At 42.0% G+C, this 144,179-nt stretch overlaps 1 protein-coding gene across 1 annotated transcript; it reads right to left on the reverse strand.

Annotated features, from left to right (window-relative positions):
• Positions 1-24,056: 24,056 nt before the first annotated feature.
• Positions 24,057-88,521, reverse strand: gfral (GDNF family receptor alpha like). The gene is made up of 9 exons (XM_072549769.1): positions 88,477-88,521; positions 76,109-76,261; positions 75,099-75,506; positions 74,910-74,981; positions 63,125-63,458; positions 62,290-62,546; positions 50,754-50,840; positions 32,144-32,228; positions 24,057-24,582 (listed from the first exon to the last, which is right to left on the reverse strand). Exons 1-9 carry the CDS (start codon positions 88,481-88,483, stop codon positions 24,537-24,539), a joined length of 1,449 nt encoding a protein of 482 aa, XP_072405870.1. The 5' UTR covers positions 88,484-88,521; the 3' UTR covers positions 24,057-24,536.
• Positions 88,522-144,179: the final 55,658 nt, after the last annotated feature.

The following is a 144,179-nucleotide window of genomic DNA, read 5'->3' on the forward strand; positions in this document are numbered from 1 at the left end:
CCAGCTTCCAGATTTAAAAGCTGTGGAAGCCACTGTTCAAGGAACACTGTAAGCTGGCCTTCCTCTTCCCGTTCGGGAAGGCCCTGCAAACGAATAATTTTTCGACGACCTCGATTCTCGAGGTCGCGTCAATATGATTCTCTAAGGTCTGGACCCGCTGTTCAAGAGTCTGGACCCAATCCACAGCCGATTATGCTGTAGTTTTGGTGGTCGCGGCCTTTAGCTCCGCCCCTCCGACTCGGCGCTCGATTTCTTTAATGTCTCGGTCGTGCTTTTGCAGCGCGGCCGAGAGTGAGTCCCATCGGCTTTAGGATTCTTCAATAAAATTGTTGATCTTCGCATCGAGTTTAGAGATCATTTCCACGAGGCTCGCCACCGTAGGTACGTCCCCCCAGGGCAGCTGCGGATGCCTCTGCTGCAGTTGGAGAGGGTGGGGGAGGGGTTCCTGCTTGCTGAGAGCTGCGGGCTCCCTTCCCTTTAGTCATTTTTACTGGAGATTAAATTGTTTAAATTCAATGCTAAACAACTAATTACATTAAGTAAAAACCATTTTAAATGATTTGGTGAGTGTGGTGGGGGTGAGTGACCCACTTTGCCCAAGTCTTGGGTGGAGCACTGTAGACTCAGAGCCGCTGGGTCGCCACCATCTTGGATCCCCCGGAACACCTTTCTTAATAGCACTATGGATATAGCTACACAACATGGATTACAGAGGTTCAAGAAGTAACTCTACTTAAGAACATAAGGAATACAATCAGGAGTAAGCCATCTGGCCCATTGACCCTGCTCTGCTATTCAGTAGGATCATGGCTGATCTTTTTGTGGACTCAGCTTCACTTACCTGCCCACTTACCATAACCTTTAAATCCAACTGTTCACAAATCTATCCATCTTTGCCTTACAAACTATCTTCTCAAGTATAATTGGGAATGAATTTCAAATGATACTAAATCTTAAAAATGATGAAGAAATTACAAAAGTTCATCAGATGTGATGCAGCTGGAGAAACTACAAGTGTGGAATACAGACCTGTGAGGAAATCTATTTGAGATAGCTGTGGGAGTTAGGTTAATGGGCTTAAAGTGAATATTTGTTGATAGCTTGTCACCACATTGCTATCCCCAGAAACTATGTCAGCTTTCATAGATATATTGGGCATTTCTTTCCTTGGGCAAAGTGTGAGGAAAATAAGGTAAAAAGTAAGAAATACCACTCCAATCCTTATTACAGTGGAGTGTGAATCGCCAGACATTTATATTCACATATTCAATTGGTCTAATAAGCTGGATGGAGAGACCTAGTGTACTGGGACTCTGCCTCCATACCCTCTCACAGATCTTGGGATATGAATATTTTTCAGGCAGAGCCATCAGGAGAAATGGCACTATGAAATCTCAGAGTAGCAAAAGACCATTGATAAGGGTTTTTATACTCGCCTACTCGCAGAGCGCTTCAGAGAACATCTCTGGGACACCTGCACCAACCAACCCCACTGCCCCGTGGCCAAACATTTCAACTCCCCCTCCCACTCTGCTGAGGACATGCAGGTCTTGGGCCTCCTCCATCACCACTCCCTTACCAACTGACGCCTGGAGACAGAATGCCTTATCTTCTGCCTCGGGACCCTCCAACCCCATGGCATCAATGTGGATTTCACCAGTTTCCTCATTTCCCATCCCCCCCACCTTATCCCAGTTCCAACCTTCCAGCTCAACACTGTCCTCATGACCTGTCCCACCTGTCAATCTTCCTTCCCACCTATTCATTGCGCCCTCCCCTCTGACCTATCACCCTTACTCCCACCTTCATCCACTTATTGCACTCTCAGCTACCTTCCCCCCCCAGCTCCATGTCCCTCCCATTCATCTCTCCACCCCCAAGGCTCCCAGCCTTATTCCTGATGAAGGGTTTTTGCCTGAAACATTGACTCTCCTGCTCCGTGGATGCTGCCTGACCTGCTGTGCTTTTCCAGCACCACACTCTCGACTCTAATCTCCAACATCTGCAGTCCTCACTTTCTCCTAAGGGCTTCTGTACAGTCCAACAAAGCTGGAATGATGTCCTGATGATGGATATGCTGTGGGTTTGGATACTCAACTACGAGGTTGGTTAAAGCATCAAATTTCTGTGTTACCTGGATTTGAGCAAAGGAAGGAAATTGAGTCTGGGCAGTGGTATGAATGGGATAAATTCAGTTTGCATTTGGACAAAGTTCATCTGATTGATGTCAGTTTGGCTTTCTGAGAAATCTGAGGTAATGTGTATCTGCACATGTAACACTGAAAGATAGCAGATTTGAATTATTAATTTCCTAATAGCTACTGATGACTGAAGTCAAAAATAAATATTTTATTTAAGTTGAGTATTTATGTACAGCAATGAAATCCTGGAATCAATGAGCATGAATAATAAATATTAGAATGTTCCCCCAGTCTTCTGTTGTCTTTTTCCCAGTCGGTCATAGAGACAATGTGAGCTCAGTCTGTCACCCATTCTTTCCATGCGAGCACAGACAGTCAATCCACAAAATTGATGATTTTTTTTTTCCCACAGAATCTGGCTGCAACGATGACCAGAGTTTGATGGAACAGTCACAATCAATGGTTGGAATTTCCAGTGGAAATGTTCCAAGGTGGGAGGGAGGCCCAGATCTAGGATGTGGCTTGGACATCCACAGATGAGTTTAAAAAAAACATCAATGTGGCTCTTCTTACAAAGGCAATTGAAAGAGCTGCAAGTGTCCTCTGGGGGAAATAAGACAGCCCATGTACACCACTTCCCCTGAGCAATTACTCCTGCCTGATCTATTGGTTGGATGCATCATCCTCACATAGCCACTGAATCTCCCTTGTAATGGCTCTGTGAAATCAGTCATCCAATTAGGCTGAGGTTGACCCTTCATTCTGCTCATCTCCTTCACTTTGTCCTCTCGAAGAGAGCTTTATCCCTTTTCAGCTGGGATCATATGACCACATCCAGCTCTTCCAATTTCTGATTTCTTCCACAGATTTTTAATTATTATCCAGGTTTCTGGGGCATCCAGGAAATGGATAGGCAGTATCCGAGGATCAAGAGAGTCGACGTTTTGAGCTCTTCATCAGGAATATGCTCAAAATGTTGACTTTCCTGCTCCTCGGATGCTGCCTAACTGGCTGTGCTTTTCCAGCACCACACTTTTTGGCTCTGATCCTCACTTTCTCCCAGAAAAATGGGTAACCTGCTGAGTATTTGCGGCATTTACTGTTATTGCTGCTCAGTTTTCAGCTGATGCCAGCTGGTATCCAGGTCTGCCTGGCAAAATTGATAGTTTCCGCTGCCAGAGTGAGCATTGGAGGGCACAATCGTGGTGCATCAGCCTCAAGGGCAAGAAGTACCTCCTCATTTCGAGTGTCGTCCAAGACAGTGAGAACATTGAAGGTGTTACAGCTGAGAGCTATCCTAACCAGAGGATGGACATTTTGAAGAGGTCTTATCACTGGAGTTGAAAGTGGGAAGTGGCTCTGCCTTGGTGGGTGGTAGGATCAGAGGTTGTTTTTTACTAGTGGAAGCCAAATAAATGCCTGGCCACCAACAAGATAGCCAGCAGTTCAGTGATCTGCGCAGTGCCCCTCAGGCTGTAACTGCAGGGAATGGGCATCCTGGAGGACAGATAGGTGGTATACAAAGACTCTGCAGCCTCCTGGTTGAGTGGTGAGGAGGCGGGGTTGGTGTGCGAGGGTGACCTGGGATGGTAAGTGGTGTACAGTGACTCTGCAGCCTCCCAGTTGAGTGGTGAGCAGGAGGGGTTGGTGTGCGAGCGTGACCTGGGATGCACAATTGTCGACCAAAGTCGTGCAGTCACCTCAGGGGTGACTGTTGTTGGCAGAGGGCATCTCTTTGGGCTTTAGTGTACTCATAAAGGAAGGTCACACCCCAGAACCCTGCTGGGAGGTGGCCAGGACTTATCTGATAGTCTCCTAATGTGGTGGCAGGATCTCCTGGAAGTGGGATCTGACCCTTAATTGGCAATTTAATAGGTCAATCTGCTAATACCCTTCACCCAGACAAGGCAACATGGCAGGGGGAAGGCAGGAAACTAGGAATAGGAATAGACCATTCAGCCCATCAATCATCATTCAATACCATTGTAGTTGATCAAAGAACTTCAATGCCTTTTACTCACCCTCCCCCCATAGCCCTATACACCAATGGGAATCAGAAATCTACCATGAACATACGCAAAGACTTGAACTTTCTCAGCCTTCAGTGGTGGAGAAGTCCATAAGTTCACAACCCTCTGAGCCTAAATCATTTCTCCCTATTATGGACTGAAGTGACATTGTCCTTATTTTTAATTTGTGCCCCTGGTAGTGATTCCCCAAACCAGGGTAAACATCTTACCAGTATGTAGCCTGCCTCTACCTGTCAGTCTTCTATAAGTTTCAATGATATCACAGGGCAGGTTTACCCAATCTATCTTCATGGGACAGTCCCATCTGGCTCTGCCTACGATCATGTGGAGGTGCTGATGTTGGACTAGGGTGGATAAAGTTAAAAATCATACAACAAGAGATTATAGTGCAAGTTAAAAATCATTCAACATCAAGTTATAGTCCAACAGGTTTATTTGGAAGCACTAGCTTTTGAGGCCCTGCTCCTTCATCAGGTGGTTCTGAAGCAAGACCACAAGAACACAGAATTTACACCAAAAGATTACAGTCTCACGCAGTTGAACCGATATATTGTCAGACTCAAGACTGGGATATAGACAGACTCTAACCTCGTATCTTTTAGGCATTGTCTGAGCTGAGATGTTACCTTTTGTTATAAAACTTTAATTATTTTGAGAATGTGACTTAAATACAGAACCGAAACCAACAAATCCATTCTAAAAGATGAAACGTTGAACAATTTAGGTATCACTATAATCTTTTGCTATAAATTCTGTGTCTGGTGATCCTGTTTCACAACCTCCTGATGAAGAAGCAGTATTTCAATAGCTCATGCTTTCAAATAAACCTGTTGGACTATAACCTGGTGTTATGTGATTTTTAAATTTGTCCACCCAAGTCCCAACATCTGCTCCTCCAGGTCATAGTCCTACAGATTTATTTTGAAGTACAAGCTTTCATAGTACTGCTCCTTCATCAGGTAGCCAGTGGTTCACCACTTCCTCTGGCAGCTCAATCCATTCACGCACAACTCTCTGTATGAAAACGTTGCCCCTAAGGTCCCTTTTATATCTTTCCCCTTTCACCCTAAACCGATGTTCTCTCGTTCTGGACTCCCCCACCCCAGGGAAAAACCTTGCCTATTTATCCTATCCATGCCCCTCATGATTTTATAAACCTCAATAAGGTCACCTCCCAGTCTCCAACACTCCAGGGAAAACAGCCCCAGCCTATTGAGCCACTCCCAATAGCTCAAACCCTTAAAATCCGGCAACATCCTTGTAAATCTTTTCTGAGTCCTTTCACATTTCACAACATTCTTCCAATAGGAGGGAGACCAGAATTGAATGCAGTATTCCAAAAATGGCCTAACCAATGTCCTGTGCAGTTGCAATATGACCTCCTAACTTTATGCTCTGACCGATGAAAGAAAGCATACCAAACGCCTTCTTCACTGTCCAATCTACCTGTGATTCCATTTTCAAGGAATATGAAGCTGAACTCCAAAGTCTCTTTGTTCAGCAACACTCCCTAGTGCCTTACCATTAAGTGTATAAATCCTGCTCTGATGTGTCTTTCCAAAATGCAGCACCTCACATTTATCTAAATTAAACTCCATCTACTATTCATCAGCCCATTGGCTCATTTGATCAAGATCCCATTCTACTCAGAGTTAACCTTCTTCACTGTCCACTACACCTCCAATTTTGGTGTCATCTGCAAACTTACTAACTATACTTCCTATGTTCGCATCCATATAATTTATGTAAATGATAAAAAGCAGTGAACCCAGCATCGATCCTGTGGCACTCCACTGGTCACAGGTCTCCAGTCTGAAAAACAACCCTCCACCACCACCCTCTGCCTTCTACCTTTGAGCCAGTTCTATATCCAAATGGCTAGTTCTCCCTGTATTCCATGAGATCTAACCTTACTAATCAGTCTCCCATGGGGAACCTTGTCAAATGCCTTACTGAAGTCCATATTAGTCACGTCTACTGTTCTGTCCTCATCAATCATCTTTGTTATTTCTTCAAAAAACTCAATCAAGTTTGTGAGACATGATTTCCCTCGCACAAAGCAATGCTGACTATCCCTAATCAGTCCTTGCCTTTCTAAATACATGTAAACTCTATCTCCCTCAGGATTCCCTCCAATAACTTACCCACCTCTGATGTCTGGCTCACTGACCTAGTTCCCTGGCTTTTCCTTACCAGCTTTCTTAAATAATGGCACCACGTTAGCTAGCCCCCAATCTTCTGGTACCTTACCTGTGACTATTGATGATACAAATATCTCAGCAAGGGGCTCAGCAATCACTTCCCTCATTTCCCACAGAATTCTAGGGTACGCCTGATCAGGTCCTGGGGATTTATCTAGCTTTATGTGTTTTAAGGTGCCTAGCACCTCGTCCTCTGTAAAATGGGCATTTTTCAAGATGTCACCATCTATTTCCCCACATTCTATATCTTGCATGTCCTTCTCCACAGTACAGCTCGCTGACACCTTGTGTTGCAATGTTGCTGCCAGCTCACTTTGTACAGGGTCAGGTACCAGTGGAGTACGCACCAGTGTGGGGTGCACCTCAAAGCTGTTGGATTGGTCCCTTAGTGCTCACTCATTCTGCGCCAATTTGGATGCTCATGGCATCTCTGTCTTGCCTTGCACTTTTTTGCTCCATTCAGCACTTAAAGGCTCACAGTCCTTCTGTCCTGCCTAGCACAAACACAAAGCCAGAGTTTGTCATGAATGTGAGGAGTGAACAGTCAAGGGGTGGACAGGTTGCTGAATAACACTGTGCTATGTTAGTGCCACATTTACTCTATATGTTAGCACCTTCCATGACAAACGTATATAGGTGCTCCAGCCAAATGGTTTTGTTTCAAAATGTAAAAAGAGTAGCCCTCAGGCAAGTCAAGAGGCACTGTCTTCAGTCAGGGGGCTCTCACTCCAGTCAGTCAAGGACACCGATCAATCTCTGTCCAGGATCTTGGGCACAGTAAGTCAGCTGCTTGGGCTGGGGCCCCAGTCAAAGTGAGAGGATCTGGATCATTTCAGTCTGAGGGCTGGGCTATAATCATTCTTGCAGGTACACTACAACCAGTCCGAGGGGTCATGGCAAGTGAGGGGCATGCTCAGAGATCATTCGAGGGTGCATTCACTCATTAGTTGGGGCTGTCCACCCAAGTCAGTCAGCGGGGTGTGTCACAGTCTGCTCATTGAAAAGAAGGTGGGTTATCAGTGCCCAATGCCGAGGTTGGGATGTTGGGGAAGTCAGCTGTAGAGTTTGGGGGCAGCCTGCTGGGATGGTGTGTGAACAATAACTATGAAGGATGGGAGACAGTAGCACATTGGAGACTGTGAGTTACCGCCAGAGGAACAGGGTGGGGCGGCAGTCATCAACAGTCACAACCCCCCTATCCTGTAGGATGAGATTGACAGGAAGTGCAAGGAACAAAGGCACAGGAAGGATTGCGGGGCCAATTTTAAACATCTATTTTAAACATCGATAGCTTATCCAAAACTTCCAGCTCGTCCATTTTAAACCCTGCCAGTGACAGAGCTTCCTCCTCTTTTCTTTCTCCTTTCTGGTCCCTACTCCCTCTTTTACCACTCTCCCACATTTATATACCAATTCATAAAGGGATTCTCCTTTATGTTGCCCAACCATATCACATCTCTCCTTCCTCTCTTTTTTTTAATGTCTCAAACATTTGTATTCCTTTTGGTTCTCAATTGTATTTTCGATCTGATGGCTATCATAAGCAAACAATTCATTTATGTTAATTTCTACCTCCTGTTTCATCCGGGGATTCTGGATTTGTTTGCCCTTCCTTTCCCTTTTTCAGGAAATAGACCTTGAATGTACCTGAACATGCTCCTCTTTAAAAGTAGCTCATTATTCAGCTACAGCTTCTCCCATCACTCTTTTGTTCCAGTCTATTGGGCCCAGTTCCATTCATGCCCCATTGAAGTCAGCTCTGTCCAGATTAAGTCTTCTTACTCCGGATGGATTATTATCTTTTACTATCGCCATCTTAAACTTCATCAAGTAATGATCACTGTCTCCTAATGTTCCCTAACTAACTCTTGATCTACTTGGCTCACCTTATTTCCAACAACTAGTTTCAACAGTGTTTCCTTTTTATTTATACTAGGCATGTAAAGCTGTGTGGATAATAACTATGAAGGATGGGAGACAGTAGCACATTGGAGACTGTGAGTTACTGCCAGAGGAATGGGGTGGGGGGGGGATGCGGGGGTCATCAACAGTCACAACCCCCCTGTCCTGAAGGATGAGATTGATAGGGAGTGCAAGGAACAAAGGCACAGGAAGGATTGCGGGGCCAATTTTAAGCATCTTTTTTAAGCATTGATAGTTTATCCAAAACTTCCAGCTCATCCATTTTAAACCCTGCCAGTGACAGAGCTTCCTCCTCTTTTCTCTCTCCTTTCTGATCCCTACTCCTCCTTTTACCACTCTCCCACATTTATAGACCTATATTGAACTTTGAGATTCTCCTTTATGTTGCCAGTCCATATCATATCTCTTGCGTGTAATACTCGGAGTTGGAAGGTTTCCTGAACAAAATCTAGGAACATTTGCCCCTCTTGATCCTTAATGTTACTCCTGCCCCAGTCTACATTTGGATAGCTAAACTGCCCAATTATAACTGTTCTATGATGCTGGCATCTTTCTGTCATTTCCCTGCAGATTTATGACTCTATATCCTTCCCATTAGTTGCTGAACTACAGGCTACATTTGTTTTGGTCCTATATTTGAACTTTCTGGCATGGTCTTCTTTCTACAGCACTGCCTTTTTTCCTCCTTAACTAAAACTGCTCTCCCCACCCTCTTTTTTTAACATCCTTTCTAATCTTTTATGAACACCTTTTACTCAGGAACACAACAACTGGCCCTGCCTTTTCTTGAGTCAGGTGTCTGTTATTTTTTTTTAGATTACTTACAGTGTGGAAACAGGCCCTTCGGCCCAACAAGTCCACACCGCCCCGCCGAAGCGTAACCCACCCATACCCCTACATCTACATTTCCCCCTTACCTAACACTATGGGCAATTTAGCATGGCCAATTCACCTGGCCTGCACATCTTTGGACTGTGGGAGGAAACCGGAGCACCCGGAGGAAACCCACGCAGACACGGGGAGAACGTGCAAACTCCACACAGTCAGTCGTCTGAGGCGGGAATTGTCACGAGTCCATATTTCCACATGACAATTTGTACCTGAACTTGTCATTCTTATTGACTATACTATGTGCATCATACAGAAAGTCACTCTAATTTAGACTCTGTTACTCTGTCTCTTACCCATCTTCATCTATTGACTTTCCATTATCTACACTAATCTATACTATCCATACTTATATCAGTCTAGACTAACTTATAATATCCATCTCTCCAAGTATTTTGTGCTATATTGTAGTTCTCCCTAATACACTCTCTTGGTTCTCACATCCCTGCTGAGTTAGTTTATAGGCTCGAAAAACACCCCACAAGGAGCTCAGTTTCAGCTCTGCTCAGGTACAAGATGTACAGGTTCCATTTTCGCTACAGCCAGTCCCAGTGTCCAAGAAACTTAAAGCCTTGCCTCCTACACCATTTTATCAGCCATACATTCATCTGCTTTATTGTTCTATTGTATTCATTGAACTCATTGTGATTGTCAATGGGAGACTCCCTCTGACTGCAGTGGGGAGCCATCCTGCTGTTGCAGCCTGCTATTTCCCTGGTTCTCTGACCTCTGAACCCATCAAGTCCGTCAAAGAAGAGGCAATGGCATAGTGGTCTTTCCATTAATTCCAAAAACCCAGATAATGATTTTGGGACTTGGGTTCGAACCCTGTCATGGTAGATGATGGTGTTTAAATTCAATAGAAGTTGTGTATTAAGAATATTCATGAAGCTGTTTTGGGGGAAAACCCATGTAATCCCAGACCTACACTACAGGGGTTGACTCTTACCTCCCTGTCAGCTATAAATGCTGGCCAATCTAGTGATGCCTACATCACTTGATTTTTTTTTCAAAAACTTGCGTGTAATACTCAAAGAATCCACTGATTACTATGTTTGAGATTCTGCTTGCTGAGTTTATACCTCGCTCCCTAAATTCTGAGTGGAGGACCACATCTGCCTTCTTATCCAAAACATTGATACCAATTTTGGATGTTCACCCTTTGGCAGAGAAACATGCTCCATTCACTCTGTGACCTCTTTGACCCAAGCATAAGGGAGACAACATATCATCCTTGACTCATGTCTGTGCCCACACAAACGCCTGTTCGATCACTATAGAATGAATACCCTATGACTATTGCGCCTCGTTTTTCTTCCTTCCCTCCTGTGTGGTCAAGCTGTTCATGCTGCCACAAATATGTCTCTGACTGCACTCCTTGAGGAACCAGCTCCGACTCCAAATTTCAAAATGGAAAACTGATTTGTGAGTGGGATCCCAGGGGATTCCAGCATCACCTGCATGTTTCTCATGGACTGCCTGGTGGCATCCAATCTGTTGCTGCATCCAGTCCCTTAAGTTTTGATATGACCATCTCTCTGAATGTATGTTATCCACATGACTTGACTTTGTAGATACTCTCAGTGACTCTAGCCACTGCTTGTGCTCTGAAACCCTGAGTTGACGTTCTTGCAGTTGAAATCAGTGCCTGCACTTGAAGCCATCCACTACGCTGGTAGAGGCCATGACTTCTTAAATATTACAGGCCACTTGACTGAGCTGGCCTGCCATATCTGAAAATTATTTCCTACATATTAACTTTACTCTGGATTACTTATATTACTTTATTAAATTGGCCCTTCTTTCCCTTAGTTCCTGGTGATTCTCACTTAAATCCATGATTTGTTACTTGTTTAAAAATAACACTCTTTTTCTAATTTAGACAGAGTCACTCATCACAGTTTCGTACTAATGAATAATGTTACTGATTTGCTTTGATGTCATCTTTCAATATCAGGGTGGGCCAGTTCCCAGCAGCTGAATGGCTTGAATCTCCCTATTCCAGGTCAGTGGTGTAGGCCCTGGTATAGCCTCCCATTCCAATCTGCTCCTTCACACTACTGATACATGTCCTCCTTACAGGAGTCATAGCATCATACAGCATGGAAACAGACCCTTTGATCCAACTCTCCACACTGACCAGGTTTGCCAAACTGAACGAACCCTATGCAATTGGCCCATATCCCTTTCCTATTCATGCACCTGACCAAATGTCTTTTTTAATGTTATAACTGTACCTACCTCTAACACTTTCTCTGGCAGTTCATTCCATATAGACACCACACTCCATGTTAAAAAATTAGCGTCAGGTCCCTTTTAAATCTTTCCATCCTCATCTTAAACCCATGCTCCTAGTTTTGAAATCCCCTACCCCAGGGAAAAGACCTTGACTATTCAACTTATCTATGCTTTGTGATGTTATAAACCTCTGTAAGATCACCCCTCAGTGGGAAAAAAGTCTCAGTTCTCTTTATAACTTAAACCCTCCAATCCTGGCAATATCACACACAACGAGAGCCCTTGGACTCTGTGCTAGAGGACTGGCATGCGACAACAGTTGGGCCTTGCCAATCCTAATGAATTATGGACTGGATTCTGCTGGCCTTTTGGAGATGGATTTAGAGGTCAGAGAACATGGGCAATACTGGGCTGCAATGTCAGGATGGCTCTCTACTGCATTCAGGGGGACTCTCCCATTGACAGGATTGTTGTTCAGGTCAATAAAATGGAAAGTCAAGCTTAACCTCTACCTCCATGTCCTACCTTCCCCATTACCGGCCATCTTTAACAGGTCAGTGAACATGGAGGCTGCAATTTAGGAGGCCCCCTCTCCCAGAAGATGGTGCTACTGGTCTCATTTTTAACAAGTGCAGCAGATGTATATATCTGTTGAAAGGAACTTGATAAAGTGCTGCCCATGATGCTTATATAGAAGGTGGAAGCCCATGGAAGGGAGGGGAAAGTCATGGTATGGATACAAAATAAATGACAGAAAACAAGTGTCAGGATTCCAAACCCACCTGCAGTCCCAATATACCTCTGATCATTTTCAATTTGCAAATTTGTGCCTTTTATGATATACTGCCTTTCCATATTAATCAAACCAAATCAATCCACAGTTCTCCATACCCACATGTTTCTGTTTATTTGAACATTCTGTCAATCTCATCCTGAAGTTGTATAACTATCGTCAACATCGTTTACAAAATTCTCCAGTGTTGTATCATTAGTTAGTCAGTTCACCTAAGTCTAGGTCAATTCAAGAAAATTTTAAAAACAATGGACCCAAAATGGGTCCTGGATCTGTGAACCCAACTGCGAATGACATTGGTCTGAAAAACATTCGTCTTTAACAAATGCTTCCCTTTATAAAATTAATTTTGATTCCATACTAACACTTTTCTTTAAGTCTGTGGGCTCTAACTTTCTTAATAGCCATCCATGTGGCACTTGATAAAATGACTTATCCAACTGATAATGGTTTCCAATGACTTACACAGCAGTCACATTAGGCCAACTGGCTTATAGTTTCTTGGTTTATTCCTCTGTCCCTTATTAAACACTGAAATAGGATTAATAACATATCCCACTCTTCAGTGCAGATTGAAATACTTACTGTCTGAAAGCACCACTGTTCTGGTGCTGTTTCAGCTAGACCTTTTGATGATGTTGATTGACAATTTGGTTGTTAAGGGTAACAATAGACAACTTGGCCCTGTCAACAGAACATTGTGATTAAATAGTAATTCTATGCCCAAATCTTTTGACTGAGGCCTGAATCCATATTTCTGAGTCAGATCAGAGAAGAAATTGCCCACTTATCTATCAGGACTTTACCGACTGGTCTTCCATTAGTAGCCCATTAGATCATGTGGACTTCTGGAGTGGATCATTGCAAAAGACAGACCTTTTTGTACAGCAATAATTGCAGTATTCTAGAAAGGAAAATGTTTAAAGCCCCCAAAACCACCTTGGTAGCTATTGAGAGAAAGAAGCAAAGTGTATAAGTGAGGGGGTCGAGTGGTAGGTAGTTAGGGTTGATGTGGCTAGTGGGTGAAAGGGTAAGTTACAGACTGGGCAAGGTGTTGGGGTTCCAGGAAGGTTGGGGGAGTGGTAGGGAACCAGGGATAGAATGGCAAGTGGATGAGAAGGTACAGGTTCCAGATGAGTGAGGAAAAGGGTAGGGTGAGTCAGGTGTTGAGGGAGATTGGGAAATCCCATGGTTTTCAGGCTGGCCATCCGTGTTAGAGCTGGTTGTTTACTTGATCGTATGTGGGGGGAGTCAGGTGTTGATGGTGGTAAGGGTGCTGTGGGAGAAGTCAGGTACCTGTGGGGGATGGTGGCTCAGTCAGGTTTCCATGAGAAGGAGGGAGATGGTTGGAAGTGGTGATGTCATGGGTCTGGAGGGGGTAGGGCCAGATTTTTGGTCAGTCAGGAGTCAGCGCAGGTTTGAATCCTCTGATTTTCCCTTGCTAACTTGCACAATGGTTTGGAACAGTCTGGAGTTTCTAACTGTAATACAAAGTTAAGGATATGCTTGGATTATTTCAGAAACCGAGTAATTGTCCATCGGAGGTTCCAATTTTCCAGGTAATTCCCATGTGCACCTAGACGGTGGAGAGGTCCTGTCACGCATCTTTCAGCGTGGCGTGTCCATGTTCCCCACTGCCACTCAAACCATGTGGTCGGCTTTCCTATTTCTTATTTCTATTTTAGATTTCCAGCATTCGTGCTATTGTATTCTATGCTAGGTTTCCCAGTGTCAGCAACTCAAATGTTAAAATGATGGTTTCACTTCAGGGAAATTGAATAAAGTGAAAGAAAGTGGATATTGATAGCAAGGAGGCAGATGTCATAAAGAAACTACGTCTCACGTGGTATGCAATGTTCCAAAGTGATGCATTGGTTTGGCTGTTTATAAAAGGTGTAAAGACCATCCTGAGAGTGCAGATGGCTTGATATTATTGAAAGCATGCAGGCCAAAGAACCATATAATTCTTTGTGAAATGGTGACTAATGAATATCAAAATATTATTGTGTACTCTTTACTGATCAATTATCAAGAGTGATGTATATCTTTCAAATCATGAAACATGCATTCTGTCAACATGTCAGCAAGTTGTTGCAATTTTTCTTGTCAAATAAGCACTAAGCTATATTAAGAGGCACAATTTTCAAGTTCAATTAACATAGACGTCTCTACAACACATGTATTGTATTAGATTCTTCAATGAGATAATAGTCTGCTCCCTGTGTGCCAAGATCGCAGGCAACTTTGAAATGCAATATTCTCACATAGGAGTTGAAGAAATGCATGGCCATTATTATTATCAAATAATGCATTCCATATGTGCATTTTGGTTAATAGTCAACCAACTAATATAACTGCTTTGTATGTTAGCATTTGTTGATTAATACGTTTTAAAGTGGACTTGGACCTAAACATGGAGCAAATAGCTCCACTGCACAACCACAGGGTCTGAAACATAGCCCTGCTGATAAACAGTGTCTATCCATTCCCATGAAATTTATCCAGGTGGCTTTAAATGAAAACATTCAAACAGATTTTCCTTTTGTCTCTTTTTCCAGGTATTGCGAATCTTCCAGCTCAGGATTTCCCTTCAGCTGAGGCCTGAACTGGACACAGCTCTGTTTCTCTCTTCACAGATGGTGTCAGATATGCTAAGCATTACAGGCATTCTCTGATTTTGTTTTGGTGGCTCAGTGGTTAGCATTGTTGTCTCATAGCATCAGGGTCCCAGGTTCAATTCTAGCCTTGGGTGACTGTCTGTGTGGAGTTTGTACATTCTCCCCATGTCTGTGTGGGTTTTCTCCCACAGGTCAGGTGAATTGCCCATTGTGCTAGGAGCATCAGTCAGAGGGGAATGGGTCTGGGTGGGTTACTCTTTGGAGGGTCAGTGTGGACTGTTGGGCTGAAGGGCCTGTTTCCAGACTGTAGGGAATCTAATCTAATCATTTCCTGCAGCTGCAGTTTTTGCTTTAGGACACATCTCCCCTGAGTTGACAAAGACTGCCTTGCAGCAGGAGCCAATATTGGAGAGCCATTCTAAATATGAGGGTTCCCACTTTAACCCTTTTTTTGATCGATAGAATCAGTTAGGTGGGGAGTTAGTTCAGAGATTTTTTTCTCCCAACTTACAGCTAAGCCTTTAGGATCTCTTAATTTCCCACATAGCCTTCCCAACATACAATGTGGCTATGGTTATGACAGGGTGGAGATGTCAAGCTATTTAAATTTTAAAAACCAAAAAGCCCGTGTAATTCATCACAGGTTTCTGCTCTCCATAGGTGCTCTCTGAACTACTTTGTGTGTTTCCAGGAATTTCTGTTTTTAGTCCAGTTATCCAATGTTTAGGTTTTGATGACATGTCAATGATTTGTACAGGATTAAGTTTGAATTTTTTAAAAAAACTTTAACAGCAATGTTACTTTTGCAACAACAGCAACTTTAACAACAAACAGCTATTATCCCAGCCAAGAATTCACTTAAAATGAAAATCTTTTAAAATAATGGGCTAAACATTACATTTCTTGACTAAGGGTGCGAGTTTTTTTGGAGGGTGTTTTGAACACAGAACATAGAAAAATACAGCGCAGTACAGGCCCTTCAGCCCTCGATGTTGCGCCGACCAAAGCCTACCTAACCTACACTAGCCCAATAACCTCCATATGATTGTCCAATGCCCGCTTAAATGACCATAAAGAGGGAGAGTCCACCACTGCTACTGGCAGGGCATTCCATGAACTCACAACCCGCTGAGTAAAAAATCTACCCCTAACATCTGTCCTATACCTACCACCCCTTAATTTAAAGATGTGTCCCCTAGTAATAGCTGACTGCATACGCGGAAAAAGGTTCTCACTGTCAACCCTATCTAAACCCCTAATCATCTTGTACACCTCTATCAAATCTCCCCTAAACCTTCTTTTCTCCAATGAGAAAAGTCCCAAGTGCCTCAGCCTTTCCTCAGCCTTTTCCTGACTTCTCTCGCCATATCTCACCTAACCTGCCACAATAATTCCCTGTGGCAACTCTCACATTCAATTTCCACCCCATCCGACTATGTGCCATTCCCAGAAAAACCTGACACTCAGCAAGTATCCACCGAAACCTGTTGCTCCTGTGCCATCTTGCAAAACCCATAAAGTGTTTAACAAGCTTGGGGGAGCTGCCATCCAGGAGGCTCCCATGTGGGCTTGTGCCAAGAAACAATCAATGCAGGGCTTTCATGGAATAAAGCTGAGAATAAACAGAAGTGACAGTGACATCACTGAGCCACAAGATGTTCCACCAAGTTAAATGCCACCTCATGTCTAAGAGATCCAAGTACTGCATAAAGGGAATCTCTCAATCATAGCTCAGGATTATTTAGTGCTTGGATTACAAAGTGTGTTCAAGTTATCAGACTGCCACTTAGGGGCTTTTTCCTGGATTGTGAGTGAGTTGACAGAGGCAGCTTTCATTGCCCATCCCTAACAATCTGCGTTTGCCACTTTAATTAGGTTTCTCTATTCATTATTGGGGAACATTCTTGTGTTCTGTCCACACGACGGACAATACCTGTTGTGCATCTTCCAGAGTATTGTGTCCAGTAGGCCATCAAAAACAAAGAGAAACAAGAGGGGCAATCACCTCAGGAACACTTCAGTCCCCACTTGAGCCACTGAGAGTAGGTCAGATATGAAGAAAGCCAATACTCAGCATTTGGGAGAGACAGGACAGCACTCACCTTCCTGGATCTACCGAGCAGCAGAGCAGCTCGAAGCTGCACATTCCTAGGCAGATTGATGCAGACCGCATCTGCAGCTTCCTGCAACTGAACCTGCTACCAATGAGTGTAGGAAGGAGCACGCTGACCCACTGGATGTTAAAGCCCTGAGTTTTTTTTAATGTTAGCTGAGCTCTGTCAGACTGCTTCAGGGCACATTAATCAGATTTCCCCAGGCTGACATTCACCATTGCATTAGATGACCAACATATTCATTTCCTGCGGTTGTGCAGGAGTGTTTTGCAATAATTTTCAGGACAATGGTGTAGGAGTAGAGAACTGGAACTCCAAGAGTTGCCACAGACACAGTAGGTTGAATAGTCAGCTCATTCAGTCTCACATAATCCCACATGATATTCTATCCAGGGTGAAATCGCAATAGTTCTGCACTTTGACAATCTCCCTGCTTTTCAATTCTGAGAGGTTCATGACAGGATGACTCCTGAAGACCAGAGGCTTGATGGATAAAACTGAACAACCTGAACACACCCAGGCAGCACTGATACAATCAAAGTCACTTCCTGATCCTGCTTTGACAAGCATTCAAACTGTTCAGACCACCACCGTAACTGTTATATTCTAACAGTGTGAGTAAAATGCTCCACAGGCCAGAGTGCAAATGCAATGAATGCACTTAATTGATCGAAAAGCACAAAGATTACCTTCCATGCGTTTCCCTCATGCCGTGTCTCCTAGTCCGTCACTGCCGTTGTTTCTGGGCTTTCACCAGTCTACCTTAAATAACATGATATTTGCGTTCTTCTGCAACCTCGCACTATAGAAAATTGCGCAATAAAAATAACAGGGCTTATGGTTAAAATAAGATTTGGGGTGGACCGTTGTTTGATTTTTTATCTGCACACTTAGAAGCTGGTACATCTCCTTATGTTCCTTTAGCTGGGATCTCACAGACTTGCTCGCTCTCAGGCTCCTTCCAACAATGCACCTTTAATTTTTTCTGCATTGTTTCTAATAGTGCTTAATATAGATGCCTTTATTCCTGTTGCATGAACAATATCACATGTTTTTTCATTGCATTTAAAATACTTTATAACATTTAGCTTCCTTCAGGTGTTATGGCTCTCTTTTACATCCACCACCTGCAATTTTATCACCAGGATGCTTCTTGTAAACATTCTTATCACTTTGTCCTCCCCTACTTATGGCTAACACAGCAAAATTTGCTTAGAAAAAACAAAAATTATGGATTACCTCTCAAAAAGCACTTAGATTAGAAACTGGCCCTTCGGCCCAACTAGTCCACACCGACCCTCCGAAGAGTAATCCACCCAGACCCATTTCCCTCTGACTGATGCACCTAACACTATGGACAATTTAGCATGGCCAGTTCACCTGACCTGCACATCTTTGGACTGTGGGAGGAAACCAGAGCACCCAGAGAAAACCCACACAGACACAGGGAGAATGTGCAAACTCCACACAGACAGTTGCCCAAAGCTGGAATCAAACCTGGGACCCTGGTGCTGTGAGGCAGCAGTGCTAACCACTGAGCCACTATGCTGCCCCTTCACAACAAAGCACGCAAGTCAACTGAACATGTAATGAGACTCTGTTGGCATAACCATTGTATTTGTCCACTTAAAGTGTTGGAATTGGAATTGTGTAATAGCCAACACACGTATGCGAAAGTTTGTGTTTTACAAACAATGCTCACCTATTCATCAAGTGCATCTCGGCCAATTCGTGTTGATGAAAGAAATGTAATAGCAGAAAGGACTGTATTATCAAACACAAATAGAACCGCAAAGTCAGAGTTTGTGGGGGTGCGGTTAGAGACGGTTGCACCCAATCAAACTCCGCATCTTATTCATCCATTGGTGCTTCTTGCTGTTGAGAAGGTCTGAGAAAATGGTCGACACAGGTTGAAAGGATACAAGGTGAGTGAAGATGCTCACTTAATGAGTGAGAGGAATTAACACAGAATTGGGCAACAGGTTGGAATCATCAGAATCCCTGTGGAACTCTATCAGTGTGGAAACAGGAACGGTGTCAGGAGTGTATTTGCAATGAGTGAGAAGTAGCTTAGTGTGTTCTTACAGTGAAAGATGTAACAAAGCAGAACTAATAGTTGAAAGGAGTAGTGAAGAGATAAAGAGCTGCATCATCGACTGATGATGATGATACTAATCAGAAGAGACGGGACAATGTTTCTCCTATTGTAGTACTAAACTACTGTACCTTCTTGTAGAAGAGAAGATTCATCAGAATGTTACAGGAGTTTGGAGAGTTACGCTGCATAAACTTCTGTTGGATTTCCTTGAGTCTGAGAGTGATCTGACCAAATTATGTAATATTATGTAAGGTTTCAGGACCATAGGAACAGGAGGAGGCCATTCAGCCCCTCGAGTCTGTTCCTCTATGCAATGAGATTATGGCTGATCTATGTCCTAACTCCATAAACTACCTTTGGCCCAAATCTGGATCTGGAGGAAACTGTTTTCTCTAATGGAGGACTTGAAAATGACAAAATCTTCAAATAAAATGAAACTATTAGAAGGTACATTGGGAAGCATTTTCACTCAAACGTGAGCAGAAATTGGGGATTATTTCCGATAGAAACTGCAGCAGGTGGTGCTTGCCAAACTGATAAATTCTTGTGAAACTGAGAAACAACTGATAGACTTACCCCTGCAGCCAACAATCTTCCAAAGGTGGCACATTCCTCTATAAGAAGAGCTGCAAAGTCAAGTTGGTATTGTGTGGATCATACAAGTGAACTGTGGAGTCATACTGGACTCAAAACATTAATGCCAATTCTCTCTCCACAAATGCTGCCAGACCTGTGGGTTTCTCCAACTTTGTCTGTGTTTGTTTCAGATTTCTAACATTTACAATATATTGCTTTCATTAAAATTCAATATCCAGTTCACACTTTATATTATACAATCCCTATGGAAGCAGGCCATTCAGCCCATCACGTACACACCAACCCGCTGAAGATATTTCACCCAGACCATCCCCCTACCCTATCCCCGTAACCCTGCATTTTCCTGGCTAATCCACCTAGTTTGCACATCCATGGATACTTTGGGTCAATTTAGCACGGCCAATCAACCTAACCTGCACACCTCTGACTGAATGAGAAAACCGAGCACCCAGAGGAAGCCCATGCAGACATGGGGGAGGATGTGCAAACTCCACACAGTCACCCAGGGTCGAATCAAACCAGCCCCTGGTGCTGTGAGACAGCAATGCTAACCACTCAACCACTAGTGTCACCCTATCATTTGTAGCTGAACAATTTCTGAGCTCAGTAATGCCAAGTGACTGCAATTGCTACAGTCTGCTTGAAAAACAATGGCTATGGAAGCATTAGTAAGGAAATCAGTCATTAAGTAGTTTCACTAATCTTTGTAGTGCTATTGCTAATTGGCACTATGGAGGTTCAGTGTAAAGTATTGGTGCATTATGCTGAGCTGTAGCACAGGTTGCTTGTGTATGGTATTCCTCCAATTCCTCACACAGAAAGGTACCTTTCACCGGTTATGTAAAATGTGTGATAGCGAGTTGGCAGCCCATTTTACATCTCCCAAAATTATAGCTCCATCAATTTTGTGATCTACCTCAGCAGGTTGTTGATTTGAACTGCACTAACTGGAGAGGCACAAGACCACAGGAGCAACGGAAGTGAGAATCACTCAGAGAAATCTTTACTATAGTAACTGCCCAACAATGGGATGGAGGGCAGCAACAGAAAGTACTGGAGAAGAGCAGTACTGGTTTTGGCCCAGAGGCCTGTAACTGATAGGCATAACCCTCCATTTAGTAAATGGAATTGACAATAATTTGCAAGCATTGAAAAAACTGGCAAAGGAACTGTCAGAAACCCGTTTCAGTGAATGTAGCCAGGACAGCATTTACTTGGGTTGCTATTAACACTGTAATGTATAAGCACAAGTCAAACTGTCTGATACAGAAAGCAGTTTGTGATCCATGCAGTGATTGTTCCCTGTTGAGTGTGCTAACCAAGTGGTGCTTTTCTTAGAAATTATTTGGAACAGGTGAATGTCAAAATTAATTGTGAGTGAGTAGAAGTAGAATGGTTTTGTGGTCAGGTAATGTTCCTACAATGTTGATCAGATGATATGAGGAGATGTTGTTTCAGCAGTAGCACATATGCTAGTTATAAACCACAATGTCTAACACACTGCTGGCCAATCTACGTACCTGGCATCAAGCATAACACAAACCAGACATCGAGTTAACACATCAATTGCATATTCCTGAGGTATTGAGAAACGTATTAAGCATTAAAGTGTGATGTGAGAATTTTTTTTCCAGAATTTTCTCCCCTACTGTATTTTCTGTACTCACTAGATTATACTGAGCCATATTGAAAGCATCAGTAAACAGAACGTTTTAGTATCTCTTTGTATTGCTGTATTGACTTTGTTCAAAGTGTTCAATTAAAACCATTTGAGAATGATTATTTAGCTTTTTATCAAGACTTGTGATCAGACTTCATGGAAAAACATGGTGTGGATAATGTGGCGATGCTCAGTCACCATAGATACACATCATTTTCACCTCTATTACCTTGGACTGAAGCTGTTAATCATCTGATAGGATAATATGCCGTTTGAGCACAATCAAACAAATGTTTCTGGTGTTTTGAATCATTACTAGCTGACTCCGGTCAGTAAAATAATAAATGAGCTCCTTTTGAAAGCTGATTAAATGATAGAATCCTCTTGCCACAGATGTCAAGAGTTGTATTGAAGTGAGTCCAGGTTTCAGATTGGGTTAAGTGCTGACAGAGCTAATGTTATACGGTTCGTGGTAAACAAGCCTCTATTGGTCTCTCTGCCATGCTTTGGTGGTGGAGGGAAATAAGTTCGGGTTCATGTGCCTAATCACTGTCCAATTGCTCTTGTTACAAATGAGTTTGTGCAAAGAAAATAATTTCTCTCCCTGTTCTTGCTAAAGACGTACATAAACATATACACACACTGTATGTTATTTGGGTGATATACTAAAATGCTGCCCAACATTAAACATAACTTTCAGTCGAGATAAAGGGGGAAATTTAAAAATAAAAGACAATTGTTAACTTACAAAATTTGCCATTAATTAATTTGTAATGTTTTCATTTTGGTTTTAATTTTTGATATATTTAGACTCAAACCTCTCACCTTCATGTTGCTCCTCAGTGATATCAATGATACCCCTCAAAAGTTCAGTCATGACAAATGAAACAAAAGCCAATCTTTACACACTTATAAGGATTGATTTAGAGTGATACATTTTACAAGAGTGCACCCATTAAACTCAAACGCCACTTCCAATCTGTTCCCTTTTATCTCTCTTTTCGTCTAACCAAAGATTGCCAATAGCAAGAAGATATATACACCATCAACTCTTTTACTATTCTGGATTATCAGACTATCTACCTAACATTCAGGACTCCATCAACAGAAATTGCCTCCTGCTCACTGTTGGAAGGATCAAAGTCATGGTCTTTTGACTTCCACCACAGAATCTGATCCTTCTAGCCATTAACTCCATCCCTCTCTCTGGCAACTGAACCAGATTATTCATAACCTTAAAATTATACTTGATGCAGAGTTGAACGTCTTGCCTTACAGATGCCAGCCACTCCATTTTCCACCATTGTAACATGGCCCACTTTGCCCCTGCCTTAGGCCATCCACTACTGAAATGCTCATCCATGTTATTGTTACCTCTAGACTTGATTATTCCAACACATTTCTGGTAGGTCTTCCACATCTATATTCCATTAATTTTAAGTCATGCAAAACTCTGCTGCCTGTGTCTTAACTTACAACATGTTTATCCTGTTTATCCATCTTGCATTTCCTCTCTGACTATCAACATCTTGGGGGTTACTATTAGCCAGAAACACAGCAGCCTTATGAGTATAATGGCTACAAGAGCAGGTCAGAGGATAGGAATCCTTCAGCAAATAACTCACCTCCTGACTCTCCAAAGTCTGTCCACCATCAATATGGCAGAAATCAGGAATGTGTTGGAATATTGTCCATGGGATGAGTGCAGATCCAAGCACACTCAAAGCTTGACACCACCAAGGACTTATTGTCCGGCTGGATTGACAAGATCCATCATCTTCAACGCCCATTATCTTCACCACCACTGTGTCTACCAAGTATAAAGTGCATTATAGCAACTCATTCAGGCTTCTTTGATATCACTTTATAAGTCTATGGTCTTTATCATCTGGAAGGACATGAACTGCAGGTGCATGGGAACATTGTTCTTCTTCAAGTCATTCACCATCCTGACTTGGAACTAGACTGCTATTCCTCACTGCAATTTCCTTTTCATAGCATTGTGGGAGTAACGGATCACCACCACCTCCTATAGGGCAATTCAGAATTGGCAATAAATGCTGATCTAGTCAGGGATGCCCACATTCATTGATTGGATTTTTTAAAAACTACCACTAAAAGTGCGCTTCTGCAAATTTCCTGCACTTGGCCAATATCCTTGAATATTATGATTTTTGAAATACTCATCCAAATTTTTTTAAAGGTTGTGAATTTTCCAATAACCACAATCTTCCCAGGCAGTACATCCCCCAAATTCCCACCACCCACTGATTGAAAATGTTTTTTCCTTATGCTAAAACTATGCTCTCTCATGATAGACCTCTTAACCAAGGGGGACAACTGCTCTCTATTCTTCCTGTTCGTACCCCTTATAATCTTATACACCTAAACTGTCAATATGAACTCTTCAAATAGTGTTGAGGTGAGACCTTTCTTCTGAAGAGCCAGGTTGTATTGGATGAGATCAGTGGGTGTCAAGTCAATACTGGAGCAATTACAAATGGAAAATAGAAGTTCAGGATCCTAAAGTACATATGTTACTGACAGTTTTGGACAATGTCAACACATACCACTGCCTCCCTCCACTGTCAGTACAGGTCATGGTACACTGTCTGCTTATTGCCTGCTAAATTATGGTTTCTGTTGGCCGAGTGGCTTCTTAAAATTAACTGTTTTACAGGCCTTAGATGGTAAACTCAGAATGAATGCAACCCAAATGTGATTCAGAAGCACGGGTACAACATATAAACATTGCTATGTCTTAAACGGCATTTATTAGAATTATTTGAAAGTCATTCATACATTACTTACATATTAATAATAACACTGTAAAAACAACAAACAGTACACCACTGAACCTTTTCATTCACATCAGGATAAATTCAATGATCCCGTTCTTGCAGTGCAGAGACTCCTGAATGGAACTATGGTTACAGGGAAGGTAGCATGTAGCAATGAATCACCAACAATCCCATTCTGTCCAGAAATGTTTTACACTGAGAGCTGTGGATCATTCAGTTTAATCCAGTAAACAATCTCTGACAACAAATGCAAATATCAATTTATCAAACAGCTATGCCAGTGTAGTTGGAAAGCTTGGTAGTCAAGTACAGTTTCACACATGCACACCACACAGGTTTGTAATATACAGAATGCCATGAGACAACAAGAAACTATGACTTCGATCAGAATAATTCCTCCAAGATTGCCAAAGTTTCAGGGTTTTCATACGTATTTAACAAGTAGAGGTTTTTGCAGTCTGTTGAGATATCTGACACCTTCTGAAAGGAAACACAATTACAAGGAGGACATTATTCGCAAGGTATTGACATCAATGTTTCACTTGTTAGGGAGCAGGTATTTGTACTGGAGGTGTTTTGCTGTTGGTGAGCTAATTGAATATTTGTTCCAATTTGACTTAACGTGCTCTTCAAAATGTTGAATTGCAGATCAGCAGTTCAGTCTGAGTAGGAGCAGAACAACCTTGCTAGCAGCAGATACGTATAGCTTTACTCATCAGAATTTTAAACTATCGAGTCAATTTCAGTCCTTGGGTGAATGAATACAAAGACGCTGCCATTTAAACAGTGAGATTTTACTTATACTCAGCTGTCTGAATCTGGTATTGGGATAAAGAGCAGATATGGAGAAAATAATGAGGATAACAGTTGGCAGTAGATCCTAAGGGAATGGCAGTGAAGATAAAGTTAGGATTGGAGAGTGGGTGGTCCATAGACAATCAGAGGAGGGAGAGAGACAAGCTCAGAGCAGGCATAAACACAACCGTTCAGACCCACAAAGAAGCTAAATGTTTTTTTTTGAACGACTTTGCTGGTTCCCCTTACTGTGAAATATCAGGGACCACGCCACTCACAGTGAGAGTTAATAATGCAGTGGAATCCACATGATACCATTGGGACCTGATCTGATTCTTCAAAGGACTTAGTTGGTGCCCTTGGTGCTTGCAATTTAAAATTACTGTTGGCAGAAGCAGAAGGGAGGCTAATAACTAAATGAAAATCTCTATCTCAACTGGCTTCCGGGTAGTGAGGCAGAGTTAACATTCTTCTCCACAGCATAATCACATTGTCCACCCAGCAATTCCCAACAAAACTAAAGATACAACAGTGGAGTAGGGACATCACACAAACAGTTTGTTTCTTTCATCAATCAAAGATCCGTAGCAACAATGTGCCATGAATCAAACAATTCTTGTCTGTGTCACAGGTTTGAAGCGTGTGCGTTAATGACAGTGGAGGAATCCAATATATATTAAGATGATGGATAGATATTTCAATCACATAGCACCACTTCTAATGGGGCCCTATAGACTTCTAGGAGAAAGTGAGGACTGCAGATGCTGGGGATCAGAGCTTAAAAATGTGTTGCTGGAAAAGCGCAGCAGGTCAGGCAGCATCAAAGGAGAAGGAGAATCGACGTTTCGGGCATAAGCCCTTCTTCAGGAATCCTGAAAAAGGGCTTATGCCTGAAACATCGATTCTCCTGTTCCTTTGATGCTGCCTGACCTGCTGCGCTTTTCCAGCAACACATTTTTAACCCCTATAGACTTCTGCCAATATATGAACTCTTCACACAGCATTCTTCATTGAAGAATACCAGAGAGTTCTTGCAAGAAGGACTACCTAACTGAGTAAAATAAGGTTCAATTGCACATTATTTCTTTCCCAATAACTTCCTGCAAAAAGGACAATGCATAGAATCACTACAGCATGGAAGCAGGCCATTCGGCCTATACTAACACTCCAAAAATCATCTCATCGAACTACCTTATCACTGCAACCCCACATTTCCCATGGGTCATCCACTAGTCTGCAGATCCTTGCTCCCCCTCCCACTCTGCCGAGGACATGGAGGTCCTGGGCCTCCTTCACCGCCGCTCCCTCACCACCAGACGCCTGGAGGAAGAACGCCTCATCTTCCGCCTCGGAACACTTCAACCCCAGGGCATCAATGTGGACTTCAACAGCTTCCTCATTTCCCCTTCCCCCACCTCATCCTAGTTTCAAACTTCCAGCTCAGTTACTGTCTCCTTGACTTGTCCGACCTGCCTATCTTCTTTTCCACCTATCCACTCCACCCTCTCCTCCTTGACCTATCACCTTCATCTCCTCCCCCACTCACCCATTGTACTCTATGCTCCTCTCTCCCCACCCCCACTCTCCTCTAGCTTATCTCTCCATGCTTCAGGCTCACTGCCTTTATTCCTGATGAAGGGCTTTTGCCCGAAACGTCGATTTCGCTGCTCGTTGGATGCTGCCTGAACTGCTGCGCTCTTCCAGCACCACTAATCCAGTATGCAGATCCTTGGGCCAACTATGGGCAATTTAGCATAGCCAATCCACCGAACATACACATTCTTGGACCGTGGGAGGAAATGGGAGCACCTCATGGAAACCAACACAGAAATGGGCAGAACATGAAAACTCCACGCAGACTGTTGCCCAATAGTAGAATTGAACCAGCGTCCCTGGCGCTGTGGGTGGTAATGACTGAGCCACTGTGCCATATGTAACATCAATTCAACATGGAAAAAGAAAATAGTAAGTTCTGGTCACAAAACAAAAGGTTCAGTTACAAGGTGATAGAGAAGTTAATGGGGATGGAGATGATGCAGGTAATTAAACTGAGAAAGGAAATGGAAACCAAATTGGTTTGGAACAACTTCAAGATGAACTGTTATTCTTTTATTGAAACTCTGTACAGATGCAGGATACATTAAGAATGCTTTGAGATGTGATTATGTCAGCCAAGATGTTGTACTAGACAGTTAGTAACTGAAAGGAATCATTGGCATCTTGAAATAAGCTCCGTCTATCCAGATATAAAAGATTGTTCCTGGGAGGGATGAACCCGAGTGTATGTCTGCTTTCTAAGTTGTTTCCCTAGTGATAAATCCATGTGATGTACACCCTACTCTTAATTCAAGCCTCTCAAGAGACCATCATGTAGCTCAGATGTACGATAACTTGCTGTTAAGTTCTATGTAATGTGGGGAGGAGTGGTAGTGTAGTGACTATGTCATTGAGCTAGTAATTGAGTACCTCAGGCTATTATATTAGGGACATGGGTAGAAATCATAACTGAGGCTTGAAAAACAGCCAGTGTAAGGTCCCTATTCAAAAAGGAAAAGGGGCCAAAAGCAGGTAACGATAGGCCAACAATCCTAACATTTATTGTTGGAAATATGTTGGATCCAATTATAATGGAGGCAATTACAGAACATTTGGAAAATTTACAATCTAATCAACCAGTGTCATGATAGCTTCATGTAAAGGAAATCATGTCTGACTAACGTATTTGTGTTTTTTGAGGAAGTCTCAACCAGAGTTGATACAGGGGAACCAGTAGATGTGTTGTATTTGGATGTCCAGAAGGCATTCAACAAGATACCTTGCAAAAGATTAAGTCATAGGTAAGAGCCAAAAGTGTTGGAGGTCGTATATTGCCAAGGATAGAGAATTGGCTAATGGGTAGGAATATAGTGAGTAGGGATAGGGTGTTTTTTTTCTGTTTGGCAATCCTTGACAAGTGGAGTCCCACAAGGATTAGTGCTTGGACTGTAACTGCTTACAATAAAAATCAATAACTTGGAGAAAGGAAGAAAAGATACTGTAGCCAAATTTGCAGGCAACACAAAATATGCAGAATGGCAAATTGCTAAAATAATACAAACAGAGAGTTTATACAGAGAAATAGACAGATTAAGTAGGTGGGCGAAATGTTGGCAAATGGAGTAGAATGTGGGAAAATATGAAGTGGTTCTTTTTGGAAAGGTGATCAAGAGAACAGAGCATTACTTAAATAGAGAAATATTGCAACACAAAAGGATTTGGGGTTACTTTTGCGCAAAACACAGATAGCTAGCACACAGGCGCAGCAGGTAATCAGGAAGGAAATGGAGTGTTGGCGCTTATTTCAGAGTATAAGAGTTGGAAAGTCTTACTGCAACTGCACATGGGGAGACCATATCTGGAGTACTGTGAGCAGTTCCAGTCTTCTTATTGAAGTAAATATATCATTTCACTGGAGTCAGTTCAGAGGAGGTTCATTTAGATGATCCTGGTATGGAAGGGTTATTTTACGAGCAAAGGCTAAACAGATTGGAACTCTAACCACTAGGATTTAGAAGAAGAGGTGATCTCATTGAAACATATAGGATTCCTAAGGGGCTTGACAGGGAAAATGCTGAGAGGATGCTTTCATCATGGGAGTCTGGGACCAGAAGGCTTAGTGTCAAACTAAAGGGAGCCAATTTAAGACTGAGATGAGGTGAAACTTCTCTCAGAGTGTTTGGATCTTACCACAGAGAACTATGGAAGTAAAATCCTTGTATGATGGATTGATTCTTGATCAGTAGGGGATTCAACGACAATGGGAATGGGCAGAAAATTGATTTAGGGAAGGTAAGGTCAGACATAATCCTATTGAATCATCGAATTCCTTTGGTGTGAAAGCAGGCCACTCGGCTCATTGGGTCCACACCGACCCTCTGGAAAACACCCCACACAGACACAATCCCTATCCCCATAATCCTGCACTTCCCATAGACAATCCACCTCACCTGCACATCTTTGGACTGTGGGAGGAAACCAAAGTACCCGGAGGAAACCCATGCAGACACAGGGAGAAGGTGCACACTGCACACAGTCACCCAAGGCTGGAATCAAAACCTGGGTCCCTGGCGCTCTGAGGCAGCAGTGCTAAATGCTGAGCTACAGTGCCACCTTTGATGGCAGAGCAGGCTCAATGGGCCAAACTGTCTAATTCTGTTTCTTTATTTTATTGTCTTATGGTGACAGATGGTTAAATTTGAAATGAATGAGAAACTGGTCTAATGGTGGTAAATATAAGTGGGAGAGGGGAATAATCTAAGGAGGAGGACCATCCATTTCTGATCCCATTTCAGTATGAATTCTACTGAGAACAGAGCAGGGTGTGGGCCACCAGAGTTGGATGCAAGTTCACTGTCAGTGAACCCAAACTCCTTAGCTTGGCATGAGTGGCCCAACCCCAACCCCACCCCCCTCCTTGGTCAACTTGGACCTAAGTCCCTCTCTCTTTAGCCCTGTTCATTAACTGAGGTGGAAAAATAAAAGATTGTATTAGTTATTTCTGATGCTTGACACCTTCTAAAGTGGTCATTTTTATTAATAGTTCATAAATCATCAACTAATTATTTCGGAACAGCTTTTTTCAAAAATCACGTTAAATGTTATGAAAAACCTCACCTTTCTGCAATGTGCTTAGTGGTAGCCCTCTCATCCTGAAAAATGCACCCCCCCCCACCCTCACCAAGTGAGAGGCTAATTGAAATGTGGCCTCCATGCAAAATGTTGGAAAAGCCTGTTTCAGATCTTCCATCCTTATCTCATTAAAGCTCTCAATCATCAGAAAGCACCTCACAAAAAAAAATTGCAAACTGAATCATCAGTCGTTACTTTAAATAAGTACAGCTATGTTGTAATAGTGGCCAACATTCACTAAAGAAACCATTTTTGGGAGGGAGCAGTCACAGGACTGTTCATCCACAGACCCAGCTCATGTACTGGGGACCTGAGTTTGAATGCTACTGCGGCAGATGGTGGTATGTGAAAACATAACTCTGGAATTAAAAGTCTAATGATGACCATGAATCCATCAGCCATTGTCAGAAAAAAAAATCTGGTTCACTAATGTCCTTTAAGGAAGGAAACTGCCATCTTTACTTCCTCTGGCCTACATGTTACTTCCCCACAGCAATGTGGTTAACTTTTAACTGCCTGCTGGGCAAATAGGGCTGGGTAATAAATGCTGGCCTAGCCAGCGATGCCCTCTTCCCGTGAATGAATTTTTTAAAAAATCTATTTACTAAGGGAATGCATCTTCACAGATTTAATGTGCTTCCAGCAGACTGGCCAATATTTATTCCAGAACCAGATCATCTGTCATGGAGAAAAGGTTTGGAATGGCCTGCCTTTTGAATCACAGGAACTCTCAACCTTCTATTCTCCAGTAATAAAATCCTTCCATCCCCTCAATCATTGAGATTCCCCTCTTCTGTATCTTTTCAACAGCCAGCCCCATTAGCTGATTACTCACATGATCAATGAGGTGCTGGATTGCTGTCACAATCAGGTAACTTTATCAAGTAACTCACCCCATCTCTCAAATGCCTGTCCACCATCAAAAAGGTATAAGTCAGGAATACAGTGATGGAATACTATCCACTTGCCCTGGATCAGTACAGCTCCAAAATCTGCAGGAAACTTGACACTGTGCAAAACAAACTACCTATTTGATTGTCACCCCATATGCCACCTTCAACATTCATTTCCCTCAGCACCAACAGATTGTCATTGTTGTGTGTCACATATATGCCACATTATCATAATTCACCAAGGCTCCTCCTATCAAACCTTTCAAACCTGCAATCCTTACCGTATAGAGGGATGAAGGCAGCAGCTACACAGGAACAACACTTGCTGCAAGTTCCCTGCCAAGCCACACAGCACCCTGCTTTGGAATCATGCCACTATCATTCATTTTTACTGGGTTAAAATGCTGGCGTTCCCTCCCAAACAGCACTCAAGTGCCTCCTTACCCCAAAGACTGTAGCAGTTCAAGATGGCAGCTCAACACCAACTTGAACAGAGCAATTAGGGAGGGGCCCAGCCAGCAGCACCCACATGCCATGAGAAAATAAAGAACAGTGGCAATATCCTTTTACACTACATTTATTGGAACTATACATAGCATTTTAGGTGTAGAAGCATCAAAACCTTTTTTACAGTGACAGAACTATTTCACTGTTTAAGCTCACTATTAACCTTTTAACACACCCAAATAATTTGTTAATCTAAGTGCTACTTTTGGCATTTTCCCAGATGACCACCACCTTAACTAAATCAGTACTTCATATAATGCTCTGTCACTATCCATACCCTCATAATACTCAATCACTGCTCCTTACCCATCTGTTATATCAAAACAACAATAGAGATGAGGCACTAACTGCTGCTCACTAACTGCTGCTACCCGAGTCACTATCTGGAGTGTGGCCCAAAGTGTAGGGTTGGGTGAGGGGAGAGGGAGCTGTTGCATGGGGTTAAAGGCCCAGAATTCCTCTTGTGGAGGGAGTTAGCCTCATTACAGCAGGCAACCACAGAAGCTCCCCTCAAGTTGTTTTCCCAGGGTGCAGTTCTTGTCAGTGCATGGCAAGCAACATGTGATTACTGTTCAGACAAAGCATCAATGTTACTCGATGTTTGGCTCAATATTGAGCTCACAAATCCTGGATTTGGCATCATCAGAGCATCTCTTCTCATTTCAGCTTGAAATTTAGAAGGAAGAAAGTGGTATTGTGCTGATGACAGTGGCATGGCATTGTTACCTGCAGTAGCCCTCGGTTTCTTAGCTCACTGACTGGGATGTGACATGACGTGATCCTTACTCACGTGCTATTAGTGAGCATCAAACTCAGTGCCTACCAATCCAGTGGTATCTCATCTCACATTTGATATAACCAGCACCATAAAAACAAAGATGGCAGCCCTCGTCCAAACTATTTTTGAGGTAAAGTGACTCAGTCATGTTTATTTAATTGCAATTCTAACTTGACTCTGATTGATAGAAAAAGCTTCCTAACTGAGGCTGACCTAATCAAAGCTAATAGGAATTGTATTTCCATGGGTGACACATAAATCTGATGCTGAAATACTTTTAAACCAGCATTCCAACGAGAAAGGAGAGTCCATACTGTTTCACCCATACAACGGCCTCATTCCAATTTTCACTTTAGACAGAATAGCCTTTTCAGGCTACAGGCTGGCAATGGATCCTCACCTTGTCTTGCATAAGATGACAATAACGACAGCTCCAATGATGACTGTGACTCCACAGACATAAACAATGGCACATATCATTACACCTGAGGAAAAGAGACAGTTTTGTATTCCATTCATGGTAAAATACAAGATATACAGGGATTCGTTTATAGATATCAGATATTTTCATTGATTGTCATTACCTTTTGAGACAGTGTTCTTACTAAAATATTCTACCCTCTGATGCTAACAGAGGCTCTTACATGGATCCAGATAAGCATCATTAGTGAAATAAGGACTCAATTTAAAAACTGAAAGAACTGCGGATGCTGGAAATCAGAAATAAAAACAAAACTGAAATTACTGGAAGGCTCAGCAGGTCTAGCAGCATCTGTGGAGAGAAATCAGAGCCAATATTTCAGAGTTAGTGACCCCTCGTCAAAAACATATCGATTTATATTGTGTAGCATTTCACCAACGACTTACCTTTCATTCTTTGAGGCTAGTTTCAGCAATGACTTGTGGAAATATCATTTAGACTTCAACATGTGAGATACCATTCATTGCATTCATATAAAGAGTTTTTAATTTTCATTATGAGGCTGAGATAATAAAGTTAGCATTAATTCAAGGAAACATATTATCATCCAGTAATGTGAAAGCTGCCTGTGCTCAATGGCCTCTCAGCCCCTTGGTCTGGCAGTAATGAAGGCTGTGGAACTGTCTGTTACTTCTGCATTCTGAATAGGTATTATATGCTGCCACCTCTTGACCTTTTTCCAGTTACCTTCAGGCAACACAATCCACTTAAAGCAAGCGTGCTTTATAAAGATAATAAATTGTCAGAAAAATAATGATCTAAATGGTAGTAAAACTGAAAGGAAGATGGAACAATATTAGCTTCAAAGTAAAAAGCACTTTGATTTATCTTGGGCATGTTTTAATTCTGTATATTTAAGACTGCTGTCTTTAACAAAGACTCCCTTCTCTTAAGTGATAGAGATTGGGCAGCATGCCATTGAGTCAGTTTATTTCATAGTTTGCAGACTTGTGCGAAAATAACAAACACCTGGTTTAACTTTTTCTAACCCCCTCTCAAGAGCTTCTGATGGGCTTTCTTTTTCATTATAGCTTTTCATTACACTTCCATATGCAGTTAATAATCAAATGCTAATTAAAGGGATGATAGTTGCAACAAACTGAGGTTAATTCTGTAAAAAGTGTACCCTCGGTTTGCAACAAAATAGATCTCAGATGCAAACAGCCAGGTTTTGTGTCGAAAGCATTTTTCTCGTTTAGGGATGAAGGGAAAATGTTTAAACTGTTATAATCAACTGAATACAAGCTATTATCATAGTATGCCCCTACTTTTATTTTCAACAATCATTAAGGAACGTTTCCAGAAATTGGAGTATGTTGTTTTCATTGAAAAGCATACTGTGGTAAGTATTTAATTGTCACTTCACTGTGGTAATATTTAAACATTGAAACTTCAAGTCACTTCAAGTGACTTGCATTTATACTGACTTTGTTTGACTAAACTGATAAACACAGCGCTACCCTGTGGAGAAAGCTAATTAAAAAAACATTCTCTCCTGGGATGTGTGTGTCATTGGTAAGGCTGGCATTCATTACCCATCTGTCATTATCCCTGAATCGAGTAACTTGCTGGGACATTTGAGAGAGTAGTTTAGAGCAAACTTACATAACTGTGGGCCTGGAGTCAAGTGTAAGGACAGATTTTGTTCCCTAAAGGACATTTGTGAACCAGACAAGTTTTGAATGACAATCGATGATAGTTTCAAGGTCACTATTCAATTACAGATTTCTTTATTAATTTGGTTAATTTAGTAGTTAAATTTCATATCCACCAATTGCCATTGTAGGACACGCATCCAAACAAATTCTCTTGACGTGTGTAATGCTAGTCCACTGATATAACCACATATCACTATCTCTCCCCTTGACATTTGCTTTGCTTTCACATCAATGTTTGTTTTCAAGGGATATTGATTGATAAATAACATTATTATTTCCTTTTATGGTTGTAAGGGCTGGGTAAGTTTAAGAAAAAGTACTTGATCTTGGCAGTCGCTAGTGCACAGAAATACATTATGTAAGCCTTAAGGCTAAGAGATGTCGTGTACTTGGTTTTAGATTAAACAGCCCAGTCTTGTAACTGAGTGATCTGCGAATGTGTCAGAGTGTTGGCTTTAAAATAGAGGTTCACTGATCTCTGAAATCTCATTCTGAACTTTTTCTTTAGAAGTGACTCACGGAATTGATCATGCATACAACTTTGTTCGGTATTGGAGAGTTGACATTTACAGCACTGACCTTTCAGGTTAGAGATTAAAGAGATTCCTGTCTGTCCACTCTGGTGGATGTGCTACCTCTTACAGCACATTTTGAAAATGAACAGCAGAGCTACCTGGTATCCTGTCCAATATTTATCCCTTCAACTAATATTGCTAAAACACATTGCCCAGTCATAGAAATGCATTTCATACATTGCTGCTTGTAGGACTTTGCTGCCTAAAAATTAAATGTCAAGTTCCGTCTTCATAACTATGTTTAGATTAGATTAGATTACTTTCAGTGTGGAAACAGGCCCTTCGGCCCAACAAGTCCACACTGACATTGCAACATAAGCATTGCAACAATAGTCACTGTTTGTGAACTGCTTTGGTCATGAAACACAATACATGAAAGCAAACTCTTTTCTTTCTCTCATTCTGTTTCATGCCTTTACTATCACCATTCCTGTTTGAAGTGACTCGGAATATTGAACTGCAGCTTCTGTTGGTTTGTGTGTTCCACGTAGTGCAGGGGCTTCAAGAAAATGGAGTTAAGGCCACAATCCAATCAGCTATGATCTTATACAATGGCAGAGCTGGCTCAAATGGCTTACTTCTGCTTCACATCTGCACATTTTTACATAGTCATGAAAGCTTGGTAGCTTTCCGACTGCTACAAGTAGCAGGAGAATCGACGTTTTGGGCATAAGACCTTCATCCTGATTTGCTGTGCTTTTCCAGCACTACACTCTTAACTCTGATCTCCAGCATCTGCAGACCTCACTTCCTCCTAGTTGACTGAGATTTGAGACACAAGAATACCATGGTGGCTCAGTGGTTAGTACTGCTGCCTAACTACAGCAAGGAGCTGGGTTTCATCCTAGTCTCAGGTGACTGTGTGGAGTTTTCATGTTTTGCTGGTGTTTCCTCCCACAATTTAAAGACGTGCAGGTTAGGTGGATTAGCCATGAGAAATGCAGGGTGACAGGGATAGGTTAGTGGGTGTGGTGATCTTCAGAGGATTGGTGTGGACCCAATGGCCCGAATGGCCTGTTTCCACACTGGACGGATTCATTGATTTATTGAATGGTAGGGGAATACAACAATGAGCACTTAGGTTTATGTGATACTTTCAAAATAATAAAACATCTGAGCCACATAAGATGGTATGAGGTCAGGTGACCTCAAGCTTGGTCAATGAGTCAGATTGTAAGAAGTGTCTTCAAGGAGGATAGTGAGGGGTTGTGTCAGAATAATGTGTAAACAGCAGCAGAAAAAAAGACAGCAAGATAAAGTCCTTTGTTTTGTATGAATTTGAACTGAACTGAATGCTAAAGCAAGATTGGCCTCTGGCTCCATATTTATCCACCGCCCAAGACCTTCCAGGCAGGACTGCACTATCCTAAGAGACTTTTGAAACTGTCTTAATCTGACCAGTTATCTTTCTTGCTGTTTTGTTCCAGCAGAAATTGCATGTAATGGTAAGGCTGTAACTAACAGGAATATTGAGAACAGGCTTCATTGTACGGTTAGCACATTGCAACTGGTTGCAAGTGATATGGTTTTCTGCAATAAGCTGTTACAGGCAGAGAAGAGAACTTTAAAATGCCTCATTATTGTTCAACAGCTAAGCTGATTTTTCCTTCTACATTTAAACTTGGCTCAAGTTATCCTTTGGGTACATGTGTGCATTCTGTTATTCAAGCAATACAGGATATAGAAATACTAGGATTTGGTTTCAGGTCTTTGGCTTTGAATTTTGCTTCAGATGTGGTCTGGGTGGTCAGATTCAAATGCTTCATGTTTCTGATTTTAATGATCTGAAATTTTGGCTTTGGAGAGTTGAACCAATTTACAAAACATGTTTAGGATTAGAAATTGGCTTTAGACTGTACAAAATGGCCCGAAGCTGCTCATCTGTAATAAGGGGTGACGAATGAGAGGATGGCCATTCTGTTTAGAAAAGCATTAGCAATAGATTCCATTCACACATGCCATTTTTAGCATTGAAGGAAAAAAATAACTGTTTTGTAGAAGCCATATGGAAAATAAACAGCAAGAAAAATGAGAGATTATGTGATGTGCTAAGTCAAGGTGAGGGAATTCTCGACTGACTGTGAACTTCAGGATGGTGAAGAGATGGGGAAAAGTGAAATGAAAGAAGAATTTGAATACAAAGATGAGTATTTTAAAACTGAGAAGTTGAGCAGGAAACAGAGTAATAAAACGTGGGTGGAAGAAAACAATGTTAATATTGTTTCTAAAGAATTATTCCTGAGTTGTGGGTGTCACTGGCTTGGCCAGCAGTTATTGCCCAGAGGACAGTTCAGAGTTAATCACATTGCTGTGGATCTAGAGTCACATGTAGGCCAGACCAGATAAGGTCAGCCAATGATTCCCTGAAGGACGTTAGTGGCCCAGATGGGTTTTTCCTGACAATTGACAGTAGTCTCATGGTGGCATCCGACTCTTCATTCCAGGTTTTTATCAAGTTCAAATTCTACCTTTTAAAAATTCTTTCATGGAATTCATGGCCAGCATTTATTACCCATCCCTAATTATCCAGAGAGCATTTAAGAGTCAACCACATTGCTGGGAGTCTGGATTCATATATAATTCAGACAGGGGCAGCTTTCTTCCCTACAGGCATTGGTGAACGAGATGGCTTTTTTCCCAAAAATTGACATGGGTTAGATGATCACCATTAGACTCTTAATTCTAGATTTTTGAATTTGAATTCCACCATCTGCCATGGTAGGATTCAACCCCAACTCTCTCGAATGTTACCTGGGTCTCTGGATTAATAGTTTACTCACAGTACCACAAAGCCATTGATTGGAAACTAGGTGCTGCAATCAAATCCAATTTAACGGTGCAAATAAAATTAGTCCTAATGAAACACAATTTGCCGTCATAACATTCCAACCAACCATGTATCATTATTAAGGTCCATCCACCATTTTGCATTTTAAATGAGCTCACTCACTAGAAGCACCAACCTTCAGCTGCCGCTATTAAGCTTAAGGAAGGCACTAAAGGCAACAAAGCAAACCAAACTCTATGACTTAGACAGTCACTCAATTATTCTTCTGATTATTGTTTGTGTAAAAGGAAAGCATTTCTCCATGGTTTAATGCGATTCAAATTGGCCAAGAAGATTCAAAGGTTGCAATCTCTAAATTGCAACATGTTGACAACATTCTAGCCTTCCAGTAAAGATTTATCTTCAGAAAACTATGTCCATCAGAGGGTTTATTGCAGTCAGTACATATCCAACTGCTGATTACAGGATGGTGTCGAATTGCCTTTACTCTTCAGGCTAACTGTGTTGGTTCTTCGCAGATTCTATGAAATTCAATTCTTCAGTGTTTTCTCCCTGTCCCTTTTCCCTCACGTGAACTGTGTGGGTTTGAGATTTCTGGTCACTTCTTCCATCAATGAAGCATTTGAAACAAAAATAACATTGCAATTTTTCAGCTCAGTAATGTTCTGTGACATGTAAAAATAACCTGTTCCTCATTTGCCGCATTGGCACAACCTGATCTCGCCGCAGAAATAAACAGTGTTGCCATTGCCAGGATGTTTCCCCAGTCTGAGATTCTTCTCCAGCAAATGTCAGCTTGTTTCTGGCCCGTAGGGAAGTTTCCTTAGCCTCGCTGGTCTCTCTCTAACACATGGCCACCAAATGTTTTCAGGCTAACAATTCAGATTTCTTCGCAACATTGCTTGCTATGAGGTAACATAAATGTGTCAAAATATTTGACAAAAGTATTCAAAATTATGAAAAGATGGGGTAACATGCCTGAGGAGAAGCTGTTTCTAGTAGCTCTAAGATCTAGTCTGAGCGACTACAGATACAAGCTTAAATGTAAGAGATTCAGGACAAGGGAAATCTCTTTTCACACTTTGTAAGCTGTGAAATTCACTTCCAAATTTGTTAATGATGTAAGAAACCATGACAAAGTTCACAATGGGACTGATCACTATGTAACTCCATTTTCATTAAAGGCTGTTACATTTTTTTAAACACCTTTCCTTGATTTGAGTTCCTTTGACAGCCTGAAATTTGATGATTTGCTTCAGCAACTGAAGTAAAGTTTAGAAATAGTGAAGAAGGCGTTTGGTATTCTTTCCTTTATTGGTCAGAGTAGTGAGTACAGGAATTGGGGGGGTCATGTTGCTGCTGTACAGAACATTGGTTACAGGGGAAAGATATAAAAGAGTCCAAAGGGGCAACTTTTTCACGCAGAGGGTGGTGCGTGTGTGAAATGGGCTGCTAGAGGAAGTGGCAGAGGCTAGTACAATTGCAATATTTAAAACACATCTGGTTGGGTATATGGATAGGAAGGGATTGGAGGGATATGGACTGGGTGCTGGCAGGTGGGACTAGATTGGGTTGGGATATCTGGTCGGCATGGACGGCTTGGACCGAAGGGTCTGTTCCCATGCTATACATCTTTATGACTGTATGACTCTAAATAATGTGTGGAAACCTACTGACATGTTGGGGGTCTCCTCAGAGCAGCTGGAGAGACTTGGTGCTGACTCTTTAACCCAAAGCTTGCTGACTGGGGTCAGATGTCCTACTCAGTGAGAGCTGCCACTCAGTCAGACAGAAACCAGCAGCTCTCACACTCAGCCAGAGGAATAGGATGGCTACTGTCAGAAGGAACTCCAGAATCAGAGAGGACCAAGGTGACATTTGTATGGGTGGGGCAGTGGGGGTCATTTCTGGAGTTTGGGATTGCAGGGAGAGGGTCGAGAGTGTAGTACTGTAAAAGCACTGCAGGTCAGGCAACATCTGAGGAGTAGGAGAATCGACGTTTCAAGGGCTTTTGCCCAAAACATCGATTCTCCTGCTCCTCAGATGCTGCCTGACCTGTTGTGCTTTTCCAGCATCACACTTACAACTCTAATTTCCAGCATCTGTAGTCCTCACTTTCTCCATTGTAGGGAGAGGGGTCAGGCGAGGAGAGAGATAAGGTCAAGTGGGTGACTATCATGGGCAAGCCCCTGCCATATTTCCAGTCTTTTGACTGGGAATACATCCCAACTCCCCCCACCCACAGGTCTGCTGCATGGCAACAAACTCACCTGCACCTGGGTTAATGCCAGAGGCCATGAGCTCAGGCCTTCACAATGGTCCTTGAAGCCACTTAAAAGCCTGAATTAGTGGTGAGCCAGACTGACTGTGGACCTTTCTGCCCACTTGATTTGAATTCCAGTGGAGGCAGGGCGGTGCTGGAGTTTAGGAATACCATCCCATCCCACCCAATTAATTGGCCATCCCACCTCCAATTCTCAAATTTCTGAAATCACATGTTGATTTCTTCCCTTCACTTCCCCAGGTCGGCACTGAGCGTTTTTTGGGTGGAACCATTTTTTTTTGACTTTTGTTCCTCACATCCTCTCCAAACCCGGGAAGTGTTGTGGAGTTTTCTTAATTGGGGAGGATCACAGACCCAATTTCAGTTTGAATGCATTCACAGCACTGATCCTATGTGCTACATCTCCCTGCAGTTCAAAGTTCATTCAGTTTTGATATTACGTCTGTTAGGATTCTGAAATTGAGCGAACTTCAATTGTCTCTCAGCTCAGTGCGCACTTCATTCCTCAATTCGTGAAAAGAGACGATTTCAGGCTTCTAGAAATCTTTGCAGGACCTTCCCTCTACTTCACCACCTCACATTATCATGGAGGATTAGTTCAATGAGTTGCCAAGGAAAGGATTTAAACTAGCAGTGCTGAAGGGCTCTTGATCAAATCAAGTTTACAATCTTAACAATAACTTTCATTGCATGAGAAAAGTTCATGGCCTTACTTGCTACTGCTTACTGATGGATCACACAATGGTCAATGACAACATTGAAAATAGGATCATTTCTGGAAAATGCAGCAAAGCCTTTGTTTGCATTAAGCAAAGCCAGTGGACCATCAGTGAAATGGAAACAAGTTTCTTGATTGGAATGCTTATCTCAGGCATGTACCTTTTCAAGTTGTTCTGGATATCCTCACCCTTTGCACCATCTTTAAGGGGCATAAGGGTCACAAAGTCCTCTTTAGTTGTTATGTCTTGAAAAACCATAAGCACAATGGCCTGGGCTATGTTGGTCATGTTGAAGGCTTCATCAAATCGTAATGAGAAGCTTTCACAGTCCTCAAGTCCTGCTGTAGTTGTAAAAGACATCTTTGGGTAAAAATTCCACTTGTCTTCCTATTGTCTAAACACCAAGTGACACACTCTGGTTGCTGTTATTATTTCTCCTTTGTTTTTTCATAGTTTTGACATCTGTAAATGGCCTACCTCTTCTTTTGAAACTGGTTTTCGACTCCCCTCTATACACAGCACTCTTGATGTAATCCAGGGCATGCATTCTTCCTGCTTTTGTCCTGCCGAGCCCTGTAAGAATTCTGTGTTTCAATAAGATCACGTCTCATTCTTTTAAACTTTAGTGAACACAGGCCCATTTTCCTTAATGTCTCCTCTCTCGACAAGCTGTCATCCCAAGAGTCTGTTTGATGAACTTTTGTTGCATTCCCTCTATGACAAGCACAACATCCCTTAGGTACGACACGACTGTGAATGCAGCCTGACCATGATTCGATACAGTTGCATTGACAATTTCATTGCCCTGAAAGATGAATTCTGTTTCTCTCTCCACTGATGCTGTCAGACCCACTGTGACTTTTCATTGGTTTCTGTATATTCACAGTATTTCACTTGCATGCCAATGAATATCATCTGCTTAGAGTATTGTTGGTGTTCTTACTCAGTGGGAGAGAGAGATAGCTTCTGATTCTATTTAAACAGCAAAAATGCTGTTTGGGATTTGGAGACAATTTAATTGTGGTTTACACCCTCCCACTTAAACTTCCATGTCCAAGGTACTCACAAACTTTGACTTGAAGCTTCAATTTCAAGTGGTAAGTGACATCTAAAGTGCATGGCTGTCATCTTGATGAACTCTAATGATAGGTATCAGTAGTTTTCATTTGGCATTGCATGTGCATTATTTCCAAAGCTGAGAATCTGGATAAAATTGTTAAGTAATAAAATAGTGCATGCGAGGTACAATATGATTCTTGACAATTTTTTTTGGCAATTGTATCTTGTCTCTGAGCATTCCTTGGAGCATCAAACCATCTGCAGTTGAAATTGTGTGAAATTGGCCTGGAATTGTGTGTTTATGGTTCTCTGTGATCTGTAATTTTGTACAATGAACACTGACCATATTATTTCACAATTGCTGATTAAACTTTCAGTGATTATAGGCCAAATTTTAAATTTAGTGATGGTGGCAAACTTCACCTCAATGGCATTTGAAGTTGCCTGGTGTTTCAGGCAGGTGGTTAATCCACCACCAACCGAAGGAAAAGACCAAAGTCTCAAGGCCGAATCTTACTGTATGGTTAAGTGTCATTTTTGTTGCATTTTGTGGAGGGTTTTTCTCTGTCCAGTCCAGGGGGTCTTCATGAGCAATCATGCCAATCTCACCTCAGTAACTGTGTTCCATTGGCACCCCACTTGTCCTATCTCCCATTCACTGTGGGTGGAAGGTCCTGCACGAATATCCCAGGATTCCTGGTACTGGCTCTCAAGATGGCAGCAGAGTAGGATGCTTTGGTTGGAGCTCCTCTGTTCGGCAGTCCCATTCTCTTTTCCTTCTCTTTTTCTCCTGTGCATAGCTTTTCTTCAAACTCCCCCCACCCTGCCATACCTGGAGCGTGGAGTCAAGGAGTGGGGTGAGCATGATGTGTCCCGTGGCAGAGCAGAGTGAGCACAGACTGAGTACAACGGCAGGGTCAGCGCGGGCTGAGTTCTGCAGGGGAACAGAGTGAGCATGGGCTAAGTCCCATGGCAGAGCGAACATGGGATGAGTTCTGCCCGGGAACAGCAATTCCCTGAGTGGTGGCAGAGTGAGTCCTGGATATAGGCTGGCATGTGGAAGCAATATAGCCTTATGCTCTGGAGCCTGTGGGCACAGACAGGAACTGAAGCGCTTACAGTCACTTATCATCTGGACTCCTTCACTGTTTCATGCTAACCTATATTCTTTCTTATTCTGTAACAACACTTTTTTTATACTCTGCAAGATTTCTGCCTAAGTACTTTACATAAGATGGCACCATTAAAGGCAGCCATTATAAAAACCTTTCACTGTACTCCTGTATTTCTCTACTGGAGTACATGTGACAATAAAAGAATATTCTATGTTTGAATCCCAGCCCCACATTACCCAAAAAAGACAGCATTTTACATAAGAGCAGGGTGCAGAATTCTTACAGGTCAGGGTGAGAGGGAATCAACTCAATGCCCATGTGCAGCTTCTGAGACCCTGGATTCACTTTGTATTTTGTGGGCCACAGCTGCTACTTTTAAGGTCACCTGGATTATTTCTGCTTCACTGAGATGTCCATCTTCAACCTGCAATGAGCAGTGACATGGCTGAGAGTGCTCGTGAGCAGCATTTGTCCCCCACACAGTTGGACCCTGCATACATTTCCCATACACCATGCTGTGATTACAGATGACTCCGATGTGCTGTGAAAATGTCTGATTGATGCGATTGCTCCTTTTCGGGCCTCCAGTTCCTCACAGATGGAGCCTGTGTGTGTTGGGACAGGAATGAGTGACTCCCTCCCGCCACTCTGGATGTGGTCTTTGTTTTCCATTGACAGTTTGCATTTTGGGGTCGAGTGAATCTGGAAGGCAACACTTGGCAGCGGGAGTCCTAGGCTCAGCCTGCTCATCAGGGGCCCCCGAATTGCTATGTCCCTTTCTTCCTGGCACTCCCTGTACCGCCCATCAGTACCGATCCCCCACAAGTTCTCACACTTCATCTGGAATTATGGCTGCAACGTTGATCCCTATCCCTGAGGCCCCTCCCTACAGTTTAGTCTTTCCCAGCATCATGCTGCAAACTCTTCCCCTGCCCCACTCCTTGCCCCCCACCCCTGTCACTGAGGCTGTTGTGGTGCTGTCCACCTGTAACACTGCCTCCCACAGTATTCCTCCAATGTACTAGTGTCTTTGTCCATTACATTTCCAAAGTCCCCCTTCACCATCCTTATCCCTGTGCATCCCAAGTTGCTGCCTCCAATTGCAGCATTGAATTTCCCCACTTCCTCCAAGTGGTGGACTGATCCTGCCAAAGCTCCTGCTCTGAGATTACACAATGCCCTTGACTATCTGTACCAGGACACCCTGCCTGATGACAGGCCCCCCTCAACTTGTCTGAGGACCCCCCCTTCAACTTTGAGACATGGCCATTTGGCTGATGCACAAGCACTGTGTTTGCGGGGCATATGTAGGTGCCTGGTGAAGGTGTGAGATTGATTCATCACGGCACCATACTGTAACGTCCATCTCTTGACTGATGGCAACTGCTGTGCCTGAGCTAACAGCACGCCAAGACATAAGTACTGTGAACCTTTAAAGAGTCGCTGAGGGGATGGGCCAAAAGACAAGACAAGGCAGGGCAGGGATACTGTGAATATCAAAAGAGGTCCATAGTGAGTGAGTACGCAGTCCCGAGATGCTACCTTGTCCAATTGATGAGATCGGTGCCCATTCTGCACCCAAAGTACCCTAGCAGCAGCACAGTGATGAAAGGCACTTGTGTGCCTAAAGTGTAGTGTGGCAATGCTGAACCTTAGTGTAGGTGGATCTGAGGTGTGCCATGACATTGCAGTCATCTGGTAGATGTCAGATGCCAAGGTCTGTGGATAATGGTGCACGTAGGTGCTGCCCATGGAGCATGCCTGAAGAAGTTAGTGTTGTGTATCCAAGATGGAAGTCTGGATGAGCAACTAGTGAGCTGGAGTCTCCAAATAACTCTCATGTCAGTAATTGTCACCATTTAGTTTCTATCCAGCAGGTGGGGAATGGGAAAGAGTATAGTAATGAGATGATATTAAACAATAAGGAGATGTTAATGCAAGCTAATGCCTTCAGATAGGCATCATGCTGGTGACTATCAAGAAACTCATCTGACTGTTCAACACTTGGTGCCACATGGTACTTTTTGTTTTTGACACACCTGATTTCTCCAATTATGGCCCGTGTCGTTCAAGAGCTGGGAAGATTCTGCCTTCAGACTAATGACATGATGTTGATCAAGAAGAGATGACTGAAGGTATGGTTGGAGAAATATGTTTTAAGAATATGAATATCAGTAAAGATCGTGGGAGGTAGGTCTTGTCTTTAAATTCAGGACTACTGAGGATTTTGTCCCAGTTACACAAGTGGTGTCACAAAAAAAAAGTGTAAACTGGATTTCAGGTTAGAAGAGGCTGCAAATGAGGTATTGAAAGGGAAACAGGTTGGTATTAGTCTTGCCCGTGATATGTTACAAGAACCCTCTGTTCTGTCTGTTGATTGATGCTGCACAGCAGACAGGATCAAAAGTATCGGTGTCATAGTGGCAAAGAAAGTGGGCTGAATATCTCCGGGCCCTGCTGTCGTGGCTTTGTAGGGACCATGATCAGGCCGGTTCCCTAATGCATTCCCATTGCCAGGACATATTCCAGAGAAACAGATCGAATATTCCAGTCCTGCAGGGTTGCAGCTAATGTAAGGAACTTAGGCCCCAACTGGGGATGATTTAACAGCTGCCAGTGTGCCCCCTGGCTGTGTATGGAAGCTGCCAGCTCAGTAAAAAGCTCAGTGGCAGGTTGAGGTCTAACGTTTTTAGCTGGATCCTTTGACCAGGACAATTTCAATACTCTGATTAGAGCAGAAACCAGATGCAAAGTGATAGAGTAAGAGAGCTAGGTTGGTAGAAATCCCATAAATTACATCATGGCCAATATGGTTTCTGGCCGCGTATATTCTGCTGGTGTCTGACGAGGCAGGATTATGCAGGATTGGTGCACAGTCACACATGTTTACGACCTGTAGGGTTGGGAGATCCGGTCACTTCCCAGAGGCTGCTTATCAGTGCAGGAAGAATGACGAACAACAAGCTCAGACACAAAGAAAAATCAACACAACACATTGTGGGGGTGGAAGTGGAGTTAATTAAGATGATGTTTGAGTGGCAAGCAGCAGCAATCTGAGCATCACCAATCTTAGTGATGTCCCTGTATACTACCTGCCCCACTGGATGATCAGGCCTCCTCTTGTATTACTTTAGATGTGATACTATCACATTTCTAATTCAACATGGTCAATGTCCTCAGAGAGGAAAATACTGGAGATCATGTCATGGTTGGAAATGAAACCAGCATTGAGTGTATGAAATAGCAACAGATTTGAATGGGAGAGTTGCAAATTATCAAGGGAGCTGTTGGCAATGTCAGTTAACCATCAGCCATGGTAAAACATTTACCAAATTAGTCATTGGGTTTTGAGTTGACTCAGGACTAAGGTGGGTTTCATGACAAAAATAAGCCAAGTGTTGTTATAGAGGGTGGAAGTTTGAACACATGCATCAACAGGTTGAAGAATAACTTCTTCCCTACCCTTATTAGACTGATAAATAGACTCTCTGACTTCAAATAATGTTGATCTTGTTAATGTTGATCTTGCTTCATCCACCTCTTTGCAGTGTAACCTGTATGCCTCACTGTTTAAGCATGCTCTGATCTGTATGTTCTTGTATGCAAAGATCTGCCTGTTCTGTTCGCAAACAAAGCTTTTCTCTGTACTTAGGTACACGTGGCTACAATAAATCAAATCAAATCAAATCGTGGATTGAGTAGTCAGGAGGAGACCAGCTTGGTTAAAGGGAGCAAACTTATTGTTAATCTACGCATGTTAGGGGAATAATGGATCCAACAAGATGGGACATACAGAATGCCAGCTGTTGCAATGCTCACTATTTTATCACTGAAACTGACTGATATAAAATAGACTGATTTTCATAATCCAGTACATATCCATCACATTTTAGCTGTTGCGCCATCAACTGCCATAGTTAGTGTCAATCTTTTCATGTGGAATTTTTCTGATCTGTTGCCTGAATCTTTCAAGCAGTTTCAATGACCCCTAAACCACCCCCAGAGTTTGCTAACGGATCCGATGATCTGGATCTGTTTACTTGGATCATTTCCTCACTAGGAGACTTGAGGAGGACCTTAAGGGGATAAGACGGATTAGCAACTAATATCACAACCTGTATTCCAGACCCCAGGCTATTTGTGAGAGCCACATGGAAACAGCTACATTTTTTTAAAAAGAAATCTGGAGCGATTTCTGAGTTGCAATCTCCCCGAGGAGGTTCAAGTTAACAGATATAAATTTCTCTAGTGGTTTATGACATGATTCGAACCTCACAATGAGATTACAATCATGTAATCATTTCCATATATCCATTATTCTATGTCCACTGCAAATGTAAGATAGCAAATTGCTAACTATCACTCTGCTTATAAATGTATTAAATCAATGAGACAAGACAACTGTTAATGGCATTATAGATTGCTGCATTGGTTCTGCAAATGGCCTTGTAACTTAATAAAAATAAAGACTCAAATACATTTATTTATTGCCAATGTATTTTAAATTATTTGTGTGCAATATAATGTTTCCTATTTTAATCTGACTTTCTTGTTTTTGTCTAACGGTCAGTCAATACTGGGGAAATCGCACTATGACACTAGCATTCTCTCTTCTAAAATGGAATATTGGCCCAGAAATTCAGTTGTAAAGTTGTTCTGCAGGGGTGAACAGCAATTTATGATCCTCAATATGGAAATTTTTAAAAAGTACATCGACACTTGGGGCTGTGTCCCCTGCCACATTGATAGAGGAGGCTGTGCTGCACTCTGACATTTACTTAATTTGTAGATCTTCATGCTCTTGCTTTGCACTTGTTTTGTGTCCATCTGCTGACCTCACACTGTGCCTTAACCAGCACTTTGACCCCTCACCAGACTATGTAATGTAAGTGGGCTGCTTTTTATTTTAGTTTGAGGTCACTGTTTGATTTCTAGAATTTTTTTGTGGCATTCCCGCAAAATTCGCTTGGTTGCACAGTGAGAAAGAATTTTGTTTTTAAATGCACCTGCACTGTTGCTCTTTAGCCTGGCTTCAGGAATAAGTGGTCTCATCAGGTTGCCCTTTGGGCCCGGAGAAAGAAGGGGACCATGGAGAAAGACACCACAAACTAAAGAAGCTGTCAGTGGAGCGTGAAGAAAACAGAGATCACAGGAATGCAAAGGAAGAGAGAACGTTTAGAAGGCATTTTCCCGCATTCAGTGTCATTGAGGAAGCTGTACATGAGGTGTTTTTACTTCAAACAGAATACTTCCACCAAGTTGTTCCACTTGCTGCATGTACACCCCAAGCTTCACACCATAGCAGGAACAGCATTGTCTGTCCCTGTCAAGGTCATCAATTCTGCATGATTCTACCCCCACCAGCTTCCTGTTGTTCCAGGATATGATTTGGGCATCATGCAAGTTCATCCTTGCTATCCGAGTCCCAGTTGTTAGTCTGCCATTCGGCACTGATCTCCATATAATGGTTATCCCAGCTGGACTTGCTATTGGTGACAAAGACCTTTGCCTTCAGGTACATCTCATGTCACCTAGCAGGAGCCTACATTTAGCAGCCGAGCTGCTCTCCAATGGGATCCTTACTGTCACTATGAATGTTGTTGAGCAAGTAGCTGGCATTTTTAACCAAAATTTACACTTGTTACAATGCAGAGTTCAAACCCCCTCTGCTAATTAAAACTATCATCCATAAAAGCTCACCTCACCTCATAATCTGCTAAACGTGTGAGTGAAAGAAGATCCTTGATTTCTTTGGTTTAAAGAAAAAAAATTATTTTCCTAATTCTAACAATGAACACTAACCAAAAACTATTTTAAAAATCCAAGCCCCCTTTTCGTCACTAATCACTATCTGACCCCAACTCTATTAAAGTGCTGCTCCAATAACACCCTTATTAAATATTAAGTAAACTTAATCTCTCGAAGTCCATACACTCTCTTATGCTGTCTTCTCCCTAGATCTTCTTCCTACTTTTTACTGCAAGTATCTTTGTGTACCTTTGATAGATTATGCCTTCTTGTTTCTGTGGCTAATGTATTATTTGCAGCAAAATGTCATGGATAAAACTTTACAGCTACAATGGTCAACACAGTTAATTTTAATAATGAAACAGCTTGTTCAAATTCGTTAGATGGAAATACATTTTGCTGGATCCACACACCACTTAGCATCAATGGTGACCTTGTTATAGTGAGCTCATCTTCCACTTGTCTCTTTTGACAGCCCCTTGCAGATGACACGTGCTCTCTGGTTCAGTGGGAGGTTAGCTCTGACTAATCTTCAAAATGTTCTTTGTTTTTAAATTCCCAAGACTTGTACACTCTCATTGGTCAATACAATCAAAATTCAAATTCAATTGGATTTTGGCATTTTGGGCGTAATTTAAATTAATTGGTCAAATTCAAAATATGGTTGCCTTAAAATCAAAACACAACACCAAGCTGATTGTTACATATTATCTATTCTCAGCACTCCCTGCACTTGTTATCCAGTCACAGACACATGTGCTGTCACAATTTTTTAGAAAAGCTATCTCTCTCTCTTAAAGTGACCTTGTAAAAGGCAGTACATTCCATCCTCTAACTACACCCTGTGTGATAAAGTTTATTCTCACATCACATTTGCTTCTTTGAACCTTTCAATCTTGTAACACCTTGCCTCAGGTGTCAGGTCTCTCTTGTATAATGTACAATGTCGTCATTTTGAGGTAAGAGACTTTAAACCATCTGAGTAATACCTAGTGCAGGAGGAGAACATCTACCCAACTGATCTCTCAGAGAACAACTCTTGGATCTGAGCTTCAACCAAATCAGCTAACTATTTTCCTTCCCTAACTGCCCTAACTCACCTAACATTTCTAAATGATTCCCTTTCTTCAGTGAATTCTCAGAGACTACTTATGTCACTACAAAGACAAGTACCAACACAAAATTCAGAACATAAACTAAATTTATAAAACAATATTTTGACATTTAGAAATAAATTGCTAAATCACCTTTTCCAAAAACCCTTAATATCTGTCTTGTGTAATCATTTATCCATTCCAGTATGCTTATGAATCATTTCTCCAGTGCTTATGACTTGGGAGATTGATGATTGCAGAGTTCCCACATTGGTCTCCTCCGTGCTGCACGATATTATGTGCAAACTTACTTGCAGATTCCAACAATTCCCATTGTGTCTAGCAGCCTTCTTCAGCAGCCTGGGATATCAAGTCGTCTGCATCAGAAGTTGTGCATGATGTATCTTTTTATCTTAACAACGCTAGTTAAACTATTGATGCTCTTCTGGAATTGCAGCCACGGTCATCTGACCAGGCTCCTAATTTGAGCTCCTTAGCAGCTCCGTGAAGGGTTTTATGCTCATCGGGAGGTAAAAGATGTTCTTCCTCAGTTTGATGACCAGTAATGCAGTATTAGAGAACCTCAGTGCCCACACTCACTCTCCTTTCCAGCCATTTACTCAGCACATCTATGTATCACCTTTAAATACACAGATTCTGTTTACCTTTCAGTAGAATCAAATGATTCTCTGGTGGGCAGTGTGTAAGAACAGGGGAGGATGGAACAGTTTACAAGAATGGTACTAGCACTGAGAAACATCAGTTATGAAGATTGATTGGAGAAGTTGCAGTTGTCTTCTTTTGAGAGGAGGCCTTGAAGAGATCTGACAGAGAAATTTTCAAAATCACTAGAGCTCTGAACAGAGCTTACTGGGAGAAACTGTTCCTACTCTTGAAAGGGCCAAGAATGAGAGGGCACACATTTAAAGTGATTTGCAAAGAAGCAAATGTGATGCGAGAATAAACATTATCACACAGGGTGTTGTTCGAGGATGGAATGTATTGCCTGAACGTATGATGGAATAAGGTTCAATTGAGGCTTTTAAGAAGGCATTGGATGACTGTTTAAATAGAAACAATCAGCGATGGTATGGGGAAAAGGCAGGAGAATGACACTAAGTCTTGATAATCCTTTGGTGAGCCTGTGCAGAAACGATGGGCTCAATGGCCTCTTCCAGCACTGTAACAATTCTGTGATTTTGTGAGAGGCAGTGGAGTTCACAAGCAAATGATTAGGATTAGTAGGGAGCAAGAAAATTCCCTATTATCTGCAGTAGCTTCACTTGGTGTACCCTAACTACTCATTTCCAGCCATGATCTGGTTCCGACATTATCGATGGGCATTTTGTTTCTGTGGCTAATGTGTAATTTGCAGCAAAATGTCATGGATAAAACGTTACAGCTACAATGGTCAACACAGTTGATTTTAATAATGAAACAGCTTGTTCAAATCCGTTAGATGGAAATACATTTTGCTGGATCCACATACCACTTAGCATCAATGGTGACCTTGTTACAGTGAGCTCCTCTTCCACTCGTCTCTCGTCTGCTTCAATAGCTTGACGTGAAACCTGAGCTGCAGTGAAAAGATAAAGGTGCAAGTTACAGGACAAGTGCTAGCCATCAAATAAACATTTGCTTCTATTATCATTGAAATTTGTTTCTCATAGGCCCGTGATGACACATATTTTCCCAGACTAAAATAATAAAAGCTGCAATTATGTTTGAGTCATCAAAGATGCCTTGTTGCACAACATTTTAATAGCACATTTTAAAAGCTGATATGTTGACTATTGCATTGTATTATTTTATGATACAAATACTCCCCCAACCCTTACCCTATTTACAGTTCTGTAAAAATTATTGCTAACTAAGCAGACTGGTTTTGTGTGTTTTCAGCTCATGTAGTGGAAAAAATGGATAGGAGTTCTAGATTTTAAAAATCTTTAACAGGACTAGATTTATTACTGCACTATTAACAAAATGTAAAAGCACTTGTGTTCTGCTTTTATACCTTGACTTTTACTTTGCTTTCTCAAACAAATAAATGTGTTACTACACATTCAAATACTTACATGATATTGAGCCTGATTTTGCTTTTATAAAGGAGGTAAAAACAATGACTGCAGATGCTGGAAACCAGACTCTGGATTAGTGGTGCTGGAAGAGCACAGCAGTTCAGGCAGCATCCAAGTAGCTTCGAAATCGACGTTTCGGGCAAAAGCCCTTCATCAGGAATAAAGGCAGTGAGCCTGAAGTGTGGAGAGATAAGCTAGAGGTGAGTGGGGGAGGGGATGAAGGTGATAGGTCAAGGAGGAGAGGGTGGAGTGGATAGGTGGAAAAGAAGATAGTCAGGTAGGACAAGTCCGGACAAGTCATGGGGACAATTACTGAGCTGGAAGCTTAGAACTAGGGTGAGGTGGGGGAAGGGGAAATGAGGAAACTGTTGAAGTCCACATTGATGCCCTGGGGTTGAAGTGTTCCGAGGCGGAAGATGAGGCATTCTTCCTCCAGGCGACTGGTGGTGAGGGAGCGGCAGTGAAGGAGGCCCAGGACCTCCATGTCCTCGGCAGAGTGGGAGGGGGAGTTGAAATGTTGGGCCATGGGGCAGTTTGGTTGATTGGTGCGGGTGTCTCGGAGATGTTCCCTAAAGCGCTCTGCTAGGAGGCGCCCAGTCTCCCCAATGTAGAGGAGACCGCATCGAGAGCAACGGATACAATAAATGATATTAGTGGATGTGCAAGTAAAACGTTGATGGATGTGGAAGGCTCCTTTAGGGCCTTGGATGGAGGTGAGGGAGGAGGTGTGGGCGCAGGTTTTACAGTTCCTGCGATGGCAGGGGAGATTGAAGGGTGGGTTGTTTGGGGGCGTGGACCTGACCAGGTAGTCGCGGAGGGAACGGTTTTTGCGGAAGGCCGAAAGGGGTGGGGAGGGAAATATATCCCTGGATCCATATCCCTCTATTCCCTTCCTCATCGTGTATTTGTCCAAGTGTTTCTTGAATGCTGCTATTGTGTTGGCTTCCATCACCTCCTCTGGCAAGCATTCTCCACCCTTTGTGTGACAAACTTTCTTCACACATCTCTTTTAAACTCCCCCCTCACATCTTGAACCCACGTCCTCTAGTAGTTGACCCCTCCACCCTGGGAAAAAGCCTCAAACTTTCCACTCTAACCATGCCATTCACAATATTAGAAACATCTGTCAGGTCACCCCTCAACCTCCTGCATTCCAGTGAAAATAAACCAGTTTATCTAACCTTTCTTCATAGTAAACTCCTTATACCAGGCAACATCTTGGTAAACTTTTTGTATACCCCCTCCAAAGCATTCATATCCTTCTGGTAGTGTGGTGACCAGAACTGTCCACAATATTCTAAGTGTTGCCTAACTAAAGTTCTATAAAGCTGCAGCATAACTTGCCTATCCTTATACTCAATGCTTATTCCAATGAAGGCAAGCTTGCCATAGGTCTTTGTTACTACCTTATCTACCTGCACTGCCACCTTTAGTGATCTGTGGAACTGCACTCCCAGATTCCTCCGTATATCAATACGCCTAAGGGTTCTGCCAATCATTGTATAATTACCACGCGTACATGACTTTCCAAAATGCATCAACTCACATTTGTCTGGATTAAACTCCAGCGCCAGAGACCTGGGTTCAATTCCCAATTCCCACCTCAGGCGACTGACTGTGTGGAGTTTGCACATTCTCCCCGTGTCTGCGTGGGTTTCCTCCGGGTGCTCCGGTTTCCTCCCACAGTCCAAAGATGTGCAGGTCAGGTGAATTGGCCATGCTAAATTGCCCGTAGTGTTAGGTAAGGGGTAAATGTAGGGGTATGGGTGGGTTGCGCTTCGGCGGGGCGGTGTGGACTTGTTGGGCTGAAGGGCCTGTTTCCACACTGTAAGTAATCTAATCTAATCTAATCTAATCTAATCTGCCATTTTTCTGCCCAAGTCTCCAATTGATCTATATCCTGCTGTATCCTCTGACAATCCTCCTCACTAACCGCAACTCCATCAATGTTTGTATCATCTGCAAACTTACTAATTAGACTAGCTATGTTTTCCTCCAAATCCTTTATGTAGATTATGAATAGCAGTGGTTCCAGCACTGATCCCTGTGGAACATCACTAGTCACAACCCTCCATTCAGAAAAGCATCCTTCCACCACTACCCTCTGTCTCCTGTGACTAAGCTAAAGATTTCAGATTCCCTTCTTCAAACTCAGTTTTTCTACATTTGTATATGTGTGTGCTTGTCTTTAAAATGTAATAAGAAATGTTATAAAGAAAGAAGTAACTTGCATTTGTAAAGCATCTTTCACACCTCTGGATGGACCTGAGTGCTTTAGACATAAATTAGGATGTGTGAGGTGGTGACTGTTGTGATGTATGAAGTTCAGCAGTCAATTTGGACACACCTAAAAAGTTTCCACAAGAAGAGATAATAACCAGGTTTAGTTATTAGTTGCTGGCTAAGTATTTGCCAGAACACTGAGAACTTCCATGGTCTAATTTAAACAGTTGTGATTAAAGGTTAATTTATATCTACCAATAAGGACTGATGGGACTTTAGTTTGACAGTGAATATCCTTGGTACTGTACTGACCTGTCAACCAAGATTAGAGTGGGACTCAGACTTCGTCACTCTTTCCTACTAACATTGACAATTACATTTGTGACAATTCTCTAGGCTTTCCATAGTTTCTCTACCCAAGTTGCAGCAGACAACAGCAGAAATCCTTGGGGAACTTACCATTAGATCACTTTTGAGAAAATTGCAGAAAATATTAAAAAAGGTTAAGATATTCATGTACAGGGAATAGAGCAGAGAGTTCTGATGTCAGGCTAGCATCTGTACTATCAGATGAATGTCCTTTACCTGTGCTAAAATTCTTATGATCCTTTACATTTTAGATACTTAAAGATACCTGAAAGTTACAGACTCTTATCCATATTTTTCTGAGATAGCAGAAAAAGAGAAATAAATTGCAGATTTCTTTTCTAGCTTGTATGAGAAACATATGGATGTATGACAATTTTGTAACTATGCTCTTTACAAATCTATCAAGTTTCAATAGCATTTTATTTAAAAGCTTCAGAGTCATGTCACTAAATGAACAAACTAAAGTGCTATCACATTGAATTAAGCTGCTTACAGAGGCTTAATCCTTGATTATGTGAGTGCATAATTGTTAGGTCGAATTTCATCACTTCCGTAGAATAGGGTCTATGTTAATAACAGGTCTTGAAGTGAGTCAAACACAATATCTGATGTAAAGTAATAACATGTTATTTTGATAAAGATACATCAAAATAGCCTTTTTGTCTGTTTAGTACTGAAACTTGGCAAACTATGACTTCAGAGCTTTGATATAAAAATATACAATCATGAAGAAATGTTACAAGGACTGAATTGTTTTTTGTTCACTCGTGGGACATGGGCATTGCTGGCTGGCCAACATTTACTGTCTGTCCCAAGTTACTCTTGAGCAGCCCAAACAATCATAAATTAACACAAAAAGGGCAATCAGCCCATCTTGCAGCCTCTTTCCATATAACATATTTCCGGTCACATGTAAATCCATTCTCCTTTTACAAGTTACAGTTGAAGACTGCTTTCTCCATCCTTTCAGGTAATGCATCTCAGATCATAAACTCACCACATTTGAAAATAAAAATCGTTTAATTTCTCCAGAGCATCCTTTGCCAATTGCATGAACTAGTCTTTTGATTTTAACTATCCTACCAATGGAAACTGTGCCTCATTATTCATTCCGTTAATACTCTTAACCTTCAACACCCTTGCTAAATCTTCATGTAACCTTCTCTGCTCTTAAATAGAAAGCTCCCTGCTACTTTCATCTCTTTGTAACTGAACTCTTTCAGTCCTAAAACAAACACAGAAATTGCTGGAGAAACTCAGCACCTCTGGCAGCATCTTGGAGAAAGAAACAAAGTTAATGCTTCGAGTCCAGTATGATTCTTCTTTCGAACCATAAACACTGATCTCAGTCCTGCTGCAGCTCCAATAAATCTTCTCAGCACTCTCTGTAGGACACTGACATCCCCTCTGATTAGAATGAACACAGTGGTTGAGCTTAGCTGGTTTACAATGTGATGCTAATAGCATGGGTTCAATTCCTACAGCAGCTGAGGTGACTATGCAGAATTCTCCTCCTCAAACATTCCTCATATGTTAAGCTTTTCATTCATTCTGTTTTGCTTTTATGCTATCCCTGACTTCCCTAGTCAGCCATGGTTGCCTCATCCTCCCTGTACCATGCTTCTTTTTCCTCAGGATGAATCTCTGCTGTGTCTCCTGAATTGCTCCCAGAAACTCCTGCCATTGCTGTTCCACTGTCTTTCCTGCTAGGCTCCTCTCCCAGTCAATTCTACCCAGCTCCTTCCTCATGCCTCTGTAATTGCCTTGATTCGGCAGTAATACCATTATCTCTGATTCTATCTTCTCCCTCTCAAACTGCAGAGTAAATTCAATCATATTATGATCACTTCCCCCTAAGGGTTCTTTCACCTTAAGCTTCCCTTATCAAGTCTGCCGCATTACACAGCACTAAATCCAGTATTGCCTGTTCCCTCGTGGCTCCACCACAAGCTGCTCCAAAAAGCCATCTCATAGACATTCCACAAATTCCTTTTCTTGCAATCCACTACCAACCTGATTTTTCCAGTTCACTGGCATATTGAAATCTCCATCATCACTGTAACATTGCCTTTCCTACATATCTTTTCTATCTCCTGGTGTAAGATTAACTGTACAAAATACCCACTGTTCTATGGTAACTGCTGTTGTCCTTTCAATCTTTGTCCACTGTGAGAAAGCTAATTGTTTGGAGGAATGAAATAGCTGTACTGCTGTAACATGAGATGCTCATTTATGTTGAGCCATATCTTTGAGTCTGGCCTAACCAAGCTGTAACAGGCCTGGGATGTTTCATACACCAACAGAGTACAAATGTTTATTAATCTGCACAATCAACCTCTTGACTGAATCACACAAGGATGAGGATGGATATTTTTGTTTTGTGAATAGGAAAAATGTTATCTCCCCCACAAATTAATTTCTATATATCCCATTAGTCCTAGAGAAAATTCAGAGCTGTTTCTTCAGTCTTTGTTGATTTTATTCATTATTAGGGTGTGGGTATTATTGGCTAGTTTGTTGCTGCCCATCTCTAATTGCCTCTGCATTGGCATGGAGTCATATGTAGTTCTGACGAGCTAACAAAACCTGATTTCCATCTATAAAGGGCATTGGTGAACCAAATGGGTATTTACAAACAGGTCACCATTAGGCTAGCTTTTAATTTCAGCTTTATTTTTTATTGAATTCCAAATTCACCATTTGCCATAATGGGATTCAAATCTGTATTTCCACATCAGCCTGAAGGTCTGGGTTAATCATCCAGTGATGTTGCCACAAGACCAACACCTCCCCCCAGTCCCCTGTTACTCCAGAATTACCTAAGCCATTGTAGGCTTGATTCTTTGTGGATATTATTATTTTGGACTTTTAAACTTCAAGGTATCAGCTTTTCAATGATAATACTCTACTCTCTGTTGTGTATTCATCTAAAACCCATGTCAGTAACTGGCTGAATGTTAGAATAGAAGTTAGTAGAGATAAAAGGGACCTTTTTACAGGATGGTAGTCAGTAAGTAGTGGAGTTTTGCAGGGGTCAGTGTTGGGACTATAAGTATTCATTGTTATACATTAATGATCTGCTCGAAGGAACTGAGGGCATTGTTGTTATGTTTGCAGATGACACGAAGATAGGTGGAGGGACAGGTAGTTTTGAGGAAGTTGGGAGGGTGCAGAAGGACTTGGACCGACAAGGAGAGTGAGTAAAGAAGTGGCAGATGGAATACAATGTGGAAAGTATGAGGTTATGCTCTTTGTTAGGACAAAGAGAGGCACAGGCTATTTTCTAAATGGGGAAAGGTTTCAGAAATCTGACGCACCAAAGGACTTGGGAATTCTAATTCAGGTTTCTTTTAAGGTTAACATGCAGGCTCAGTTGGCAGCTAGGAAGGCAAATACAATGTTATCATTCATTTTGAGAGGGCTAGAGTACAAGAGCAGAGATGTACTGCTGATGCTGTGTAATACTCTAGTCAGAGCTGAAAATGTGTTGCTGGAAAAGCGCAGCAGGTCAGGCAGCATCCAAGGAGCAGGAGAATCGACGTTTTGGGCATGAGTCCTTCTTCAGCATCCTTCGATGCTGCCTGAACTGCTGCGCTTTTCCAGCAACACATTTTCAGCTCTGATCGCCAGCATCTGCAGTCCTCACTTTCTCCTAATACTCTGTTCAGACCACATTTGAAATATTTTGGGCACTGTATCTAAGGAAGGATGCACTGGCATTGGAGGGGGTCCAGAGGAAGTTTACAACAAAGATCCCAGGAATGAAGAGTTTGTCATATGAAGAGCTGTTGAGGGCTCTGAGTCTATATTCAATAGATCTCATTGAAGGTTACAGAAGACTGAGAGCCCTGGATGGAGTTGATGTGGAAAAGATGTTTCCACGAGTAGGAGAGATTAGTTCCCGAGCATACATCCTCAGAGTGGAGGGATGGCCTTTTAGAACTGAGATGAAGAGGAAATTCATCAGCCAGATGGTATTTAATCTGTGGAATTCATTGCCACAGAAGGCCATGGAAGCAAAGGCATTAAATGTTTTTCAGACAGAGATACGTAGGTCCATGATTAGTAAGGGTATCAAAGATTACAGGAAGAAGGCTGGAGATTAGGGTTAAAAAACATATCAGCCATGATTGAATGGTGGAACAAACTCGATGGACCAAATGGCCTAACTCTACTCCTGTATTTTATGGTCTTATTCATCTTAACATTTAAAAGTATGTACTCCTCAATTAAAGGCACTGGCAACCGTAATACTCAATAAAATGAATCATTCATTTAATTTCTGCTTATGGGATGTTGTGTACAAATTGTCTGTCATCTTTCTCTACAGTGCAACAGTAACTACACTTTGACAAATATTTAATTGATTGAAGCACTTTGGTGCTATATAAATGGTCATCCTATAACCAGGAGAAGCAGCCCATCTGAATCTTGAGCGAAAGTCACCAGTAAATTGAACCTATTATTTTAAAATGTCACCTCTGACCCCTCACTTGCCACCCCCACTTCACCATTACCTTCTATCCACTTTTAATCAGGTGTGAATATTAACATGCCCCCTACTGGCACAGGCAACAAGAGAAACCTTTGCTAGGAAGTAGTGTAATGCTGGGCAAGTAACATTCACTCCACGCAAGTATTGGGCAATGACCATCCTCAGTAAATGAGAATCTAACCATCGTTCCTTGAATTACATTGCTGGATCCCCCACTTAGAACATCATGGGGGTTACCATTAACCAGCAGGCAAGACATCCCAAGGGAACTGATGAAGAGACTCAAATATATTAACATAAGCAAAATAAAAGGAATAAAGAAAACAATGACAGTAAGATGTAACAAAAGTCCAAGATGAAATGGTTTCCATCCCAGGGATATAAGGGATGTGGGTGAGAGCATTAAATACTCTGATTATAATCTTCAAAAGATACTGTGATACAGGAAGTATTCCTTTCGATGAGAAAATTGCATTGTCACATTGCTATTTAAGAAAAATGAGAGAAAATAAAACTTTGGAATTACAGACCACTTAGCCAAACATCTGCTGTGTGGAATACAAGAGTCTATAATTAAGGCAAGATGATTAAACATTTGGTTATGTTCAACCAATCAGACAGAAGTTGCATGGATTTCTAAAAAGTGGAGACAAACAAAAAGTGCAAGAAATTGAAAGCAAAATCTTGTCCTGGTTCGGAAACTGGCAGAACAGCAGGCAATATAAATAGTATTCTAATTGACAGAAGATACCTAGTTATGTTCTGCAAGCATCTGTGTTGGGCTGTCAACTGTTCACCTCATTTATAAACAACTCAATGAAGAGCCACTTATCCAAGTCTGTCGTCAATACAAAGTTTGGCAGCCTTGTAAGGAATAAAGATGGAAGCAAAAAAATCAAAAAGCAATATTGATTGATATAAAATCGTGGCAAATTGGTTTAACTGTGAGCACATCCACTTTAAGCCTAAATACATAAGCCTAAAAACACCTTCTCAATGATGAAAAGCTGGAAATACTCGAGGTCTAAAGAGACTTGGTACATAGATTACGAAAAAGTCATGTGCAGTTACAGAAAATACCATAACATCGAGAGTACTCCATATCAAGCAGACTGGAATTGAAAGGGTAGAAATTATGCTTCAGGTATACATAGATCTGCTTAGATCATTCCTGAGAGCAGCTCTTGGCACCATATCTCAGGAAGGATTCATTAACCTGAAAGGGTCAGTGTGCATTTACCCACAAAGTACCTGGGAGTCTGGGAGGGCTTACACAATCAAAGTTTGCATTCTGCAGAATTTTGAAAGTTGAGAGCTGATTTGTATGATTTTCTTTTGTAATATTAAGGCTAATAAATTACTTAGATAGAGATAAACTGTTTCCTCTGGTTGGACTAGAGGGCATTTTCTAAAAATTGGAGCTGGACATTGCAGATGTGAAATTTGGAAGCACTCTAACAAACAGCAATTAATAGTAAATTATACATAAACTGTAAATTTGTGTTTGATTGCTTCATGTAAATTAAAACTACAATGGGATATGAAGTAAAGAAGCATATATGAAATTAGGCCTCGATCTTATTGAATGGCTGATCAGGCTTGAGGGAATAAAGGGCCTAATCCTGTTCTTTTTTCCTACTGGTATAATTTTAAAAAAAGATAACATGTGTCCCAGCAATTTTTCATTTCCTAGTTCATTAATGCCAATAACATATATTGGGAAATGCACCATGTGTTGCACATAAATCTCTACTCATTAACTTTGTTAGATAAAAGATCGAGGGTAGTAGGCCTGCAATTTCCTGATCCATGCTAAATACAGCCTGATTTTTAAGATTTACGTGAAGCTCCTCAATGAGGCATCAGAAAATTTCCCTATAATGTATATGGTGTGGTCTTGAATTGTTCTACATATGCATACATGTCAAGTTCAATAGCTGATTCATTCTCTGTTAGCTCAATGCAGCCTTCTACAGAACTGTGTGTATATTACAGATATTCAACGACCTTAGCACTGGGATGAAAATTGTGCTTCCATGGGAAATATTGTGCCAGTGTTCACTGCCTTGATTTAAACAGGAAGGTTTACCATTCAAGTGAGGCACAAGACAGAAGGAATGTAGAAACAGGAATGGATCATATAGGCCCTTGAGCCTGTTCCATTTTTCAATTAAATAATGGATAATTTGTATCATAATTCCACTTGCTCACCTTGTTTCCCTAACCCTTAGTAGCCTTGCCTCACAAAAATCAGTTTTAAAACATTGAATTTTGTAATGTTCAGCCTAATCTTGAAAGGAAATTAAGAAAGCTGTGAAAGGTCCTAGTTAGATCAAACGTAATTTCCCCGACTTCTTTGCATATTTGAAGTTGGTTGACATCAGATCCTAGTGATTTATTTATCTTTAGTCACATGATTTTCTCTATTACCATTTTATTATTTATGCTATATCTTGTAAGCTCCTGTCTCAATTTATTTGTATTTTCTTGTATCATGGTTTCTTTATCCTTATGGTCTGTTGTAAAGTCTGGTGCTAAGTATACTGTTAGCAATTCCATCATTTCCTGACATCCACATCTAATGTCACTTGAACCTGTCTTTAAGAGGCTCCATTACTTCTCACAACCCTCTTTCTCTAAATTTACTTACAATATCCTTAGTGTCTTACTTGATAGTTGTCACAAGATTTTTCACATATTCTGCCTATGTAGCTCAAACTACTTCCTTGTATTTCTTTGCTGTTCTCTCCTAGCTTGCAAGATCTCTGCTGGTCTTTAAATTCATTCAGAACCTTTTTCTTTGTCATTTATCCTATTGCTCACATTTCTTGCTGCTCTACTGTGATTTTTAAAAATTGCTCATGGGACCTGGTTGTCACCAGCTAAGGTTTTGTGGTCTGGAGTCACATGTAGGTTGGCAGATTTCCTTCCTTATGGGACATTATTGAAAGAGATTAGTTTTTACATTTGACAGTGGTAAGCTATTAGACTAGTTTTTCATTTCAGATCTTTACTGAATTCAAATTGTAACCATCTGTCACGGTGAGATTTGAATGCTACCTGCCAGAGGTGCAGATTACTAGCTCAGTGACATTATCATTGTGCTATCACCTCCCCTAAATTAAAAATCAAGTATAGAAGCTTTTCTTTAAGCTCCTGTATACCTAACAAATGGTCAACATTACTGATATAGCCACCTATATTGATTAACTTGATTCATAACTCATTCCTCAGTCTAATACAGCTCGCTGTTTCGTTTTAGTCTTACGCTGTGTTAAATACTTTGAAGAAATTAAAAGGCTTTGGAACTCACTTGTTCTGGTCCTACCAGTCCGATGTGGAAATTAAAGCTCCTCATCGTTATTATGATGTTCTTGCTACAAACCTCTGCATTCATGTATCCTACCACTTTACCCCTGCCAATTGTCAATCCCGATCAAAATCTGACCTCTTATTCTATACTTGAATCTGTTGAAGAAATTTTCTATAGCCAACTCACATTTATTTGCAACTTTTCTTCTTAATGTTGTTTTAGCATGCTTTACCAATATTGTCACTCCTCCATTTTATTTCCAATTTCTCAAATCTTTTCTAAAGAGATTATAATCATGGGACATTGTAATTTACCAGTTATGTACCACAGACCAAATGTTTTGTTACATGAAACTCTTATTTGGACATTGGACTCTACAATTTTGCCTCAGACAGTTTTTCTCAGATTTGGCATACTCCTTGTTTGTCATTTTTTAAAATAAGATGGTGCCTGGCTAATTATTCCCCTTCAAGACCCAAGCACTTTCAGTGGGAGTAGAAGGAACAGTAGCAGGAAATGTCAAAAAGTAAATTATGACATGACTTACTGAAACACACTTGATAATTTAACATGTGCTGGAATTGTTCACAAAGGAGTTGATCATCTTTTGTAACACCACTGCACGTGCATTCGACCTGCAGAAGTGTGCCACGTGTACTGATGTATGCTGCCATACACTCTGCATTGGCTGTGCAGCTCCAGTCATTCCATGTGAGTCCTGAGAGGCAGTCTTTTTCATAGCCTTGCTGACATACTCTTGTCATGTGGCCCCAACATTTTGCTTGAAACAATTCATATCTTGACCTGAAAGCACAAATATTACATTGCATTAATGTTATAAGATTGTCATAAAATCTGTACCGCTTCTAACTTTCGGCTCATTAAGCAGTGAACCCCTGAAATGTTGGACCTATTTTAATGAATGTCGCACTTTGGTCAAGATCAAACACTAGAAAACCATGCGGCCGAACTCAGAAATTTCTTGTGTCAGCTCCTTGTTTACATGACATTGTTGCCATGATAAGCCCTTGGGGGAAAGAGTCTGGAAGTCTTCCCCAGGAAGATTCAAGCTTGGAATAACTTTATTGGCTATGGAGGAGGAATGGACCACCTTGAAACTCCGTGAGATAGTCTTTATCATACCTGCTATTTAATAGGTAATTTGTTTGTTAATTAATATCGAGTTTACTTTGATTCTAAACCAGAAGTTGCAACAAGTGAAATCTTGGCTGGTAAATTTCTTCATTGGGGCTGTTTGGCAAGTGGTGCTGTTCTGGTTTAGAGACTGGCACAGTGATAACAAAATCCAATAATATAGAATCAGGGTTGTTTGACTGGGGAAGACTTGAGCAGAAACTTGACGATTTGCACAACATACTAACCTGCATATGTCTTCGCTGAAGCATTTTTCTTTCAAATGAAGACACGTTGGCTTTGTGTCCATGTGATTGGCACAGGAATTGTTGTGGAGGGTTTCCTTTGCCTGTAGACAAAGCTCATCAGACGGGCGGCATCCACAGAACACTAACATCTCAGCAAGATCCGGTGAGATCTTTCCATAAAAGGATCGAATTGCACTGTGACAATTGTTGAGGTTGCAATGTTTACGGGTTTGAGGACAAGCCTTCTTCTGAGGAGTTAGATGTCGGTTGCACACATTTTGATCCTTTATGCATTGCTCAGTGACTTTCAAACAAGACATGGAATGCTTATGATCTGTAAGCAGACAGAATGCTGTCATTACGTAAAACGCTGTTTAATCTTTATGATAATAAAGCCGCAACATCCCAAGACTGTGTGTTGAAACTTAAAAGTGTGTTTATGTGAACAGCATTCTTTTGTATAGGAATAGGAGATAGCCTCACAACCACTTTAGCCTGGTCCACCATTTAATGAGCCACTCTGATTCCACTTACCTGCCTTGGCACCATAACCTTAATACCTTTCCCTATCAATATCCGGGGGACTGCCATTGACCAAAAGCACAAAAAGCAAACATTCAAACTCACTCGGTAATAGGGATGGAAAAGGGAATGTTGGCTTTTATTTTAAAGGCAATCAAGTATAAGAGTAGAGAGATTTTTTGGAAACTATATAAACCACTAATCAAAACACAACTGTGAATACTGTGAACTGTTTTGGCCTCTTATCTGAAGAAAAATATACTGGCATTAGAGGCAGTCCAGAGAAGGTCCAGAGAAGTATGGAGGGACTGTCTTATGAAGAGGTGTTGAGTAGGTTGGGCCTGTATTCCTTGGAATATAGAACAATGAGAGTGACTTGATTGAAACATACAAGATTCTTAGGGAACTTGAGAGGGAAGATCCAGAAAAGCTGCTTCCTCTTGTGGGACAGTCTAGGACCAGAGGGCATAATTTCAGAATAAAAGGTTGCACATTTAATACAAAGATGAAGAGGAATTTCTTCTCTCAGAGGGTAGTGCATCTGTGGAATTCTTTCCTAAAGAGGGCTGGAGAGGATGGGTCACTAAGTATATTCAAGAGCGAAGTAGACAGATTTTTAATCAGTAAGGGAATCAAAGATTATGGGGAAAAGGCAGAAAAGTGGAGTTAAGGATTATCAGATCAGCTATGTGTTTATTGAATGGTGCAGCAGAGAGAATGGGCTGATGGTCTACCTCTGCGCCTCTATCTTGTGGTCCTATTATGATATAAACAACTGTAAGAAACTGAATATATTAGTCTTTGTGATTTGCTTCTAAAACCATTAATACTATTGTGCAGCTTATGGCAGGTTTGGAATTAAGGAAACTGCTTTATGGAAAAAAAGTAATGTGACACATGCAAGGGAATTTTCATGACCTTGTCAAGATGAAATTGGATGGGCTGGGGAACGTGACTGGGAAGATGGGGGGAGAAGTTACAGTGGGACTTTTACCAGACACATTCCCATAGACAGGAGCGAACCCACAGACAATTCTGTGAATCAAATGGCTGCAAGCTCCATGTCAGCAGGTAACTAATAGTAACCATTTTCTGCCAATGGAAAGGCACCATCAGTCATGTGCTCAGGTCAGCAGCTCATTGGAGGCAGCCTCCATGTGATAGGTTAGAAATATGTCAGACCAAGGAGCCCCATGCCCCATGACAGATCTACAGGCAGGAAAGGCACAACTGATTCCTCCAGAGGGTGAGCTTTATACATGAGTCTATGGCAGAGAAGGAAGAGGAAAGGAGGAGCAATAGTGGTAAGGGATTCATTAGTTAAGTGAACAGTCAGGTATTTCTCTCCCCTTGGATACGACACCAGGCTGGTGTCTTGCCTCCCTGGAGACAGGGTCTAGGTATCACAGAGTCAGTGCAGTGTACTCTTCCAGGAGAAAGTGAACAACTCATAAATCGTGGTCCATATTAGTGCCAAAGACTTGGGTAGGAAGGAAGATGTGGTCCTACAATTGGAATTCAGGGGGCTGATTTGCAGTTTTGTTTTCTAACCTCAGGATTACTCCCAAATGCCACGTGTAAGTGAGTAGGTAAGACAGCTGGGTAGGACAGCTGAATGAGTGACTGGTAAGATGATGCAGGTAGGAGGGGTTTTGATTCCTGAAACACAGGGGCTGTCTGTGGAGAAGATGGCACCTATACAAACAGGACAGGTTGTACCTGAACAGAGCTGGGACTGAGTTCCTTGTGGGGCAATCCAATTGTGCTATCGAGAGGATAGGAGTGTATTGGAGGGGAATACCAGAGCATACAAAATACTTATAGACACAGATAGCTCTAGTATAAAGAATAGGCAGTCCATGGATGAAGTTAGAGTCAGAGAAAAAGTAATGAAGTCTAAATCAGAGTGAATGTGATGTGTGTGAATATGCAGAGTATAGTCAATAAGATTGACAAGTTAGGGCACAGATTGTCATGTAGAAGTTGTGGTGATAACAGATAATTGACCCAAGGAAGACCAGGACCAAGTGTTGAATATTCATGAGTAAAAGGTGTTCAGAAAAAATAGGAAAGGCTGGAAAGGAGGGGTGGGGGGGAGTTGTTACCAATATTGTTTAAGCAGAGCATTATGGTGCTGGAGAAAGAGGATATCCCAGAGTGTTCAATTAGCTAGAGCTAAGAAACAGGAAGTATGCACTTATATTGCTCAGTGTAGTCTATACATTACCAACTAATGGGAAGGGTGGAATGGAACAAATCTGTAGGAAAATTACAATACAATCCCAATGTTATAGTCTGCTCACAACTGGAGAATTTAACTTTCTAAATGTAGACTGGCAAAGTGTTAGCCTGAAAGGCAGAGAGGAGTAAACATTCCTCGACAATGTTTGGAAAAATTTCCCACAGCATTAAGCATCAAATCCAACAATAAATGATAAGTATTGGACATAATTGTTAGAATGAGGTGGGCTAAGAAGATTACGTGAGAGTGGGGAACATATAGGAGATGCCAATGATTGTATTGTCAGGTTTAGGATGATGTTCGTAAAGGACAACTATTCATCCAGATTAAGAATATTTAATTGGGAGAGAGCCACCTTCAATGGAGCGTAAATGGAGCTGGGTTGGCCAGATAGGAACAAAGGTTTTCAGGAAAAGCTGTCACTGAACAATGGGCTGATCATGAAAGAGGAGATGGTTCAAATCTAGTCAAAGCATATTTTCTCAAAACAGAAGAGAAGGCAAAGAAATTCATAACTCCCTGGACAAAAAAGGAGATAGAAGTTAAGATAAAGAAGAAAAAGAGTCTTTATGAGAGGTGTCAAGTAGAAAATACAATTGAGAGCCAAGAAGAATATAAAAGATTCAGAAAGGAGGTAAAAAGCATATTGGAGGCGCAAGTTGGAATTACGAGAAAAAAGTGGCAAACTGCATATTACTTTCATTGCCAAAGCAAACAGGGTTATGAGTCAAGTGCTGGAAAATGGGACAATCTTGATGGGCCGAAGATCCTTTTTCTGTGCTGTAGATCTGTTACACTGTGACTGTATGGAAGTGAATCCCAAAGTATCCTGTAAATAACAAAAAGGTGGCAAGATGGAGGAGTTGGGCTGATTAGGGATCAAAAAGGGACCTAAATGTCAAAGTAAAGGGAATGGCCGAGGTACAAAATGAATCTGTCTTTAGTCAGACTATCATAACAGAGTTGGATTCAAAATTGGTGAAGAAGAATTGTTGGATACGATACCAATACTGAAGTTGACAAGAAACCAGGGCTGAAAATGTGTTGCTGGAAAAGCGCATCAGGTCAGGCAGCATCCAAGGAGAGGGAGAATCGACGTTTCAGGCATGAGCCCTTCTTCAGGAATGAGGAGAGTGTGCCAAGCAGGCTAAGATAAAAGGTAGGGAGGAGGGACTTGGGGGAGGGGCGTTGGAAATGCGATAGGTGGAAGGAGGTTAAGGTGAGGGTGATAGGCCAGAGTGGGGGTGGGGGCGGAGAGGTCAGGAAGAAGATTGCAGGTTAGGAAGGTGGTGCTGAGTTTGAGAGTTGGGACTGAGACAAGGTGGGAGGAGGGGAAATGAGGAAACTGGAGAAATCTGAGTTCATCCCTTGTGGTTGGAGGGTTCCTAGGTGGAAGATGAGGCGTTCTTCCTCCAGCCGTCATGTTGCTATGGTCTGGCGATGGAGGAGTCCAAGGACCTGCATGTCTTTGGTGGAATGGGAGGGGGAGTTGAAGTGTTGAGCAACGGGGTGGTTGGGTTGGTTGGTTCGAGTGTCCCAGAGGTGTTATCTGAAACGTTCCGCAGGTTGGCAGCCTGTCTCCCCAATACAGAGGAGGCCACATCAGGTGCAGCGGATGCAGTAAATGATGTGGAACCAGGACCAGATGAGATTTATCCAAGGATATTGAAGGAGGTGAAAGTGATAATCTTTTAACCTTCTCTGGACTCAGGGGAGGTCTCAGAGGAGAATTGCAAATTTTGCACTCTTGGTCAACAAAAGATTGCAACAATAATCCCAGCAAGTTTAATTTCAGTGATGGAGAAGCTTCTTGAAACAATTATTTACAATAGAATTACCAGTCACATGGAAAGATGGGTTGATGAGAAAGTGCCAGTATGGATTTCTAATGGGGAAATCATGTTGAACTAAGGTACTGAGTTTTGTTTTGAAGCGATCAATATCTTTTTCAGAAGGAGGAAGATCTGTAGTGAAGTTCCCCAGTGATTGATATTTGAATTTTGCTTTCCCAGATTTATATTAATGATAAAATATTGACAGACAGAGGACAATTTCAAACTTTGTGGATGGTATAAAACTTGGAAGGATTGGGAGAAGAACAGGGTAGAAATCTAAAAGAACAGAGGCAAATGGGTGAAGAGGCAGGGAGCTAGCAGATGAGGTTAAATGTCAGGAAGTGATGTAGTTTGATAGGAAAAACAGAGAAAAACAATACAACTTAAAGATGTACCATACTTAAGGGGGTACAGGAGCAGAGTGATTCATGAGCATAAATCATTGAAGGTGGCAGGACACATGGAGACAACAGTTTACAAAGCATACAGGTTCCTTGGGCCTCATTTAGAGAGGCATATAGTACAACAGCAAGGAAATAATGCTAAACTTAAAGAAGACACTTGTTAGAAGGACTTCTGTGCACATTTCTGGGTGTTGCATTACATGCATTGGAGCAAATGCAAAAGGGATTTGCAAGAATGATATTAGAGATGAGAAACTTACAGCCATATGGATAAATTGGAGAGGTTTAGATTATTCTGGCCAGATGCAGGATAGCTATGAGGAGATCTGATGAAAGTTGTGAAAATCATGAGAGATCTGGATAGCGTAGACAATGGGAAATTGTTCCACACATAAAAAGACTGAGACTGAGAATGAGATGGCAGTGATCTAAAATGATTTACAAAGCTAGCAAACATTATGTGAGAAAAGACTTTTCTACTCCATGAATTATTTGGGTCTGGAAGTGTGATGGAGGCAGTTAAATTAAGGTATTCAAGAAGACACTGGCCGATTATTTAATTATAATGAAAAAGTACAAAGCTATGGGGTTAGAAGCAGGCAAATGGTATGTGCCTATTGAAGAGCCACAGACATATTGGGCTGAATGACCTCCTGGGATTCTGTGAACTATAACTTTAGTGAACATCTGAATAAATAACATTTATAGACATTCTTTTGTCCACAACGTTTGTCCCTATTTTAAGCTGTAGTTTCACTGTGGAGAAAATGTACTGCATCTGCACCAGATCAATCTATCCTTTTGAGCTGCTATGACTAAAACTGAACACAAATCTCAGCAGAATCCAACTAAGGCTCTTTATGACAAAATAAAACTCCCTCCCTCTCGTATTGTAACCCATATATGATAAATGCTGACATTCCAATAACTTCTTCAATTACTTTTTGTGTCTTTGTTCTAGCTTTGTAATTTTTGTACCTGTAAATTAGATTATCTTTGTCCTTCTGCAAGCAAAGGGTTAATAGACTGGCTAAGACCTCAGAGCAGTATTTGTTATGTAGAAATGGGTTGGTACCAATACTTGCAAATGTTGTTGGCACTTGACAATTGCAGTGATACAGCCGAATTAAATAGAATAACTTAAATACAACTATTAAATGCAGCAATAAACAACATATGAAGAATCATCTCTGAGTTGAAATGCGACTTTGGTTTCTGTCTCCACGGATGCTATACAAAACCCTGGTTAGACCCTACTTGGAGCACTGTGAGCAGATCTGTTCACTACACCTTCGGAACGATATATTGTCCTTGGAGGGAGTACAGTGTAGGCTGACAAGAATGATCCTGGACTTCAACAGTTAAGTTATGAGAGATTACAAATGATAATCATTATCATCATTATAATTATGACCATTCTGTAAAAGGGTCACTGGTATCAAAATGTTTGTCTCCACAGATGCTGCCACACATCTGTTGAGTTTTTTTCCAGCAATTTCTATTTTTGTTTCTATAAATTGGGCCTATTTTCTCTAGAATTTGAAAGATTCAGGAGTTATCTGATCACAGTCTTCAAGGTATTAAGAGAAAAAGGCACGGGAGATATAAGTAAACTATTGCCAATGGTTGGAGATTCTTAGGGGCTAACTCTTCGAGTTAGGGCCAGACCATTCAGAAGAGATGTTAGGAAGCACTTCTACACACAAAGGGTAGTAGATGTTTGGAACTCTTATCTACAAATGGCAGTGGATGTTAGGTCAATTGTTAAATTTAAATTTGAGATAGAAAATGCTTTGCTCAGCAAAAGTATATGGGCCAAGAGGTAAGTTCGACCACAGATCTGCCATGATCTTGTTGAATGGTGAAACAAGTTCAAGGGGCTGAATGGTCTACTCCTGTTCCAATGTTGCTGAACCTGCTGAGTTTCACCACACTTTTGGTTTTTATTTCCAATTTCCAGTATCCCCAGAATTTTGATTTTGTTATATGTAGCAAACTGATTGAAACCAGATGGTGAATCACAGTGGGAAGGGAAAAAGTCAAACAGATGACAATTTGGTAATATGTGAACAACAAAGCAATACCCAACTAACCAATCAGAGTCCAGTAATGATTGAGCATGAGCTCTTTCAAAATTATATTTGTTTTAAAAATCCCAGCACGGAAACAGACCCTTCCGTCTAATCAGTCCACACTGAACGTAATCCCAAACTAAACTAGTCCCACCTGCCTGCTCCTGGCCCATATCCCTCCAAATCTTTCCTATTTATATATCCATCTAAATGCCTTTTAAATGTTGTAATTGTACCCATATCCACCAATTCCTCAAGAAGTTCATTTCACATGCAAACCACCCTCTGTGCAAAAAAGGTTGCTTATGTGTTTTTTAAATCTCTCTGCTCTCAACTTAAATTATGCCCCTAGTCTTGAAATTCCCCATCTTATGGAAAAGACAACTACCATTAACTCTATCTATACCTCTCATTATTTGATAAACTTCTATCAGGTCACCTCTCAACCTCCTATGCTGCAGTGAAAAAAAGTCCCAGCCTAACCAGCATTTCTTTATAACTCAAACCTGGTAAATCTCTTCTGAACCCTCTCCAGCTTGATAATATGCTTTCTATAACTGGATGACAGAACTGGCCACAATATCCCAGAAGAGACCTCACCAAAGTCCTGTACAACCTCAACTTAATGTCCCAATTCCTACACTCAAAGGACTGAGCAATGAAGGAAGTGTGCCAAACACCTCTTTAACCATCCTGTCTATATGTGATGCAAACTTTAAAGAATTAAATGCCTATACCCCTAGGTTCCTCTGTTCTACAGTACTACCCAAAGACCTGCCATTAGTTGTATAAGCTGTACCCTTACTTGTATGACTTAAAGAAAAATACCTGGAAATGAAGGCCAGAAAAAAAACCTCTTAAGACTTTGATTATATGACTGAAGAATGAGAACAGTCCAAAACAAGAGGGAAAGAAACTTCACAAAACTATAGAATCAAACCTGAAAGTGACAATAGACTGGAGAGGAAAATACATGATCAGAAGACTTCAACAGTAAGAAGAAATATCCAACTACTTGTCCGAGTTAATCAGGAATGGGCCTGGAGGGACAGCAGCTCCTGTAGAGATCTTACATCACCTAGACCACTTGGTAATGTGGAAGGTCCACATCTAGGCCAAAAACAGGACCTGATACTTGTGTGACAATTAAATTCCAAGGACACAGTATCCAAGAACATGGCATCACAAAATGGATCCAAAGAAGGTAAGAACTATCAATGAATTTCTGGCACCAAAGTATAGAATGGATGCACAATATTTCCCTGGTATGATAACTCAAGTGGGAAAGTTGACCTCCAAATTAGGCAGTATTATATAACAAATGGAATTCCCTACCTCAGAGTGCAGTGGATATCAGGATGCTGAGTAAATTTAAGGAGGAGATGGACAGACTTTTAAATAACAACTTGAAGGGTTATGGGGAGCAGGAAAGCATAGTTAAAGCTAAGATATGATCATGTCAAATAATGGAGTAGGCTTGAGAGGCCTGAATGGCCTACTCCAACTGCTTGTTCTTATTTTCAATTGTTGCACACACCCAGAAAAGCATCCATATTCTTCTTTATCTCTAGTTCCAACATGGTAGCATTGAAAGGCCAGTTCCAGACTGTTTCCCACAAACTGGGCATACTTCAGTTGAACCGCTGTATGATTCCAGAGATGTTTAGGAAGATAGGAGTTGGGAGTAATCTATTAAGCCCTTGAACCTACTTCACCAGTCAGCTAGATCATGGCTGAACTCCCAGCTCTATATCACTTTTCTACACTATCCCCATGTCCCTTAAGGTCTTTAATATATAGAAGTATATCAATCTCTGACTTCTACATACTCAATGACTGAGCCTCTGCAACCCTGTGGCGTAGAGAATTCCAAAGAGTTGCTACACTCTGAGTGAGCAAATTCCTACTCCGCTCTGTCTTAAATGGTCTATTCCTTACTTTGAGATAGGGTTCCCTGATTCAAGACACAGACCCTCACCATGCCAGGGGAGACATCCTTTCTGTACCTACCCTATTAAGCCCTGTAAAAAGTTGATGTGTTTAGATGAAACCATCACTCATTCTTGTAAACTCTAGAGATTACAGGATCTCCAATGCATCCTGATAGGCCAATCCCATCATCAGGCATCATAAGGAAACCATTTCGTCCATTACACATACACAGACTTTTTTAAAAGTTACTCAAATAGTCCCCACTCCTCAGCTCTTGCCACATATTCCTACATATTTTCTCAATTAGAGCCAAGAAGGCTTTCTTCCAGCAAAATGCAAGGTTAGCATCAGTGTAAGATGGTTTTTGCTTTGTACCAATGCACAACTGGCCATGTAAATCTGGAGTCAGGGTCAATCTGACTCTGAGGAGCATCCCAGTGAAACACCCTGGAGAGAGCCTGCATGGAGTATAAATTCAGTGCAGTGTAAAACCTGGCGTACAAAATGCTAATGGGGTCTATGGATCCATTTCCACTTTCTGAGCATTAAAATTTTAATGCCTGTAAGAGTGGACTCTGCACTGTCCTTTATCTCAACAGCACACAATCTTCTCCTGGGCAAAATAGTTAAAGTTACAGCCAGCCAGCAGCTGGGCAACATAAACACAGTTCTGCCTGGCTGGAGCCTGAACTATAGCCTCACAGTTTTGAGCGGTAATTGCAGTGTTCATTTACTCGATGGGTGCAATTTAACAAGGATCAGATGCACCTTCAAACCTGCCATGCTGGAAATTGAACGTAAAATACCAATGCACAAAATAAAAATTAATCACTTGTAGAAATTTGCAAGTCCGGAAGTGATAAAATGGTTAAATTCATCCTGCTTTTTCAAACAACTTGCTAGACAAGCCCTCTGTGTCTCTCAGTTTTGTATGCCAGGTTTAATCTCCAATGTTATGTGTGTGAAGGGTTTACTTGTTTACTGTCACCAGGATTACCAGAGGATTTGTAGCATTTAACCACTGTGGAAAACAATTTCTCATACTTAATACACATGAGCTACTTGCACCCTTTTCTAATTATTGTCATTTTTTTTCAATTGGTGTTCTAAGTGATGCTGTATTAAACAGCTTCCATCTTTGATTAATGAAAGTATCATTCAAAAAGGACAAATTTTGGAGCTCATTATACTGAAATTATTTTTAAAACCCTGTAGGATTGCTACATTGAGCTTTAGCTATCGCTGCACCAATGTATAATGAACTCAGAAAGGTTGTTTTGAGATTTTTAGTTTGTGACAAGATTTTCAGGTTCAGGGGTAAACTTCAGAAGCCAGAGATGAGCGATTTGGGGTTGTGTTAACTGACTTCTATTTTATGTAAGAACAGCATGGAATAAAGTGGATGTGTTGAATCAACCTTTAACAATTAATATTCTATCATTGATTGAATCCATCATGATACATTCCAAACTCTTGCGTTAGGGTGCAGATGGGATTTATTTTCTGTCAGAGTAGTGGTTTCTGAGGGGAGCTGGTCAGATAGGAGCAGTAGTTGGGTTTGGGATATAGTTAGTTTGGGTGAAGGGGTTGTCAAGGGTTTGGGGATGTAGTCAGATGGTTAAGAGGGGTGGTTGGGAATCAGAGGGGTGTCATTGGGCAGTCAGTGGGTGTCATTGAGAGGGTCAGTTTTGCAGTCATCCAGGACATAGATTAGGTTTTACTCCGTCCGAGTGTTCTTGAGTACCTACTCAGGATAGTTCTGTTGCAGTAAGTCAAGTCTCTGACTCATATCCCGGAAGTGGAGACCTTCTAGGAAGCTCAGCAATACCAGGGGATTGGTCCATTGGAAGTTTAAACATTCCAGGCAACCCTCATGTAGGTGAGTACAGCAAGACTTCCAATGGGACAATATTCCCACCTCACTCTCCAATGATCTGGAGACCAGAAAATTTGGCCCATAGGTTTTTGGATATAATGCTATTCTAACTTTGTTGAATTTACTTTGCGAACATGTAGGATCATTGCAGAATTATTTAATTAGATATTATTGGGTGTTAAAAATATCCTTTGTTTCGGAGAGTGAATGGAACACACTGGTGGAGAAAATCAATCGCTGGCTAAACTGAATGTTATTTACTGATTTGTAACTGTAGTTTTGGAAGCAAATCGAGTTAAAACATTGAATTTTAACTTGGTAGGCAGTTTGACATTTTGACCACATTAAAGTTAAAAGGTGAGCTCCTGACTCTCAGAGGGGTAGTCTCATACCAGCTGGGTTTTAAGCTAAATGCTCAATGACTGCAATCTAGTTTGAAGCCAAGTTCAAAAGGTTCCCAGGCAGTCCACTGATCCATCTGGGAACACTTTAACCCTAATCGTCTGTGCTTTTAATGTTAGCAGAGTGCACTCAGTCCTTCAACTCTCTCTTAATGTTAGAATTTTCCACTGACAGTTGGAAGCTGGTGAACAGAACACTGTATGAAGGTTAAAGTGTGGCGAGGGAGCCAATGATACAATTCTGGGATAGCAGCTGTGTATTGAGTAACGGCTGTCTAGCTGGTCCCTAAAGTTCAGCTGCAAAACAAATGTCTGGAAAAAGATAGCTACATCAGGCAGATTCAGAAACGTAAGCACTTTTGATTCATGTCACCCACAAGCAAAGTAAAATTGTAACTAGTGAGATTTTCCTCTATTCATTCTGCCATATGCAATATTGTATGTTTCAGCGACAATTTCCCGATATCTGCTCCTGATGAGCTAAGGTCGTTTATTTCTTACTTTTGGTATCATATCTGGCAAAAGCAGTAGATTCTGTTGGTGATTTCCTGCTCTCTGTGATGTCACCTGTACCTACAACAGGAACAACAGTGTAAACACGATGTACATAAACATGGTTCAGAAATCAATAGCATGTTCAAAACATAACAACATCCAAGTTAAGTTTAAACTGTTTGAATGTCAACGTACTGTCCTCAACAGAATTACTTTCTTTCCTTCCTTCATCACTGCTTGTATTCAGATTTGTATATGCAATTTGCACGCAAGCGTTGTTGATAAGGCTGGTCCGTATTCTTAGACATTTTAGCCTTTCCTGTCTTGAGCAGGTGCAGTTAGAGAGTTTTGTCTGCTGCAATGCTTGCCACGCAGTCAAACATTCTTGTGCCACAGATGCGATGTTGCAGTTGCCCTTTTTATTCTTGCACATTTTCTTAAACCTTGCATACGCTGGACTGCAACTTGTGGATTTTAGACATTGATTCCTGACTACTGAACAATCATTGTCCTTCTTCAAACGGTTATTAATACTTGTCAGTCTTGAACGATGACTCCAGCTATGGTGTGTTGATGGATTGACAGGAGCTGTTCTGGTGAGCTCTGCATGAAAAGGAGAATAAATACTCAAATGTCAAACACTCTTGAGAAAGTTAACTAAAATATGTTAATAGTAACTTTGTTACACCTATTTAAGGCCATAGCCATAAAGACTGGAAAGTTTAACTTTGATTTTATTTTACTGTTTAAAAGCTACACTCTCGGTCACATTTTTGTGGGATTCTAGGAATTTTGAGGAACAGGAAAAGGACATTTGGTCTGATAAGACAGTCTGTTTTTAGTTAATCTCACCATATACTTTCTCTAAAACAGTTGTCTCCTTTACTGTCTACAATGACCTTTCCTAATAATTTGTTCCATATGTTTATTCATTACTTTTTCTGTGAAACAGTCTTCAGTGAATTCTCTACTTACTCCTAATTTGCAGAGTTTTAAACTGGGGGCTAGATTTTGACCACAGTTACATCTTATATGAAACATTTAACATGCTTTCACTCCATCTCTATATAATTTTTAAGCAAGTGTTATGGTGAGAAAGTCTTACACCTTACATTTCCATTGGTAGTCATTAAAAATGATAGAACATTGGTTGTTTGTAAATTCATTGATACCACCTCATTATACAGCTCCAGGTATTGCATTACCTCCTTGGTTGGTGCACTGGCTTCGGAGAGGTCTCAGAAAGTCACATGATTTGTCTTCGGGGCAATTGCACTCCTTAAATGCAGGGTAACTGTCAGTGAGGTATTGGATGGTTAGATTACAACTGCTGAGATCCTTTATTGTGCAAGCTTCACCTGCAACAAATTAAAAGAATATTATATTTGAATGTATTTGTTGGGATTTGCCAGGGTACAGATGATTTAGTACTGTCTGAATTATCCAAGGAACCATGGTTTAAATTACAGCGATTGGAAATGAAACAAGCTGGCCCATGTTTTCAATTTTTATCATTTCTGTGAAGTTGCCTTCAGAAGAGTCTTCCCATTGAAGCCTCCCTTTGTGGGAAAGGTTCTATGCCTTTCTTATTTTATCGTTTCCTTATTTTTCCATTTATAAACCAAGAACAAACAGCACAGAAGGCTTTGCATTTACCTACACAAACAGAAGTTGCTGGAAAAGCTCAGCAAGTCTGACAGCATCTGGTGACCGGACCCGAAGCGTTAACTCTGATTTCTCTTCACAGACGTCGCCAGACCTGCTGAGCTTTTCCAGCAAATTCTGTTTTTTAGAATAGATTAGATTTAGATTAGATTAGATTACTTACAGTGTGGAAACAGGCCCTTCGGCCCAACAAGTCCACACCGCCCCGCCGAAGCGCAACCCACCCATACCCCTACATCTACCCCTTTACCTAACACTACGGGCAATTTAGCATGGCCAATTCACCTGACCTGCACATCTTTGGACTGTGGGAGGAAACCGGAGCACCCGGAGGAAACCCACGCAGACACGGGGAGAACGTGCAAACTCCACACAGTCAGTCGACTGTTTTGGTTTCTGGTTTACGGCATCCGCAGTTCTTTAGGTTTTAATTGCATTTAACTATTCTACCAGTAACTTAACTCCAGAGAAATCTCATTCTGACAAATTCCAAGACACTGCAAATGTAATTCACCTTTACAGCAACTCATTTCAGTAATATCTAAGGTTCGCCATCTATTGTTGCAGTTTTTTAGCTGGTGTGGGATTGTAATTATCAAGTTTGCTTGATTGAATTGCATGCCTCTTCACATACAGTCAGAGACTATGCAGCACAAATAGAGAGAAGAGGAAATTTCAGTGGACTAGTAATCCAAAGTACAAGACTACTTCTTTACCGACACTGGTTCATATCCTATCATGACAACTGGTGGGATTAAAATTCCACTTAGGGTAGCATAGTGGCTCAATGGTTAGCACTGCTGCCTCACAATGCCCCAGATCCTGGTTTGATTCCAGCCTTGGGTGATTGTCTGAATGGAGTTTGCCTGTTCTCCCTGTGGGTTTCCTCCAGGTACTCCAGTTTCCCCCCACAGTGCAAAGATGTATAGGTGAGGTGTATTGGCCATGCTGAAATTGCCCTGTGGTGTCCAGGGATGTGCAGGGTGGGTGGATTAGCCATGGTAAATGTGGGGTTACAGGACTAGGAAGGGGAACTGGGCAGGATGCTCTTTGGAGGGTTGTTGTCATCTCAATGGTCTGAATGGCTTCTTTCTAAGGTGTAGGTATTCTATTCACAGTGGTGTTCTTTATAATTAATGGATTGACACATCCATTCCTCTCCCATTTTTGATTATTTTATTCCACTTTCAATCTTCTACATTTCACAAGGTTGCCCAGTTGACCAAATTGTTCTTCCTGGCAATTCTATGGATCTGCTTCTTCTTTTTGGGAACTTATTTGCTCTTGTGGGTTGCTTGGCCAGTGCATGTGTAACACTGTGGCAAAGAGCAGTGTGATTGAGGGGGGGGGGGTCCCTTACTGAGGAATGGCTGGAAGTCTATATCTTCCCATTCTTCTTGGCTGGTGTATTGAATTATCCAAAGACCCTCTCGATACAAATTAGACAGCAACAATACCCGAGGCAAAAGTCAGAGCAGTTCCAGCTCACCCCTTGCTCCTCCAGATGGCCAGCACTAACATGTCAAGGCACATTCCACGGGCAGTGATTGTATGCACTCCCTGTCCACAGACATTGGCGTCTGTAATGTGCCAGCCTCGCTGCATCCTCATGTCACACTTACAAAGCCATGTTCCACTTCATCAGCCTCTCTTTGGAGAGCTCCAGCACTTTTCAGAGTGATGTTACTGCAAGGACACTGTCCCTGCAAGACACAGGTGCCCAACTCATGGATTGGAAGAGGGAGCTCATTTGTTGTCTTTGCGCCTACATGGATGTGACTAGTAGGTCCACCCACATTACTCCCTCAGTCAGAGTTTAAAGGTGACCAGTACCTCTCTCTTGGTTTGTATTTTAGTGCAGATGCAAAACCAAGCAGCTTGTTATGGTTATTGACCACGAGCAGTTAAAGGACTGGACTTATATGCAGCAGTGTGCTACATCAATCTCACACCTGTAGTGTATGTGGCTAATACAGTGCATGTGCAGGAAGCAAATAACCATGTCTCTAAGGGGAGTAGTCTTTAGTCAGGGTCAAAAAGGACAGTCTTTACCCAAAGGGTCCCACTTCCGCTATCAGTCCAGGGACTTGGGTACAGTCAGTTAATTGTTTGGGGCAGTCATGGTCAGAATTATCTCCTTGTAAAGGATGAGGAGCCACATGTTGGACACCTACTGCCCACCTTATCTCTTTTACCCCAATTGCGGGCCTTTTCCTCTTGGAATGAGACAATGAGAATGTTTGACAGTGGCTGGAAGTGGCTGGCACTAGTGATGGTGCAGTTGGTGAATGTGGTTTTGAGTGAGTGAGTAGACAGTGCAAAGACTGTCAAGAGTGTGGCACTGGAAAAGCACAGCAGGTCGGGCAGCATCCGAGGATCAGTAGAATCGACATTTCGGGCACATACCCTTCATCAGGAATGAGGCTTGTGGGCCAGGAGCTGAGAGATAAAAGGGATGGGGTGGGGTTGGGGGGGAAGGTCGATGGGAAAGCGATAGGTGGATGAAGGTGAGGGAGAAGGTGATAGGTCAGAGTGGGGATTGATGTACAGGTCAGGATGGTGGTGCCGAGTTGGAGGGTTAGTGCAGGCTGTGCAGGGTTAGTGGTACAAGGAGCGAGTGAGGGAAGATGTTGCATGCAGTACTGAGAGAAGTAGACCATGATCTTTGGTAGGAAATGTGTGCAGCAGGACAGATAGGGTGAGTGTGAGGGAGTAGTGAGAAGACGGTGCCATTAATCCTGATGGAGTTCTTCCAGATCGTGGATCTTGCAAAGACCCTGTGGCAACCTCCATCCAGGCTGGCAGGGCTGATATAGTGGTCTCTTCACTCTTATGGGAAGAAGATAGCCTTCCATTAGACCACCCTGTGCAGCAGTAACTCCAGGCCCTGTTTGGAAAGCAGGCTACCAATTTCCCTTTGTCAGGCATGACTGGGAAAATGAAAGGAACCATTCAGGGCAGCTTCAGAATGATAGTGTTTGACTTAGTGCATAATTGTGTTTAAAATATGTCAGCAATGCCAGGAATTCTGGGAGTTGCTGACAGAAGTGAGTATCACCATGAGATATGGTGTATTGGTAAAGAGGCGAGTTTGGAACAGCATAAGGAATTTCACTTGACCTCACAAAGACTCAATACAAGCTGCCAAAATTGATATGGAGTGATCTCCAGTCAAATTCAGCCAATGGTCTTTATTTTGTTAATTAATTTATTGTTAGTCTGTCCCTCTATTTCTAACCATCTTTCTTAAAAAATCTTCTCCTCTGCACATCTGCATGATCAATGATCATTTCCTGCATTTGAAGGCTGAAATTAATCTTTGAGGAATTTATTGATGGCAATGTCCATCCATTAAAAGAAGTAAATAAATACAGTTTCCTTTCCTTCTTATTTACATGTTGGGATTATTGCAGAATGCACAAAGTAGAATGAGGGGGACAAAGATGGAAAACAGAGGCACAGAATGTGATGCAGGTAATGCATCAGCATAGATGTATGTTGCTGTCCTCATTATTGCAAGGTTCATTCAGATACCCAGAGTGTAGTCATAGAATAACAAGAACAACACAACAATGAAGTTGTTATCATTGTTACAGGTTACGAGCCTCTCACTGCCACTTATATAAAGAAATCTCAGAAACAACCAAGCAGTCTATTCAAAACCCACTTTGGTCCACCCTCATTCAGGTCTTCCCATTCTTCAAACAACCAGCAAACACAAATGTGAAAGTGAGGAAATTACTGCAAAATATATTGATTTACTGTGCTCACAGCTACAAAACAAGCTCATTTTTTCAGCCCTAAAGGTAATGTTTTGCACATATTCAGCAGAGAAGTCAACCTGCTTTTGTCACATTGACATGCTTTATCCACACTTATAGTTATTGTAGTTTAGCCACACCATCATAAAAGAGTAGTCAGCTTCAATTTCTCACCACAGATGCGAGTGCCAAACTTATCCATACTTTATAACTGGCACAATTATTACACAGGCAATATGGGACTACATTGCAAAGATGAACAAGAATTTCAGATGCAACTACACACAGCAGCCTTCACATAGTGATTGACAAAATGATGACCAGCCACAACCATGCTAGTCAGAAGTGGGTACTGCAGATGCTGGAGATTAGAGTCAAGATTATAGTTGTGCTGGGAAAAGCAGAGCAGGTCGGGTAGTATCCGAGGAGCAGGAAAATCGATGTTTCAGGCAAAAGCCCTTCATCAGCAATGGCCTGACCTGCCGTGCTTTTCCAGCACCACTCTAATCTTGACATCCATGCTGGTGGTTCAATTTTTATTTTCAGTCTGCAAGTCGAGCTCTGTCCTTGCAGAGATTTTTCAAAGACTTGGTGGTCAACTTATACATCATTAGCTATGGCACATATTTCAAGTACTGAACAGAAATGCAACAACATAACCATGCTAAAAACACCCACATGTACAACAATACCATTGTTCTTTTGCTTCACTGTGGTGTAGCCCCTTTGGCTTCAGCAGGCATACAAACAGGCTGCTCGCATCTCTGCTCTGGCCAGTGGGATGTTCTTGGTTGACATCTCCTGTGCTGGAGTAGGCTAAGTCCTCACCAAATCCTGCTCCACTTATTCTTGTGCAGGAGAGGTCATATGTTGGCTATGAATGGACTAAGATGAAGATGGTAACAGCTGAAAGAACAGAATACCTACTTTCAAGTCCCCTCCCCCACATCGCCCCCTTATGATCCAGCTGACCTCCTATTGCTCGTGCTATGCTGGAGAAACATTTTCTAAAATGGGGCCTGAAGTATCAAGCCGAGGCTACCATACACAGTAGTCATGGTAGTCTCCATGTGCAAGCTGCTTCCAAAGGTCCAATGGCTCTCGCTCAATTGCAGCAGTTGATTGTCAATGCCGGTCGTCACTCTATCAGCTCAGGAGATCTCCACAATGGCCAGTAACTTTATTCCACCATGATTCCAGGGAGCTCTTCTGGTTTCACTGCAAGAGTGGACAGTGAGCTAGGAATACTTGTGGAGTGAGGACTGATGTGTTGCAATAGGCTTGAGAAGACAAAGAGAGGGTGTCAAGTCATATACATATCAGGGAGTAGGGCAATGCTCCCATTTCTCCTGTCATACTTAATAAGATCATGGAAATACTTCCTGCATTGGATTCAGGAGTGTGTGTCAATGTGTTTCGACTGCTAATTGCTCCAACCAAGAGTTTCTTTATGTCAGCAGCTGTTACTGGGAAACAGTCTCTCCCAACAGGACCACATAGCACTTAGCTGTACATCCAAAGAGATGTTGGGGAAAGGAGCTTGGTCTTTACCCATGATGACTCCAGTCCAGTTATTTCACTGTCCATGACAATGCCAAGTGCTTCACTGCAATTATTTTAAATACCGGTGTTAAGATCTCACCGGGTGGTCATTGTCATGCTCACTGATGTTGATTGGACAGGAAACTTGGAAATTAAATTTGAAAGGATGGTTAAAATGTAGTCTGTCTGCAGTGACAGTCTACATGCTCTATAATCAGTCATTAATCAAAAAAGAGGTGCGTTATTCCATATCCTTCTCTTGTCATATTCTAATCAGCAATCTAAACATTGACATCAAACAGACCTCTCGGTAACAGGCAGCCCGAGATCACCAAACTGCAACCATTTGGTTTGGAGATTTATCCTAAAATTTATTGTAGAGAAACAAAAGCACATATATCAATTATCCACTATGTAAATGTGAAATTAGGTCAGAAATATTCCAGTGTATTATTCTCCATTAACTCACTCATCCACATTATACTCATTGACATAACACTCTGCACAACAGCTGAAATTACATCCAATGATGTGATACCATCAAATGTAATACACACTGACTACACTGACCAATATTACACCCACTGATGGTACACACACCAAAGTAATTGCCAACATTCCTTCACCAATATCATACTTACATTCACTGACATCACACTGACCCTGACATTCACTACACTCACCGACGTTGGTGTTAATGCTGTAACAGCTGTTTATACCAATCTGCCGGAAGACACATCTCCAGCAGCAACGAAGACCCCAGGTATCAGCATCCATCAGTAAGGATGTGCACATAAGGTGTCATGTAACTTCAAGTCTGCCTCCTCTTTGAGATTTTCAAGTAAATTGAACCTATGCTTCTTACCAGTGCTGTGTGAAAGTAGCAATTCTGTATTCAAAAGATTACAACATGGTTATTAGCCAAGATTTTTCCTCAAATAAACAAGGCAGTGATGCAAACTTGAAAACTACAGAAAAAGAAAGCTCAGACAAAATGTGAAGCAGTGGGAAAGTTATATTTCCATGAGGAGAACTCCAGGAAAACAAAATCCCTGCATAAACCATGCTGGTTAATTCATGAGGATTGTGCTAGTCAGATTGGTGATCTGTGTTAATGATTCCAAGTGTAACTACAGCAGCTGCAGGGTTGTTGAGACAATAATATGTGCCATTCCACACAAAAAAATCAAGTACACAAAACAGAAAAGCATGAGGCACAGTCAAGAGCAGTTCACAAAAGAATAAAAAGGCAAAAGAAGCACAACTGAAACATTGCTGAATCTCCACATGGCGTAACCATATGATGTTGCTACAACAAAACCTCTACACATTATAAAAGATAGGGAGTATTAGCAAGATGACGACCAAGGCGCTGTTAGAATTGCCCTTTGACTACTTGGTCTTCCTTTATGAAATGAGCTGACTTGGCTGAACACTGATCTGCTTTAGTGGATCAAGGGAGGAAGACGGGTTGAGAGGAGGGGGGGTCATAGAGTCATAGAGATGTACAGCATGGAAACAGACTCTATGGTCCAACTCGTCTGCGCCGACCAAATATCCCAACCCAATCTAGTTCCACCTGCCAGCACCCGGCCCATATCCCTCCAAACCCTTCCTATTCATATACCCATCCAAATGCCTCTTAAAGGTTGCAATTATACCAGCTTCCACCACTTCCTCTAGCAGCTCATTCCATACACATACCACCCTCTGAGTGAAAAAGTTGTCCCTTAGGTCCCTTTTATATCTTCCCCCTCTCACTCTAAACCTATGCCCTCTACTTCAGGACTTCCTGACCCCAGGGAAAAGACTTTGTCTATTTATCCTATCTATCCCCCTCATAATTTTGTAAACCTCTATAAGGTCACCCCTCAGCCTCCGACGTTCCAGGGAAAACATCCCCAGCCTGTTCAACCTCTCCCTATAGCTCAAATCCTCCAACCCTGGCAACATCCTTGTAAATCTTTTCTGAACCCTTTCAATTTCACAACATCTTTCCGATAGGAAGGAGACCAGAATTGCATGCAATATTCCAACAATGGCCTAACCAATGTCCTGTACAGCCGCAACATGACCTCTCAACTCCTGTACTCAATACTCTGACCAATAAAGGAAAGCATACCAAACGCCTTCTTCACTATTCTATCTACCTACAACTCCACTTTCAAGGAGCTATGAACCTTCACTCCAAGGTCTCTTTGTTCAGCAACACTTCCTAGGACCTTACCATTAAGTGTATAAGTCCTGCTAAGATTTGCTTTCCCAAAATGCAGCATTTATCTGAATTAAACTCCATCTGCCACTTCTCAGCCCATTGGCCCATCTGGTCCAGATCCTGTTGTAATCTGAGGTAACCCTCTTCGCTGTCCACTACACCTCCAATTTTGGTGTCATCTGCAAACTTACTAACTGTACCTCTTATGCTCGTGTCCAAATCATTTATGTAAATGACAAAAAGTAGAGGACCCAGCACCGATCCTTGTGGCACTCCACTGGTCATAGGCCTCCAGTCTGAAAAACAACCCTCCACCATCACCCTCTGTCTTCTACCTTTGAGCCAGTTCTGTATCCAAATGCTAGTTCTCCCTGTATTCAATGAGATCTAACCTTGCTAATCAGTCTCCCATGGGGAACCTTGTCAAACGCCTTACTGAAGTCCATATAGAGCACATCTACTGCTCTGCCCTCATCAAACGTCTTTGTTACTTTTTCAAAAAACTCAATCAAGTTTGTGAGACATGATTTCCCATGCACAAAGCCATGTTGACTATCCCTAATCAGACCTTTCCTTTCCAAATACATGTACATCCTGTCCCTCAGGATTTCCTCCAACAACTTGCCCACCACCGACATCAGCCTCACTGGTCTATAGTTCCCTGGTTTGTCTTTATCGCCCTTCTTCAACAGTGGCACCATGTTTGCCAACCTCCAGTCTGATCAGGTCCTGGGGATTTATCCGCCTTTATGCATTTCAAGACATCCAGCACTTCTTCCTCTTGTAATTTGGACATTTCCCAAGGTGTCATCATCTGTTTTGCTACTTTCTATGTCTTCCATATCCTTTTCCACAGTAAATACTGATGCAAAATACTTGTTTAGTATCTGTGGCTCCACACAAAGGCTGCTTTGCTGATCTTTGAAAGGCCCTATTCTCTCCCTAGTTACCCTTTTGTCCTTAACGTATTTGTAAAAACCCTTTGGATTCTCCTTAATTCTATTTGCTAAAGCTATTTCATGTCCCCTTTTTGCCCTCCTGATTTCACTCTTAAGTATATTCCTACTGCCTTTATACTCTTCTAAGGATTCACTCGATATATCCTGTCTATACCTTAGATATGCTTCCTTCATTTTCTTAACCAAACCCTCAATTTCTTTAGTCGATCCAGCATTCCCTATACCTACCAGCCTTTCCTTACACCCTAACAGGAATATACTTTCTCTGGATTCGCATTATCTCATTTCTGAAGGCTTCCCATTCTTCAGCTGTCCCTTTATATCTGCCCCCAATCAGCTTTTGAAAGTTCTTGCCTAATACCTTCAAAATTGGCCTTTCTCCAATTTAGAACTTCAACTTTTAGATCTGGTCTACCCTTTTCCATGATTATTTTAAATCTAACAGAATTATGGTCGCTGGGCCCAAAGTGCTCCCCCACTGACACCTCAGTCACCTACCCTGCCTTATTTCCCAAGAGTAGGTCAAGTTTGCACTTTCTCTAGTTGGTACATCCACATACTGAATCAGAAACATTTCTTGTACACACTTAACAAATTCCTGTCCACCTAAACCCTTCACACTATGGCAGTCCCAGTCTATGTGTGGAAAGTTAAAATCCCCTACCGTAACCACCCATTCACTTTCAGCTGACATCACATTATTTCAGCTATCTGCTTCACTCTCTTGTTCAGCTCCAGTGTGATTATGGGTGGAATATTCATGGCATCTCTTCCTTTAGTCAAGATGCCTGCTTGTATGTCACAATTCTTCTCCACATTATTGCAGTAAGAGCTTTGTTTTCGTCAGTTGGTCACAGGACAACCCAGCACACTGTTGTGCCTGCTGCTTTTAGGTGGTTAGCTTACCGGTGGTCCCGAGTATTAGGTTTGCACATCATTCTAAGGTATGTCCATTATACACTGCTCATCATCCATCCAAGAATTCAATTCAAAGAGCAGTCATTATGCTGGACCACAATGTTCCATATTGTGGTCATGTACAAGTGTGATGCTGTTAGGAGCTCACAAAATCTCATGGATTTATACCTTTAAGGAGCCAGATCTGTACTTTATCAGTTGCATTGAGCACAGTGATGTGGCACAATACAGAGTTCAGTATGTCCTCACAGTGGAGAGCAGGTTTTGCGATCAAAAGTACTGAGTGGTAGTCACTGCCATTATAAACACCGACAGATGTGTCCATGATAAGGAGCTTGGTGAAGGATGAAGTCAAACAGTTCCATTATTACATATTGTTCCCCTTACCATCTGGTTGATACATCCTTCAGTAAATGAGCAAGTTTGAGTGCTAATTTAGTACAACAGAGACTTCCTCTTGATCCGTTTAAAATATAAACCCACAGATTAGCAAGCAGTGATGAATGGAATTTGGCTATTTTATCACAAGGCCCAATACTGTTGAGGCTGATACTTTTTTCCCACCCACATCAGTGGACATTACAACCCTAAGTGTTATAGAACATAGAGCGTTACAGTGCAGAACAGGCCCTTCGGCCCTCGATGTTGTGCCGACCTGTGAAATTAATCTGATGCCCATCTAACCTACACCATTCCATTAATATCCGTATGTATGTCAAATGCCCATTTAAATGCCCTTAATGTCGGCGAGTCACACTAGTGCTGCAGGCAGGCTGTTCCAAACGCTCCTCCTACTCTCTGAGTAAAGAAACTACCCCTGATGTCTGTCCTAAATCTATCACCCTTCAATTTAAAGGTATGTCTCCTCATGTTAGCCTTCACCATCTGAGGTAAAAGGCTCTTACTGTCCACCCTATCTAACCCTCTGATTATTGTTCTTTATGTTCTTTAGACAGAAACCAGCAAACGCAAGGCAAACTGCGGAGCAATCCTGGAAATACTTAGATTGCATCTCAGGAAACATTCACCAGCTTCTGCATAGCCACGGAAGGGGTAACCCAGCCCAACACAACAACATAGAAACTAGGAACAGGAGTAGACCATTCAGCCCTTTCTGACTGTACTGGCATTCAATATGATCGTGGCTGATCCTCTATCTCAATACCATATTCCTGTGTCTCTCCATACCTGCTGATGCCTTCAAAATCTAAAAGCTGATTTACCTCCTTCTCAAATACACTCAGTGCTTTCACTTCCGCAGCCTTTTGTGGTACAGAATTCCACAGATTCACTATCCTTTTAGTGACGAAACTGCTACAAATCAGGTTTCTGATGAAAAAATGCTAAAGTTTCAATCGGAAGCAAAAGAAATCCTGAGGAAATTTATAGCACATGCTGTAGTTTGTCACTGAGTGATACATTAACCCACTGAACCATGGAGGGAAGCAGTCAGTTTGTATTACAGAGAGAATGGAGCTAGTACTGAGCCCAGCTCAGGCCATTTCACCAGAGTATTCAAGAATCTTTAGTCAGAGGTGACACCATGAACTCTCTTGACTGGATATAAAAAGAACAGTGTGCTTCTTCCCCTCATTCTCAATTTGATTTTGGATCAGATCTGAAGCTTGCCATTATCCACTTTTGGTCTCCAAAGTCAATAAAAAGGGTAGGTGGAAATATTTACAGCCCTTGGTTACAGCGCCAAGTGCTAATTTAAGCCTTGATAAAGAGTTTTTTTTACAGGTCAATGAGTCAGTACCTCGAGGACATCAATTTAGGAACATCACTAAAAGATCAATGGACAAGTGGAGGCAATTTTCTTTAAGTAGGTAGCTGCTGTAAAGTAGAATTAATCTGTCAAAAAATTACAATGGAATATGTAAACTCTCTTAAAGGGGAAGTAAAATAAATTTAGATAGAAAAAAGGATGAAAGGGCATTATATCAAGGCCAAGGAATGGGGCTAAGTAAACAACTAAACTAAAAATGTTACTATTGGAATACAGAATGATTATTTCTTCTCTGTCTTAAGGTTCCACTGAATGATTTGTAAATTAAACTCATGATATTTTTAATACTCAAGGGTATGGCAATAACTGTAGGCCTATCCAGTGATACCACATCCCTTGAATGAATTTAGAAAGAGCTTTGTAATCTAATTGTATTTCACATTTTAAAGATCGAAAGATGCTCTGGTTCTAATGCCTATGATTCTCCTGATAATTATTAAACCTTGGGCATTGAATTCCATAACTTCCAAAGCCCAATTCCAGTAATAAGTTTGATCATTTGAAAAGAAAAGTCAGCTTTTTGATTTTTGTGTAAATTGATATAATAATGAAAGTTGAAGAGAAGTTGCAGGTTTTTGGAAGAAAGGAAATTGCAATCAGCAGCAATCACAGGCTTTGTAATATAACCCCAACATTAAAAAGACATCTTTAAAACAATATGAGACGGTTTATATCGGAATTTGAGACAAACATGTTATTCATGCAGATTTCATTTTGTAATTACCTGTCATGTTACAGACATCTTCAATTAAGTCCCATACATTTTTACAGCCAGTTGTGTCAGAGATGCACCAAGCCTTCACCTGGAGACAATCAGTGGTCTTGGTACATGTACTAATGGTGATTTGACCCATTAAAATTGCTGCAAGAGAAAATTGTGTGAAGGCGTTATTACCAGTTCGAGCTGATTCCAATCAATTTATAACAACTATTTTCACAAATAATAATTTGCCTTACTGATAAGAATACTGGTATTGACTGGATCTGCTTTTGCCTGAAGCATCGATTTTCCTGCTCCTCGGATGCTGCCTGACCTGCCATGCTTTTCCAGCACCACTCTAATCTAGACTCTTGATCTGTATCATGGCATATTAGGCTGTTTTCTCCCTTTCTACAAAGCTGTCATGTTACAAAGGATTCCTGTCAGCAGGGGTGGAAGCCAGAGATCAATGCAGCAACAAAGCGATGGATAATGGTTAAAAGAGCTGTGACAAAGAGTTGCAGGTGGAGATTTTGTTGGCCTCAGACAATGGAAGAGTAGGTACTCAGACACAGAACGGGGGAGTTGTGAGAACAGCAGCTACGGCCTGGCCCTTTCCAATGGAAGGCTTTTGTATCCTTTACCACTGCTACTCCAGACCGCCTGCTGTTTTTGAACATTAGGTCCTAGGATGTAGACAGTTTCTAGAGGCAATGAGATCAAATGAAAAACCAAACATCACCCACCCTCACCAAAACACCTCCAATAAAATGTGAAATACCATCTCCTCCAGGCCTCAAAAACAACATGATGCCTGGACCCAGTGTAATAATTTATTTATGGGACTGCTGCATTTAACACTTACCAACCCAAATGGCTGAGGGAATGAGGGAGGTCTCCCTCATAGAGAGACCACCCACATCTCCACTGCTGGAAGGTAGGATATTACGCAGGGTGTATCCCGGCAGCAGATGAAGGTGAGGAAGTGAAGGGTGTGCAGCAGCTGCCCAGATCAGAAATCCCTCCACACTGTTTTAAATGACAATTTCTTCGAAACAATTCAGCTTTGTATTATGCAGGGTCCCAAGGGAGAGTTTGATCTGCAGGACAAACATCAGCTCATCTGGGAACAGAACCCATGCTAAGCCTCCTCAATAATAAAAACGAGACATGGGGATAATGAAGAAAATTCATCATTAGATTATTGAAGTGGTTAAAATAAACAACTGAGCTAAAGGATCTTGGGACCCATCACATACCTATTGATTGCAAAGTTTTGTTTAAATTTGATCCAAAACAAAGTTCAATGACAAAGAGTGATGGAACTCAAATCTTAATAATAGCCACCAGTTAGAAATTGGAATAATCCAATGCAGCATCGGTGGAAAGTGAATACAGAGTGACCGAGAATGTCCAGGGAGCTTGGAGTCTGAGGAAGTTGCAAATGAACTAATATTGTTTCTGGGGCAATCCCATCACTGACTGGAAACAGTAAACCTGTGCATGTGGTTAAGGTGGAATCAGTAGTGTTGTTGGAGAATTTCCACTCGTACATCAAATATTCTAAATATGTTTGTTAACTATTCCATAGCACTGGTGCAAATGGGAGAGTGGAGTCCAGTAAACTCCAATTGTTTCATCTATTTGCAGGGAATATGAAGAATGACCCTGCCCTCATGATGTGTGTGGAAGTCATCATAACTAGTAGCTTCACTTTGGATGAGGAATTCTCTCCTTTCACTCCCTTCCCTCCCCACTGCACAACTTATGAAATGGAACTCAAATGTCAGAATATTGTATGTCTAGAAAGTGTTGCAGCACACTAGTTAAAGGCAATTTCAGCATGCAGAAACCAGTTACTTATAACGAAATGTTTTCCTTCACATTCCAGTTTGGACTAGGATATTTTGGGGGTGAAGTTGAACAGGCCCTGCTAATAACTGCCAAGTTAACCTGCAGCCAATCAAAGTGATGCATTCCTTTGTCCTATCTGGTAACTATGGATTAAAGGTGTGCAGTTATGCTAAACACACTGCTGAGCAACCTCACAATGTAACACATTCATGAGTGCTAGCGCTCACACTGAAGTAGCCTTCACTACCTTAAGCCAGCCTGCACCTCCAGATGCATTCAGACTGTCGCGAGACCCAGTTAAAGGAAAAACTAACAGAAGAAATGGGAGCTGGAGTAGGCTCTTCAGGACATCAAACCCAGTCCAATATCCACTTCTTCATTCAATAGGACCAGGATTGATGTTTTATCCTGACTCCACCTTTCATATCTGTCTCCCTTCATTCTCACTGCACACCAAAATCTATAGACCAGTGTCTCAAATACACTCAACAACTGAGCATTCACAGGTCTTTGAAAATTCCAACGATTCACAACATTTTGGTGAAGGAATTTACACTCATTTCAAGCCTGAAGGCCCAACTTCATATTCTCAATATGACCCCTTATTCTGGACCTCTCAGTCAGGCTCTTATGAATTTTCTATATTTGACTCAGATCAACTTTAAACCAGTAAAATAAACATACAATTCTTGTTTTTCTCCCAGTCCTGCCCTTGCACCAGTCCTCCCCTTGCACCAGTCCTGCCCTTGGGTATTGATGCTTTCAGACAGCCACTACTGGTTGACCAGCTACTGGGACATTGAGGTTGAGGAACGATCAGAAGAAGATGAAACATAAAGACTGGATCTGACACAAGCAGCCACTGTCTCGAATATTGGCACCATGAATATTTCAGAGGGTCACAAAGTGGCCAGTTGTAAAAGGAATCGATCATAGGTACTGCACACGGGGCGGAGGGATGGGGGCAGCATAGAAGCCAATATCCTGGATTGCTGGGTCATGCATGGATTCTGTTACAGAGGGATGAGGATTTTGGTGGGGCAGCCAACACGCAAACGGGTGATGGGCATGCACACTGAGATGTATGGTGCATTGGCACAACTGCCAAAAGAAACATATGGTTGCCTCCAAGCTGCAGCATGGCAGATGGCTTCCCTCAGAGCTTGGAGATTAACCGTTCCCGATTGGGAGTCATGACCAACTCCTCAGTAGCACTGGCAGCACTAACCATGATGCACGGGCTGATGGCTGATGGCTCAAACCTACATTGCAGAACAAGCAGGAGCCACCTAATGTCTGAGTGTTGCAGTGGGTGGTCAGACCAAGGCCATGCAATCTCAGCCTGTTGCTGCTGCTGCTGCAGCTATCAGGGCTGAAAGAGTGTATCAGAGGCATTCAGCAATATGTACTCTAACACTTTACTAGCTGTTGCCCTCAATGGTTCCATTGAGAATAAACCCACTCTGCATCTTATGTTGCTGAATCTGTTTTCTCTCAGGATGATAAGTGCATCCCTCCACCTCTCACTTCACCAGTGTCCCTGTTGTGTTTTTTGCCCACCAGTCAGCCCAGACTGCTGAAGTGCAACAGTCAAAAGCCACTGCCCACAGCCAGGTAAAGGCATTGATAACCTTGGCTTGTGAGAATGAGTAGTGTTCCATTAACCATATTGAAACCCTTGGAGGATGCTACATCAGAGGCTGGACAGACAAGATCAGCACTAAGGAAAACAAAAAGTCCTGAATTGAGTTTTGCATGGATTATTGGATGCTTTGAAGTTGGTTTTAGCAATGGCTTTTCTTTCAGGAGGACAGGGAAGGTCTGTAACTGGGGGGTGGTAAGATCTGGTTCCATTGGACAGTGAACTTTTGGGATTGTATTCATGTAAAATCAATGAAATGTGTACCAATAGCATGTCCAGAACATGGATGCGGCAGTTGTCTTCCTCCTCATTTTCCTGCTCCTGAGGCCATTGATGAATTGATGGTGGTGATTGATTGTGTTTTCATGATAGAAAATGGTGTAGAATGTAGCAAATCAAGACAACATTCTGGGAATACTAAAGGGGGCTCCTCCAGACTAGTAAAACCAGCAGACACTTTGCTGCAGCAACATAACCACTTGTTCAATGTTTCTGTCAAGATAACATGGCTCCCATTAAAGTGCCTGCCTCATAAGGTTGGAGAAGACTCCATGGAATGGAATGGAGATCCATCTTCTGGTTTGACATGGCCTACTTCCACACTGTAGTGGTTCTATGATTCTGTGAGAAATAGGATCAGGAGTGGACTATTCAGCCCCTTCAGCCTGCAACTTGAAAGGTTGCATGAACAATGAGCTAGTGCAGGATGAATGTATCCGAACTGCTGCCAAGATAATGGGCATTCAGCAACATAAGACGCAGAGTGTGGTCTCCCGTCTATCAGCACGCTGAGCAAGTGGGAACCTTTCCAGCCATGGTACATCTCAGCTTTGAGATCAATAATGGTATCCACAGAGTCATGTGAGTATTGTAATATTGGGAGGCCCTTTATCAGAGGAAGGCAATGTGTCCCTGCCTGTCTCAGTACAGAGAGAAACCCCATCTCTTGCACCTAGAACCTTGTCACCTCTCTGAAGCAGTAATTTACAGTGTATATCTTCCTCATGCACAACATTATTCCCTGCAGTCTTATCCAATTATAATTACCCACCAGTGCTTCTAAAGACTCACATAGAAAATAACAGGCAATAATTTGTGCAGGTTGGGTCTTGCCTATATGTAGTGTTGATGGGACCATACTATTGAATGCAGGGTCAGTCATGTATATTTCAGAGAAGGTATTAATTAGAGTAGTAAGGTGGCAGGTCATGTGTCAAAACAGTTGCAGACATAGACAGATGTTATGGATCTGTTAATATTCTATGTTTCTGGTACATATACGTAAACCACCCATTCACACTGCCACCAAGATCAGCATCAGAAGTGCCTGATGTACATGGAAGAGACACAGACGCTGTTTTGCAATGAACTGACAATCACAATTTTTTTTTTTATTTGTCACCGGAATCTAAGTTTGTTGAAAATAATTAAATATAACCTTCATGCTCACCTTTTCTTAACTACTGTCCTACCTTCTACTTTAATTTCCCAACCTACTTCGGCCATGCCTTTGTAATTGACTTTAGTTTTGAAGTTACGAACATCACAGGATTAATGTCAAACTTTATAAGATCATGGTCACACTTACACAGAGGGTCCCTTACTAGGAGATATGTGATGATACATATCTTTGATTTGTAAAGATATAAACAGTCTCCACTTTGTCACCCAAGACCTCATCCTCTTCCTATGGCAACTTCCCATGTAATCATTCACGGCATAATATTTACTGTTATAAGTAACAGTAAATGCTGCCAGAACTGCTGTGCTCTTCCAGCACCACTAATCGGGAATCTGGTTTCCAGCATCTGCAGTCATTGTTTTTACCCATTTACTGTTATATCCCCTCCCTCCTAACCTATTAAAGCCTTAAGCACACTTTCTGGGTGAAGCAACAATTTAATAGTGCAATATACTACATCTTGTTAACTTCAAGAAGCTCTTCAAGTTTAGACCAGGCAGTGGTTCTTCCTTGACCATACCACACCATGCAGGCCCTGTGTATTATACTTGAATGGTGACAGTAACCTTTATCATAAGTAGAAGCCTATACAGTGGAGTGAGCTGGCCTACCTACACAACAATTTCCATTCGAAAATTTGAAAGGCATTAAGTGAGAAGATTACAGGTGCCCCTAACAATGAAATTCCAATTTTATCATGACTCAGAAGCTATCGTGGAATTGGAAAGTAGTACATTTCAAACCAGAAAATTAAAGGCTGGTTAGTCTTACATCTGTTGTCTGGAAATTACTAGGGTCTGTAATTAAGGATAGGGTGACTGAGCACTTTGAATATTTTCAGTTGATCAGAAACAAAGACCATGGATTTGTAAAGGATTCTATTGCCAGATGAATCAGATGTATTTTTTTGAAGAGCTGACTAAAGATGAACACATCTTGTTGGATGTTATTAACATGCATATCCAGAAAGCAGTTGAAATAGTCTCTCAAAAGAGACTGTTAGCTGAAGGTAAAGTGCACAGAATTGGAAGCAAATTATCAACCAGGTTATAAATGGACTGAGTGACAGGAGATAGACTGTTGGTGGCCCAATAATCTGTGTTGCTGCCTCAACCATTCAATGCGTTTATCAATGACTTAGATGATTAGAATGAAAAGCCACATGTTATCCAACGTGGCTAACAAAAAAGGAGGAGCCACGTATTCAGTGCAGATGGAAGAGTGACGTGGCAAGGAATTATTAAAAATTAAATGCATGGGACAAAACTGCAACTTCTTTTTCCTACATTAAAATCAAAGGTGATCAACTTCGGACCTTTAAGGGGATAAAACAGGGTCCCTTCCAAATCGCAAAAAAGCTAGAAATAGTCAAAGACAATTGATGGTCAACATACAGATTCATAAAATACCATGAATTGGTACAGAAAGCAAAGTTATTGGGGTTAAAACCCTCACTCTTCTTTCAATTTTTTAATTTTATTTTTTATCAATTTTCATTTGGAGCTGTGAACTGTGAGCTGGAAATGACTATTGGACTGTGAGCAGCATCTTGTGTGAAAAGAAACAAGCTGGTGTTTGTGACCTGGACGTTAATCGTATGACAGTTTTTGATCAAAAGATTCCACAGAATTTTAGTAACTGGGGCAAAGCAATATGTTTAACCACATAGAACTTGTCTGGGCATAAAATAAAGCCGGTACTCGGGTATTAATGCCAGCAAGTCTGGGAGTGAACTTGATGGTCAAACAGAGGGAAGGGCTGAAAAGTTTGAACTGGGTTTTGCACAATGTTTCTAAGAACAGGAGTTTGGCTATTGTTGCTGCAGCATGAAAATTTGAAACTGCTTGCCTAACCTCCCATTATTAGTTATTGAAAGTTCAGAGAATAGAAACTAAGTTATAAGGTACTGAATTTTCCTCAGAGTAAAGTGAAAAGGTGGCCTTGTTCAACATCACAAAGGAATAGCCATATATGCTTTTGGAAGAATGCATCACAAAAACCACTTAGTGGGCAGCACGGTGGCACTGTGGTTAGCACTGCTACCTCACAGTGCCAGAGACCCGGGTTCATAGAACATAGAACATAAAACTAGAACAATACAGCACAGAACAGGCCCTTCGGCCCACGATGTTGTGCCGAACATTTGTCCTAGCTTAAGCACCCATCCATGTACCTATCCAATTGCCGCTTAAAGGTCACCAATGATTCTGACTCTGCCACTCCCACAGGCAGTGCATTCCATGCCCCCACCACTCTCTGGGTAAAGAACCTACCCCTGACATCCCCCCATACCTTCGAACCTTCACCTTAAATTTATGTCCCCTTGTAACACTCTGTTGTACCCGGGGAAAAAGTTTCTGACTGTCTACTCTATCTATTCCCCTGATCATCTTATAAACCTCTATCAAGTCACCCCTCATCCTTCACCGTTCCAATGAGAAAAGGCCTAACACTCTCAACCTATCCTCGTATGACCTATTCTCCATTCCAGGCAACATCCTGGTAAATCTTCTCTGTACCCTCTCCAAAGCTTCCACGTCTTTCCTAAAGTGAGGCGACCAGAATTGCACACAGTACTCCAAATGTCGCCTAACCAAAGTCCTGTACAGCTGCAACATCACTTCACGACTCTTGAATTCAATCCCTCTGCTAATGAACACTAATACACCATAGGCCTTCTTACAAGCTCAATCCACCTGAGTGGCAACTTTCAAAGATCTATGAACATAGACCCCAAGGTCCCTCTGCTCCTCCACCTTACTAAGAACCCTACCATTAACCCTGTATTCCGCATTCTTATTTGTCTTTCCAAAATGGACAACCTCACACTTGACAGGGTTGAACTCCATCTGCCACTCCTCAGCCCAGCTCTGCATCATATCTAAGTCCCTTTGCAGCCGACAACAGCCCTCCTCACTATCCACAACTCCACCAATCTTTGTATCATCTGCAAATTTACTGACCCACCCTTCGACTCCCTCTTCCAAGTGATTAATAAAAATTACAAACAGCAGAGGACCCAGAACTGATCCCTGCGGAACTCCACTTGTAACTGGGCTCCAGGCTAAATATTTACCATCTACCACCACTCTCTGACTTCAACCGGTTAGCCAGTTTTCTATCCAACTGGCCAAATTTCCCTCTATCCCATGCCTCCTAACTTTCTGCATAAGCCTACCATGGGGAACCTTATCAAGTGCCTTACTAAAATCCATGTACACTACATCCTGGTAAATCTTCTCTGCACCCTCTCCAAAGCTTCCACGTCTTTCCTAATCAGAAATAAGGTGGGTGAACTTAAGGCGTGGATCGGTACCTGGGACTACGATGTTGTGGCCATCACGGAAACGTGGATAGATGAGGGACAGGAATGGCTGTTGGAGGTTCCTGGTTACAGATGTTTCAGTAAGATTAGGGAGGGTGGTAAAAAAGGAGGGGTGGTGGCATTGCTAATTAGAAATGGTATAACGGCTGCAGAAAGGAAGTTTGAGGGGAATCTGCCTCTGGAGGTAGTATGGGCTGAAGTCAGAAATAGGAAAGGTGCAGTCACCTTGTTGGGTGTTTACTATAGGCCCCCCAATAGCAGCAGAGATGTGGAGAAACAGATTGGAAAACAGATTTTGGAAAGGTGCAGAAGTCACAGGGTCGTAGTCATGGGCGACTTCAACTTCCCAAATATTGATTGGAAGCTCTTTAGATCAAGTAGATTGGATGGGGCGGTGTTTGTGCAATGTGTCCAGGAAGCTTTTCTAGCACAGTATGTAGATTGTCCAACCAGAGGGGAGGCCATATTGGATTTGGTACTCGGTAATGAACCGGGACAAGTGGTGGGCTTGTTAGTGGGTGAACATTTTGGTGATGGTGACCACAATTCTGTGACTTTCACCTTGGTTATGGAGAGAGATAGGTGCACACAACAAGGTAGATTTTACAATTGGGGGAAGGGAAATTACGATGCTGTAAGACAGGATTTGAGGAGCATACGTTGGGAGCATAGGCTGTCAGGGAAGGATGTGGTGGAAATGTGGAACTTTTTCAAGGAGCAGATACGACGTGTCCTTGATATGTATGTACCTATCAGGCAGGAAAGAAATGGTCGTGTGAGGGAGCCTTGGTTGACGAGGGAGGTTGAATGTCTAGTAAAGAGGAAGAAGGAGGCTTACATAAGGTTGAGGAAACAGGGTTCAGACAGAGCAGTGGAGGGATACAGGATAGCCAGAAGGGACCTGAAGAAAGGGATTAGGAGAGCTAAGAGAGGGCATGAAAAATCCTTGGCGGATAGGATCAAGGATAACCCCAAGGCATTTTATGCGTATGTGAGAAACCTGAGAATGACGAGAACGAGGGTCGGTCCGATCAAGGACAGTAGTGGGAGACTGTGTATTGAGTCGGAAGAGATAGGAGAGGTCTTGAACAAGTACTTCTCTTCAGTATTTACGAACGAGAGGGACCGTATTGTTGAAGAGGAGAGTGTGAAACGGACTGTTAAGCTAGAAGAGATACCTGTTAGGAAGGAAGATGTGTTGGACATTTTGAACAACTTGAGGATAGACAAGTCCCCCGGGCCTGACGGGATATATCCTAGGATTATGTGGGAAGCAAGAGAGGAAATTGCAGTACCGTTGGCAATGATCTTCTCGTCTTCACTGGCAACGGGGTTGGTACCAGGGGACTGGAGAGTAGCGAATGTTGTGCCCCTGTTCAAAAAAGGGAATAGGGATAACCCCGGGAATTACAGGCCAGTTAGTCTAACTTCTGTGGTAGGCAAAGTAATGGAAAGGGTACTGAGGGATAGGATTTATGAGTATCTGGAAAGACACTGCTTGATTAGGAACAGCCAGCACGGATTTGTGAAGGGTTGGTCTTGCCTTACAAGTCTTATTGAATTCTTCGAGGAGGTGACCAAGCATGTGGATGAGGGTAGAGCAGTAGATGTAGTGTACATGGATTTTAGTAAGGCATTTGATAAGGTTTTAAATGTTGCAAATGTACCAGCCTCCACCACTTCCATTGGCAGCTCATTCCCTCTGTGTGAAAAAGTTGTTCCTTAGGTCACTTTCAAATCTTTCCCCTTAAACCGATGATGAAGGGCTTATGCCCGAAACATTGATTCGGCTGCTCCTCTGATGCTGCCTGGCCTGCCGTGCTTTTCCAGTGACACACTCTCGACCCAAACCTATGGACTCTAGATTTGAACTCACCCACCCTGGAGAAAAAGACCTTATCTTTTTACCTTATCCATGCCCCTCATGATTTTATAAACCTCTATAAGGTCACCCCTCAGTCTCCAATGCTCCAGGGGAAGTAGCCCCAGCTTATTCAGCCTCTCCCTATAGCTCAAACCCTTCAATCCTAGCAACACACTTGTAAATCTTTTCTGAACCTTTTCAAGTTTCACAACATCCCTCCTTTAGCAGGGAAACTAGAATTGGACACAGTTTTCCAATGCTGGCCTTATCAGTGTCCTCTACAGTTGCAACATAACCTCCCAATTGCTTTTCTCAATGCACTGACCAATAAAGGCAAGCATACCAAACACTGTCTTTACTATCTTGTTGACATGGGACTCTACTTTCAAGGAATTATGAACCTGCATTCTAAGGTCACTTTGTTCAGCAACACTTAATATGACCTTACCATTAAGTGTATAGGTCCTGCCCTGATTTGCTTTTCCAATAATGCAACACCTCACATTTAACTAAATTAAACTCCATTTGCCGTTCCTTGGCCCACTGGCCCATCTGACCAAGATCCCGTTTTACCTTCTTCACAGCTGCAAACTTACTAACCATTCCTCCTATGTTCACATCCACATCATTTAAAGAAATGACAAAAAACAGTGGACCCAGCACTGATCCTTGTGGCACACTGCTGGCCACAGGCCTCTCGTCTGAAAAGCAACCCTCCACCAATACCCTCTATCTTCTACCTTTGAGTCGGTTCTGTGTCCAAATGGCTAGTTCTCCCTGTATTCCATGTGATCTAACATTGCTAACCAGTCTACTATGAGGATACTTGTCAAACAGCTTACTCAGTATTCTGTTACAAAATACAGCGAGAAGTGATAGATAGTGTTGCCAGTCTCCAGCACCATCTTAAAACACAGAACAATAAGCCAAAATGTAGAATATAAAGGCAGAAGAATAAAGAAATAAAGAAAAATTGAAAATGTGTTCAACTTTACAGTCCTTCTGATTAAGTACTCTGCTTTGGGCCGAATGGCCAGACATGAGTCCCCTTTGCCACACTGCCACTGCTGGAATGCAAGTTGCCATTCTTTGGTGCCATCTCATACTTAATTTGCTTGTTGTCTGTCTTTTGTGTGCATGGGGTGGAAAACAAAAGTCATTAGATTTAAATCATTACCATTAATTAGGTTACATTATTGTTTAATTTTGGTCTGGTGAAGTCTTTTGTTTGAGTAACAAAGCCAGTGTCTAGAACGAATTATTCACAGAGTCTGGGATTGTTCTTCAAAACATCTGGTTAGAATTAGAATTAGCTTTATTGCCAAATGTCCTCAGATGAGTACAGCAAAAAGTTTACAAGTCACCACTTGTGGTGTCACCTAGGAACAAAGGTACCTAGGTACAGATTCTTGAGTACCAATTTTTAAGAAAAAAATTAGAAAAGTAAAGAAATGAAAAGTCCAGTGTTACAGACTTTTGCACCATCTTAGGTACAAAAGTACAAACTCATAGGAATAAAGTAGAAAAATAAAGGACTAAAATGTTCAGAATAACAGGTCCTTCCAACCTGGTCCACACTGGCACCTAGCCTCCAGACTGCACCAGGCTTTAGTTTGATGTTTGAGGCCGGGTGTGTGCTCTGGATTTACCTCAGCACTGAAAGTCTGCACTGAGGTCAAGAGTCTATGCTGGCTTCACCTCCATGCTCTTGAGCCCAGAGGTCCATTCTGTGGCCAGGAGACCCCGCTGAGGCCGGGAACCGTTGGTTTTAAGTTTGAGAGTCTTTGAAGGTTTGAATTTTACTTTGTTATGAATACTTGGGCGGGAAAGCTGATTTGATTTTGCTGGCTATCTTTCTCTCGTAACACTAGAATGCTGTTCTTTTTTGCCTATAGGACTGGAATGCAAGGAGCAGAACACATGCTTCAGCTTTATAAACTGTTAATTCTACTGTACCTCGAATGCTATTAAAGATTCTGAACACCACATTTTAGGAAAATATATTGGCCTGAGAGAATGAATTTACCAGAATAATATCTGCACTCCAAGGGTTAAATTATATAGAGCGATTATACAAATAAGGATAGTAATCACTGAAATTTAGGAGGCTAGATAGTAACATGATTGAAATTTTAAACATATTACAGGATGCAAATGGGTTAGATAGAGGAAAAACTATTTCCAGTGATCTAGGATTTGAGGGCATAGCCTGAACATTGGTGCCTGATCATTCAAGCACAACATTCAGAAACAAATTGACACATTACACATAAGAAGCAGAACATTACATCTTCCCTGAGACATGTTTGGAGGTTGGATTGATGGCATGTAATCAGAGTAGAGGATGTCATATTCCTTCTTGGTGGTTCTTTGCTGTGGATTGATGGTTTTCTTTCGCCCTGTCAAGCTGACATTGATGTTCTGTGTGTGTGGTTGCAAAGAATGATCGCATTCAATTAGTTACTGCTGGTGTTGGTGTGGTACCATCTACACCAACGGAAGCCTCAAAGGTATGGAATTTGTATTGAAGCTCAAAGTTCTCTTTCTTACATGACTGAAGATTGAGTCTAAGCCTGATTCTGGGGTCACTTTGATGGCTGTAGAAATATTTGAAGCTTCACTTGCTTTACCTAGTAATTAAACTAGAGGAAAGTCACTTTCGCAGTGAGGAGGCTTTTTACTTTGGGACGAATGACTTTAGTTGACTGTGAGTGCAGTTCTAATTGCCATTTCTCCTTGGTATATTCTGTTCAAGTAGATAGCTTTACGTTTGGTTTACCTTCATTAGGGGACTGATTCTTCTCAAACACAAGGAAAAGTAGTATCACCTGGACTCCAAAGTGCAGGAAGGTCTGGAATTTCAGATTCCAATAAATACCTTTACCTATCTGGCATGATCGTCTTATCCCTGGGGATGTAAGCGAGATGGCTGAAAGAGAAAATAATGGGGATGTTTGCCCTGAAGAGCAACATATTGTTTTGTCATCACCTCACTAAGTTCTGGACAAGATGTTACATGGGCAACTCTGCCATACCACCTGCACAAGACCCTTAAATGGTCAATTAATGGCCACTTAAGATCGTAAACACACCACTTCCCTAATTACCTGCCTCCCCACTAGAGGGAGAAAGGCAGTTTCTCATCTGGGAAACCAGGGCAATCTGCTTGTGACTTGCAGAGGTCTGGGAGGAGCTCCAAATGCTCCATTATGGTGGTAACTGAGGCTTGGATGGGGATTGACTGCATGAAATTCGCTCTTTGTCCTTGCTACCTCTCCTCTCAAACCCGACCCTGAGAGAAGACTATAAAAATACCTACCTTCCCACTGCTGGATCCCCTGAGGAGTAAGCCTCAACTAATGAACATTAGGATTCAAAGCCTGCTGGTTTCCAATTGGTTGGCAGCTTCTGATGACATGCAATACCAGTGTCAAGGCCTGTGATTTGCCATGAAACTCACATAAGCTTAATAAGATGTTTGGTGGGTGTGAGGGTGAATTTCCTCAGAGATGGGCTGGAGTGTGAGTCACCATCTCACATGCTCACTTATATAAAAAAACTTCCAGCCAATTTGAAAGAGCAAACCACTCTAAAATGGCATCTTATGGCCGCCCATCACCTTCTTGTATGCCTCATTTTTCTATCATTTCCAGTTTCTTTTAATATGCATTAGTCAGAGGGAAATGGGTCACAGTGGGTGACTCTTCAGAGGGTCAGTGTGGATTTGTTGGGCCAGATGGCCTGTTTCCCCACTGTAGAGAATCTAAACAAAGAAGAAATGGAATCTCTACCCTACTCTTCTGCAATAGTAACTGAAGGATGCCCAGACAATCTCTGCTTGTTGAAGAATCACAATGATGAGGAATAAAAATAAGGTCTCTAATCATTGCAGAGTTCTGTCAAAATCGTTTAGTCTCTTACCCCAAATCTCGTAGTATCTGAGCATAAATGTTTCCATGAGGCTGGTCTGAAGATTCATTACCTCAACTATGCAGCAGCATTTAAACCAACCAACACTTCAGCTCTCGTATCCAATTTGAAACTAGCTTCCTTGCCACTTAAGTCACTGCTTAATCTTATCCTGCAGGTCTCTAGCATCAAGGGAGCCAAATTCCTGCTGTGGGCCTGCCAGATTCACCAGGCCAAGTTCATCCCATCCCTCTGTCACCCCTTTATTAGCACTCCCACAGACTGTTGCAATCAGTATTCGTTTCCCTGTGTGTCACTGCAGATGTCCCCTAGTCTTTCTCTTTGCACTTATGACCTTCCATAAATCTACCAGAGTTGGGCTCCTTCATGGCTCAGGCTGGGCTCCGTCGTTTGTACTTCCCATCAATGTATTTCCAGATTTCTTGTTTCTTCTGTAACACTTCACTCACTGTGACCTTTGGATTACTTACTATTACCTACACTGCCTTGGGACTTCCTGCATGCTGCCATCAACCTCTTCCCGGGCTTTCCCGTTGTGCAGTGTATTGTTTAGATACATAAGACCATAAGACCATAAGACATAGGAGTGGAAGTAAGGCCATTCGGCCCATCGAGTCCACTCCGCCATTCAATCATGGCTGATGCGCATTTCAGCTCCACTTGCCAGCGTTCTCCCCGTAGCCCTTAATTCCTCTAGACAACAAGAACCTATCAATCTCGGCCTTGAAGACATTTAGCGTCCCGGCTTCCACTGCACTCCGTGGCAATGAATTCCACAGGCCCACCACTCTCTGGCTGAAGAAATGTCTCCGCATTTCCGTTCTGAAATGACCCCCTCTAATTCTAAGGCTGTGTCCACGGGTCCTAGTCTCCTCGCCTAACAGAAACAATTTTCTAGCATCCACCTTTTCAAAGCCATGTATTATTTTGTACGTTTCTATTAGATCTCCCCTTAATCTTCTAAACTCCAACGAATACAATCCCAGTATCCTCAGCCGTTCCTCATATGCTAGACCTGTCATTCCAGGGATCATCCGTGTGAATCTCCGCTGGACACGTTCCAGTGCCAGTATGTCCTTCCTGAGGTGTGGGGACCAAAACTGGACACAGTACTCCAAATGGGGCCTAACCAGAGCTTTATAAAGTCTTAGTAGTACATCTCTGCTTTTATATTCCAACCCTCTTGAGATAAGAGACAACATTGCATTCGCTTTCTTAATCACAGACTCAACCTGCATGTTTACCTTTAGAGAATCCTCGACTAGCACTCCCAGATCCCTTTGTGCTTTGGCTTTATTAAGTTTCTCACCATTTAGAAAGTAGTCCATTCCTATATTCTTTTTGCCAAAGTGCAAGACCTCGCACTTGCTCACGTTAAATTCCATCAGCCATTTCCTGGACCACTCTCCCAACCTGTCTAGATCCTTCTGTAGCCTCCCCACTTCCTCAGTACTACCTGCCTGTCTACCTAACTTTGTATCATCGGCAAACTTCGCTAGAATGCCCCCGGTTCCCTCATCCAAATCATTAATATATAATGCGAACAGCTGTGGCCCCAGCACCGAACCCTGCGGGACACCGCTCGTCACCGGCTGCCATTCTGAAAAAGAACCTTTTATCCCAACTCTCTGCCTTCTGTTAGATAGCCAATCCTCAATCCATCCTAGCAGCTCACCTCGAACACCATGGGCCCTCACCTTGCTCAGCAGTCTCCCGTGTGGCACCTTATCAAAGGCCTTTTGAAAGTCCAGATAGACCACATCCACTGGGTTCCCCTGGTCTAACCTACTTGTTACCTCTTCAAAAAATTCCAACAGGTTTGTCAGGCATGACCTCCCTTTACTAAATCCATGTTGACTTGTTCTAATCAGACTCTGCTCTTCCAAGAATTTAGAAACCTCATCCTTAATGATGGATTCTAGAATTTTACCAACAACCGAGGTTAAGCTGATTGGCCTATAATTTTCCATCTTTTGCCTTGATCCTTTCTTGAACAAGGCAAAAGAAGATAGTCACCAACTAACCCCTACGACCTATAGGATTTACTTTGAGAATTTCTCCCACATTGGGTTTCATTTGCTGGGCATCCTGATGGGTTCCAGTTACTGGGATATACTTCAGGCTCTTAGCGTCTGCCTCTAATACAATTGGTGTCAGCACCATTTCCATCATTAAGATTTATTTTTCGAACCCATATGGTTGAAGCAAGCCATTCGGCCCACCAAGTCCATACTGGACTCTAAAGAGCATCCCATTCCCCTTTCGGAGATAGGTAGGTTCTTAATTGTAAAGGAGAACAAGGGTTACGGGGAGAAAGTGAAAGAATAGGGTTGAGAAACCTATCAGCCATGATTGAATGGCAGAGCAGATTCGATGGGCTGAATGGCCTAATTTCTGCTCCTATGTCTTATGGTCTTATCCTATCTCTGTAGCTCCACATTTCCCATCGCTAATCCATCTAACCTGCATATTCCTAGACACTACAGACAATTTAGCATGGCCAATTCACCTAACCTGCACATTTTTGGATTATGGGAGGAAACTGGAGCACCTGGCAGAAGCTCACAGACACAGAGAGAACATGAAAACTCCACACAGACAGACAGTCGCCTGAGGGTGGGATCGAACTGGGTGCCTGGTACTGTAAGGCAGCAATGCTAACCACTGAGCCCCCATGCTGCCTTCCCGCCGCCTCCCCCACCACCCCCCCCCACCCCCATCCCCCAACAACCCCACATTAACTCAAGACATTTACATGCACTCTTGTCAGTGGCCAGCAACAGGCTTTATTAAAATCAACTGCTGTGAGCAACCAACTATTCTTTCTTTCAACCGCTGCCTAGCCAGCAATTCCTGCATCTGACATCCCCTTCCAGCTTCCTCATGGCCTGGGGTCTTCACTGATCCTGTGCCTCTGGTTGATACAGTCCTGAGAGAAACCCCAACTCCCCATGGTGCTGTCAGCAATGGAGAACTATCAACCACTGTTTAGCGATAATCCCTCTGGGTGGATGGGGTGAAAGGTGGGTTATTTCTACTCCAGGCATCCTGATTGGCATTTATTTGGTGTGCTCCCCAATGGAACATCATGGGGCTCTCTCTTACCTCTCCATCCAGTGACCAAGATCCCTATTTCTTAGAATAATTCCACCAAAAAGTGTCAAAGTTGTGAACTCTTTGACAAATGACAATTAATGTAAGCACTGCTCCATATCCATTCTGTGTTTTTGCCAGTGTTCAGGCTGATGCTGTAAATTTAGAAATGTAAACCAGAATCAGGAAGAGATAGGAAGCATGGATTACACACTAACCGGTTCCTGTGAAGGTCTCCATACTATCAGTAGCATGGGGAACAATGAACTCATTCAGAATTTATCTTTGCCAGTCTAGCTGGTTCTCTATCCAAATTGCATCCTGCTCCTTAACATCAGAGCTTTCATCTTTTACTTTATAAAAATCAAAATATAGTATTGTTCTTATTACGTTAATCTAGCAAGTTGATTACATCCTCAAAAGATCTTCATAAAACTTTTAAATACAGGCTGTCATTCAATTCTGTAGGATTTGCTTAATTGCCTTGGATCTCTCAAGATGGCTCTTAATTGCTTTCTTTATAGGAGACGCCAATATGTTTGCAACTATTATGACCAGGCTAACTAGTCTATAATTACCGGGATCATTCTAGTGATCTGTTTTGAAGATTGCAATCATATTAGCTGCTCGCCATCTCTATTTCCACTAAAGCTGCTTTCTTTCCTGCCTTCACTTATTTTAATTTTTGTAATTGCACATTATTCAATCTCAATGTTTCACTCCCTCTAATCTCTTCTCGACAATTGTATGGCATCATTTTCATTAACATTTCTGATATATTTACACGGTCTGGTAATAAGGTTGGAAATACTGCATCTCACAAATGCACACTACTGAGAACAGGTAAAATAAAAATTCTTCTTTTCTGCCTTTAAGTTAGGAGAGATTATATTCATTCTTTAATATTTTCTGATAGATATGTTCACATAATTTTATATGTTCATGGATCTCCATTGCAAGTGGTTACTCGTATTGTTTCGCTGCATATAAGGTGAAAATTTATTTTCTTCACTGTTTGTTAGTTACATCTTTTTTAGATTAGATTACTTACAGTGTGGAAACAGGCCCTTTGGCCCAACAAGTCCACACCGACCCGCCGAAGCGCAACCCACCCATACCCCTACATCTACATCTACCCCTTACCTAACACTATGGGCAATTTAGCACAGCCAATTCACCTGACCTGCACATCTTTGGACTGTGGGAGGAAACCGGAGCACCCGGAGGAAACCCACACAGACACGGGGAGAACATGCAAACTCCACACAGACAGTCGCCTGAGGCGGGAATTGAACCCGGGTCTCTGGCGCTGTGAGGCAGTAGTGCTAACCACTGTGCCACCATGCCGCCCACATCTTATATGTGGCATGTAGGATTGAGCAAAAATCACTATCATTCAAAATACTCAACCAAAACCGCAGACTTCTCAAAACTTTTAAAAGTAAAAGGGCAGCTGGGCTTTGGTCTGGGAAAAATACACAGACACAGAGACAGTAGCCCGGAACCATTATTCAGCCCAAAAGTTCAATTGGCACCTTGACAATAAAAAAACAATCAATTTGACCTAACCCTCTATAGACTTAAGCTAACTCTTACCCTTCGGGCTACCCCAACCCAGGCACTATGGGCCCTATACAGATACCAAGACATTCAACTTCAATCAATATTCATTTACCTTTAACAGTCATGAAGCCAATTCACCTCAAAGGAAACATCAGTAACACAATGGCAAGTGTAGATTTGGTGTGAAGATATGAGACCCACAATTAGTATATAGAATGACTGCGATTATCCGACTGAGACAGGTGGGGAATATTTTGTTTGGATAACTGATTGTTCGGACAACTGAGGTTGTTCTGTAATTGCATGCCCCAGTTTCACCTGAATAGTGTGATTCTCTTTGAGAATGATCTGCACTGCTATCCCAGCAGAGTAGTTCCCAACAGCAATTCCGGAACCTACTGGCACAGGCTTATTCCATACCAGGGATCTCAGCGGTGACTAACCACGATCAGTGGACCTAACAACCAGCAATCTCTGAAACCCACTAACCAGACCACAAGGTCTCAGACACATCCTGAGCTGGGAACTGGCACACAAAACTCATGAAAAAGTAAAGGAACCAAGTACTCACCCGATAAATCCAAAACCTGCCCTATTACATCAGAAGGCCCAGTCTGAAGGCTTACACCGTCTAAAGTCTTCATTGAGGCAGCGCGCATGGCAAGTGGAGACAGTCACCTGCATTTTAAATTGCATGTATCCCCAGTGGTAAGTTAAAACTCCCGTGACTCCAAAGTTTTCAACCTAGCTAGCAGGAAGCAGAAGGTGAGTGGTGACGGTGCAGGGATCCCACGGATAGGAAACCCACTTAAACTTTCTGAGATTAAAACTGTATTTAACTTCTAATATTGTTTAACCCTGGTGTTCAATTTAATTACAGCATTCGGTGTAGTTAATTGAATTAATTTCACTGTTTATTACATTTGCCTTTATTTCTTGTATTATATTTACCTTGTGTATTTATAAATGCAGAAATTCTTTTGCCCTGAAATACCTGTCTACTGCCTTCTTCATTTTACATTCCTAAATAAGTCCAGTGTCACAATCAGGGATCTGGGGGTCATTTGAACCACCTAAAAGTCAGCAAATTACTGAACGCAAACCAGAAACTGTACAGGCAAGAGGATTTTCTTTGGTTGCTACGTCCTCAAAATTAGCTCACATTGTACCCATTTTGTAGGCATTAAATAAATCTCTAAATGGTCCCAAATATAGCTGGTCATAGCTCTTCTTGCCTGAAACTAATGTCAAACACATTGTTTATTAAAACTTCTTCCAATTCCACATAAGGACGCTAAGCCTTTGAAGCAGAGGTCCACTGAGTATTTTCAGCAATGAGGAACAATTACCCTGCAGTGATTGTAATGATATCAGCTAGCTGGACCTCATAGAATAAGAGGCTGTTAACCTGGTCCAATCAGGGAGCCTTTACTGACAGTTATAAACAAGTGTGTCAGGTATTTTTCTCATTCAGAACTGGTTCTGAGGAAACCAGATGAGCATCAAAGATGTTCCACATGTAAATAAAGGGTGACTTAGTGATGGGATACTGGCCTCTGTTGAGTTTTTTCATAACTGAGGAGATTAGAGAAACTGAAATTGCTTGCAAGAAGGTCAGGGTGAAATTTAAAAGAGATATTTAGAATGAGGAATGATTTAGTTAGAAATAGGAAGGAAGTCATTTTCAGTTCAAATTCACTCAGATTAACAGCATGACTGTGTTTTGTTTGCAAATTGTTGGGCTCCCATTAAAGTCAGTTTGGTAATTGTCCATTCAGTCCCTTGTTAGCATAAGTCCTTTATCACAGGTGTATTTTCCAATCACCTTATTTTTGTGTCTATTCTGTAAGACAGTAAGATATCAGTGCAGAATTAGGCCATTTAGCCCATCAAGTCTGTTCCACCATTCAACTATGGCTGATATGTTTTTCAACCCCATTCTCATGCCTTCTCCCCAAAACCCTTGATCCCCTTACCAATCAAGATCCTAACTAACTCTGCTTTAATACACTCAATAATGTGGCCCCCCAAAGCCTCTGTGGCAATGAATTCTACAGGTTAGCCACATCCTGGCTGAAGAAATTCCTTCTCATCTCAGTTCTAAAGGGTCCTCTCTTCACTGTGAGGTTGTGACCTCAAGTCCTAGTTTCATTCATTTTCACACTTCTTGCAATATAAGTCAGTTCCTCTATCAAAATACTTCAGGATTTCAAACAGTTCAATTTTCTCATCCCTTAACTTGCTATGTTTTAAAGGAGAAACATTGAAGCTTTCTCTGTCCTCACCAGTATATTGTTCCCTGCCCTTGGTATTACATGAGTAACTCTCCTGCAGAAGCTTGACATCTTCCTAAAGGTGTGATGACTAGAGTGGAGGCAATTTGCATATACCATTGGAGGCAAATGATTTGTATTAATATTGCACCTCATGATGATACACCTTTATCAAGAAATCATCTTAGCAGCCCAACATTATTAATGTTATAGAGAGAAATTACCCAAGTCATAATTGAGATGAATGATTAGAAACTAAAAATTGTGTGGCATGTTAAAAGAGGCAACTGACCTAACCACTTCACTTTTCTTCCTGGCTGCTTCAGCTAAAGCTATCCTCAATCTCAACAACTTGTTGAAAGGGCTCCATAGTTTGCCCTATATCAGACCATAGCTCTTCCATAATATTCACTTGTCATCCTCAGTGATTAACATTCCTCTTTTGAGAAATACGCTAATAATTAAGCCTCAAATTCTGTCTAGCAGTGCTACATCTATTGCAGTTTTGATGTCCCTGTTCTTCTGAACAATAAAATTAGTTTATATGGAATTCAATCAAAGAAATGGCCAAGCACATTATGTAGTTGTACAAAATTAAGCCATCAATAGATAACAAAATTGTGGATAAGAAAAGCAGGCTTTCTCACACCAGATGAACAGTGAGATATATGAAAGCTCAATTGGTACTGCATATCAATATCTGAGTATAATCAGATCCCAAAGCAAGAATTTCATTAATCGGTAATCTCATGAAATAGTTTTTGCTGAAATTGTCTGTTACTCAGACTTCATGTAACAATTAGTTATACAACATTTCTAATTCCAAACCAAGATATTTTGTGAGCTGAACATCGAAACAATGTGAAAACAAGTTCTTGCCCGAGACTTCAACTTTGTATATGCATTTTAGGATTACATAATTGGAGAGTTTCTTCCATACTTCTCTTTATCTGACCTCTCAATATGATTTACCGTATAAAGTCTTCTGTTTTGAACATACATGTTATGAAAATATTGGGCATCAAAATTTTATGGATGACATAAGTATGTCCTTTAATAATAAAATGTTTCAGAAGCTGATCTGCGATTCCCAGACGGTGATTCTCAGATACATCTTAATTTCCTTTTATTTTGCTTGCCACAATCTTTTTCAGGACAACGGGCCAAGCGGATATATCTTTTCTGTAGTTGCCTTCAATGCCACTTAAGAAGTTGGCAGGAGGTCTGACTGAAGTGGAAAAAGAACTTGGCAGGCCAAGAATTTTAGATTCTCTCACAATGGTCCATCTAAATGCAAGTGAAACTTGCACGCGTCCTTGAGAATTGAACCAGCAACCTTTTAATTAGCCTCTTTATCAATAATGTTGTTTAACTGCATTGAATAATTATTACAAAGTATCCAACCATTGCTCTGATGATCACCACAATGGTATGTCTCTTGACTACGGCAAAAATGCCAGAGGAAGCTGGGAATCTCAAGTTGAGGTCCTAAATGTGTCATTTCCAATTCTTGTGGAGAAACGATGAGCGCACACATTATGTTTCCCAGAGACAGCTGGCCATTTCAATCATCAACTGGCTCCACCAAAGTTAGAATTTGGAAGCCCTAGAATATAGACTTCAGACTGTGAAGATTAGACCAGGAAAGAACAGGTCCAATCCCCCAAATGCATTTCTTTTAGATAGTCAGGGTATCCATTTGGATCAGGCCAATTTTGGGAGATGTAATCTACCCTAGATGAAGGCAAGACACTCTTTGTGGGAGGTAAGGCACAATGTGATTGTGCAAAGTATGCATTCTTCTATATAAAAAGTGTATTAACTTATCAGGATTGTTCAAATTGTAAAGGACCATTCAAAAAAGAGTGAAATTTGAAAAATACACTTTGATAGGTATTTCAGAGTGCCTATTCACACAAAACCATTATAGATCAAAATACAAATTGCTAGAAAACTTAGCAGTTCTGGCAGCATTCATGAAGAGATGTCCAATGGTTCGCCTTTAGAACTATTATAGGATTTTTATGATGGAGTTCTGAAACTAAACTGTTCGCAACGATGTACCTATTAACTCAACATTTTGATGGACAGCTCCAATTGCTTGTGCAATGGCATATGTGTTCTCATAAAGGATTAATTAAAAGAATTTGAATGATACAAAGAAACATTTGATTCAAGGAGCTGATGTAATTATTAGACATAACTTTATTTTCTATCAGCCTATCCCTGACATTTGCTCATAGTGGATATTAGATGAGTGGACACAGAGAAGGAAGGGTCAAAGGTGGCGAATGTGGGTATCAGTTGACATAAGTTGGCACAAAAGTTGTAGAGTGCCATGGAGATGGACAAATGATCATTGGGGCTCAGCTACTAGAGTATCAGTATCTTTACAGGTTCCTTTTTATCTGTTAGTTGAGATCCCAGACTGGACCAGATTAACAGTCTTAATCAGGGAGCTCATATTCTAAGAGACCCAAATGGCTGACCTCGTTCCAATCACTACACTTGCAATTAGAAACAGGCAGAGACAGACCAGAATTAAAGATGCACATCCAACCCGGCTCATTTATGAAAACAGCATCTTAAGACTTTGCCTCTGTTTCCATGCTCTTTTGGCATAATTCTGAACAGTATCCCTTATTGAATGTAACGTACGTAGCACCTTTCAGAATCTAGCATTACATTCCTCCCCCTTTCAGTAAATGAGAAATGTAGCATTAAGTTGAACATTTAACTTATTTCATATTATAATTTCTGTGTTAATTTATCAGGGCAACTTGTTGTGTAAAATGTGATGGAAGATTTATCCTTCAACTCAAATAGTTCACTTTGTAATAAACCACTTAAGTATGGTGGATATTTTCGCTAGAAAAGCGCAGCAGGTCAGGCAGCATCCAAGGAGAGGGAGAATCGACATTTCGGGCATGAGCCCTTCTTCAGGAATGAGGAGAGTGTGCCAAGCAGGCTAAGATAAAAGATGGGGAGGAGGGACTTGGGGGTGGCGTGTTGGAAATGCGATAAGTGGAAAGAGGTTAAGGTGATGGTGATAAGGTGAGGGTGATAAGCCGGAGTGGGGGTGGGGGCGGAGAGGTCAGGAAGAAGATTACAGGTTAGGAAGGTGGTATGGAGTTCAAGGGTTAGGACTGAGACAAGGTGGGGGGAAGGGAAATGAGGAAACTGGAGAAATCTGAGTTCATCCCTTGTGGTTGGAGGGTTCCTAGGCGGAAGATGAGGCGCTTTTCCTCCAGCCGTCGTGTTGCTATGGTCTGGCAATGGAGGGGTCCAAGGACCTGCATGTCCTTGGTGGAGTGGGAGGGCGAGTTGAAGTGTTGAGCCACGGGGTGGTTGGATTGGTTGGTCCGGATGTCCCAGAGGTGTTCTCTGAAATGTTCCACAAGTAGGCGGCCTGTCTCCCCAATATAGAGGAGGCCACATCGGGGGCAGTGGATGCAATAGATGATGTGTGTGGAGGTGCAGGTGAATTTGTGGCGGATATGGAAGTATCCCTTGGAGCCTTGGAGGGAAGTAAGGGGGGAGGTGTGGGCGCAAGTTTTGCATTGCTTGCGGTTGCAGGGGAAGGTGCCGGGAGTGGAGGTTGGGTTGGTGGGGGGTGTGAACCTGACGAGGGAGTCACAGAGGGAGTGGTCTTTTCGGAATCCTGATAGGGGAGGGGAGGGAAATATATCCCTGGTGGTGGGGTCCGTTTGGAGGTGGCAGAAATAACGACGGATGATACGATGAATATGGAGGCTGATGGGGTGGTAGGTGAGGACCAGTGGGGTTCTGTCCTGGTGGCGGTTGGAGGGGCGGGGCTCAAGGGCGGAGGAGCGGGAAGTGGAGGAGATGCGGTGGAGGGCATCGTTGACTACGTCTGGGGGAAATTGCGGTCCTTGAAGAAGGAGGCTATCTGGATTGTTCGGTGTTGGAACTGGTCCTCCTGGGAGCAGATGCGGTGGAGATGAAGGAATTGGGAATATGGGATGGTGTTTTTACAGGGGGCAGGGTGGAAGGAGGTGTAGTCTAGGTAGCTGTGGGAGTCGGTTGGTTTATAGTAAATGTCCTTGTTGATTCGGTTGCCCGAGATAGAAATGGAGAGGTCTAGGAAGGGGAGGGAGGAGTCTGAGACGGTCCAGGTAAATTTGAGGTTGGGCTGGAAGGTGTTGGTAAAGTGGATGAACTGTTCAACCTCCTCGTGGGAGCATGAGGCAGCGCCGATAGAGTCATTGATGTAGCGGAGTCATTGATGGTGCCAGTTGGTTGCGGAAGATGGACTGTTCCTACGAAGAGGCAGGCATAGCTGGGGCCCATGCGGGTGCCCATGGCTACTCCTTTGGTTTGGAGGAAGTGGGAGGATTGGAAAGAGAAGTTGTTCAGGGTGAGGACCAGTTCAGTCAGTCGAAAGCGGGTGTCAGTGGAAGGGTACTCGTTGGTACGGTGGGAAAGGAAGAAGCGGAGGGCTTTGAGTCCTTCGTGATGGGGGATGGAGGTGTACAGGAACTGGATGTTCATGGCGAAGATAAGACATTGGGGACCGGGGAAGCGAAAATCATGGAGGAGGTGGAGGGTGTGGGTGGTGTCCCGAATGTAGGTGGGGAGTTCTTGGACTAAGGGGGACAGGACCGTGTCAAGGTATGCAGAGATGAGTTCGGTGGGGCAGGAGCAAGCTGAGACAATGGGTCGGCCTGGGCAGTCAGGTTTGTGGATTTTGGACAGGCGGTAGAAACGGGTGGTGCGGGGTTGTGGGATTGAGGTTGGAGGCGGTGGATGGGAGATCCCCTGAGGTGATCAGGTTATGGATGGTCTGGGAGATGATGGTTTGGTGGTGGGAGGTGGGGTCATGGTCAAGGGGGCAGTAGGAGGAGGTGTCTGTGAGCTGGTGTTTAGCCTCAGTGGTGTAAAGGTCGGTGCGCCAAGCTACTACCGCGCCTTCCTTTTCTGCCGGTTTGATAGTGAGGTTGGGGTTGGAACGGAGGGAGTGGAGGGCTGCATGTTCCGAGGGTGAGAGGTTGGAGTGGGTGAGGGGGGTGGACAGGTTGAGGCAGTTAATGTCGCGGCGGCAGTTGGCTATGAAGAGATCGAGGGCAGGTAAGAGGCCAGCACAGGGTGTCCAGGTGGATGGGGTGTGTTGGAGGCGGGAGAAGGGGTCGTCAGAGGGTGGGCAAGAATCCTGGTTGAAGAAGTTGATGCGGAGGCGAAGGCGGCAGAAGAATTGTTCGCTGTCTCGCCGCATGTTGAACTCGTTAATCCGAGAGCGTAGGGGAATGAAGGTGAGGCCTCTGCTGAGGACTGATCTTTCATCCTCAGAGAGGGGTAGATCTGGAGGGATGGTGAAAACACGGCAGGGCTGGGAGCTGGGACCTGGTGTGGGGCTGGAGCTGGAAGTGGGGGCGGGGTTAGATGTGGGGGCGGGAATCGGGGCGGGGACAGAGATCGGGGCGAGGGTGGGGTTCGGCATGGGGACAGAGATCGGCGTGGGGGCGGGGTTAGGCATGCAAACGGAGATCGCCGTGCGGGCGGGATTAGGCGTGCAAACGGAGATCGGCGTGGGGGCGGGGTTAGGTGTGACAGAGATCGGCGTGAGGGCGGGGTTAGGCGTGGTGACGGAGATCGGCGAGGGGGCGGAGACGCATGCGGCATGGTCGTTGTGCAGGTGAATGATGTCAATGGGGGCGGAAGTGGCTGCGACGACGGCAACTCCGGGGGTGGAAGTGGCTGTGGCGATGGCAGAAACGGTGTTGTTCCCGATAGCCACGGACCCCGCAGAGGCCGCAAATCTGTTGGCGATGGTCTTCCTGGCGATCGTGGAGGCAGTTGTCTGGGCAGCGATCGCGGAGGTTGCATGGTCGGTGGGGGTGGAAGTGACATCATGGTTCGCGGCGGCAGTTGCTCATCTTCCGCCAAGGAACCCTCCAACCACAAGGGATGAACTCAGATTTCTCCAGTTTCCTCATTTCCCCTCCCCCCATCTTGTCTCAGTCCCAACCCTCGAACTCAGCACCACCTTCCTGATCTCTCAGCCCCCATCCCCACTCTGGCCTATCACCCTCACCTTAACTCCCTTCCACCTATCGCATTTCCAACGCCCCTCCCCCAAGTTCCTCCTCCCTACCTTTTATCTTTGCCTGCTTGGCACACTTTCCTCATTCCTGAAGAAGGGCTCATGCCCAAAACGTCGATTCTCCTGCTCCTCGGATGCTGCCTGACCTGCTGCACTTTTCCAGCAACACATTTTCAGCTCTGATCTCCAGCATCTGTACTCCTCACTTTCTCCTAGGATATTTTCACTAACCAATACGAGACTATACTTGACAAGTGTGGTCATATTCAACTTATGTTCTTCATCTGCGATGTTAATGTTGAAATGGGATTCAATGCTTACTCCTGATATTTTCAGTTTTCTGAAGAATAACCCTTGTCATGTGATGATTTGAACTGAGCAGTGATTATTGATCCTTTTGTGTCACCCACTACAAATGATTCAATACCGAATTCACCTCCAGCATGACCATCACATTTCACAAGCATTTTATCTCTTAGCTTTAGTGACATACCTCTGAATTTGATGTTTGTGATGAATTTAGCTTCACTTCAATTATTTAATTCTTAATTACATTCATGTATGTATTGATTATAACTGTGGCCAGATAGCACAAGAGCAATGTGATAGAGTGAGAGAGATCTACAGTAAAGAAAAGGGTCCTTTGACCCATTGAGTCTGGACTGGTCAAAAACAATTACCCAACTATTCTAATCTTATTTTCCAGCATCTGGCCCATTATCTTGTATACCTTGGCCTTGTAAATGCCCTGTCCTTCTTCAATGTTATGTGGGTTTCTGCCTCTACTCCCTTTGCAGGCAATGGATTCTAGACTCCCACCACCCTCTGAATGAAAATGCTTTTTCTCAAAGCCCCTCTAAACATTCTACCCCTTATCTCAAAGTTATGCCAGCACTCATTGATTGTTTTGCTTTTTTGCTTTCAGTTGCAGCTGTACATACTTTTTCCAAGAAATGTTTACATTTTGACTTTTGTGATAGCTCTTGGCCAATGGGTGTGAATATTTGATGATTAAAACCTCCAACTTACTGAATACATCATTGCTGACTGTGGGCCTATTATCACCTCACAGACATTTGAAGGGTTCCAAACAAGGCAACCATTCAGTCCAGCTTTAGGATGACTGTTTTTATTAAAGTCGATGTAAGTATTTCTACACTGGGAATCTAGTTGTATTCAGTGGCAAATAAGTCAGTGCTCACCACTTTGCAAAGATCTCTACTAAAAATCAATGCTAACCTCAAACCATAATCCTAGAGCTAGCTGAGGCATAGTGAATGGAGCTTTTAAAATGTGACATTGTGGTTCCTTGATATGACAAAGACTGATTATGTGTTCAGCTATCTGGTCAATTCCTGGGACACATACCTTTTCCCTTAGTTTTGACAAGTCCCTGGGTAGCCTTCATGTGCTGTTGACAGCATGTTCTCACAATGATTATGCTGCATATACAAAAACATTATGAATACCTTGGAGCATTAATGATTTGGTTTGTAGACACATTTCTGATCATTTGTTTCCAGTTTGTGATTCCATAGCTTTCATGCACAGTTAGAATAACTCATCTTATTTCACTTCTTCTTTGATTATCAGCTAGTTTTACTAACTTTTGCGCCACATTTAGGCTTACATAATTAATATGTTGTTTAACAATCTTTTCCTCAAGATTTGTGGGCGGCACGGTGGCACAGTGGTTAGCACTGCTGCCTCACAGCGCCAGAGACCCGGGTTTAATTCCCGCCTCAGGCGATTGACTGTGTGGAGTTTGCACATTCTCCCCGTGTCTGCGTGGGTTTCCTCCGGGTGCTCTGGTTTCCTCTCACAGTCCAAAAATGTGCAGGTTAGGTGAATTGGCTATGCTAAATTGCCCATAGTGTTAGGTGCAGGGTAAATGTAGGGGGGTGGGTGCACTTCGGTGGGTCAGTGTGGACTTGTTGGGCCGAAGGGCCTGTTTCCATGCTGTAAGTAATCTAATCTAATTAATAGGATTGTTGACAAAGCATGCCACTACAGTTAGTCAGCTGTGTTTAACTTTTCTGACAGAGGCTTTGCATGGAACTTGTACCTTTGTGGCTTGATTATCCAACACCAGATTTGAGTAGGCGATATGCTGCGTAAATTATTGAACAAACTCACTAACAATCTATAATTTCTACCTCACTTCCAAATGAGTAGAGTTGAGAATGTAAGATCCTGCTTGTAAAATACTTTTATCTGTTTTTTAGCTATGAGTGTTAGCAATTGGTGGATAGTGATGGATAGGAGCACTTTTGGTGCAATGGTAGTGTCCCTATCTCTCAGCCAGGAGATCCAGGATCAGGTCCTACCTACTCCAGAGATGTGTAATAACAAAACTGAACAAAGTTGATTTGAAAATGTGAAAATTCATGGGTTCCCTGCCTTGCCTTTTTACACAGTAGTTTCAGGTCAGTCAACTGATCTTGCCTAGTAGGGTGGTTCTCTCCGGGTTGAAATAGGCACTGATGCAAGTTTCGATCAACTGTTGACTGATCTGATACATAAGCTGATTGTGTAATGATGAAGTCCCACCCCATTTGATAACTTGCTTAATTCTGTAGGGGAAGGGGGCAGGTAGTGTATTGAAGTCAGGAGTGAAGTAACTGCAATCCATAAAGAATCCTTCAGACTTGGTGGACATTAAAAAAAACATTTTTAAGACTTCATCTTTCCAAGGATAAGGTGATACTCCTTCATCTCTGGACTTTTGACCAAAGAATTCGGGTTGGCTCTCATTGAATAAGTGTATTAATCATGGTGAGGAATTATGTTCTCGGCATATCTGGAGAACATTTTCAGCATGACCCATGTGTGAGACGGCCTTCCCTCATGTTCAGCACACCTTCAATCCTTGAAGTGCAAATTGAATTATACTCAAACACTTCAACTGTGAATTGACTCCAAAGTTAAGCCTCATATCAATGAATGTTTGGTGTGACTCAACAGACTGTGAGATAGCTCCACTCTTTTGAAGCTTCAATTTGCTGGCATCCCACATTGAAGTCAAATTAATTGAAATGATTTGAACCATTCATTTTCTCGATGATATCATCAGTATCTAATGTTTTTCTTGTTTTAAGACTTGGTTGGTGGTCACATATCAATACAGATTATAATCTGGTTCTCATTCTTAGCTTTCCAGACAATTTGTATGAGTGAGTCCAAAGGGGAGATTCATCTCCAACCTTCTTAATTATGTCAAGATGGAGTAGGTGCTGATGTTCCTTCTCAGTCTACTTCCTGATGTTAAACAATCTTCATCATTGTTAATGCATCATAGGGTATAAATAGAAGACAACATGCAATTTGCACATTTCAGTTTGCCAAGACCAATAAAACAACCAGCATATGATTTAAGAATGCTGTTGTTTATGATCAAGAATCATGTATGTGACAGCGATTATGTGCAGATTTATTGCTGTGTGAAAACTGATGAGTGTGTTGCATTTAGAACATAAAAGATGGTCTTTCTTCTGATGTTTTGAATGAATGTGATGCTGCTGAACTTATAAAGCAAGGTCTTTGCAATTTTTGGTTTGCAGAGAGTTGGATGGTGCTGATTTTTGCTGAATGTTTTTTCTGTCTGTTTCACTGACAATCCTGAAGACCATCCACATGAGCAGCCAATGGTCTCTGATTTGTGGCTGCTTCCTGAATTTGAAACATACAAGTCTGTCCAGGGTCATCCTCCTCAACTTTGCTGGAATTGTCTTGTCATTTATCTATGGACTGCATACATGGCCCACTTCTGCTGGTGATGGTGGGAGACTGCCAACAATTTTCTGAGCTTTGATTTCCCTTTTGACCTGCTCTGCATTGCTAGTGCTGCATGTAGCTGCTTGTTGCTTTTACTGCATACAATATTTCTCAACCATCTAGTTCACCTCTTGTTTTGACCATCTGATGATGATGACTCATACACTATTTTCCTTTGGTGAGAAATAGGACATTAGTGCCTTACAACTTCATTTTGCTTGGTTGCAACTCGTTCCAACAATGTCTCCCAACTCCACACTCATTGCCATTTTGTCTTTTTCCTTTGGTAGCAAAACATTTCATAATATCTTCACAACACCTGCAGCCACTTTTGCCAAAGTGAGAATACAGATAGCAATTCTAAACATATTGCAAGAAGTGGCATAGACAAAGCTAAATTGTGCAGTGGTATTCTGCGGTTGGGAAGTCAGGACAAGTGGAACAGTGCATGTTATGTTGGCTTTGCTGGGCCAGTTTGTGTATGAGCTTAGTCCTCATTTACCAGCAACAGCTCCAGAGCACAAGAACCAATGTATGCTTAATGTGATGCTAAGGTATTTTGGCTTTGGGTCATGGGTGTCCACCATTCTGGAAGTGCACTTCTGACTAGCTCAAAATTCAAGACTCCAAACTCAAAAATAAATAATAATGAAACTGATATAAATCACATATCTTAAGTCATAGGATATTGTGGCAAGCCGTGTCAATGATTACAGATGGATCAAGAAAGGCAGGGTGCGAAAGTTAACTGTTGCCATAGTTACATGGGATGTTACCTGTTTTGGTACAATGGCAGATTCAAGTAGTTCTGCTAAAAACATGTCTTTCCTTAACACGAATTGGCTGTAATGTGGTCGGATGAATAGAGAATGCTGTTTCTAAGTCACAAACGTTTAAAGTGTATGTTGGTGTAATGTGATTACATTGCAAACACTTTAAGTGTATTTGTATTGGATGGTTTTTGTATAGCGCACGGTCACATAGGAATGCACTATCGCGTCCTGGAAGAAATACTGGTATCGGTGTTGTTTTTTGCTCTGATCTGAACCAGAAAACTTTCATTGACATTGGTTTCAATTTCCACCCTTCCCTCACCTTCAGGTAATTTGACTCTTCCCTTCCCTCCTTGATTCTTGGTCTCCATTTCTGGGGATAGGCTGTCATGCAGTAACCTCCGTAAACTTGGACTCTCTCAGCTCTCATTTGCATTCACAATGGCCATGTAACATGAAACATTTTTCTCATTTAATCTGTCCTCCCCTCCACCACAACCCTTCCTACCTTTTTGCTTTTGCTTTCTCAAAGTTTTAACTTTCCTCAGCTCTGATGAAAGGATATGAGCTGAAACATTACTTGTTTTTATCTTTACAGATTCCACCAGACTTGCTGTTCATTTCCAAAATTTACTGTTTTATTCTGGATTTATGGATTTCCTGCATCCATGGCTCCATCAGCTTTTGTATATTGATGTTTGGTGAGCTCTGGTATGATGTTTACAATAACAACATAACACTCAGAGCCCCTTTGCTTGAAAGTTATTGACATTGCTTAATCTATTTGTGGCTGTATGTTTGCTCTCTGAAAACATGATTTGAATAGATCCAGGAAACATTGATTTGTTGCTTTCAGGGACAAAAATAAACCATTGAAGTGTAGGGTGCATTGAGGACTTGAGTGGAAACAAGGAGAGATCCAGCTATTAATGCTGTGGGAATATGATTTTAAGGTGATTTTACTTTCTTAGGGTAGCAGTAGGGAATCCTAGAATGAAGCTAGAGTGTTTCCCCTTCATGACAAGAGTAATTGGGCTCTTTAGAGGGATGCCATTGAAATTTATACAAGCTTTAACTAGTTGCAATTAGTAATAGCTCTTGAAGATCCCATCCTGAATTGAAGATTCAGTGAGCTTGCATGACATATTTAGATGAAGCACTTCTAATAAAATAAACAGCCCCAAGGGTTTTGGGAGGAGCAATGCAAAAGAAGATTTAACACTGATTCACATAAGGGCTTCTCCTTCTTATCGGAACGATGTTGTGATACTTGAAAGGATTCAGAAAAGATTTACAAGGAAGTTGCCAGGATTGGAGGATTTGAGCTATAGAGAGAGGTTGAGTAGGCTGGGGCTGTTTTCCCTGGAGCATCAGAGGCTGAGGGGTGACCTTATAGAGGTTTATAAAATCATGAGCGGCATGGATAGGAGAAGTAAACAAAGTCTTATCCCTAAGGTTAGGGAACTAGAGGGCATAGGTTTAGGGTGAGAGGGGAAAGATATATAAGAGACCTAAGCGGCAACTTTTTCACTCAGAGGGTGGTACATGTATGGAATGAGCTGCCAGAGGAAGTGGTGGAGGCTGGTACAATTGCAACATTTAAAAGGCACCTGGATGGGTATATGAATAGGGAGGGATTAGAGGGATATGGGCCAGATGCTGGCAGGTGAGACTAGATTGGGTTGGGGTATCTGGTCAGCATGGATGAGTTGGACCGAACGGTCTGTTTCCGTGCTGTACATCTTTATGACTCTAGATTCTATGAGACATTAAGACAGCTGAGGTAGAGGCTTGAAGGAAACATCTTAAAGAAGGCAAAAAGGGTTAAAAGGACAGAAATGTTTATGGAGAGAATCACTGGCTGAAGAGGCTGGTTACCAATAGGTGAAGCTATTCAAAAATGGTTGCTTAGAATTACAGGCAGGCAGAGTGTGAAGGATTGGCGGAGGTCACAGAGGCAGGAACAGGTGAAACCATAGAGTGATTTGAAAACAAGGATAATAACTTTAAAACAGAGGCATTGCCTATCTGGACACCAATACTAGCCCAGAGATGGCAGGGGTATGGGGCTGCATGCAAGATTTGTGCATGTGCAGCAGACTTTTGGATGTGGTTAAGTTTTTGAAGGGTAGAACATGGAGGTTGAGCAAGAAAACATTGAATTAATCAAGCCTAGAGAGAATAAAAGCATGAATGAGGTTTTCAGCAGCAGATAAGCAGAGGTAGGAGCAGTTGATGTTCCAAACATAGAAACAGATGCACTCAGCGACGGTATGGATATGTGTGTAGTTGGTAGCTCATTTTGCGGTTAATGTAGCACCAATGTTATGAACGGTATAATTCAACCACATAGTTGCAGGGAGATGAATGGAATTGACCGTTAATATACTGAGTTTGTGGAATGTTACAAGGACCGTGGCTTCCAAAAATATTAGAGGAAATTTCTGAAATTAAATAGTGGATCTCAGACAAATAGTGTGAAAATCCAGAGGAAGGAGAAGGGTAAAGAACAGTGGTGGTGAAGTAGAGCTGGGTAGCAGCAGGGTACATGTGGAAACTGATTGTGTTGTTGGATGAAGGAACAACATGTAGAGGAAAAATGGGACAAATAAATTTCAAGTCTATATTATCTGTGTTTGCTTTGTTCCATGATTTTTTATTACCTTTGCACTGTGTAAAATTAAACCTACTAGCTAAACAACTGACCAATCTTCCTGTGCCATTTCCTTTGGGGATTTGATGATTTGGCTGAAACAATGGTTTTTGTATGGACTTGTCATCCCTCATTGTTGTATGAGCTGTTTCTCATGATGAAGACTGCTTCCATTACCCTATTTAAATGTAGGACCCTGCTTGGACTAGGGTGGTTGATGAAATCCACTTTCAGGTTTGACTAGAACAGTTAGGGTCCTTTGTAGATAGCAATATATTGGATATCACATTTTGCCACCTATTTACAAGTTACATTAATTCAAAGGACATTGTTAGAGATGAAGGAACACCAGGTGGTCAGTCTCACTCCTTTGAGATCCTAAGCAGTTTTGCCCACAGGTCCATATGACATCATCATAACGGGTGATGCTTCTGGCACTTAATATTAACCTTCTCAAAAGCAAATATAATATTCACAGCAACACTCCACAATCTTCAATGACAAATAGCTACTATAATCCATGGTTTTAAGTACTTACATTTGTACTCGGACTTTACAAATTACTTGCCAACAAAAGACTGATTTGTCTTTCTGCAAATTCTCCTGGAAACTAGGCAGAATGCTTGCACAGCTAGGGAAGATACAGGGTGTGTTGGTATACAAGGTTTTACAAAGGTATCTAGTAGGCAATGCAGTCTCTGTACAAGTGAGATGATATTCTGAGTTTTGGGAAGAAGCAGGATGCCATTATTTTGAAAGATTATGATTTTAAAATAATCCATATTGTTGTGCGTGTTTCATAGAGTCATAGAGCCGCATAGCATGGAAACAGACCCCTTGGTCCAACTCGTCCACACCGAACAGGTATTCCAAACCAATCCAGTCCTAGCTGCCAGCATTTGGCCCATATTTGTCCAAACTCCAGCTCCCCCCTCCCCCATTCGTTTACCCATGGTGGTTCCCTTTAAATACTGCAACCACACCAACCTCCACCACCTCCTCTGGCAGTTCATTCCATACACACAGCACCCTCTGTGTTTAAAAGTTGTCTCTTAAGTCCCTTTTAGTTCTTTCCTCTTTTACCTTAAACATACACTCTCTAGTTTTAGACTCTGCTACCCTGCAGAAAAGACCTCAGCTATTTATCTATGCCCCTCAAGATTTTATAAAATTCTATAAAGTCACCCCTCAGCCTCTGATGCTCTAAACAGCCCCAGTCTATTCAGCTTCTCCCTGTAGTTCAAACCCTCCAAGCCTGGCAACATCCTTGTAAACCTTTTCTGAACCCTTTCAAGTTTCACATCCTTCCTACAGCAGGGAGACCATAACTAAATGCAGTATTCCAAAAGTGGCTGAACCAATGCTCTTTTCAGCTGCAATATGACCTCCTAACTCCTATACTCAATGCACTGACCAATAAAGACAAGCATACCAAATGCCATCTTCATTATCCTGTTTACCTGCAATTCTAATTTCAAGGCAGTATGAACCTGCAATCCAAGGTTTCTTTGTTCAGCAACACCACCCGTCTTACCATGAAGTGTATAAGTCCTTTACCTTTCCAAAATTCAGCACCTGACATTTATCTAAATTAAACCAAATCTGCCACTCCTCAGCCCATTTGCCCATCTGATCAAGGTCACTGTAACTAGGACAGAAAAGAAGATTTTCTGCTACCTTTGGAATCTGGACAGTGACTTGAAAAAAGTTGAAAAGATGGCTGAAAGGGAAGCAGATACATCAAATGTTTTTGATACGAAGGCTAAGAGAGTTAAATAGTGAGCAGACCTTATATAAACAAAGCTGGTTTTCTCTTGAGTAAAGAAGATTAAGGGATGAGCTCGTTGAGAAGTTTAAGACAATTAAAGGATTTGGTAGGATAAGCAGAGAGAAATTATTTCCTCTGGTGGACGACTGCAGACTAGCACATCATAGCTTTAAATTGGAACTATGTTGTTCAGGGGTGTTTGCAGGAAACATTTCTTTGCACAAGGGATAGTGGAAAACCAAAACACTTTGTATTATAAAAGCTGTTGAGGTTCAATCAATTAAAAGCTTCAAGAACGAAACTGCTGGAATTTTGTTAAACAAGGTTATTTTAGGTCACAAACTGAGGTGAGTAGATTGACTGAAAGTATAGATCATAGCAGGTCTAAGTGTCTCACTCCTGTTTTGTGAAAATGAATATCCCTACGCTTACTCAGGGCAATAACAAAGCAATCATTCCGCGCACTAAAGTCACGTTATGATCTGAACACACACCACCAAGGGAGCTGTTGTGACATAATGGTAGTGTCACTACTGCTGAGCCAGAAGGCCTAAGTTCAAACCCTATCTGTTCCAGACATGCCTGAACAGGCTGATTTAAAAATGCCTACATTTCACCAGTGGATGATGCTCATCACCTCAGGAGCGCTTCCAATAATTGTAGCAGTAGTGAAGTGGTGGCTGGCTGTAACTTCTTTGTTGCATGAGCAATGTAAGAAATTAGCCCTCATTATTTAATTATAGATAATAGATTGCATTGGATGAAATAAGAGCAGGTGGAAACATAAGACACATCCTATGGGCTGCACGGTGGCCCAGTGGTTAGCACTACTGCCTCACAGCACCAGGGATCTGGGTTCAATTCCTGCCTTGGGGAGCTGTCTGTGTGGAGTTTACACATTCTCCCCATGTCTGCATGAGTTTCCTCCCACAATCACAAAGATGTGCAGGTTAGGTGAATTGGACATGCTAAATTGCCATAGTATTAAGTGCATAGTCAGGGGTAAATATAAGGGAATGGGTCTGGGGGATTATTCTTTGGAGGGCCAGTGTGGACTTGTTGGGCTGAAGGGCCTGTTTCCATACTGTAGGGATTCTAATCTGAACAGATAGGTTGAGAACCAAAAAAACCCTCTCTTCTCAAATTAATTGTGTGATTATCTCCTTCAATTGCCTAATTTCTTTTAAAGAATTTAAAGTCATTGTCTTATTTTAATTAATATGATAAATGACTGACTAATGTATCCGTGGTCAAATCAGTTGTGTTTGTTGGTGACTGTTTGCAACGGGCTCGAATGAGCCAAAGTCTGCATATTCCAGCATGAAGTCTGTTGGAATATTCATTCCACCCATTAGTAGACAGGGCAAGAGCAGAGATAAGCCAGTTGGAGCAGTTTAAGCACTCACATGGTGCTGATTCTGATCAGCTATGGTAGTTCTGGGAATGCAAGCTATTACTGCTCACTAATGCTCACCTTCTTACTCCTGGCCATCAAATCATTTATTTACAATGTACTAATTTATCATGATGTAACTTGCTCCCTCCCAGCAGACCCTTAAGTGTTTTTTGCAACTTTTAAAATTTGAATTGTTCTTGTCATAACTTTAGCCAGATAAAAAAAGTATCAATCAGGAGAGGATTTTAAAATGGTCCTTCTTGACAATGTAATTTTTCAATCCTGTGAGTCGTTTAACTCCAATTGCATCTGAAGATGATTGACATCGACAGTACCTTCTTTATGAAAGAACAACACATTCAAAAACACTTTACATTAAATGCTAATTAATCCACTGGTGTACTTTGCACACTGTTAAAACACTCTAGTATGAGTAACAAATCAAGCAAGTCATTAGGATATTAATTTATCAACTTTAATTGAAGATACATTTAAAAATACCAAATTAATCTGCCCATTGAAATTTCAGTCAATGGTTTTATGCAAATTATTAACATGTTGCCAAAATGGTATAGGCCAGTTTTACTGATTACAGCATACAGTCAAATTGAAGTCCACTTTAAGAATTCCCTCAATTCCAGGTACACCTGCTTTCGAGAAGAAATTAGTATAATGTCTGATTGAAGCTTCAGGATATTGTTTCTTCAGTTGAGTTGTAATTGGGGTAAATCCTTTTCTTCAATGAAAAATAACTGTTCTCCCCAGCATCTAATCCGATCTGACCTTTCGCTAAGTGAGGTTGAGAAATGGGAGCTGCCGGTTCCAGAAGGAGCTGCCTCGCAGCCCTGGCTCTAAATGTCTCTGACGTGACTTTAGTGCGCGGGATGATTGCTTTGTTATTGCCCTGAGTAAGCGTGGGGATATTCATTTACACACAAGCATCCCACTTTAAATTTCATCAGGGACAGAGTGACTCCATTATCAGACAAACTGTTTCATTTGCTGAAATGAATGTTTCACTTTGTAACCATTTAACAACGATCTCGGTTTATTTTACGCCAACATTACACAAAACAGCTCCCCTACACCTTGACATTGTGTCCATGGGAAGTGACATATTTCGCAGTATAATCTTGACTCCGAAAGCTCCCTGCGTACATTTTTGTTCTAACAAAGTGGCTAAAACAAGTTCTGGTCGTTACCGGATTGCTGTTCGGGGGATCTTGTGCATAAAGTGGCTGCCAAATTTTGATTAAAAGTGCAAAAGTGTTTCACTGGCAGGGAAGCACTTGGATAGGTACATGGATAGGTGCTTAAGCTAGGACAAATGCTCGGCACAATATCGTGGGCCGAAGGGCCTGTTCTTGTGCTGTATTGTTCTATGTTCTATCTATGTTCTTATGAATGTTCCAAGGTCGTGCAAGTCAAGACGTGCTAACCCTTCCTGCTTTTCAATGTACAGCATTCCTCCTTCTAACAGTTGATTAGTTTTGATAGAAAGGTCGAGAAAGTTGTATTATTTCATTGTCGAGTCGTTTCACTCCTTTAGAAGCACGTTTTAAAGTCAGCTTTATTCTAGATAGCATTCTTAAATCGGAATTAAAAACTGAAATCGCTAATGACTCTGTAAAACTTTGAAAGTCACGGGACTTAACACAAGGTAAAGTAGCTGAAACTATCACATGCACGTGATATGAATTTAGCAAGCTTAATCAAATTCAAAACCTGGGAACTTTAGCTATTAAAAACACACCTTAACTCGCACACTATTGGATAAGTATTTGAGGTTAATCGTTCCCCTGTCTCTGCATTTCCCTGATAACGGACAACATGAGTGTAACCAGTGAGAATAAAATGTCTTCACTCACCGAACAAGAATGTGCTCCCCATGGCTGTGCTGATCGGAGAGGGTAAACAGGGGAAGAAGTCTCTGTGAGAAGGTGTTGATTGCCCTGTTTAAAAGCTGATGAGTGGAGACGGCTGAGATTTGATTTCAGCACTGCATGAATGGACAGCTCTCAACCTGACGTCAGTTTCTTCGCCCTCCCTCCACACAGATCCGAGCGGGGTGATAACCGGCTTTCCAGGCGGCATGGAGAGAGGAACCCCAAACTCACATTGACACCTCGAAGTCAACCAGCTCAGCACCTAGACATAGCATAGCGGAGGCAGGTCACAGAGGAACCGGGGTCAACACTGATAATTCCCAAGTACCTGAAACAATAGTTGATTCCTGAGGCATCAGAAACAACGCTGATCACTTCAAGGCGAGATAGCCAGCAGGAGAATGGATAGCACCGGGCGCTGGGATCTCACCTTGTCAGGCATAGAGAGTACCACTGACACAAAAAAGTTACTGAAATCCTGAGGAATTCAGGGAAAATCCACTTTAATAACCACTTTAAAGTTGCATCGGACACCAACAATTTATATTGACATAGTGATAGAATTAAAATTCGAATTTATTGTCATGTGTACTCAAGTATCGGACGGCATGAGTGCAATTAGAAGTGTAAAAAGTTGCCATTCTCCAGCAACATCTTGGCAAAAATAAAAGAAAGCCAAAAAGTAAGAAAAATGTCCAGGTGTTAAAGTCTAAGTCTAATCTCCATAGAAGTGTTTGGAGCCACCGATGCAGGCACTCAAGCTGAGCCATGGCCTGGAGTTTTGGTCAGCCTGCCAGTCTCACATTGATCACTGGAAGGGACATATCCTTGCTGCTGCTGCAATCGTCGACACTGCCTCCAATTGCTGGAGAAACATTGCAACCATTGCTACGATTGCCACCATTGCCCCAAATGCCGGGAGGAGCAGTGTCCTACCTGCTGCTGCCGCTGTCTCCAATCACCAGGGCAATATCATATCAAACATAAAACCGACTCTTATGTATTTATGCATGTAGCATCTAGCAAGCAAGCTCAAACATGTGGCCAGCTGATGATTTTAAACTGATTTCTGGTGTAACGCTTAGCCTGGTCCAAATTGTTAAAGAAGCAATTTCCAAGAGTAGAATCACATCTAATGGTGGGATCTACTTTTCTCAGGTTTGCAAGCACAGTCTGGATAAGCACAAGGGACATGCTGCTAACTGTGAATGATCAATGGGATACGTTGTTTGACACAGTCTGCCAGTTATTGGGATGTACAGCCTACATACTAGGCATTATACCAGCACTGAAACTCATCTATCACATTACTGATTTGTTTGGTAGGCAAACACGTTTAAGATTTGACAGCAGCATCCTGTTAGTAGAGAAAACCATGCATGAATTTTGTGCACAAAAGCAGTGTGAGACAGCGAACAACTTCACTTGTTGTTCAAATTTTTGAGACACCTTTCCCTTAGAGTCGTAGTCACAGAGACCCTTCAGTCCAACTCATCCATGCTGATCAGATATCATATAAATCTAGTCCCATTTGCTAACATTTTGCCCATATCCCTTCAAACCCTTCCTATTCAGATACCCATCCAGATGCCTTTTAAGTGATGTAATTGTAACAGCCTGCATCACTCTGAAAGCTCATTTCATATACACACCACCCTCTATGTGAAAAAGTTGCTCCTTAGGTCCCTTTTATATCTTTCCCCTCTCACCTTAAACCTACGCCCTCTAGTTTTGGACTCATTCATCCAAGGGAAACAATGTTGCCTATTTATCCTATCCATTCCCCTCATGATTTTATAAACCTCTAAGAGGTCACCCCTTAGTTCCAAGGAAACTAGTACCAACCTATTCAGCCTCTTCCTATAGCTCAAATCCTTCAACCCTGACAACATCCTCATGAATTTTTTCTGAACCCTTTCAAGTTTCACAACATTCTTCCTATAGCATGGAGACCAGAATTTTGTGTGCAATACTACAAAAGTGGCTGAACCAATGTCCTGTAGCTGCAACATGACCTCCCAACTCCTAGACTCAATGCATTGACCAATAAAGTCAAGCATGCCAAATGCCTTCTTCACTATCCTGTCTAAGCTGCGACTCCACTTTCAAGGAACTATGAACCTGCACTCCAAGGTCTCCCATGGGTAACCTGAGGTAGAAAGGACATCACTCAGTGCCAAATGATCACTGATTAATATACTCATTGGGATTCCTACAGTTCCATGATCAATCTTATTGGCAACCACATGAATGGGAGCCAAGCCATCTCCACACTGAGTAAGCTCAACCTTGAGGTAGGACATATCAGTATCATCCTGCCTGATAGCGGATATCCTGATCAACTCATCACTCATTCTATACCACACAAAAATCATGAATGGACCTATGTCCACTAATTTTGGTCACTCTATCACTGCTGAAGAACGTGATAAAAAGTAAATTCATTGTTTACAGTATGATCTGAATCAATTTACACCTTGTGCAGCTTACCAATCTTAAGTTACGTCTTTATTTGACATTTTTACTGGGAAATCAGACATAATGTGCAAGTGACTAAATAATGCTATGGTCTGATATTATAATTATCTGATATTACCATGCTGGGATATTATAATGAACAAATATCATTATGGCCTCATATTGCACAGTATTGGTATTGTGATGGCTGATATAGCATGGTCCTGTTATTGCAATGGCCCAATATTCCATAGCCTTGGCATTGAAATGGTCTTATATTGCATGGTCCAGGCATTGTGGAAGCCTGCAATTATGATTGCAAAAAAATGCAATTAACTACCTATCCCCAAACCCGATGATTTCCGTTATAACCAAATCTAACCTCATCTTATCATATGCTGTTCTGGGAACAACTTGACACTAAGCATGTTGCCACTGAAATGTTAGCATTTTTTGTGCCTTCACCATCTTTGAAAGCCGACTCACAACCAGAGAAGCACTGGCAATCTGGCATTACACTTCACTGGCAATGTAATGACTCAGCAGTCACAAAGCCACACTACCCAAGGCATGGCTGGTGTAACTGAAAGTCTTTCACACATGCAACTCCATTCTCATACCCATTCTTAAATTTTCTAATATTTCCCCACTCTGAAAATTCCAACATCTCTTCTATGCGCTGTTGTTTGAAGACCATTCAGTATTCACTCTTGCAGTGATGCTAGTGGCCTCTCATGTTCAGTCTTACCCTTGGGCTGCACTTTCTTGTTGTTAGATAGATCCCATCTGAAGGCCCTCTCTGAGTTCCATTACTCTTTCTCCAGTGCCCATGGTCTCCAGCACCTTGTCATTACCTGGTAAAAAAATATCGCATTCACACCCCATTTCCTCAATCTCACTTACCAGTACAATCGAGCCATCCATGGAACAAGCTTGGTGAAACTTCATCTTTATGGCAATGATATTCTTCCTGAAATAAGGGAACAAAACCTACTCATATTATACATTTTGTTTTACCAAGGTTCTATACAACTGAAGCAAGATATCATTACTAATGTACGCATTAGCCCATGTGCTAGTATACTTCTGGCCTTCCTACTTGCTGGTTTCCCTTTCATAGTGGTCTTCAGTGATCTAGCGACAAGGACATACAGGTTCATTTGTACATCTACACTTTATAACCTATAACCTGTTAAGACATTCTCTGCAAACCATTCCTCCTACCAAAGTTGATAACCTTATATTTCCTACAATATATTCCATCTGCTATGTTCATGCCCATTCACTAAATCTTATTCGAATGTTGTTGAAGCCATTTTGCATCTTCCACACAGCAGAAATTCTCACTTAGCTGTGTATTGTATGTGAATTTGAAAAGATTTGGTTCTCACCTCTAAGTAACTGATATATTTTGTGAACAGATGGGGCCCAAGCACTGATTCTTTCTGTCCTCCACCAATCAATCTTCCAGCATGAGAATGATCTGTTTGTTCAGGCTTTCTGTTACCTCCCTGTTAATCAATGTTTAATTCACATTAGGAGAAAGTAAGGACTGCAAATGCTAGAGAGTCAGAGTTAAAAAGGGTGGCACCAGAGAAGCACAGCAAGTCAGGCAGCATCCAAGGAGCAGGGGAGTTGGCATTCTGGGCATAATCCCTTCATCAGGATGCTGTTTGACTTGCTGTCCTTTTCCAGGCCACCCTTTTTTGACTTGAATCCATCTCAGTGCAATAAGCCCTATTCCATTTGCTTTAGTTTTGCTTACCAACCTCCTGCAGATGACTTTATCAAAAGTGTTCTGAAAATCCAAGTATACTACCATAGTAATAATAATTTTGTAATTCTGTTAGTAGCATTCTTGAAAAATCTTCAACAGGTTCACCAAACATAATTTCTGATTCAAAATGCATACTGACTATAAACAGGTCATGATTATCTGTGTCTATTCATTACATCCTCAACTTAGCATTTTCCCTACTATTGAGGTAAGGCAGACAGGTCTACAGTTCCCCATGTTCTTTCCCATTTGCTATCTTGGAATCATTCCACAATCTATAGAATTTTGAAAAATAATCACCAAAACATTGACTATTTTTATAGCCACCTCATTTAATACTGGATGTAGAATATCATGTCATGGGGACTTATTCTCCAATACAACCTGCTTTTTAGTACTAATTTGCTCAGTCCCTCATTCTCCCTAATCACTTGGATCTCTAATACAGTAATATTTCTTGTAGCTTCCTCAGCAAAGACAGACACAGAATAATAATTTGGTTTCTGTGCCATTTCTTTGTCTATTGTAAGTTCCTTTAACGTTCTCTAAACTCACTTTCTTTAAATGTTTAACTGATGTACAAATATCATCCCATACTAAATGTTTCCCCTGTGGAAAAACGACCAAAACCCTCAAAAGATGGCAGCTGACATCATTTGGTGAGGCCTTTGGGTGTGAATGAATGATCACTCCCAATGTACTTTTGTGGAAATCTGTCTAAAGTAACAGTTAAAGCATTTGTTGCAGATCAATGAGCTAAGTCTTTCTATTCAGTTCAAAATTTATATGTAATTGCCGACCTGTGAATGGCTGCCAATTCAGTGTTGTTGAAAGAAGTATGTTTATAGTGTTACTGGTTTCAAAAGTCTTCAAGTGGAATGGAATCTCAATGATTTTATTGCATATTTTTTGATACTCTTACCTAATAAAAATCTATTGATTGCATCCTGAAAGTTTCAAACATCCATTGCTTTTTTGCAGTGAGTTCCAGATTCTAATGCACTTTGTGGACAAACATATCTCCTGATTTTAATAGTCATTGAGTCACAAAGCATGAAAATAGACCCTTTGGCCCAACACATTCATGTTGGCCAGAGTTTCTAAACTGAGCTAGTCCCATTTTCCTGCATTTAGCCCATATCCATCTAAACATTTGCTATCCATGTACCTGTTCAAATGTCTTTTAAATGTTGCAATTATCCTTGCCTCCACGACTTCCTCTGGCAGCTTATTCTATGCACGCAGCATCCTCGGTGTGGAAAGGTTGCTCCTTGGGTGCTTTTTAAATCCTTCCCCTCTCACCTTAAAGCTATGCCGTCTAGTTTTAGACTCCCCTATCCTAGGGAAAATACCTTAACTATTCATCATAAATATGCCCCACACAATTTTATAATCCTCTATAAGGCCGCCCCTCAGCCTCCTACACTCCAGGGGAAAAGTCCCAATCTATCCAGTCTCTCCTTGTAACTCAAATTGTCCAGTCTTAGTAACATCTTTTTAAATCATCTTGCATTCTTTTCAGGTGAATAACATCATTCCTATAGCAGTATGACAAGAACTATATGCAGTACTATGAATATGGCCCTACCAGTGTCTTGTACAGCCACAACATGACATACCAAATCCTGTGCTCATTGCTCTGATTGATGAATGCAAGTGTGCCAAATGCCTTCTCCACCACCTTCTCTAACTGTGATTCCACTTTCAAAGAACTATGGACATACACACCTAGATCTCTCTGTTCAACTATATTTCCCAGGTCCCTACTGTGTGAGACCTGCTGTGGTTTACCTTTACAAAATGCAATACCTCATGTTTATCTAAATTGATTAGATTAGATTAGATTACTTACAGTGTGGAAACAGGCCCTTCAGCCCAACAAGTCCACACCAACCCGCCACCCACCCAGACTCATTCCCCTACATTTACCCCTTCAATTCCACTACGGGCAATTTAGCATGGCCAATTCACCTGACCTGCACATTTTTGGACTGTTGGAGGAAACCGGAGCACCTGGAGGAAACCCACGCAGACACGGGGAGAACGTGCAAACTCCACACAGTCAGTTGCCTGAGGCGGGAATTGAACCTGGGTCTCTGGCACTGTGAGGCAGCAGTGCTGCCGTGCCACCCACAATTAAACTCTATCTGCCACTGCTCAGCTGACTAGTTATTCAAAATCCCATTGTACTCCTAGATAATCTTAAAATCATAGAATGCTTACAATGTGGAAGCAGGCTATTTGGCCCATCTGAACAACATGTCAGCCAGACCCACCCCATCCCTGTAACCTGGCATTTCCCATGGCTAATCCACCTAGCCCACACATCCCTGGACACTGTGGGCAATTTAGCATGGCCAATCCCTCTAACCTGCACATCTTCAGACTTTGGGAGGAACCCTGCGCAGACGTGGGGAGAATGTGCAAACTCCCCACCGATAGTTGCCCAAGGCTGGAATCAAACCCGAATTCCTGGTGCTGTGAGGCAACAGGGCTAACTGCTCTTCTTCACTGTCCACTACATCACTAATTTTGGTGTCATCTGCAAACTTACTTACCATACCTCTAGATTCTCATCTAAATCATTCATATAAATTATGAACAAAAATGGACCCAGCATCAATCTTTGTAACACACACAGGTGTCACAGGTCACCAGTCTGAACAACAACCATCTACCACTATGCTTTGTCTCAGGCTGTTGAGCCAGTTTTGGAGCCAATTAGCTAGCTCTCCCTGGGCCTCCCTGGTCTAACTTTACTAACTACGATGCAAAACCGCATGGAAGGCCATGGTAAAGTCCATGTAGACTATGTCGACAGCTCTGCTTTCATCTATCTTCTTGGTTACCTCTTCAAAAATCTCAATCAAGTTTGTGAGACACAACTTTTCACACACAAAGCCATGCTTGCTATCCCTAATCAGACCTTGCCTTTCCAAATGTCCTGTCGCTCAGAATCCTCTCCAACAACTTATCCACCACTGTTGTCAGGCTCACCGCTTTGTAGTTCCCCGGCTTTTCACTTCAGGGTCTTATAAATAAATATTAGCCACCTTCCAGTTTTCTGGCATCTCACCCGGGCTGTTGATGATACAAATATCTCTGCAAGGGGACCTGCAATTTCTTCCTTACTGGGTTTTTAGAAGATTCATAGCTCAGGTTGAGGTTCTGGATGTAGGTTTGCTCGCTGAGCTGGAAGGTTCATTTTCAGACGTTTCGTCATTATATTAGGTAGCATCTTCAGTGAGCCTCTGGATGAATCACTGCTGGTATTTCCCAAGGAAATCCAAACATACAAGTAGAAAGCTGGAAACACTTGCCAAACATCCCTTTACTTGTGAACAGCCTCCCTAGTCGATTTTTAAAAGTTTCTTTTAATGCCATCAAAATTGGCCTTGCCCAAATTTAGAACTTCAACCTGTGAACCAGATCTATCCTTTTCCATAACTATTTTAAAACTAATAGAATTGTTGTCACTGGTCCCAAAGTGTTACCTCATTAATATCTCAGTCACTTGACATTGCTTATTTCCCAAGAGGAGGTCGGGTTTTGCCCCTACTCTTGTCGGGCTATCTACAGATTGATTGAGAAGGTTTTCTTGAACTTAATAAATTCCTTCCCATCCTTCCCTATGGCAGTCACAGTCTATGTTTGGAAAGTTAAAATCCCTTACTATTACAACCTTATTATTCTTACAGCTACCTGCTATTTCCCTACACATTTGCCCCTCAATTTCCCACTTATTACTGGTGGCTTACTGTACAATCTCAAGTGATCACCCCCTTCTTATTTCACAGTTCTACCCATATAGCTTCACTGGACGATGCCCAAGAAATAGCCTCTCGAAGGACTGTTATGATGTTCTCACTCATCAAAATATCATTCCATCTTGAAGTCTCACTTGCAGCCGTAGATATGCCTATTTGTGCCCCTGGTTAAAGAGTCCCCTATCATGATTGCTCGCTTGGACTTTGTCATACCCACTTTTTGCAGCACAGTCGGTGATGGCTGCTACTTTCTCCTGAAAGACTATTGCCCCCAGCATCATCCACAATAGTATAGTTGTTTGAGAGGGGGTGAGCCACAGAAGACCTCTCCACTACCTGCCTCTGTCTCCAGGCTGTCACCCATCTACCTGACTACACCTATGCTGTGACAACTGAAACTGCGACCTACCCCATTCTCTGCCTCCTTTGCTCCTCAGTGCCTCCAACTGCTGCTCCAACAGATCCATGCTGTCTGAGAGGAGCTGCAGCCAGACACACTTCCTGCAAAGTGGGTCAACTGCTCCCTGATCTCCCACATCTTTCAGGATAGAGCGAACCACTCCAGTAACTGCTATCTCTGATCCTTTAACAGCTAGCGGATTTAGGGGAAAAGAAGATCTTACCCTTACATTGTTGCTCCTTGCCCTCCCAAACAAAGCTCAGTATTCACTGAAGTCCGTTCTTAGATATCACCAGGAAGCCTTGCAAAAATGGCTCGAACAAGGCACAGTGATAGCTCTGCAATCCTCACCCTCCCCACTAGCCTAAACCCCCACAGTTAGCGCAACTCACAGCAGGTGCGCTCTTGCTGATATGCCTCAACATCTAACCTCAGAGAATGCAAGCCAAGTCTCTAAAATTGTCCATGTAATTTCATGCCAGTATCATTCTCGTAAATTTGTACTGACCGCTCACCCACCAATTGGTATATTCCTCCTGAGGTGTTGCCCTCTGTGATGCAACTCTTGTGGATAAGCTATTAAACTGAAGCTTCAATTTCTCTCTCAATTTAAAGAGCTCTCACATAACCAATCAAACAGGAGCAGTCATGATCTTCCCAAACCACTTGGTTCACATTTATCTTTCAACTATTCTCATGGAAACCAATCTTCTGGTCATTAATGTTTGTAAGAGTGTGTTGTATATAAATTGGTGACATGTTTTCTGCAATGTAGAAGTGACTACTGTGCCCTGGGCTTACCAGTTTTGCAAAAGAAACCATATCAATGCTGGAGATCCCTTCTTTTCATTTTTGTTTAGTTTTCCAGGAAACGTTTGACCAAAGCTGGGTTTAAGTGAGTCATCACTTTTTAAATGTATTTTAGTTTTTCTGTGTGAGGCTATTTCTGGCAAGTCAAGGATTTGCTCATTTGTAATTATGAATGCCTTTTTTTATCCATTTCAGAAAGAAATTAGACTCCACTACATTATTGTGAGACCTTGGTATCACACCTACACTTGGCCACATAAGGATGACAGAGTGATTTCACTAAAGAACGTTAGTGAATCAGATAGACTTTTACGATATGTACCCAATGGCATCGGTAATGAATTTAATTCTTGATTTAATTTCTATTAATCAACTGAATGTATTAATTCACTGAATTTAAATTTCCCCAGCTGCCAGGCTCTGATTAGCATTAGCTTAATTTATCAGCATTAACCTGTACCATTATTCTTCCACATAGAATCATAGAGATGTACAGCACGGAAACAAACCCTTTGGTCCAACTCGCTCATGACCACCAGATATTCTAAATTAATTTAGTCCCATTTGCCAGCATTTGGCAGTGTCTCCCTTTAAACCCTTCCCATTCATATATCCATTCAGATGCCTTTTAAATGTTATAATTGTACCAACCTCCACCACTTCCTCTGGCAGCTCATTCCATACACGCACCACCCTCTGCATGAAACATTTGCCCCTTAGGTCCCTTTTAAATCTTTCCCCTCTCCCTTTAAACTATGCCCTCTCGTTTTAGACTCCCCCAACCCAGGAGAAAGACCTTGCCTATTTACCCTATCCATATCCCTCATGTTTTTATAAGGAACACCAAAATCTCTCTGTTTCCTGCACAGTTCCTAGTTACCGATAAACTAGAATATATTCTGATCTAATTCCTTAAGTCATATTTCCCCATGTTAAACTCCATCTCCAGCTTAACTTAATCTTTCCCACCCATCTAAATTACTTGCTGTGCCAGTATCTGATTATGTTCTTTTACTTCAGGTGTCAGGATTTTGCATTGTTCTTACTATAAAGAGATTAATCTTACTTTAAATAGAAAGCACAAATACAGACCACAATATACATTTAACAAAGGGCAATTTTTAAGTCATTTTAGCATCAAAAATATTAATCACACCCCTCAGTGCATATCTTCGAATGATCGTTTTGCTAACCTTGTGTTCCAGCAAGATTGTTCCCCAGTCTCTAGAATTTGGGAAGATGAAGGCAGCTGAACTTCAACTCGGGACAATTTGATGACCAAACCCTCGTCCAGTCATGCAGCAGTAACTCAACCTTTGGGTCGGGAAGAGCGAGCTGGTTGGCCGGCAGCTTTAAGGACACTGACAGACCAGAGTCATTGGTGGGAGAGTCTCACTGTCATCCCGACAGAGGTCAGCAGGTTTAGCTTCCAAGATCATTCTAGGCTCAGTGGTTTTGTTAGTGAACTGTAGAGCCACATAATACTCTGGAAGCCTGTGTCAATGGTGGTCACCAAAGCCAAAATGGCCACTGTTAGAGATTTCAGAAAGCGTTTTGAACAATACGACTTTCGTGAATTGTGCTGGCCCTGTGACAATATTAGAGCTGCGACCTTGTGCCCAGACTGTCTGGCAAGTTGTGCACCAAGCATTTCCTTTCATTTGTCCATCAGTCATTGTCCGTAGCCTGGACTCTGAGTACTCTGCAACAGAATCACTGTGTGACCTCACCCTCTGGTGAGTTGGCATCTGCGTCATTCTATGGCCCTGCTTTTGTTCCTAGACACTTGTGGTCAATGCATCATCATGTGCTGACCCTTTCTCTAACCCAACCTCTGTAATACCTGGGTGTCAACATCGGATCTGGTGCTTGTTGGAGTCAGATAGCATGTCAGTGCATCTTGAAGGATTCCACCCTAGGGTCTTAAAAGAAGCAACAAGTGAGATAGAAGATGCATTGATTTTAATTTTTCAAAACCTATTTGATTCAGGGAATCTTTAGATTGGAAACAGTTAATGCAACTTCTTTATTCAAAAAGGAAGTGAGACCAAAAGCAGGAAACTACAAAGCACTTCAGAGGGGAAGTTATGTTTAATTAATTTGTTAGAGTTCTTCCCAAGAAATTGGTTAGACCATAGTTAGGGTATTGTTTGCAGCACTGGACAGTGTGATAGCACTGAGAGGGTGCAAAGGGATTTATCAAGGCGTTGCCCGGACTGGAGTGTTTTGGTTAAGAAGAGAGATTGGATAGAATGGGTTTGTTTTCCTGAGACCAGAGGAATTTGAAAGGGAACATGATTGAGATGTGTAAAATTGTGAGGGGTATAGATAGGGTAATCAGGAAGAAACTTTTGTTGATAGAGGGATCAATGACCAGGGACACAGATTTAAATGAAGGGCAGAAGGTTTAGAGAAGATGTGAGTGAAAACTTCATCACCCAGAGAGCAGTGGGCATCTGGAACTCACTATCTGTAAGGCTGATGGAGGCAGAAATCCTCATAACACAGGAAGTATTTCGATATGCACTTGTGATGCCAAGGCATACAAGTATATGGGCCAAGTGCTGGCAAATGGGATTAGAATAGGTAGGAGATTCTTTTTGACGAGCACAGATGCAATGGGCCAAAGGCATTTTTCTTTGCTGTAGTTTAAGCTATGATTTTAATACCTTGTGCTAATAAGAAAGTGGAACCAGCGCATGTTTTGTACTTAGATTTTCAGAGAAATCTGATAACTTATCATATGAAAGGTTATTGTGGAAAATAAAAAAAAACTCATAGTGTATGGGGTAATGTATTTGCAAAGGTAGAAAATTGGCCGGTTATTAGGAAACAGGGGTTAGGATTAAATGGGTGATTTTCAAATTGGTAGGGTGTCATGAGTGGTGTGTCACAGGCCCTTTGGCAGTTTTCAATTACTTAAAATATTTGGATGAAGGGATTGAAGAGATCACTGTTAAATTTGCTGATGGCACAAAGACAGGTGAGAGAGTGAGTTGTGAAGAGGACGTATGGAGCTCACAAAGGGATATCGATCGGATAAATCAGTGGGCAAAGGTCGGGAAAATGGACTACAATGTGAGAAAATGTGCAAGGGTCCTTTTGGCAGAAAGGATAAGAAAACAAGCTATCATCTAAATATTGAGATGTTGCAGAACTCTGAAGTGCAAAGTGTTCCAGCATATGATTCACAGATTAATACGCAGGTCCAGCAAGTAATCAGGAAAGTTAATAGAATATTATGTTTTATTGCCAGGGCAATTAAATACAAGAGTAAATAGTTTAAGCTTCAGTTGGACAGAACATTGGTGAGACCACATTTGGAGTGCTGTGCTGTGTACAGTAATGGCCGCTGTGCTTATAGGTGGATGCCGATGCATTGGAAACGGTTCAGAGAATGTGCATTAGACTCACACCCAGAGTGAGTGGGTAGCCTCATCAGGAAAGGCTAGATAGGCTAGGTCTAGAAGGGTCAGAGGTCACTTTATCAAAACATGTAAGATGCTGAGGAAACTTGGGTGGACTTTGAAAGAGTATTTCCTCTTATGTGATAATCTAGAACCAGGGGTTATAAATTTAAATTAAGGGGGCACCCATTTAAAACTGAGATGAGGAAATATTTTTCTCTCAGACCATTGAGAATATTCAGAATTCCCTTCCTCAAAGGGCAGTTGGCGCAAAATCTTTAAGCGTTATTAAGACAGAAGTGGATAGATTCTTGATTGCCAAGGGCATGAAGGATTATTGGAGATATGCAGGAATGTAGAGTTGAGATTAAAATCAGAGCAGCCATGGTCTTATTGAATGGTGAAACAGGGTGAAAGAGATGAGTGGCCTACTCTTGTACCTTGTCTATATGTTCAGGAGCACAATACTCCTTTCCCTTCACTGCCTGAGGATCATCAACATTCTCAGCAGGAAAAACAGGAATAAAGGTTATCTTGTGTTGAGAGGCAGGACATAATTATAGCTATATTAGAGAGAGACAAGAGGGCATTGAAAGAATTGGCAATTTTTCATTCAGAGCATGTGAGTCGAGAAAGAATCCGATATCAAAGAAATTAGATAAAGACGAGAGTATATAATGAAACTCTTTCAGCCTCACCGATGACCATGCCCTCCACTCTGTCCCTTACTTTAGTGGTCAGGAAGCTTTCTTCAAGGGGCAAGAGGCGATATAGACAAACTATTCCACCACTGTGGCAGACTGTCATCTGATGTTGTTTGTCATCTGCTCCTGTGAGAGACAGTGAAGTGTGATAGTGGGTGTCTTGCGAGGTATTTGGACAATGCGACTCACTGTGGAATGGCTGACAGTGTGTCTATGTGAGACACTGGTTGAGGGTAAGTGAGGAGTGTAATTGTGATAAAGCAGGAGGTTTTAGTCAATTGCGCTGCAGTGATTGAAAGACAGTACATGAGACCATAAGAGTTAAGAGCAGTAGAAGACTATTCGGTCCATTGAGTCGGCTGCACCATTTAATGAGATCATGTCTGATCTGATAATCCTCAACTCTACTTTCTTGCCTTTTCCCGATAACCCTTGATTTGCTCATGCTGTCGGCAGGCAGCACCCATGTTTATACTGGGAACAAAAACTTCATTTTTTATTGGACAAGGTCACTGGCTGCAGCTCCTCCAGATCTGAATTCTGGATCCCACTGTTACCTCAGTCACAGACCCACCCTTCTTTCTCTCTTTCTATGGACCAAATTTGATATAATTAATCCAAGAGATGTGACTGTCTCCTTAAACATGGTGTTCAGGGACCTCCCTCCTTCCCTGAAGTGTTGCAGTGTGGACTCCAGCCCATCAACTCTGAGCTGAAGTTCCTCAAGCAACCAGCACTTGCTTCAGATGTAGTCATCGCACTGGTATTCACTAGCTCCCACATACTACAGCTGCAACACATTGCCTGCTCAGCCGTCTCTATTCTGTTCAATTAATGAATTTGGAGTAGAGGTGCAGCACTACATGGATAAGAGTGAGAGAGTCAGGGTAGTTGTCATGGGGGACTTCAACTTTCCAAATATTGACTGGGAACACTATAGTACTAAGAGTATTATAGATGGGTCAGTTTTTGTCCAGTGTGTACAGGAGGGCTTCCTGACACAGTATGTAGACAGGCCAACAAGGGGCGAAGCCACATTAGATTTGGTACTGGGTAATGAGGAAACTGCAGGGGATGGGCACATTAGAGATGTGGAGCTTATTCAAGGAAAAGCTCCTGTGTGTCCTAGATAAGTATGTACCTGTCAGGCACCGAGGAAGCTGTAGATCGCTGTGGTCTATGAAGGAAGTAGAATCTCTGGTCAAGAGGAAGAAGAAGGCTTATGTTAGGATGAGATGTGAAGGCTCAGTTAGGGCGCTTGAGGGTTACAAGGTAGCCAGGAAAGACCTAAAGAGAGAGCTCAGAAGAGCCAGGAGGAGACATGAGAAGTTGTTGGTGGATAGGATCAGGATAACCCTAAGGCTTTCTATAGGTATTTAAGGAATAAAAGAATGACGAGAGTAAGATTAGGGCCAATCAAGGATAGTAGTGGGAAGTTGTGTGTGAAGTCAGAGGAGATAGGGGAAGCACTAAATGAATATTTTTCGACAGTATTCACACTAGAAAATGACAATGTTGTCGAGGAGAATACTGAGATACAGGCTACTAGACTAGGTGGGATTGAGGTTCACAAGGAAGAGGTATTAGAAATCCTGCAGAGTGTGAAAATAGATAAGTCCCCTGGGCCGGATGGGATTTATCCTAGGATCCTCTGGGAAGCCAGGGAGAAGATTGCCGAGCCTTTGGCATTGATCTTTAAATCGTCATTGTCTACAGAAATAGTACCAGAAGACTGGAGGATAGCAAATGTGGTTGCCCTGTTCAAGAAGGGGAGTAGAGACAATCCTGGTAATTATAGACCAGTGAGCCTTACTTCAGTTGTTGGTAAAGTGTTGGAAAAGGTTCTAAGAGATAGGATTTATAATCATCTAAAAAAGAATAATTTGATTAGGGATAGTCAGCACGGTTTTGTGAAGGGTAGGTCGTGCTTCACAAACCTTATTGAGTTCTTTGAGAAGGTGACCAAACAGGTAGATGAGAGTAAACTGGTTGATGTGGTGTATATGGATTTCAGCAAGGCGTTCAATAAGGTTCCCCACAGTAGGCTTTTGTACAAAATGCGGAGGAGTGGGATTGTGGGAGATATAGCAGTTTGGATCAGTAATTGGCTTGCTGAAAGAAGACAGAGGGTGGTGGTTGATGGGAAATGTTCATCCTGGAGTCCAGTTACTAGTGGTGTACCGCAAGGGTCGGTGTTGGGTCCACTGCTGTTCATCATTTTTATAAAAGACCTGGATGAGGGCGTAGAAGGGTGGGTTAGTAAATTTGCAGATGACACTAAGGTCAGTGGAGTTGTGGATAGTGACGAAGGATGTTGTAGGTTACAGAGAGACATAGATAGCAGAGCTGGGCTGAGAGGTGGCAAATGGAGTTTAATGCGGACAAGTATGAGGGTGATTCACTTTGGTAGGAGTAACCAGAATGCAAAGTGCTGGGCTAACGGTAAGATTCTTGGTAGTGTAGATGAGCAGAGAGATTTCAGTGTCCATGTACACAGATCCTTGAAAGTTGCCACCCAGGTTGACAGGGTTGTTAAGAAGGCATACAGTGTTTTAGCTTTTATTAATAGAGGGATCGAGTTCTGGAACCATGAGGTTATGCTGCAGCTGCACAAAACTCTGGTGCGGCCGTACTTGGAGTATTGTGTACAGTTCTGGTCACCGCATTATAAGAATGATGCGGAAGCTTTGGAAAGAGTGCAGAGGAGATTTACTAGGATGTTGCCTGGTATGAGGGAAGGTCTTACGCGGAAAGGCTGAGGGACCTGAGGCTGTTTTTGTTAGAGAGAAGAAAGTTGAGAGGAGACTTAACAGAGACGTGTAAGATAATCAAAGGGTTAGATAGGGTGGACAGGGAGAGCCTTTTTCCAAGTATTGTGATGGCGAGCACGAGGGGGCATAGCTTTAAATTGAGGGGTGATAGATATAGGACAGATGTCAGAGGTAGTTTCTTTACTCAGAGAGTAGTAAGGGTATGGAATGCTTTGTCTGCAACCGTATTAGATTCGCCAACTTTAAGAACATTTAAATCGTCATTGGACAAGCATATGGACGTACATGGAATAGTGTAGGTTAGATGGGCTTCAGAT

Source organism: Chiloscyllium punctatum, chromosome 3 (genome assembly GCF_047496795.1).
Source record: "Chiloscyllium punctatum isolate Juve2018m chromosome 3, sChiPun1.3, whole genome shotgun sequence".
Classification (NCBI taxonomy): domain Eukaryota; kingdom Metazoa; phylum Chordata; class Chondrichthyes; order Orectolobiformes; family Hemiscylliidae; genus Chiloscyllium; species Chiloscyllium punctatum.

Excerpts from the sequence above, each read along its gene's own strand:
- gfral (XM_072549769.1), bottom strand. Across the intron at positions 75,507-76,108 it reads CCAGTGCACCAACCAAGGAG|AGCTCACCAGAACAGCTCCT; the intron begins GTAATGCAATAC and ends CTTTTCATGCAG. Across the intron at positions 63,459-74,909 it reads TGCCAGATATGATACCAAAA|ATCATAAGCATTCCATGTCT; the intron begins GTAAGAAATAAA and ends GTCTGCTTACAG.